This window comes from Triplophysa dalaica, chromosome 4 (assembly GCF_015846415.1).
Source record: "Triplophysa dalaica isolate WHDGS20190420 chromosome 4, ASM1584641v1, whole genome shotgun sequence".
Taxonomy (NCBI): Eukaryota; Metazoa; Chordata; class Actinopteri; order Cypriniformes; family Nemacheilidae; genus Triplophysa; species Triplophysa dalaica.
The window spans coordinates 8,496,840-8,641,018 of record NC_079545.1 but is presented as its reverse complement, the minus strand read 5'-3'; positions in this window follow the sequence as shown (position 1 = coordinate 8,641,018).

The window sequence follows — 144,179 nt, the reverse complement described above, 5'->3', positions numbered from 1 at the left end:
TAGTGTTGTCTGCTGTGATTGGTCAAACACGTTTGTAACAAGCAAGGCGGGACGAGAGCCCTGAGGGAATGACGCAAGTGATGATAATGAGTGTCAGCTGTGTTGCACAGGTATCGCATCTCTTTGGAGGAGATCGAAAGCATAAAAGGACGAGCGACCGGAATTTACGACGAGAGAGGACTAGGCCTAGATTTTATGTTATTTTTTACAGTTTTTTACACATTAAAATAAACATTTCCACACAATTTGCAAAGTTATACTCCAATGAGCAAAACACCTCCACAGATTTGCACAACATTACACACAATGTCTGCTTCACACTTTTTGCAAAACATTACACACAGTAATTTGTAAAACTCGACACACATTTTCACACCTTAGACACAGATAAGGATTGTGCAGTTACTTCCTTGTCATTACAAAGCCCCGGATTGCCAATGACCACACTGATGAATGAATTGGATAATCACATTCACCAGGTGTGGAAGCACACATGTGCTAATTTGAAAAGGCAGCACTCAGGTGTGCTATAAAAGGCAGCAGGTGAGTTCACCTGTCTTCAACAAAAATGGAAGGAGTTAGAAGAAGAAGAGTGAGAATGAGAGGGGGAGCTCAAAGAGGAGGTGAAGGAGGTAGAGGAAGAGGAGAAGGAGGTAGAGGAGGAGGCCCAGGTAGAGAAAGAGGAGAAGGAGATAGAGGAAGAGGCCTAGGTAGAGGAAGAGGAGAAGAAGGAGTTAGAGGAAGAGGCCTAGATAGAGGAAGAGGAGAAGAAGGGGATAGAGGTAGAGGAAGAGGAGAAGAAGGAGATAGAGGAAGAGGCCTAGGTAGAGGAAGAGGAGAAGGAGATAGAGGAAGAGGCCTAGGTAGAGGAAGAGAAGGACTTGAAGAGTTGATAGAACCTGAACAAAGAAGACAAGAACCAAATTTGACTCAAGGAATCCGTTCAACACTTATTGACCATGTTATCAACCATGGACTGCCACTGATGGAAGCTGGACAAAGAGTTCAACCAAATCTCAGCAGAAATACTGTTGCGTCAGTAATTCGGACATTTCATCGAGAAAATTCTAACTTAAACTGGCTGTACTTATCATCAATATTGTTTACTGTGACATTTGACAGTAGGCTGCATGTGTATATTTTTAGAAATATTTTTTTCATTGAAATGAGGATCGAGGACACAAAGGTGGAAGAGCCCTAAGTTCACTCATGCACAAGAGGCTGCCATTGTGAACATGGTTTTGACCAATAATTGTATCAGGCTGCGAGAAATTCAAGCCAATATCATCAATAATGACCATATTTTAAAGTTTTTTCCAATTGCTAGCACACTAAAATGACATGCACAGCACAATTATTTACTTCTTCTCTAGTCCCCAAAAGTCTAAACACCTTTTCTGCTTTACACTCATTTTGCATTTTAAAATGGCACTTTTTAAATGCACTGAACACAGTTCTCTCTATAAGACACAACAATCTGACATAAAGTCACATGTTTGCCATTTCAAAACACTGCCATTCAAAATGACACTACATGAGCTAATTGGCCAATTACATGTGCCACCTGGCCAAACACCTCAATGGTTAATTGTTGACACTTCAATCAGGATGTAAGCACTATGAAAAGACCACAGGTGAGAACCTTTTTTTACAACAACAATGGAAGACATTGCAGAGAAAATGGAAGACATTGCAGAGATAGGAAGAGGAAGAGGGGGAGGAAGAGTGAGAGGTAGGGGTAGAGCAGGTAGAGGAGTTCATGGCCAAAGCAGACAAACACTTTCAAATGATATCAGAGCAACCTTAGTAACTCATGTCATCAACCATGGGCTGACAATGCGTGAGGCTGGACATAGAGTGCAGCCAAACTTGAGCCGTTTTACTGTCGCCTCTGTCATCTGGACCTTTAGACTGGAGAACAGGTATGCAACCAAAATTTAACGTAGCACACATGTAGTATACCCCATGTCATAGTGTATCAGTTGGGTGACACCTGTTTACTTAGTGTATGACATCAGCCATTCATGAACTGTACAAGTTTCCTGTACAATGTACTCTACTTTGGGGGAAAATATTTAGGCTGCATTGTCCAAGCCCTATATATATTTTTATTTAATTTTTTCTAAAGGACTGAGAGACGACACCATGGTGGAGGAAGGGGCCAAATGTTCACCGGGGTACAGGAAGCTGCCATTGTAAACTTGGTTTTGGAAAATAATGAAATCAGATTACGAGAAATTCAAAGCCACATCATCCAAGACAACACCTTATTCAACAACATTCAATGAATTAGTCTGTCCACATTGGCTCGCATTCTCAAGCGAAACCAAATCAGAATGAAACAACTTTATAAGGTGCCGTTTGAGAGAAACTCTCAAAGAAACAAAGAGTTCAGACGAGCATATGTGGATGTAAGTATTATATTGACTGCAGTACACTACACGCAACATTGTTTCCCAGTGTACTGGATAACACCATATTGACTGATTTTTGTTCTTTGTTTTCAGGGAGTACTGGAAATGGATGCTCATGCAATCCCACATGAGTTCATCTTTATAGATGAAGCTGGGTTCAACCTAGCAAAAGACAGAAGAAGGGGGAGAAACCTCATTGGCCACAGAGCCATTATAGATGTTCCTGGCCAACGTGGTGGGAACATCACAATGTGCGCTGCCATCTCCAGTGTGCATGGTGTCCTCCACCGTCATTGCCAACCTTGGACCATACAACACAGCCCATATTCTCAGATTTCTGGACAGACTTCACAACATTCTCATACCACCAGAGCGTATGAATGATGCAGACCATCAAAGAAACTGGTACGTTGTAGTATGGGACAACGTGAGCTTTCATCGTGCAGCCCCAGTCCAAAACTGGTTTGCTGACCACCCAGCATTTCTCGTGCAATACCTCCCACCATACTCACCATTTCTGAACCCCATAGAAGAAGTCTTTTCGGCATGGCAGTGGAAGGTATACGACCGGCAGCCCTTTGTGCGCATGCCTCTTGTGCAGGCCATGGGAGAGGCATGTGATGAGATTAATGTGGGTGCAATTCAGGGATGGATAAGGCACTCAAGGCGCTTCTTCCCTCGATGTATGGCAAGGGAAGATATTGCCTGTGATGTTGACGAGGTGTTGTGGCCAGACCCGGCTGTGCGGCAAGATGCTGCCTAACAAATTTTCTTTTTCAGTTTAGTGTTTTTTGTAAGAATATTTTTGTTCAGTCCAATGTAAATATATCTGCTGTGCATATGATGCACTGACTTGTTTACTGTAGTGAAGGAAAAAAAAATGTTGCAACAGCATGTGTGTGTATCTGCAAATATTTCTGTGCATGTGTACAATCGGATACATATTTTAGTATTATGGCAAAGCATACTAAAGATGGGGGTGCTTTTCATTATGCCCAACAGTGTGTAGGTGGTTAGGCAAAAATCTGGTAATATGAATGAAGTCTGTGCCATTTCATGCAAAAGTTTAATTTTGATAATGCTATTTGTAGTTTCGGTTGCAGTGCTTCATTTTGCAGGATACATGAGGTATTTTGCAGTTTGGGTGTGTGGTTTTGTGAATTGTGTTAAGTGTTTTGATAGAACGTGACTAGTTTGAAAAATTGTGTGTTAGCAATTGAAAAAAACTGTAAATAACATCCAATGAGTCTCTCTGTCAACAGTAGTTCGAATTTTCAAGAAAAATAAAATATAAATGAAACAAATGTATCGGGTACCATTTGACAGAAATTCAGAGAGAGAGAAACATCTGCCCAATGAGTATGTGGAGGTATGTATCGTTCATCTTACTATGGTGTGGTATTGTGCACTGCTCATAATGTTCTGGCACAAAAAGATACTGTGCAATAAATATTGAGTAGCATCCTGTTGCCTTTTACTGGGTTTTAGAGAGTCTTGCAAATGGATGCTGCAGAAATTCAACATGAAGTTATATATGTGGATAAGGCTGGATTTAACCTTGCGAAAACAAGAAGAAGAGGGAGAAATGTAATTGGACACAGGGCCATCACCAATGTGCAAGAACCAACGAAGAATTGGTTCCATGAGCACCCTGAATTTGAAGTCTTATACCTTTACCCATACTCCCCCTTCCTGAATTCAATAGAAGAGTTTTTTTCAGCATGGAAGTGGAAGGTATATGACCTGCGGCCCTATGACCGTTTGCCCCTCATTCAGGGCAGGGAGCAGGCCTGTGATCATATCGAAGCAGCTTCTGTGCAGGGGTGGATTCGTCACACAAGGTGATTCTTCCAACGGTGTCTTGCCAATGAGGACATAGCCTGTGATGTGGATGAAATCTCATGGCCTAATCCAGCCAGACGGAGAGATGATGAATAGTTACAGTATTCTTGTTCCTTTTACAATAGTTTTTCTTCAGAGTCAAAGTGTATGTACTTCACGCAGTAATTTTTATTTGTCTACAGATTTTATTTGTTTCATTGATTTCATTGTTGTTTGATTACTGTAACTGATTACAGTAAGAAATACTATAACTATTGAAATAGATACTTGAAATATTCAGTCTGCAGCATCAATGTTGTGCAGTGCTTGGTAAGTTTATACTAGCCTATTTGTGTACATTCTCCCTATATCTCAAACTAATCATGAATGTTGTGGGTTTGTCACAATTTTTTTCCATCCAAATGATCCCTTACATAACAATGTCTGGCCAAAAATCTACCACATGCTATTTAGTAAAATTAGTTTTTTTTTACAAATGTTTTTATTATTTATGACAGCAGTGTGAAACTGGCTGCAATAGTGTCTGATCATTGAGGGCTTTGTTGGTTAAATGAAAACTAATAGCATTTTCACAAATATGTGTATATGTTTTGACTGAAGTGTGTCATTTTGCAAACAATCTAGGAATTATGCAAATTAAGTGTGGTGTTTGGATAATTGTGATTATATTTTGAAAAAAAGAACCCGGTTTTCAAAATTGCGTGTAAACAATTGAAAAAAACTGTATTATGTTTGCGTCGCCGGCAGTCGACCGTGCGGGAGCTGGCGGCATTTTACTTTCGTTTTGTGTTTTGTTTTATATTTTAATTAAAAGTTGTTGAATGTTCGCCGGTGACCACATGCTTCCGAATCCGATTGGGATTCCTTAAACAAGCATTCATCGTGTGTCGCAAATGGAACGCCTACCATGCTGGATTACGGTTTACAGGTTATACAGTTGAAAGATAAAGTATGTGAACCCTTTGGGCTTACTTGGATATCTTCTTAAATTGGTCATAAAATGTGTTCTGATCTTCATCTAAGTCACAACAATAGAGAAACACAGTCTGCTTAAACTAATACCGCACAAACATTATACGTTTTCATGTTTTTATTGAACACAACATGTAAACATTCATAGTGCAGGGTGGAAAAAGTATGTGAACCTTTGGGTTTAATAACTGGTTGACCCTCCTTTGGCAGCAATAACCTCAACCAAACGTTTCCTATAGTTGCAGATCAGACCTGCACAACGGTCAGGAGAAATTTTGGACCATTCCTCTTTACAAAAGTGTTTCAGTTCAGCAATATTCTTGGGATGTCTGGTGTGAATCGCTCTCTTGAGGTCATGCCACAGCATCTCAATCGGGTTGAGGTCATGACTCTGACTGGGCCACTACAGAAGACGTATTTTCTTCTGTTGAAGCCATTCTGTTGTTGATTTACTTCTATGCTTTGGGTCGTTGTCCTGTTGCATCGTCCATCCTCTGTTAAGCTTCAGTTGGCGGACAGATGGTCTTAAGTTTTCCTGCAAAATGTCTTGGTAAACTTTGGAATTCATTTTTCCATCGATGACAGTAATCCGTCCAGGGCATGAGGCAGCAAAGCAGCCCCAAACCATGATGCCCCTCCACCATATTTCACAGTTGGGATGAGGTTTTGATGTTGGTGTGCTGTGCCTTTTGTTCTCCACACATAGCGTTGTGTGTTCTTTCCAAACAACTCAATTTTGGTTTCATCTGTCCACAGAATGTTTTGCCAGTAGTGCTGTGGAACATCCAGGTGCTCTTTTGCAAACTTCAAACGTGCTGCAATGTTTTTTTTGGACAACAATGGCTTCCTCCGTGGTGTCCTCCCATGAAGTCCATTCTTGTTTAATGTTTTCCTCATTGTAGATTTGTCAACAAAATTGTTAGCATGTGCCAGAGATTTCTGTAAGTGTTTAGCTGACACTCTAGGATTCTTCTTCACGACATTATACATTCTGCGCTGTGCTCTTGCAGTCATCTTTACAGGAAGACCACGCCTAGGAAGTGTAGCAACAGTGCTGAACTTTCTCCATTTGTAGACAAGCTGTCTTACCGTGGACACATGGACATCAAGGCTTTTAGATATACTTTTGTAGCCCTTTCCAGCTTTATGTAAGTCAAAAATTCTTGATCGTAGATCTTCTGAGAGCTCTTTTGTGCGAGGCATGGTTCACATCAGACAACGCTTCTTCAGAACAGCAAACTCAAAACTGGTGTGTGTTTTTTATTGGACAGGCCAGCTTTAATTAACACATCCAATCTCATCACATTGATTGGACCCCAGGTTGGCTGACTCCTGGCTCCAATTAGCTCTTGGAGAAGTCATTAGCCCAGGGTTTCACATACTTCTTCCACCCTGCACTATGAATATTTACATGTTATTTTCAATAAAAACATGAAAACATATAATGTTTGTGCGGTATTAGTTTAAGCAGACTTTTGTTGTGACTTAGATGAAGATCAGAACACATTTTATGAACAATTTATGAAGAAATCCAATTAAGCCCAAAGGGTTCACATACTTTTTCTTTCAACTGTATATTATATATACTTTATTTTATTTTTCCCTAAATCTTATTCTTGCATTTTGCTCTATCTGCACTCTTTTATGTTGTATATTCTTATAAACACTAAGCTGTCAAATAATTATTGAATCCCAATAAGAGTTTGTAGTTTACAGTGTTTTGAATTTATTTCACCAGTGTCTAAGAATATGTTGTAGTGTGGGTGTTTTTGAGGGCTTGTGTGTCATATCTGGGAGAAAAGTTAGTTTTTTCATCAAGTTTGAATTGTTTGAGAAGAGAGCTTCATTTTGACCTGAAAATAGGATGTTTGGGGAATTGGGTGAGATGTCATGGATCTGTGTTTACTCTTTTGAGAATACTAGGCATCATTTCAAGAAATGTATTTAAGCAATCGAGAAAAACTGTAAAAGATTTAAAACGATTTATAACAGAGGGGTGCCCTATTTGCCCTGTACATGATCCCCCCCAAAAAACATGCAACCATGCTAATTAATGTTAAATAGTTTAAAATATGCCTGTTCAGTGATATATCACACTCAGTCCTCCCAAGATATGCAAATTCGCCTCAATAGAAGTGCGTTTGAATGTATGCCCTTATATAGGTTCGGCAAAGGGATTAAGACATGACCTGCTTTTCTCACAATACCTGCAAGTGAGGCATGAAGCATCAGAAATGGTGTTGAAAGCCATTACGATCAATTTTTGTAAGCCCCAGTGTGTTAAATAACACATAGGTGAATCTTATTTTTAGATGACTATTACTGTAAATTCCTGCTGCCTTTTGTTAGCTTGTTCCTGGCTTGCTTTTTGCAGGGTGCGGGCTGCACGATGGGAAGGCACCAGGCCCAGAAGCCAGCTTTCCCCACAGCTGTGAATGGGGGATTATACTTGGGGAGCTGGATATGGACAAGTTCCCAGCCGAGAAGCAGCACTTCCCAGGTACATAGCAAAACTACATCTGGCCTCGTTTCCTCTTCTCAGTGTTCTGTCGTTCATTATGGCTTTATCAAAATTCCGCTGGGTTGAGATTGTCAGAGGAGCTCCTGAGTTGGCAGCGACAATCATGATTAGTCATACTGAATTATGCGTTGTGATGATACCCCAGCACCCAACACACATAAGTGCAAGTTTATTTTCTTCCTGATCACCTTTTAAATGGCTCTCACTACATTTATGTTTTGTCAATGTAGATGCAGATGTGGGGAAACTGGATTATTACATACATCTCTTAATTATTATTTGCATGTTACTGAGAACCCGGTGAAAATGAGTTGAAAATCAAGTGAAATTTTTTTTTTGGTCAAGTATGGTAACAAGCTATACTATATAGTGTTTAAGTGCCTCCACATTGCTCAAATCGCATGTTTATCAGTAGATGTGTAATTCCTCTAAGCAATTCAAGGATTACAGTCCTCTCCATTAATTTTATCTCGGACATAAACTTTAATATGCCCAGAATCACTTGACTTCCAGGGGGCTTTAAATGATTCTAACCTGTAATTTCTGTTCCAGGACATACTGTAATTAAAATAATTAGATTGAAATTATTCAGTAATTTTAAATACAAGCCTCAAGCTACAAAACAACAATTCAGAGCAGTGATAGAGAACATGTTTCTGTTTAGTAGAGATATTTTAAAAAATCCCTTCAAATGTCTTCTTAAAACTACACTGAATTTTTTTACCACAAGCCTCCAAATTTATGCAATCATCCAAAGTAACTTTCGCCATCTTCAGAGTACGCCATCTTCAGAGTTTGTTTACTAGCGATTGTTTTGTTTTACTACTGCTCTCACCTTGCTTTTACGTACAGTGGTCTGAAGAGAATTAGAAGTGGTTGAAAATATGTGTAAATCAAGTCAAGCGGAACAACATTGAAATAAACTCACTGGCGGATATGAGCCGCTACCACCTACAAATATGGCCACAAGACCTAGCATTTAACATGGCTTGACGTAAGCGCCACATTCTCTATAGTCATTATGGAAAAAGGTTGTACTAGTGATTGGTCAATTTTTTACAATAATTAAGTTGATCTCTCTCAATAAAGTAACGGCTAATCCCTTCTATCATTTTTTTTTTGTTTGCTTTTTTAAAGCAACAGGAAATCATCTGCACTCATCCTCATCTGTAGCCTAACACTTCGACATGTGACTTAGAATTTACATAACATTATTTTTTACTATTTGAATATCTTTTTATCGTTGCTGTTATCGTCATAGTGTGAATACTCTGTAAAACAACGTATCCTTTTATCCTAACAATTTTGGATTTTGTGACAAACACTAAGAAAGTTCTGCAGAAATAAAACTGTAGAAAGAGGGAGCAAGTTCATACCATTTAACTTACTGTCAATTTACGTTTAATCTTCCAGTGTGCTACAATACAACATCTGCTATTTTTCCTGACCTTGCATAAAAGAAAATGAATTATGAAGCAAATTCTGTATAATTTCCCCCAAATCCCCTTATAAATCTAAGACAAATTCGAATAAAACCACAAATTCGCCAATATTTTATTGTGTAAGTAAATAAAAGAACATTAACAGTAGGGAACTTACACATAATTTACTTGATTTGTCCTTATCAACATCCCTTAAATCAAATATACAGTATATTACCTTGTCAAAACCAAACATTTTCACCTTTCTTTACAATTTATTTCCTTCAAAAACATAATAAAATTGAATCTAGTTGAAATGCAAAGTGAGAAAGGGAGGTGGTGGGTGGCCTGGACACTTTCCAGAGAGCTTTAAACCAGATGGTCCCTGTATGCAGCACCCTGATCTGGGATGCTTCTACTGATCTCTCCCCCTAGTAACTCCCAGCCAACACACAGCCACTCTCTGAGACTCAATGCACTATTCTACGCCATTTTGTAGAACCTAAGCGCAGACAGTGATCCCACGAGGGGGAAAAACCAGAGACAGTAAACTAAGATTTGACAGAGATAACAAGACTCTATACTAGACTGAATACGAATTAACACTTGACTAATACACTGACTATGCTAGAAAAACATGAACGAGGTTGTAGACCAATGACGTAACGTCATTCAAGAGCTTCACACAATAACGAATCATACATGTACCTCAAAGTACACAACAATTCAAAATAATCCACACAAGAACGAAGACACCAGGGCATTATATAGGGATCAAATCAAGAAGGGAAAAGGTGAGGGGCATGAAACCATAATAAGATAATTAACGAGGTAACAGGAGGGCCGGGACATGGAGGAGACAGAGAGCGCGTGGCATGCAGAAACCAGCGATGCCTATGCGATTCCACACAGAACACGTGGTATTGTCATGATCCTGCCACAGGACTAGAAAAGCTTGACAAGACGAGGCGTGAGTAGTGCGTTCACTTTGAAAATTCTTAAAAAAGAAGTGGACTTTAAGTACCCGGATGACGCACTTTTTTAACCGAAAATATGAAGTGTAGAACTGTGGACACTTCACGCACTAAACGGTCGCAGTATCACTTATATAGCGGAAGGGAGGCGGGGCTATCAGATGCCGCTCGAGCAAAACTCTTCTGCAGGGTGATAACGCTCAATTTAATACACCAGCCTCATTTGCTGGGCAATACATTAAATGTACATTGCACTAATTGATATTTATTCACATGCATTGTGCCATGCAGTTAAACTTGTTTGCGCTCATCTAGGAAACTGTTATACTTCCGGTTACTATAAAACTGTTTAGTATTCAATTTCGATGATATTACCATTCTAAAACCTTCATGGTTGAGTGCATAGTAAATAGTTTAGGTGTATAGTATGTCATTTTGGACACCGCTTCACTGCGCCACAAATTGTCTGTTGATCTGGTGCAACAATGGCACTATAGGGACTCTAGACGAAAATTAACTGATGCTTCTTCCAGCATAGTTTTGACCCCTTCATGAAGTTTACAGGTATTCGATGTTAGTATAACCCATTGTAAATAAAATTAATCTAACTTTTGTCAAAAGCAAGTTAAATTGAAGGTTTCTGTCACACTGCATGACTTTATTAAAATATCACCGTCATTGTCTTTACACAAATACCTATCTGTGAAACAGTATGTCTCATATATTAACTAATAATCACAAACTCTCTTCGCTGTAATGGTGATTCATTAGGCTGTCATCACGACACAAGAACAAAAACAAGCTGCTCATTAAAGACTTTGGATCCAGACATGCTGCTTATGTCATCAAAACCATGAACATTGATTAGGTGATAAGAGCATTGCGTTAGGTTCGATCCCAGGGGATTGCACATACTTAGAAATAAAGGTATGAATAATTCAATGTAAGTCGCTTTGGATGAAATTGTCTGCCAAATGCATAAATGTGAATGTCCCTTAAATAAAATAATGTGGAAATTGTCAGAGAAGAGTTAAAAGTGGGGGAGAAGAGAGAAGGGCAAAATGAGCCACCCTTTTCTTTGATACAGTTTTTAATTTGTATCCTTCTTTCAGACCAGTTGTGAACTTTTGATATGTATTTTATCAATCAGCAATCTTATAGTCTCTGTGGTGAAACCAACACAGAAGTGACTTAAAATGCAATTCATTGAATGGCCGCTAGAGACTGGCTCCAAAAGAGAGCAGAATCTCATTGAATTTGGCCTATATATCCAGGGGCAGAGCTACACATCGACGTCACGTTTTTACTCAGACTGTGGCTCAGAATTATACTGTACTCAGACTGTGACCCTTCAGTCTGTGGCAAAACATTGGAAAACGACTGCTTTTAACATTAAACAGCCAAACCGGATTTAACCAAGCTATTATCTGCTGAAATTAAAACTCAGCTGTGATTCTTACAATTTACTTGTTACTATTGTCCAATGAAATGTTGCGAGGAATCGTTTTTTCTGAGCTAATTTCGATGCCGGGGAAACACAATAGACTAATAGGCTGTATGCTTACCAATAAATCAATCAATTAAACTGTGTCCACCAAAGCGTTTTTTGCCAGCTAAAATAATAATGCCCGGTGCTCTTCTGAAAAGGCCAGCTGGTGGTGCCTGTGAATGCTTTGCGCGTTATTCTGGAGATGCGTTGGTTGCTGTGATTTAGAATATCCGCAACAGTTAGCCTACTTGTTCCCAGTGTCTTATTTCGAACAATATTACTTAATATGAAAAAGCAGTAACCATTACTATTAACTTCTCGAATGTTGTGTATTATGGTTGGACAATGTAGTGTTTGTCCCTCCTCTTCTCCACTGTAATTGGACAGCTGTGTAAAAAAGGACAGTGACGAGCAGCTCTGCGTTTTCCCCAATGTAAAAAATGATTAAGACAGGGCAAAAGAACGCGTTAAATATTATTATGATACACAGTTCTTCAAAATGCAGTGTCATCACTTTGTCTAAAAGAATACAGAAATAACTAATATTTTGAATATACAAACATTTTCATGAATACAAAAATTGAGTCAAAACGACTTTATGAACGATTTACACAAAAAATGCTTGTGTTTCATGAATGAAGCCGATTGTGTTAATGCTCTTTCCCCACTGCGTATTACTGTTTGAGCATACAAGGCAAAACGTTTGTGTAAAAACTTTTTTTTGTTTAAAAAAGTAAAAATTGGAGGTAAAAATTCACCAAAACTTACAAGACATTTATTTGACAAGCTTGCTTTACAATAGTTCTGTTATACTATTTAAATCAGAGCATTGCAGTGATGTGTTACATGCAATTGTCATGGTCCTGCCTGTTCTTGACATGACTTGTGGCAGGATCATGACATACCCATGTGTTTTATGTGAAGAAAGTGCATGGCATGTTTTGGTTTTGTAATGCCATGCTCTCTCTCCGGTGCCCTGTCATTTCGCCCCTGCCCCCTTGTTTCTCTGTCAGCTCCCCATTAGTGTTTCATCCTACTCACCTGTCCACCAAGTTCCCCATTTAGTGCTTGAGTTTGTCACCTTCCCTTCACCGTCCCTGTTCTTTTTAGTCTCTATTTAGTCTCTCTGTTTCTCTTGCAACATGGCGTACATCCTTTTTGACCTGTGCCAGAAGGACGTGGATGTTTGGGATATCTTTGACGAACTCCTTACGGCAGCAGACCGATGCTGCTTTGTGAGGATGAGTTGAAATAATTTCAAGTAAGCCTCACCGAGCCACTCTCCCGGTCAGAGATTCACATGCTGAGGGGTTTAGCACGTCTCAACAATCCAACCCCCTTGAAAGCTATCCCAGAGGGACGGTACTCATAGAGGAGGGTAGAGGACGGTGTCTTGGGGGACTGCGACCGATTCCTCTGGCCCTGAGCAAGCCACGACCTCCTCCATGTCGGGGCTTACGACCACGAGCGTGGTGATAGACTCCCAGAAAAAGAAGCAGAAGCAGAGACTGCCAACATCACCAACTACCTCCTCTTCCACTCCGGCCGCCCAACCGGGGATCCAGAGCACTGCCCAGCACCCGGAGTCCTGCCTGGTTCAGCATGAGCCCAGTCCTGTCCAGCCGGCATTCCAGTCTGTGCTTCCCCTTCTTTCCCTGCCATGTCCGTTCCCTCTTGCCCTACTCGTCCATTAGTTTTCAGTCGTTTTCAGCTCTGGTTAAGAAAGTAACGTAAAGGTGGTTTCTATCAAAACAATGTGATTTTTGGCAATTAAAATCTGGCAGCAACAGTGTGTATTTTAGTCTGAACGAGTACTTTGCTGACAGCTTACCTTGTGATTGAAATCACCATCATGCCAGCAAATTCATAAGAACACTTAACAATCCAGAAAAGTCATGGCAATAGAGCGGAGGCACTAAAGCTGCTGTGAATTTGCTTGCCTGGAAGCTTATTTATTTGGAAAATGTATTATATATTAGGCAAATAAGTATATTTACATATTTTGTACATTTCAATATTTAACCTTTAAATTACATCTCAAATGACAAGGATTTAATTTATAAATATATTAATTAGTCCACTCAGCAGCTTATAAGGATGGACCGCCACTGGTTTAGCTCCATTCTCCGATGTTAACCACTTGGTCATGCAACTTTGGTGCTATTTGCTTCAGGTTGTATGCTTCCCCTGCCAGTTTAACTACTAGTCTAGCTAAATTATGCTATGTTAACAACTTGCTTATGCAACTCTGGTACTTTTGTTTCAGGTTGTATGCTTTCCCTGCCTGCTACCACCAGTTTAGCTCCATTCTGCTACAGTATATTAACTACTTGCTCATGCAACTCTGGTAGTTTTGGTGCAGGGTATATGCTTCCTCTGTCAGCATTAACTACTACTTAGTACCATTCTGCTTGTGAACAGAGCCCATATCTACAGTACTTGCTCTAAATTTGGATTACTAGCAACATAATCGTCACCTGATTTATATGCTTTAACACATGGTGATGCCTCCCCCATAGGATCAGTCATCCAAGTAGGCAACATGCTTGTTGCTTAAGGCTCATCTGTGTCGACAACATGCATATTATTAAAGAGCACGTTACCTGGATGTCCTAAAATTGACTCTATTTCAGTGTGTAACATCGCTTTCCCTCAATGTTAAAGATCTGCAATGTTGTTAAACAAAAAGGTCCATGATAAATAAAGATATTGGCTCCCAAAATAAGGAGTCGACTCCGAACTTTCCTAACAAGTTATTCCGTTTTCGAGTGTTGTGAGTGTAACCATTACATGTAACGAATTAACACATCTGCCTAATCCCCGCCTGCCCGTGAAACACGAGCACTCTGACATGACCACAAACACTTCCGATAGTTTGTTTATTACAGCCTTGAAAGGAATGGAGCAAACCCAAGAAACATAATATGGGGTAAATGCGTTACACACTGTGACAACTCCTATCACCGCATTTACGGAGAAGCCCTGATGTGTAAAAGGAATAGTACTGGACAACTAGTTGTCTGTCACGTCACCCGTCACTCCCCTTAACGTTAAATGTGCTAATGGGTGCACAGAGTTGATGTCAAACTGCTTCTTAAAGCGGCCCTGCAATGGTGTTTCATCTATTCTGACTTCTTTACAATGTTAAACGTGCAGTTTGTTTCATGCTTAACATGATCAACTTGTCAAAAAAAGTTTTTTTGGAACATATAAAACGTTTCGCAACAACTTTTCTAAGTCCCTTATTGGACAATTCTCCCGGAAAAGCACGTGGCACGGCTACACAGCAGCAAGGAGAGCAGTGGAAGGAGCACTTTTATAAATGTGATCATACTAAATACTCTTCGAAGTTACGAAAGTATGCAATACTACTCTATAGGTACTCAAGATTAATATGAGATTGGCGGAAGCCCTGTGTGTTACGCCCGCTTTAATGTTTTGCACAGCAGATCTATCTACAGCTGCGCTACAGTATAATGTGATAGTCTACAAAGGTTCATAGACGGCACAATGCAACTGCTGATTTCTTGAGTGTTGCATTTAGTTTTAGTACAACATCGCAGATAGTATATCACCTAATGTTGTTGTCACAATGCAACCTCTTGTGTAAAAATAAAATGTATATCTGTCACTATGGTTACAGACATGCTGTGCAAATAGTATACGAGTTTGACAGTTCATCCATGTTTAGACTAGAGCTGTGACTGTAAACTGTTGTGTAAACAGAGCACCTTAAAGTAGATGTGAAGAGTTAATTTGCAAAAACACATAACTCTGTTTTTGTTCATTTTCATTTACTATGTTTTTTATTGTGGATTCCAAGTAATATCATTTTAAACACTTGGATTGTTTTGATTAAGTAATAATAATTTAAAAAATACAGCCAAGTAACAGTTAAAACATGATAACACAATAAAAACATGATTTATGAAAATTAATAAAAACAGAGTTATGTGGTTTTGCAAATTAACTCTTCATGTGGTTGTCTATTCTAGACACTTTTAGCAGACCATTGACTACTCTGATTATGTGCACTATATATAATTACAGTTGAAAGAAAAAGTATGTGAACCCTTTGGGCTTACTTGGATTTCTTCATAAATTGATCATAAAATGTGTTCTGATCTTCATCTAAGTCACAACAATAGAGAAACACAGTCTGCTTAAACTAATACCGCACAAACATTATACGTTGTCTTGTTTTTATTGAACACAACATGTAAACATTCATAGTGCAGGGTGGAAAAAGTATGTGAAACCCTAGGCTAATGACTTCCCCAAGAGCTAATTGGAGCCAGGAGTCAGCCAACCCGGGGTCCAATCAATGTGATGAGATTGGATGTGTTGATTAAAGCTGGCCTGTCCAATAAAAAACACACACCAGTTTTGAGTTTGCTGTTCTGAAGAAGCGCTGTCTGATGTGAACCATGCCTCGCACAAAAGAGCTCTCAGAAGACCTACGATCAAGAATTGTTGACTTACATAAAGCTGGAAAGGGCTACAAAAGTATATTTAAAAGCCTTGATGTCCATGTGTCCACGGTAAGACAGATTGTCTACAAATGGAGAAAGTTCAGCACTGTTGCTACACTCCCTGGCGTGGTCGTCCTGTAAAGATGACTGCAAGAGCACAGCGCAGAATGCTCAATGAGGTGAAGAAGAATCGTAGAGTGTCAGCTAAACGCTTACAGAAATCTCTGGCACATGCTAACATTTTTGTTGACAAATCTACAATAAGGAAAACATTAAACAAGAATGGACTTTATGGGAGGACACCACGGAGGAAGCCTCTGCTGTCCAAAAAAAACATTGCAGCACATTTGAAGTTTGCAAAAGAGCACCTGGATGTTCCACAGCACTACTGGCAAAACATTCTGTGGACAGATGAAACCAAAATTGAGTTGTTTGGAAAGAACACACAATGCTATGTGTGGAGAACAATAGGCACAGCACACCAACATCAAAACCTCATCCCAACTGTGAAATATGGTGGAGGGGCATCATGGTTTGGGGCTGCTTTGCTGCCTCAGGCCCTGGACGGATTTCTGTCATTGATGGAAAAATGAATTCCAAAGTTTATCAAGACATTTTGCAGGAAAACTTAAGACCATCTGTCCGCCAACTGAAGCTTAACAGAGGATGGATGATGCAACAGGACAACGACTCAAAGCATAGAAGTAAATCAACAACAGAATGGCTTCAACAGAAGAAAATACGCCTTCTGGAGTGGCCCAGTCAGAGTCCTGACTGCCAAAGGAGGGTCAACCAGTTATTAAACCCAAAGGTTCACATACTTTTTCCACCCTGCACTATGAATGTTTACATGTTGTGTTCAATAAAAACATGAAAACGTATAATGTTTGTGCGGTATTAGTTTAAGCAGACTGTGTTTCTCTATTGTTGTGACTTAGATGAAGATAAGAACACATTTTATGACCAATTTATGAAGAAATCCAGGTAAGCCCAAAGGGTTCACATACTTTTTCTTTCAACTGTTTATATAAACTTTGACTATATAAAATATATAGCATTGGGGGGGTCTTACATCATTGTCACCTTTTACATTCCGATTAGTTTGCTTCCCTGTATTCCAGAGTGCTACGTATGAAACTGCTCTACCCCCTTTGGTGGATTTGGTTATTCTAGGTACCATCAGAAGTCCAGAGTTTTGTGATTGTAAGGAGCTTGCTGGGTTGTAGCCCAATAGAAGGTCTGTTAGATAAGCTGGAGCTAAACCGTTAAATGGTTTATAAGTAATTAGAAGTACTTTATTATCTTTATGGTAATTAATGGGTAGCTGTAGGGATGAGAAGATTGGTGTTATGTGATCATATTTTTTAGACCTTGTAAGAACTATAGCAGCTTCATTTTGATCTGTAATTTGTTAAATGAAGATGCAGGACAACCAATAAGTATTACATTACAATAATCGAGTCTTTAAGTCATAAATGCATGAACAAATTTTTCTGCATCAGAAATACATACAATATTCAGCAATTTGGCAATATTTCTAAGATGGAAGAAAGCTGTTTTGTGATGTTTAAGATGCGACGCAGAACTATAAAGGAAAGAGTAGATTTGAGGCTACGCCGTAGGCCCTACGCAAGACCATAAATTGTGTTTAAGCCACGTTCATACCGCCAGTTAAATTATGTTAAGACATTCACATAAAAATGCCCAAGTATTTTTTCAATAAATATTCAATGATTGCAAGCAAATTTACAATAAGGAGCGTTGACACGCACAAGGCAACCAATTGGAGTCAGTAAGACATTTTACTATATAAATTATACAGGGAGAGGGTAGATAACTTTTTCATTTAATGAGCAGTTTTCAAAGAAAATCATTTAGCCACAAACAAAAAAGTCACTTTTATGCAAATTTAGAAAGAAATTAACAATGAAGATCCATCTCTCTTATTCTTTTTTATATGATTAATATTAATATTAATGTAATAATGTAACAATGTAATAACAGCTTCTTTTCTAAATTTACCTGGGAAACACTGAAATGACCGGTTTTCAGTGCAGTGTTTGGAACCACTGTATGGGGATCTCTATAACACACGTTACTACCACATTGCATTCTTCCAACAGACGTTTACAGGAGTGTCACAACTTTGCTTTAAACAGCTCTGCTAAGAAAATCTTCTAATGACTTCACAACCACCACACAGTGACAAAGTCACAGCCACAAATCCATATAATAAATGTCACAATCAACTGCTGAGTCATTATTTAGTCGAAGGAATAACTTGATGTTTTCCTGCCATTTTTCCTGATTAACATGAGCGCTATGACTCCTGTGCATGAGTGCGTGTTCACCTATAACATCCAAGATATGTTTTAAATTAATAATAAAAATACTGAAGCGTCTGAGAAACGACAAATAGCTTCTAGGTACACTTTTGTTTACTCTGAACTCAAAACAATGAATAACACAGGCTGAATCAACTTCGTCTACCCGTCATCTTTTCTGCCCGGGGAACTACCTTCAGCTGTCAAATCTCTATAACTAGGTGCAGAAAAACAAAACAGCACTTTATGAGCGCTACAATATCATCATGATCGTTTTCATGATCGTTTCAGAGTATGCCATCATTGGTGTGGTGCTTTCCTGTAGCTCAGTGGTAAGATCCCAGGGGATTGCACATACCTACATTATGTTAAAATGTATAGGATAATGCAATACAAGTCGCTTTGGATAAAAGTGTGACGAGGGGTGAACACAGAAAAAAATGTTTTATAGTTGATAAGAAAGGTTCTTGTATCGCTTCCGAACCATATTATGTAAGCTGCAATTATAACAAAGAACAACAAAGAGGCAGATGTCATGTTAATGCACACATCTTGTACTCTGTTTATGACGAATGGTTTATGACTTTCGTCTTTAAATGGGTTAGAAGTTTACCTCAGTCGGTCTGTTTAATCGCAGCTCCATGCATTACTGATAACTTCCGGGAACAACTGACAAGGTAAAAAAACTGTTCCATTCGCTCTGCTATGAACTTAAGAATGCGCTTTTCATGTGACACACGGAAGAAATTAACCTTTGCTAGAATGCCAACATGAAGCTACTGTGACATACTGACATTCTGATCCCTGGGCCACAGGGCAGTATTCAAACATGATAATGACCCAAAACACACCCCCAAGATGACCACTGCCTTGCTTAAGAAGCTGAGGGTAAATGTTAAGACCTACAGTTGTGTTCAAAATTATTCAACCCCCACTGAAATTGATTGTTTTGGTCGGTTTGACATTGATTATGATCATTCAGTCATCCTGCTTACATTTAAATCAAAGAGGCACGTGTAGATCCGACAAATATAACATAACATTTATAATGAAATAACCACAAATGTCTTTTCTGAGCTCACATCATTATCAGTTTTATTCAACCCCCAAGTGACATTCAATCTTAGTACTTAGTACAACATCCTTTTACAGTTATAACAGCTTTTAAACGTGAAGCATAGCTTGACACAAGTGTCTTGCAGCGATCTACTGGTATCTTCGCCCATTCATCATGGGCAAAAGCCTCCAGTTCAGTCCCATTCTTAGGCTTGCGCACTGCAACTGCTTTCTTTAAGTCCCACCAGAGGTTCTCAATCGGATTTAAGTCTGGTGACTGCGATGGCCACTTCAAAATGTTCCAGCCTTTAATCTGCAACCATGCTCTAGTGGACTTGGAGGTATGCTTGGGATCATTGTCCTGTTGAAAGGTCCAACGTCTTCCAAGCCTCAGGTTTGTGACGGACTGCATCACATTGTCATCCAATATCTCCTGGTACTGAAGAGAATTCATGGTACCTTGCACACGCTGAAGCTTCCCAGTTATGTCAATGAAGAATTCACAAAAGAAACATTTACTACTGTATTACAAAACTAATTGATGTCATTTTAGTTGCATATGGTTCTTTAAGAAGTCCTTGTAGGATTTCATTCTGAATACAATTACAAATGTACACTAAATTCCCTAAAACCATTTACAGCATTAGGGGTTGAATAATTTTGTAATTAACTGTAAACCTAGAGGTGGGTAGTAACTTGCAACATTTTGTGTACTTTTACTCTTACTTGAGTATATTTCTAATAGAAAATCTGTACTTTTACTTCATTACATTGTGTGACGTTCCTTCATTTTAAAATATGCATCATAAAATTTGTTTTTGTTTGATTTGTTTATTTAAATGTTTCGTCTCTTTTTAAAGACATTCCTCAGTGATTGATTCTTTTGAGTCGATTGTTTTGAAAGCAATAATTGAACAATGGGCAAGCCGTTTGAATAGGTTCATGAATCAGTTCAAATGATTTGTTCAGTTCGCAGCAGAATCTGAAGCCTGAAGCGGCGGATTACTCACTCCTCGTAGCATGAAGCTTAAGAACACGCAGAACACAAACAGTGTTGGATGAGGTGGATATGAATCTATTACTATCCAATCAAAACTGCAAATGTTTCATATTGTTTCCCATCAATGATAAATACCCGCCATATGCGCGCACCTGTTCGTCAGATAGAGCACCATGTGTGTCACCTGTTAGAGACGTTGGGCTTGCAGAAATATACATGTGAAGAACAGAAGGAAGAAAAATTGTTGATGGGCGTGTGGTTCACTGTTTTCTGTATGTTTACAAGTAAGAGCTTTTCACACAACACAAGTGACAGAACACGAGAAAACATGAGTTTTCTCTAAAATTTGTATGTAATTTAAGGGAGCATGCAGTGCAGATGTTCAAGAGATCATGTTAGGAAATGTTACTTAACTGCATTGTAAACGCAAAACTCTTTAGTTTCACATGTTCTATTATTCTTAATAGGTTGTTTTGGCTTCATTGACATTGGGACTAGATGAAATTTATAGAAATGCTTGTCCCTTCCGTGTTTGTCTATTCTTTAGTCACTATGTGTATATTGAAAAGATATCTGCTTACGATAGTAATGATAATTAAAAATATGCATTACAATTTTAAAATATTGGCCTCAATATTAATTTTATGAATAGTAGGCCTATATAATCAAATATAAAGTAACTAAGTAACTAGCTCCTTGAGTAGTTCTTTCATCGCATACTTTTTTACTTTTACTTGAATAATTTTTTAAATACTGACTTTTACTTTTACTTGAGTAAAAATTTCTTAAGATACTTTTGGCTACTCTACCCACCTCTGCCTAAACCCTATTGAGCATCTTTGGGGCATCCTCAAACGGAAGGTGGAGGAGTGAAAGGTCACTAACATCCACCAGCTCCATGATGTCTTCATGGAGTAGTAGAAGAGGACTCCATTGGCAACCTGTGAAGCTCTGGTGAACTCCATGCCCAAGAGGGTTAAGGCAATGCTGCAAAATGATGGTGGCCACACAAAATATTGACACTTTGGGCCCAATTTGGAAATTTTCACTCAGGGTGTACTCACTTTTGTTGCCAGCGATTTAGACATTAATGGCTGTGTGTTGAGTTATTTTTGTTATACAAGCTGTACACTCGGGGGCACGGTGGCTTAGTGGTTAGCACGTTCGCCTCACACCTCCAGGGTTGGGGATTCGATTCCCACTTCCGACTTGTGTGTGTGGAGTTTGCATGTTCTCCCCGTGCCTCGGGGGTTTCCTCCGGGTACTCCGGTTTCCTCCCCTGGTCCAAAGACATGCATGGTAGGTTGATTGGCATCTCTGGAAAAAATTGTCCGTAGGGTGTGAGTGCGTGAGTGAATGAATGAGTGAGTGTGTGTGCCCTGCGATGGGTTGGCACTCCATCCAGGGTGTATCCTGCCTTGATACCCGATGACTCCTGAGATAGGCGCAGGCTCCCCGTGACCCGAGGTAGTTCGGATAAGCGGTAGAAAATGGAATGGAAAGCTGTACACTCACTACTTTACATTGTAGCAAAGTGTCATTTCTTCAGTGTTGTCACATGAAAAGATATAATAAAATATTTACAAAAATTTGAGGGGTATACTCACTTCTGTGAGATGTAAATGCTCACAATTTTTAGGGGGCTACGCTTGAAATATAGGGTGGCTAAAGCCCACCTAAAAAAGGCGATGCCACTGCTGGCCACTTAAATCATCTTCGCTTAAAGTGTTATTTGACTCCGCAAGTGAGCTGGTACGAGTTGTAGTCCAGCAGGATGTCTAATCATAGGGATAGCAAGTTTGTGGGCAGCCCTTTTCATGCAGTATTAGCCTTAGCTTGTAACCTTAAGCCAAGTGGGTGATTCGTCCCACAAGAAAATATGAAGAGAAAGAGAGGAGGAGAACAAAGATAACAGTGAATCGCATTAACCTTTGGTTGAAGTTCAGGACTGATTTTCAAATCACCCTCCATGTACAAATCCAGTGAAGGGAAAGAGTGAAAAATGAGAGACAGAGAAAGTGTGTTTGTAGAGAGCAGGGTGCTGAAGAGGAAGTTAGCAAAAACTGCCAGAGTTCTGTCTGTGAATGCATGCAAGTATGGAGAGCACTAGTGTTTTCATTTTAAAATATACCAATGGACCTCCTAAATGAAAGTCTGGTGTAATAAAGCAATGTCAAATTATTGCTATAAGAGAGGCGATCGTTAAGGACCTGAGAAAAAGAATGCTCAATGATGAGTTCAAAACAACAAAAAATGTTGCCCACTTATCTTAAGCAGCAAATCCACAATTTATGTGCTCATGTCAATTTGTGTACCTCTGAGAGAACAAAAATAATTTATTGGCCTCCGCTTCACACTAGAGAGTGATAAACCAGCAAAAGTATGGCTGTGCAATAAACAATAGGATCAAAATCTGAATGACAGTTTAATTAAATTCTGATTGTAGCCAAGTTAAAATAGTTTTTATGACGTAAAATCACTATAAAAGTACACCAAATGCATGTTTTATGTTAATGATCTAAATTGTTCCAATGCAAAGGAACTGTAAATAGCCTACAGCTGTGACAAACATAGAAACTAGAAAGAGGAATTGCTTATTATAACAGGCATTAATAACAGATTTAGCTCTTAATTGAATATTGGTTTCATTTTAGCATACTGATGTTTTTAGGGATTGTAATATAAAAGTAATAAAAAAATCCAAGAAATCTAGAAAGCAGGTGATAACTCTCTGCCCTGTAAGGAGAATGAGAAAAATCAGTGGAAAAAGAAATCATGCAAAAGGAGTCATGCAAATTGAAAGATTAATTCTTTAGAATTGTTTTGGGCAGTGGTGTAACTGCAGTTGCTCAATGGTTAGCGCTGGCACCTGATTCTTTTTTATGTCCCACCTCTGCCAACAGGAAAAGTTGTTTCATCTTTTCCAATGACACACATATGTACCTTTTTCATGAATTTCTGTCTTTGATCTAATATATCAAATATACTATGAAAGGTAAGCATTCAATTTATTTGTTAAATTTAAAGAAAATTCTCCTTATTCTCCTTCACTATTCATTGTTGGTGGAATGGCCACTATATATATAATTAAACTGCATAAGTATTCATACACCTTTCTGGGACACTTTAAATTTTGCTCAGAAGTATTCCTGTTTTGCTTGGTGATGTTACTTCACTTTGAGTGGAGTCAACCTGTGGCAAATTCAAATGAATGAATATGATTTCAAAAGGCGAATGCATAAATGCATATCAGGGCAAGACCAAGCCATGAGGTCAAAAGAACTGCCAGCAGAGATCTATGACAGGACTGTATCAAGATACAGATCTGGGTAAAGACTACAAAAAAGTGCTTTATTGAAGGTTCACAGAAGCATGTAGCCTCCATTAATGATTAATGGAATAAGGTTGGAAAACCACATCTCTTAGTTCAGCTGGCCCCCTGGCCTAAGCAATCGATGGACAAGGGCCTTGGTTAGAGCCGTAACCAAGAAACCGACTGACACTGTGGTTGGACTTCATTATCATGTATTGAGACGGGAGAAACGTACAGAAGGACAAACATCACTGCAACACTCCGTGTATTTATAACAGATTGGCCAGACTCAAACCTCGTCCAGGGCATTCATAACCTTGGACTGGATAGACAGTTTGTTTTCCAATAGGACAAGGATCCTAAGCACACAGCTAAAACAATGCAAGAGTGACTAATAGGACAACTCTGTCAATGTCCTTAAGTGTTCCAGCCAGTACTTGGGATTGAATTATGTTGAAATATGTTGAATTATGTTTGTACCAATGTTTCGTTGCACAATGCACATAATTCACACGTAAGTATACAAAAGTTGATTATTCCGGCTGCCAAATATCAAATATAAGCACACGATACAAAGTCTATTACTATACTTTTTGCCAGTCAATCTTATTAGACTTTCATGGATGGGGAGTGTTTCAAATACATCCATTTGAAATACAAAATACTCTTATTTTGTAAAAGTACTTTGTATTAATTCAATCTTATTATTTTTTATTTATTTTTGTATAGCCTAGTTAATTAAAAAAATCAGGAGTCTAATAAAGAGGTTGATTGGCAAAAAGTGCAAAGACATTTTGTCATTTCAGAATGTTGAGTCATGTAATGTATTACAATTCTGAGACAGTACTATTGCAGGGTAAGGGATTACTTTTAAATAACAGTAACAAGTTATCTGTAATGTACTACAGTTTGGAAGTAACTTGCAAAACACTGCTGACTACCCTTAAGGACATTGCCACGTGCTCACCCAAGGCTGAGTTATATATTTTTCTGAGTGTGAAAGGCGAATTTAAATGCTTATTAATATCAGTTTGGAGGAAAGCAAGTGTTGTATGACGTTATGACAATTTTTTTTACTGGAAATATAGTTATACATAAAATTCATAAAAACATAAAAAAAGTTAATAAATGAAGATTATTCATTTATATGAGTGTGGCTTAGCAGGCATAGAAGAAAAGGTGATGGAAGAGCAATGGGGGATGGTTCTGCAGTCTTTTTGTCCTACTGTAAAACCATCGCATCATTATAACAACACTAAAGAGCAAACACAGATTTGCTTTACGCCACTGACTCTTACCAAGTATGCTTTTTTTATTTAAGGGTATAAATATTTATGAAATGTCATTATTTCGTTTATAAAGAAAAAATCCAATTGTCATAAATCAGTTTCTTTATATTGTGGTGTATGTAGTGTAGCATTCATGTTAAAAAATAAATTGAAAAATGTTTCATGTTCACGGTGCAGCAACTTTTTTGAAAAAAATAAGGGGTGTGAATTCACTGTATCTTTCCGTGAATACTTGACAAGAAGATGTCGACAGCTCTTCTATTTGTTAAAAAAACCTAGCTCTCAACAGATGTTGTTCCAGCATTGTGAAAACTTGTAACTTGGTGTGAGCACTTATTATATTATTTGTTATAACTGCCTTTGATATCTCTTATTGTTTCTTGTAAGTCACTTTAGAAAAACTGTTTGCTAAAAGGTTGAATGTAAATTTAGAAAATTATTGTTTTCTATTGCTCAGATTTACCAGTAATAGGCTCAACAGAATATTTATTTTATTAAGACTGAATTAGTCAAATGACAAGCCTTCAAAGATTTTGAAGGAAAACGATCATCAAAACACTCATTTTGGAGTTGTTTAGAAAAGATTAAAATATGTTCATATCCTAGTGATTAAAAAAGAAAAAATATTTGATAGAAGATTTTTTAATTATGGTAATTAAATATCTACAATACACTTTCCATGGTGAAATATGTCAGTAACTGCAGAGTGTAAATATTTAAAGTTACTCAGGAATTTAAATATTATTTTAAAATCCAAATCAGAATTTTAAATGTATAAATGCTAAAGAAAACAGCAGGTTTTCATCAGTAATAAACAGCGTTATACAGTGATGTACTGAATGTATTTATTAATGAACTACAAGGCTTACAATTTGTATAATGTATCACATATTATGTGTAGAAAGTTAAAAACTTGTTTTGTGATAACAGTGTCAGAGCTGTAGCAGTGACAGAACTGTCTACACAACATTCAAATGAATCCTCAAAGTACAAATCTGACACACTTCCAGCTCTGGAATCGCAATGTCTTCAGAATCCAGCCAGCTGTTGCCAGTCAGGGATGAGGAAAGCGCCTGAGTTTGTTGGTTTAGTGAAGCCCTCCGACAGATCCTCCCCCCCACCCCCACAGAGACTGCAGGTTCTCCCCAGTCCTCTAACAGTCTGATCCACATGGCTGCACAGGCAATCTGTTTTCTATATTACTAGATGGTATCACTGTACTATGCACTATAAAACAGCAATTGGGCAGGAAATTAAGTTAGGGGCTCGGTATTTGGCAGAGGCGAATAAGACTGAGGTCTTTCTGTCCGCATACAAGGATCATTAAGTATAGTTTGTTGATAAATTTCAATCAGCATACCCTCTTTTACATTTCCTCTATTTTTTCTTTTCTTTTTTCTTCAGTGTGCACGGGAAACAAAACATCCTAATGGGTATTTGAACAGCTTGTAATGCGTCAGCCTGGGAACTCACTTTTCTGTGACTGTAAAGTCTGGCTGAGATTTTAAACCTCTCAGTAGCTAAATATGGAATTCTCTCTCTCTCTAATTGTTTCTCTCTTTATCACATTCTCTGTCTCCCTCGTCTCACAGCTTTCCCTCCTACAAACAAACACAGGACAAACTCTCTAGCCTCTAACTATGCTTCTTTGGATTAACAGATGTAACAGAGTGCCTTTCTCTCTCAATCTCCCCTCACTTCCTGTTTCTTTCTGCCATCACCCATTTTATCTTCAGCATCTCTCTCACCTCTTTTAGTTCCAGTGGTGAGATAGTTTCTGTTCGTGGGTGAGTGGGAACTCTCTGGTTTGCACTTGGTGTAAGTAGAAAGAATGACAGTGTGAGGTATGGAAGAGACTGGGCTTGTTTAAAGCAGTTCAACATTCAGTTCACAGCTCTGAGCACTTGTGTCACATTGAAGAAGCTGCTTTCTCTGCTATAAGCAACTGACAGTTCTGTTTCAACATGGTGCTCATTATTTCTGGTGTATGGAGCAAGTCTTATTGTTATGCTTCATTTGTATATAAAAACAAATATGTATTTTAAAATTAAACATGTTCAATTACTAGACATGATGTTAAAGACGAGGCTTGCCAGTCAAAAAGATTACAATATTAATAGCAAATGTCAAATTGGTGTCAACATTTGATTTTTTTGTATTCTGGATGGAGATCAGTGACATGTTGTAATTTTACCACTCCAGCAGGAAAAATGTTGTTCCTTCTCTTATCTTCTAAATCATAACGTTATATAATCTTAATACATTTTTGCTGTATTAAAGTGCCTTTATGTGTTTTAAAACAATAAAAAAGCCTAGATGTTTACTTATTTCTAAACGATTACGATAATAGAAGATTTTATCCATGGTTTAAATGTTTATGTAATTTGATGTTTTTTAATAAAAAAAAAAACATTCATGGTTTTCCAAACATTGTGACACTGTGGAAATGCTCACTTAATGGTGTCCGTTTGGGTAAGAGATTTTTCTGGTCAAACAATTAGAGACAGGTGAAGTGTAAAGTCTGAAAATAATCAATAAAACAGTTTATATGTATTAAGTGGTACTATTGTAAAACGTTTGTCTCTGAAAGCAATCAATAAATAATCAAACAATGACACTAAGTGTTAAAGAATAGCAACCCTACCTCTATGTCAAAGAAGAAAAGATAACGCCACACTTGTACTGTAGCTTATTTCTTTCCAGTTCCACCACACAGTCACACATATAAGTACCAACCAGCCCTTTTTTCGTTTGGCCAAGAGAGTGCAAGGAGCCGGCAGAGATAAGGAAGCAACAGGGGATAAATCCCGGCAGAAGCAGGGTCTTGATGGACAGACAGGCCACCATTAACAATACCTGGGATTGTGAGAGCAGTACACTGATGGAGAGATACCCTGGCATTTGGCAGCTCTGAGAAGTGGCCCTTAAAGATTTCACACTTCCAATTTCTGTGAATTATCAGCCATCTTTCACTCATTCTGTCTGGTTAGAGATGCCGAATCCAGGTCAGGTCCGGTCAGCTTATTGACAAAGCAATCCAGAGGTGATGTACCTCAGCCTGATAAAGCATTAGTGCAGAGCCAGGACAAGCAGCTACAATGTAAGTAATGGCCTTCTCAGGCTATTGGCCATGATGACCGAGTTAATGATGGCTGCTTGGGAGGTTAAGCGTATTGAAGTAATGTTACTGTTATTAAAAACAATGAATTATATGTCAGAAATTATTTTTCCTTTTATGGAAATCATTTGGAAACACCAAAATAATTAACTTCTCATGTTTATTGTGAATAATGATAATGCAATTCGATTTAGAAATTAGAAAATCTAATTAGAATATTATATAGTTTTTTTTCTTTTCTCATTTTACTCCAAAAAGCAAACTTTCTCACATTCTAGATTCATTTCACACAAAGTTGTATTTTATTCTGATGGCAGAGACTTGCAACTAAACGAAATCCAATTAAAAAAAAAAAACATCTTAAGGAAATGGGCTACAGCTGTCACATTCCTAGAACCAAGCCACTTCTGAATCAAAAACAACGTCAGAATCATCTCACCTGGAAAAATAAACTGAATAATAACTGGACTTGACTTAGATAGTGGTCCAAAGTACTCTTTTCAGATGAAAGTAAATTTTTCATTTAATTTGAAAAATCAAGGTCCTCAAGATGCACAGAATCCAAGTTGCTTGAACACCAGTGTAAAGTTTCCACAGTCTCTGATGATTTGGGGTACAGTGTCATCTGTTGGTGTTGGTCCACACTGTGCTTTATCGAGTCCAAAGTTAATGAAGCCATCTACCAGGAGATTTTAAAATACTTCATGCTTCTATCCGCTGACTTTGAAACATTGTGGAGATTATTATTTCCTTTTACAGCCGGACACAGCACCTGCTCACCGTGCCACATCAACTTCTAACTGGTTGCTGACAATGATATAACTGTGCTTGACTGGCCAGCCAATTTGCCTGACCTGAACTCCATGGAGAATCTATGTTGTATTGTTAAAAGAATGTTTAGAAACATCTGATCAAACTATACAGACGAACTGAAGGCCTCAATTAAAGCAACCTGGGCTTTAATAACAACTCAGCAGTGCCACAGGCTGATCGCCGCAATGCCACATTAAAGCAGTAGTCCGTGCAAAAGGAGCCCCGACCAAGTACTGAGTGCATCATTTAACATATGTTACTGGGGATTTATATTTACCACCAGAACACATGTAACGGGTCTCTTTTACTGTTTATTAAATTGGCTGATTCCCAAAGAAATCTGTATTACAAAAAAATTGTAATACATAAAATTGTAAAACTGTACCCAGAAAACAAAACACATGAGTACGTTACATATATAAGTACATTCAGATTTGCTTAATAGGTGTTATAATCCCACTATTTCAGACCATTTGAATTGCCAAAATAGAACATTCCCGAAGTCTTATGAATGACACGGGGAAGCAGTCGAGAATATGAATAGAGGACAGGAGGTCTGAGGTTTTACTGGGTTCATCGGGAAAGCATCCTCTGTGTTTGGGGGATAAAATATTAAAGAAATATATAACCTTTTCTTGCTATTATCAGAGAGACATCATATGAGTTGTGTGTCCCACTTTCATCACATCCATTATCCTGGTTGAAAGATGCCTTTTGGTGATGTGCTGCTGATAATGCCCTTTGTATGGTTCCCATCAGTGCAACTGAAAAAGGAAGACTTTACAATGTCTTTAAAGTGGTAGACAAAAAAATGAAATGATACAACTACATTAAATAACAGTCACAGCATTATAACAAAGTAGCGAAACTGTTAAACTAGTGATACAAAATTAAATGTTGGAATGTCTTCCATAGATGAACCTTGTTGTTGGCCAGATCTTGATGAAGAAGGTGTTGATTTGTCAAGGATATGTGGTGGAGCTGCGGAGTGTGACTTTGATAGGTGAGGAGAGGTTGGGCGGTATTGAAGAAATTCATAACTGTGTGGCAGCTGATTTCTGGTGAATGGGTGGTTCGTTAGTGTGGCTATGTTGCATGTTTTTTCTCCTTCTAGTTCTGACAGGTAAGTCAGTATATGACACAGTGCCCTTGTCTGGTTCTGTGGAAGTAGTCTTGTAAGTTTTGGGACTAAACTAAGTGCAAAAAATTACATTTTGTCACTCTCTTTTGAAATATATGGTAAAGGTGTTGTGGTTGGCTGTGTTGTGGTTTAGAATGTCCAATAGCTGTTGCTCTGTTGCATTTGCATTTGGCCTCCACTTCTTCTGTCTGGTTGTCTGATTTTCTGTACTTAAGAGCTTGCACTCTGGGATGGGGTGTTGGTGTGTTTGAACTCTGACTGGCCAGTGGTTGTGTGGAGGGGTCAGATTGTGAAATTCTCTGATCACTGTTGAGGTGGAACCGTAGAACTAATTCTGGATATACATCATTAAATGCCACAGTCATGTCCATTAGAGAGGGCAATAGAGAGGCAAATGATGGCAACACAATTTCCAAAACCAGCATAGGATATGTGGAGAGACTTCGCATCAAAATTTTGGTCTATATTGAACTTTCCTAAATGCATCGTTGCCATTGATGACAAACATATCAACAAAGTGTCACCCCCTATTTCAAGGAGTTTGTTCTTTAATTACAAGAAGAGATTCTCTATTGTTCTGCTTGCACTGGTAGATGCACTCTACACATTTACTTTCGTCCAAGTGGGAGACTTTGGTAGAACCAGTGAATTGCAAACAAATTATGTGGACATCATCTATAAATGTGTTTTTAAACATACTCCTGCGAAAACACAACGCTATGCTTATTCTGTATATTTTGAACAATTTTATTTTGAAATAATTTTTTTTTGTCCCTCAAAAGTTTGCTGTCATATTAAAGGAGTGTGAGCAGCACAGCAAAAATAGACTCGGCCGCGAAATGATTGCTGCACTGCTGCTTACTCGCCGCTTTTGCTTCGCAAGCACACGCTTTTTACATGTGCGGTATGAATGCTCTTATATATGGAAGGCAAATCCTGCCAAATTTAAATAAATAAATTAAACAATGAAAATGAAAACATGATGAACAATTTCTTTATACACAACTGCGCGCACAATATTTGCCAAAATGAAAAATAAAATGAAACAATATTATTCTAATTTTTACACTGACAATGCATTGTCCCTGTCAAATTGAAAAACAGAGGCAATTGGTGATTTGACATTTCATTTACACTAAAATCTCGAGGCAAGACTGTCAATATGAAAATGAAAAAGGGATATGTGCAAAATGAATAGCAAAAAGATTTGTCCAAAGGTGTTTATTAATGCTCACACAATAATACTGACACAATTCAATTTAAAATGTAAAGTTTTGATTTCATTTTTATTTTCAAAGTCATGCAAATTACATGTTAATCAGTGCGTGTGGATCAACGTCTGCATTACTGGGAATGTCCAAAAAAAACGTCTTCCTTTTATTCAAATGAACGTGTATAGACCTTGATAGGGGCTTGGTCTTCGCTCTATAGCGTGCCCGGAACCATGCCAGAGCGTGATTATCATGAGATAAAATTGTCCATCTCACTCCAAAGTCTCTACAGCAAGTGCTCTTCCCTTATAAGTGAGTAGGGAACATGTGTGATTGCAATGCATGCAGAGCAGTTTCGCAAACTGTGAATTTCCAGTTGTAATGTTGTTAATAAAGTTGAGTTTCTTGCATAGTTCGATCAATTTGCTTAAATAAGACGTCATTAATGCATCGAAAGAAGCCGCAGGGATTACTTTTATATTGCCTTTTTTTAACTTTTAAAGACATGAATCATGAAAAACCATGGACCACAACTCCAGGTAAAAATCTTTATTGTTCTAGCTAAGGAATAATGTCACATACATCTTGGATGGCTTGAGGTTGAGTAATTGATCAACCAGCCCCTCTACAGATATGACTGTTAATGCTAATCAAATGCAATTTAGGTTACAAAAGTTTTACATTTTTTGCATGGAGTGTTTGGGGCTCTTATTTATTCATTTCTGCATTGTGGGGCCTGGTACACATGATTGAACAGTGTTGGTTATTTTGTCTGAGTTGTATCCAGATATATGCTTTTTTAGTAAGGTAAAGATGTTTTTTTGTTATAAGTAGCTATATTCTAAAGTAATCTCCAAATTTGATTATTAATAATTATTCTTAATTCATTTAATAACATCGCCTAAAAAGTAACGAGTAACTAGTACTCTGAGTATTTTATGAGAAGAGTAATTTTTACTTTTATTCAATTACTTTTACTTATACTTGTACTTAACTACAAGTTTACAGTACTCTTTCCACAACTGGTCTATTTACGATCCAGATCTAGAAAACTATTAACTACAACTTTTGCTTAGTTAACCCATAATTTGTTGCTTATTAATGGTTAGTAAGGTAGTTGTTAGGTTTAGGTATTGGGTAGGATTAGGGATGTAGAATATGGTCATGCAGAATATGTGCTTTATGAGCGCTTATAAACAGCCAATAGGCTAATAATGGGCATGCTAATAAGCAACTAGTTAATAGTGAGAGTTGGTCCTTATACTAACTGTTAACCATACTGTTAACCATAATCTAAATGATCTTAATAGCGTATTTACCCCTGTTTAAAGTTAAAATCTTCATTTAAAAAAACCTCGCAGCTAAGAGGGGTTTCTAGTAATGCTTAATCTAAGGTTTGCACTGTTTAAGGGACAGCAACCTGAGGCAGGCACATGCTGATTTTAACTACTTACATATAATAAATCCACTGATAATGTCTCATTTTATTCTTTATGTCTGTCTTGTCTTGCAGGGGAGTCACTATGTATGGGGCAATAGTCAAAGTATAGGGGTCCACCTGAATAGGGGTGACTCTACTACCACTGGACTCGGTATAACAGACCGCTCCGCGTGGTCTGCTACCAATATTGCCAATGCTTAGTGATGGATGGAATGCCTACATTTCACCCTGTGGGGAAAGTAGGGAGGCTAAATAGCACACTGACCCATCGAGGGAGGGACGGTGCTTTCGCAAGCGTACACCCACCCAGTCGCCGGTCTCACCTGAGTAAGACATGGGCTGACTCTGGTTCCACATGGAGATTGTAAAAGCCTCACAAACGTACTGGGTGTAGCCAACCCGCAGCACTAAAGATGTATGTCAAAGAGGCGCCCTGGGACAGTGTCCATGAGGAGGCCATATCCTGTGTACGGGATTCAATGAGGAACAATATTATTCAATCACTATTCTTCACCGAAGTTGTTAGAATATTATCATGAGCTTTGATCACAATTATAAGTATATATTCTCTAACACCCTTTGTAAGGGATTCAAATATCAGCCCAAATTGGGATGAATTTAATTGATTATGATCAATACTTATCTGGATCAAATTCATGATTTTGGGAAATCACTTAGCATTAGGAGGAGGTAGCAAGAATCTGCATGTTTAGGGACCCCGGAGCATGAACTACAAACAACGTCATGTGTGAAATAAAACAGGACTTTATTACCTAGACTAGACACATGCTCATTGAACATACACACACATACAGTTTAGTATTGGAAGAAGGTTGAAGTGGAAGCAGAGAGAAGAACAGTGCATGGATTTATGGCAGTATTTGATATTCAGAAGATTAATAGGCTGAACAAAACATCAATTTCTTACTTTTAAAGCAAGCACCTTTGTCAAAAGGATGTATGATGCTCTATGCATCCATCAATGAGACTTAGTATGATTCTTTCATGTCTTGCCCATCTAAAGAAAGAAAGTGTCTTGATTCAGTTTGTTGAGGCTCCAGTTGATCTTGGCAGGAAGTGATCAGAGAGAACCTGTTTTATACAGAGGATCTGTATCTGGAAAGTTGAGGCCGTAGTCTAGCACAAACTTAGGTGTACAGGTAAAGTCTTCTTCTAGTCCATCCTTTAGAGATACCTAAAAAAACAAGAAAAGCAAAACTCAAGAAGAGAGAGGAGAGAAAGAACGAACCCCTGCGAAACTGAAACCAATAGACTCTTCTGGTGGTCTCCTTTAAACTGTAAGGATGTCACATCCTATAGACGTGACTGACCCAATCAGGAGATGGCACCTTTAGAGGGAAAGTTAATTGTCTATGTTTTCCACATGGTATTTTGCATCTGGACGCTGATTGGATGTTCACTTAGATAAAAGTAATATGAAAAGAGTTACCAAAACACAACAAACATTAACATTAAGGAAATCACAAATGCAATTCATAGACACCAAACATGATCTACATAGCATCTTGGTAAAAATGAGTTACTACAAACATTCATGGCTACTTTGGATCAATCTTTAAGACAGACTTAAACAACAAGAGCATCAATACATGGAAAGGTTATGAATTAATATATTTATATATTATATATATTTCCATATAGATGTGTTTAAGATTGTATCGCTGCCCCCAAAGTGAGTAAAAGAGTTAATCTCCCTACATTCCATTCGGTCGTAAAATACTCTTATCTTGATGGTTTGGTGTGGGTTGCTATGGTCACCAGAGATCTGGTCCTGCGCCTAGGTGGTAGTTGCAGAGTGGGGGTAGACCCCCTGGCGACTAGCTTGCTGCTTGTGTGAGGGGTGTTGTTTTTACATTTAAGAAATGTACTAGTTTTTGCATGTCTGATCGGTCTCAGGCACTACAGCCAATTGGAGTGGGCTCTAACTGCAAGCGGGCACGGGCAATCTTGGACCGGTACGCCAAGTAATGACTACGCAAACCACTTTGCAAATCTCTGTTTGGAAACGGCCCTGCCTTGTGCTGTCCCCCAAAACAGACAAAGAGCTGCTCGGAGCTCCTTAGCTCTGCGTGCGGTCCAGGTAGAGGGGCTGGGCGCCTACTGGACACAACACTGTAGAGGTTCAGGCTCACCACCAGGTCCCAAAAGGGAGTGGTGGGAACCTTGGGCACGTAGCCTAGCCGGGGTCTCAGGATAACGTGAAAATCACCTGGCCTGAACTTGTACTTGTGGGACGCTGAGAATGAATGGGAGTCCCCTAGCCTTTTGATGGAGGCAGGCACAATTAAGAGCGTCATCTTCATCATTAAATGAGGAAGACTGAGATACCTCAGGGGATCGAAAGGGGCCATACAAAGGCCCTGTAGGAACACATTAAGGTCCCCAGAGGGTACGGAGCGTGGTCAAGGTGGATTCATCCTCCTTGAGCCCTTGAGGAACCTGGTGACTAGGTCGTGTTGCACCAGGATGGACAACACTAAACTGATCTAATATAAACACATCTCCGTTGGTCTTTAACTTAAGAAGAACACCAGACGAGAAGAGGTGTCACTTAAAGGCGTATAAACAGCCAGTAGCGGGGGCTCTAACCTGCAAGACCGTCTCAACGACCACTGGCGTCAAGCTGCTCAGACTCTCCTCGTCCCGTACAGAGGCCAGACATGGAGGCCTGGGGTGCACACCATACACCATGCCTTTCCCATGCGATAGAAGGTCCTTCATCAGGGGAAATGTCCAGGGGGGACCTGTGCAAGGAGGCTCACTGGGGGAAAGGCGTACTTCCGCTTGTACCGCGGCCAGCTGTAGGCTATGGCATCCTTGTCGAGGGAACCCTCGTACAGGGAGTCCAAAGCGGGCAATGTGTGGAGTCCGGGGAGGAAAACAGGACCACCTGCGCCTGGCCGCATTGCCCCCAAATGAGCCGGACTACGAGGGGATGTGGACGCCACTCTCTGTGTGCACAACAGAAATTAAGAGTGAGCCACTATAAGCAAGGTTGTTGAGCTAGTTGAGTATCCGCACGCCTTGTCCCCTCAGGGGAGCTAGGGCCGCCTACGCGAGTCTGGTAAAGACACAGGAAGGGAGGGCCAGAACGAAGGGCAGGACTTTGTACTGGTACGCACCCCCTGTCAAACAAGAACCGTAGGAATGGCCGATGTCGAGGGAGAATGGAGACGTGGAAATACACGTCCTTCGGGTCGATCGTCAAACCAATCATGGCAACGTCTGCGTCAGGATCCTGGACGACAACGTGTGGAGGTGCTTGTACAGGGAGCGCAGGTCCAAAAAGAAGGGTGCAGCCCCCCAATTTTATTGGGAACGAGGTAGTACGGGCTGTAAAACTCAGGGGACATCTTGGCCAGAGGGATGGGCTCTATGGCACCCTACGGCAGAGGAGCGGCGACCTCGGCCATTAGTCCAGGAGCGTTCTTCACTTGGACTGAGGTTTGGAGAATGGGGGTCGACCAAGGCACCCTTCCAAAGCATGTAAACTCTCTTTGACACTTGTGTCGAACGCATACAGTGCTGTGGGGTAAGCTGCTTCAGCCGTCTATGCTATGCTGGTTGTTGTCTCTTTTGTGTTTGTCTATTCTTCAGTCTCTGTGTGTGTATTGCTAAGATATCTGCTTATGATAATTAAAAATATTGATTACAATTGAATATTAAAATATTTGGTTTAAGATTAATTTGATGCATAGGAAGCAAATATAATCTGATACAGAGAAACTAAATTAAGTAGTTTTTTCATTGCATACTTTATAACAATTTACAATTTTTTTAATTTTTACTTTTATCTCTGCTTGCGTCACAATTTCTCTAGTTACTTGCCTTCGTCCTGCACTTAGGAGCTTGGGCCCTAATGAAACCAAGGGAAGTGCATTACCTTACAGTTTGTGAGTTGCATATGATCCATCACTCAAGTTAATAATCTCTCAATTGAACCTCTACAAGTAAATTGTGAAGAAGAATGCTCTTATGTTGTACCTATCACATTCTGTCTTGTCTGTCAAACTTCCATCTCTTTCTATTTCTGTACTGTTGTCCTTGTTGTGTGGTTTCATGTCGCGATAAATTACGAATGCAAGGCGGGAAGCTGTAAAATTTGTTGTATCTTATATTATCTCCATGTTAAAGGCCACAAAAGCTCTTCAGTGAAGTCAGCCATTAAGCAATGACAGGTATAGCTATCAGGCTTCTTTATAGCCTATTACCTGCGATGACAGCAGCTGCTGCACAGTGACTGTACAGCCTATCACATTATTTGCAGCTAAAGTCAGCTACTGTGTCATTCTGGCTCATTTTCTTGACAGTGCTATCATAAATCCATTGGGCCACTGGGGGGGATGGGGCAAACTGTCGGCCAGCTCGATTATCTCCAGAGCCTGAATGGATCTTGAGATGTATGTAACAGCCAATGACTGTTATGGATCAGCCAAGCCAGGGCCATTTCACCTTTCTTTCTATACATCTATTTTTTAGTCTCCCTCTTTCTATGGTGGTACAGTATAATAGATGGCAAGAATTGGTTTGACTATTATCAGAGGCATTACGTAAAAAATGGACTCCTATAAAATGACAAAATGTGCTAAATATAGAGCTTTAGCCGCCTGTTTGCTTCACACATTAACCTTTTTTTAGGCTAAAAAGCACAATATATTATACCATTGCTGTCTTAATTTCTGTCTTTATTTTAACTACATTATGTCATTGGAACTAGCAAAACAACAAATTTGTTTGCTTCACACATGCTTCACTAATATAAAGAAATAGCAGACAGATTATTACTCATAAGGATCTGATAAAATAGTAGATTTATTTTGAATAAAATATAAGCAGAGGAGGATTGTTTGGAAATCCAATGTGATTTTTTTCCAAATTTTGTGGGAACAGATTATGTGGTTTAAGTTTTTTAACAGGCCTGATTTATCATTATTATCAAATAGATGCAATTATCATGCATTAAGTGTTCATTATATGTCAGTAACCTTCATAAAAAGTTTTAAATAGATTTTATATTGTTATTGAGTCATCACACTAAATTTGCCATAAGTAACTGCCTTTTCAGCCTTTCCTGAATAAATAAATGGCATATATCTGAATAAACTTGGCAATTTACCCAGCAAGGTTGCATCTGCTACCTGCATCTGTTCATCCTTCTATTCAACTATTTGTCTATGCTTTGTGGCCAAGTATTGGGCGCAGGCAATTTAAACTCACCTCCCACCTCCACTCCTCTATTTCCCTTTACTCTGTGGGTTATAATGAGCCAGCCAGCACAAAAACGGGAAACTTAATGAGTCATTACAAATCAAACCCTGCAACCGCTCTCAACCATCCTTTTATATGCTCTTAATACCTAATTCTCCTTCCATTCTCCTCCTCCTCTTCTCCTTCTTTCTCTCCTTCCAGATTGGCAGAATAAGCTTCAACACCTCCCTATCTATTAGAGACAATTAGGAGCTCATGGCTCTTGGTGTGGACTGAATAGAACTTCACATCTCAAGGGCTCCCAGCTCCCCAAGTAGCTGTGCTCAATAAGGAATGTAAAGGTGGCCCTTTCACACCCATGGCTTTCTTTCAATTTCTTTTCATTTTTTTCACAGGAACAAGCATCAGATGAAAACCAAAGCTGTCAAGAAAGGACAGAATGGTCTGACTTAATGAGAGAAGGGTGTTTTATTTTTTTCCTCACATCTTGTTCCAGAGCTGTAAAGTCATATTATACCATCAGTGTCGTTTGTTAGCTGAATAAGCCATGGCAAAGTTCCATGACATGACCTAAAGTGAAAAGCAGGTTCAGTATGAATCCTCTCTGCAGGAGAATGACATGTTAACAAACAAATCCGAAATGTACTGCTTGTTTCATCAGTATTTCTAAGATGTAAAAACTGTTTCTAGAACTGTTTTTTTTCTGTCTCAGCAAAAAGACACCCATCTCTGCAAAATCTTCACTCTGTGAACTCAGGAATGAAAAAGATTTGATGTAGTATACAATAACAATATACAGTAGGAAAAACACAGATCATTTGCATAAAAAAAGCTGCTCCATGGCAAGTACATCTTCAAATTTTTAATGACAAAATGCAAAATATATTCCACCTATCGAGCATTTTAGTATTTGTGAATATATTCATTGTTTCTCTAGAAAAAGTATTTTCTTTCCATTTTGGAGGATTGATGGACAGATGGATGGATAGATAGATACATAGATGAACACTAAATAACTTTGGAACAATTTAGAAAAAAATAACAGATTTATACGTAGAAAGTCCTTTAATATAGAGTACAGGTGATAACAAGCTCCAGTTGTTCTCAGTGATATGAACTTACTTTAGATGAGTTAAAGTGCTTTAAAGTTATAAAAAAATAATCAATAAAACCTTCAGCTCCAATGAAGTAGCCTCATATTCAATGTCTCATAAAATATTAATGTGTGTGGTAGGATTCTGTTAGTTCCACTACATTAAATGGCTAGTGTCTATAAACATGGGGTATGTGTATTTATTTACAAGCAGAGAAGCTTTCAAACCTAATAGCAGGTGCTGACTTCTTTTGAAGTTATGTCTATAAATATCGAGTCAGGCACGTTCATAAGTGCCTATAAATTTGAATGTGAACACAGTCAGAGTAAAATGTGTCCGGGAAGGGGATTAGAAAAAAAAATATTTTATTACCATGATTTAAATTTTGGATGCATATAATTTTATAAACAATTTGGGTAACACTTTATAATAACTGCACGCTATGAATCATAAGTTAAGCATCAGTACATAGTTAATTAATCGTTTATGAAGCATTAGCCCCATATTAATAGACATTAGTAAGCAGTTTATAAATACAGCTATAAATGCTTTGTTCTTGATTTATAAGCCTGTATATAATATGCTTAATAATCAAATTTTCATACTTTATTAAGGATGAATTCATCATTTCTAAATTAAGGATTACATTACTTACATACAAGTTAGTTAGGAGTTGTCACTGGTTCATGAGATCATTTAAAAAAGTGTAAGTAAATGATTAATAAACTCTCTGAATGCACATTTATACATCTTATTATTCTGACATATAGTAACAGTTACTTAATGTGTTAATAAATGCTTTTTAACACACATTCCTGCTGTAATTCATGATTAAGATAGTTATAAAACATTTACTAGTTGTCAGTTAACTATTTTTGTGAGCTCATCTAAAGTGAGTACTATGTATGCCTTGTAAAGCATTTACAAATGAGAGTTAAAGGCTCAGTTATCTTCTAAACAGAAATAGGAAAAACACAACACAGAGGGATACAGAACATAGAAATATTTATTTCAAGATGCCAAAGAAATTAAACTGTACAGCTGTACATATTAATGAATATAAGATGATTTAATATAAAATAAAAAATAAACCTCTGCAAAATTAAAATTGTACAACCGAACGTATAAATTAACATTAAATGAATTGATATAAAATGAAAAATAAACTGTGAAGTGATATGCAACTCTCATTTGTAAATGCTTTACAAGGCATACATAGTGCTCACTTTAGATGAGCTCACAAAAATAGTTCTCTAACAACTAGTAAATGTTTTATAACTACCTTAATCAATCATGAATTACATCTGGAATGTGTGTTAAAAAAGATTTATTAACAAATTAAGTAACTGTTACTATATGTCAGAATAATAAGATGTATAAATGTGCATTTCAAAGAGTTTATTTATCATTTACTTACACTTTCTAAATGATCTCATGAACCACTGACAACTCCAAACTAACTGGTTTGTAAGTAATGTAATTTTTAATTTAGAAATGATGAATTCATCCTTAATAAAGTATGAAACTTTGATTATTAAGCATATTTTATACATGCTTATAAATCAAGAACAAAGCATTTATAGCTGTATTTATAACCTGCTTACTAATGTCTATTAATGTGGGGCCAATGCTTCATAAATGATTAATTAACTATGTACTGATGCTTAACTAATGATTCATAGCGTGCAGTTATTATAAAGTGTTACCACAATTTGCAATGTTATAATTACTTGGAAAACGTTAAATGAAATAGCTGCATAAAGTATATCCAGTGTTTTTTTTTAAAGCTTATTTATATATGAGGTCAATGTGGATAAATGATGCTTCCTAACCAAATATAGTTAGTAGCGTTAAACTGTTAATCAGACACGATTGCCTGTTGGCTATGAAGAGAAACTCCCATACTCTTTTCAAGAGAGAGATGGGACAGAGAAACTGAGCTGATGTACCTGAATGAATAATACTAATTTCAGAATTAATAATCGTGATGCAATGTAATACAATTTCTTCCCCAATAGTTACAGGTGATTTGTTTGAATGGAGCAATTTCTATATTCTTTAGCATCCGCAAATATGTTTGTGAAACTGTTATAATTATTATCAAGCCTTACTGTGGTATAATCTCAGATGCCTCTACCTGAAAGGTGAAATCTGATAAATATACATTGAGTTACATTATAGCTTCCCGTTAAATAATTGATGCCACAAACTTTAAAGCAAAACAATCATTTGATTCCGCCTGTTAAATTTATATAGCTGGGAGGCAGGAGGTGATAAAACAGAATCCAAGACTTTATTCAAAACTAGAAACATGCCAGATTCAACATAATCCAATCAGGCCTGTTTTCATGAGCTTTTGTCTCGTATTTTTTGCTCTTCTTTTGGACTTTCCTTTGGTTGCAGAATAATGTAGAAAACCAGAAATGACACATTTCGGTCATACTTGCATGGCGTAGCAGCCCCAATCCAAACAGCTATTCTATGGTAAAACCCTTGAAGACCCACACACATCTAAATCTGGCCCGGAGGGCAACAGACTCTACACCGCTGAGATAAAGCAATTGAGGCCAAAAGAAGAAGAAAAAAATGCATTTAATATATAAATATATATTCTAAGCTTTGCCATGGCAACATGTGTATGTATCTGACTTTCCAGCAAAGCAGAGCCGGTATTCTGCAGTAGAAGAAAGGGGGAGGGTAATCGCCCTCAGAGATGAACAGCCCACTGAAAAGTGCTACAGATGGGTGAGAGCAACTCACACATCACCATGGTGGGAGGTGAAACAATGCTGTAATAACAGCCGAGGCGTCAAGGACCTAAAAAGACAGTAAAAGATGGTTAAACGGTCAATTGTCTGGCAAAAATGCATAACAGGGTTGTTAGAGGCTAAGCCTCAAGCTAGGCCCTGCACAATGACACATAAGACCTACCCACCTCTAAACTGTTAGATTCTGTTGGTGGAGCTTCCATCCACAGAGCTGTTCTACTTTTGGCAGGGACGTCTTTGGTTAGTGAAAACTTTGACAATCTCCAAAACGTGGCATCTTGAGTCTAACAAATGCAGAAATCCTGACATATCAGGGCCTTCCGGGATTTTACAGCGAGACAAAACAATATGGTAACATTTAAAAAAAACAATATAAGCATTGTTTCTGAGCAAACTCTGAAATTTTGCTGCAAGCATTGAGTTCAGGTGAAAATGTTTTATCCATGCATACTCTTTAGCAAACTTGCTCAAATTATAGAGCACTTTCGAAGACTGCACTGTGCCACCTTACTTTTGTAAATAAATAAAAAACAGTCGGTCTTGATCACTGGAGTATTATTCGTTCAAAATGTATTCATTCCAAAAATAAGAGCCGACTTCCTGCAATCCTGTCCAGTGACTTTGAAAAGCAGTAACAGTTATTATAAAAGAAAAATAACAAGCTCTTGTGAGACGATTGATTGTTAAGCAGATTGTTGATCTTTATATGATGTGTAAATCAGAGCTTTGGGCTGTTTTATGGCATTATGGGCTGTTGCCACTGTGGTGCTTTTGATTTTCTGTCAACATCCATTGATAAAAAAAAATGCGATCTGTTGACAAAACATCAAGCAAGGCCAACAAATGGATTCTTACAGCATTTAAAGTGTGTCAGTCTGTTTAAAGCATTTTGTTTCTGTATTTTACACATTTTCTGCAGTTTACCTTCTAGTGAAACACAAAATGGTTAATTTACTCTTACAGAACATATGTACAAAACGATCATAATAATAGAATCATTGTTAACTGAAAGAAACTTGACAAATAACTTACAAAATAGACATGCTTCTGAATTTTTTTTTCCTTCCTAGACCGCATTTTTTAATCTTATGTACTGAATATGATTTAAGCAAAAATGTTCATGCTTCAGATTTTGCATCACATATTTACACTTTTTACATCTGAATGTGTTTGAATGTTCAGATTATGAAAGTGTGTTTATAATGGTAAAAAAAACTATCCTTAAAAAAAAATTCACTTTCATTTGCATTTAAACTACAAGTTACTACTACCAGTTACTAGTGAAGTAACACTTTGTTATTTATGCATTTGGGCAATAATAAAGTACACAGCTAAACAAACAGTCTGACATCATAATGATTTGTGAAAGTTATGGCGTCATAAGATATACTGAACGGCTGAGGATGAGGGACGAGAGAAATTGTACACTGCAAGCACTACACTGATGCACACCACGGGCTTACACTGAGATATAGGCTCCTGTTGCCCAAATAGCAGATAGTAATGGAGCATTTCTTTAAGAGAATTAAGTGAAGACTAAGACACATAGCTTTGCCGTAAATGTTTCTCATTTGCATGAAACCACCACCCTAGAGTCACGACCCCTTCCGTCCCCTCTAAGTACCCCGATAAATGCAAAATGTAATGCTCTTGAATGAGATCACTTACATGTGTCATTTTTCTCCTGCTTTATTTATAATCTGCCACTTTGCCCTTGATTAACAAATGGCACACTCAGGCATGATTCCTCCTGGCTGATGCGGGCCGTGCAGACACTATAAGCTCTACTGAAAACATGGAGGAAGATTAGACTACTTCAAATGTGTGTATCACAGGAACAGAAGATTTATTGGGCTTGGCGGTCACATTGTTTTGGTGATAATAATAATTCAAAATATTGTAGTAAACTAAAGCAGTTTGTAAACCTGAATGCATTTCATTGTGTAACAGAACGGCTTAACATTTTAAATTGCGCTGGTTCCGACATTTTACTTATTTGATTATTTATTTTTGGATTTACTTAATGAATAAAAGCATACAAATGGCTCATTAGGACTTGTTATCTTCTCTCTTAACCACTCGCCAAGTCACACTGTTTCTCACAAATATAATAGACAACTACAAAAAGACTGCTTGTGTCATTTTCTTGGCTCCAGCTTTTTCTCCAGCGCATTTCATTTTAGTTTTAATTGTCTTCTGCATTTTTATGTAAGCCAATTCAATGCACTTGTTCATCACTGAAGGTTAATCTTACCTATTGTTGTATTTATAGTTTACACTTTTATAGTGCATGTCATAATTTCTCAACAGCGTTTGCCAAGAAAGCCACTATTTAGCCATTAATTATCCCAGCGATGGAACAATCACACCTAGCTGGGTTAACCTGTTTTTAGACCCTTTCATACACAACTTCATTATTATAATGTATTTTGATAAACAATGTTTATTGTGCAGCTTGGTCATGTAAATTGCGTATCCATAAATTTAATTAAAATAAGTTACTTGATGAAATATTACCTAAATGTTAAGTACCACAGCCTAATTAATTTCTGGTAACATCTCTCATACAGAAAAGCATAAACAAGATTATAAAATAACTCAGTAATAATGAAAATAATTTCTTTTTTTATTGGCAATTCTCTTTATATTATTTAAAATGGTTGGTGAAGAGCAGGACAAAGTAGAATATCCAGTTAAATTCCCAATAACCCAAAAAGAGGGAATTTTATGTCATTACAAAATTATATTTGTCTTATTATTAAACAGTTGCAGACTGAATTACATAAAGTTTGAAAAACCATCTGTGTCAATTGCTTCTAAACATGTACAGTTGTAATAATGTATATATAAAGTTATCATGGCACAAAAGATTGTAAATACAGATGAAAGTAATTAAAGGGAAGAAAAACATAAATACATTACCCAACCGCATACTGTCAATTGCAAAATAAAGATCAAATTAAAATGAGCAAAATGAATGATAATTAATAATAACTATAAACCTTTGATAAGATTATAAATATTATGTTTAACATACAGTATATTGCTGTGAGTTATAATTATAAACCTTATAAACCAGTAATGCTTTGTGTGCATGTGTGCTTTTGTGTTCTCTAACATTCCAGGTATGACAGAATCTTTAATAAAACAGTGGCTTCTAAATTTATTCTCTAGGTCTCCATAGCACTGTGAATATGTCCACAGTATTTGAAGAGGTGGTTTCATGCTTATTTTTATCAGATGCAATGAAATTGTAGTTTGCCTATTACAAAACTGTCTGATAAAAACTCTGCTCCTTAACTCCGATTTACTACGTACATGTTTAGAAGATTTTAGCTAAGCGGTAGGGTTGATTATGCTGCTGTGTGGATACCTCTTGGAATGTTCATGGTACAGGTAATGTATTATTTAGAAGCCTCTATTTATATATTATAAAATGCATTATTCCCCAGAGAAGAATATATCTTCCTGTGTGAATCATATAACACAGTGGAAATACAACAAGACTAGTAATTTTCAATAATAAAGTAAATAAGAAAGAAAGAAAGAAATCTGTGCAACATCTTTGTATTTCAACTACAAATCAGTGACAAAAAAATCCCTCAAGCATGCTTTCTCTTTCCCTACACAAACTTAACTATGACATCTGACATCATGTTAAACAATAGAAAGTATAACAGGAAAGTGAGCTAGATAGAGATAAATAGACAGACAACATAGCATTTTCAAAGAAAGCCCAAAGTGTAAAAGGTTTAGTAATGACAGATATTTAACTAGCATCAAATAACAAGTGGATTTTACTCTGCTAGACTAAAGTGTTTCTTAAATGTCACTGATGCAGGGGAGTGTTTCAGATCTCAGATGCATAATACTGAGGGGAATTTAATAGTGGATTTTTGTTTATGAAGAAGCTCTCTTATCCACAGAATATGCCAATATTCATATCACATGAAAATTGACAAAATATATAATATTCCACTAATAGTTTTGAGATTACATTTAATTATTGTAAAGACAGTTAAGCAATGATAAGTATTTTTATTTTAGATTAACATGTCACAACTGTATCATAAGGAATCATATTCCACATTTTTTGGAAACTAATGCAGAAACATATATTCATTTTAAATTGTGAAACTAAATTTCAACATCTTTTTGAGTTAAAGGCCTACTATGTTGAGGATTGTAATTTTGCTCAGGATTACACATAAATGGATTGGCTAGCAGCTCCCTCTTGTGAGCAAAGAAAAAACTGTATGATGCTCGGCTCTGCATACAACATTCTTGTGACACACACACTCTCTCTCTTTCTTTTTCATCTGTTGCCTTATTCCTGCCAGAAATATGGAGGTACTAGGAAACTCTCCTGCCTTTACCTGCCCAATCTGCATTTACAGGCTGTTTCTCTAGCTCACAGATGTCCTCTTACTCAAATATTTAGACATTCTATTGTGATGTCCTTAAAAGAACAGTGTCTTAACACAGACCGTAAACAAATCAATGGGCCAAGTTCAAATGCCACTGAAAATGTAAGAATGTAAACAGGTTCATTCTGAGGCAAGAGGGAGGGTTCTTCAAGTCATTGTGCTGCGGATAGCAAGGAATTGGGATGCAAATACATGCAGAGACATAAAGTATGAATATGTATACAGGGAGGTAGGGATTACCGCTAGGCTGGCTTCAGCTACTGAGAAGAGTTCAAAGAGGGGCAAACATTCGGACAATATTTTAGCAATGCAAGGAAAACATTGTTGGATTATGCATCATAATGTTAACTGAAAGAACGGATTGCAAAGATGAGTAACTAGTCTGGAAAATAAAAATAGCCCAGTGATAACAAGACTAAGATTTGCAAGGCTTTGGAATGAAGATGTATATTGGATATACTGTACTGTAGAACTTAGTCATCTAGAAACAAAACACAGTAAATGTGTTGTCCTGTTCGATACCATGGTGATGATGTTTGATGCTATTTTTGATCAAATTATGATAAAAATAAGACAAATAAAAAACATTAAACAATGATTGTAAGAAAGTATTTGTGACAATCTAATAGAACTTAATGTGATTGTCCCAACCTAAAGGCGCAAGTGGGAGAGAGGAACAAATGCATGACAGGGGTTGGGGTCGAGTGATACATTTTAGGTCAAAACTCTGAAAAAGGACAGCCTGTCCTTGCTGATTCAATGGACAATGAAATTGCCCCATCCATACAATTGTGGAAATAATATCTTCACACAAAGCCCCAATTATACCCAACTACCTACAAACACAAGAGACAAACACTTTTTCTTTCTTATACCGGAAAACAATTTGTTCATCCTTTTTAATATAGACCAAAGCTACATGTCTGAATGATAAGGAGATATTCTTTCTCGTTGCCTAGCAAATCATTTGTATTATTACACCCCAGTCTTTTGAGTTCCTTCAATTACAGCCTGCAAGAAATGGATATCCAGTGCAAATACAATTCACAAAAACTAACGTGTTAAGCCATGCCGAAAGAGAACACAATTCTCCAGAGAATGAGTAAAAGAAGCTTAAACTGCAGTGAAAACAACAGTCTAAATCTGGACAGCATTATGATGTCTGTGAGTGGGTGAAAATGTCTGATGACACTGGGTTTCTCCAGATATCGATTGCTCCGGCGGTTACAACACTAACAGTAGTGGAGATCCATTGAACTTTAAAGCAAATAGTTCTTCTTCCTGCCTAGAGTCCTAACAGTAGATCAATACATCACAGTGTTAGCTGTGTGTCGTGTCTGGTAATGTTTCTGTCTGTCTGGGCTAATGACCTAAGTAGTACTTATAGCAGCAGCTTCTGCCAGACCCCATGCTTAAAGAACGTTCAATTTTTGGCATTAGTGGAAAAAGTAACTTCCTCAAGAAATACTCTCCATAAAAACTGAATTAAAGATTTGCATACGTAAATTAAGTGTTACTTTTAAAAAAGAAGTCCTCAAAATTTTTCTAATTACATTTTAAGAAAAAAACGAATAAAAGTGCGTAGAGTAATGGAATGAACGTTTTGAAGTCTCTTGTTATGTGAACTCAGATATCCGATTCAATGTTGTAATGTTGTATTTCAAACACGTTAAAAAGGTTTAAGGACTACCAATTTTAAATAAACATTTTAAAAAAATCTAAATGCTTCACATGTGACAAATTTTATGGGAATTACCATTTCACTGGCCAAGAATATTTTTGGAATTATGGGAGGCTGAGATTCTTGATTCCCTCTTTGAGGTTCTGTGAACGGGAATTACTGTGTACAAAAGGCAGTTATGAAAGAAGGCTTCCATTCAAGACAATGGTGATAAAAAACACCTTCATGCATCCGATCTCTGTGCCTGGATCAGCGTCCGAAATAAGCCAGATCTGCGTGAAGATGTGTGTGCAATCCCTATGAGTGTGCAGGATCTATTCCAGAGGAAGTAAACAATACTAAATTGCCAGCATCAAATCACTCAGGCAAGGCTTGAGAAGGTTTAGGGAGACAGCATAACCGAGTTGTGATATGAGCTGAGTCCCAGGGTCTGAAAGTCTTTTCCCCCAAGGCTGATCCCTACTAGAGCTGGGTGCTTCACTGCTGACCGAAAACTCTGACTGCCAGTCCTGCTCAGCTGACACAGCTCTAAAGTGGAAAATGTAGAGGAGTGTTGATGCGTATTTCACAAGTTAATACTCAAATCAAATTATAGATTGATTGCATCAAAGCCGACACACCCATTTTAATACGATTGCAGTTAATACCAATCCTTTATTAATATATTTGTGGTATTTTAGACTGGTATAAAGAGTTAAATTCGTAATGTCAAAGCACATGTCTATGAAACACATTGGAACAGAAATAAATGAGTAATTCAATCACACTGAGAATGAGGGACCATTCTCAATTCAATTTAAGTGTCTAAGCAATCCAGCCTCCTCATTTCTTAATGTCACTTTAACGTCTTACATGTTAATGACTAGACATGAGGTTGGACCTAACGGAGAGCCATTATCCACTTATTAGAGCTCTGACCCTGATGATCCCTACTCCATTAAACTTTGGATGTACAGTAGACATGTGGATATGAGAGCTGGCGTTCAGCTTGACTGGGCTGAGCTCAGGAGTAAATTCAACCTGCCCTTGTACATTCTGTCAGTCCTGGCAGGGGACACCCTGAAGTCAATATGCCCCTCAGCACAATCGACACACAAATATACGTGCACAAAAGTAAAAAAAAACACTGACATGGGTCATTAAACTCTATCATCTTCCCACTTATCTCCTGACAGGACATAACTTTCACATGGAATGTGTGGCAGGAGACAGAAGACAATTTCACAAGTTTGACAGGTGTTTCTTCGTCGAGTGGTATGAGTTTTTTGCGAGAAAAAAAGAGATTGGATTATCAGTGGTAACACTAAATCGTTTAGATAAAAAGCAAAACATGCAGTACCTTGCTCGAAAACTAGTTTAAGTTGGTCAATTTTGAAACAGGTGATCACTTTACAGGATATAAGCTGGTTTATTTGTGTATTCCATAAACATAAACATCTTGCATTTAACCTGTGCATTTAACTTTAACATATATACATTCTATTTGCATGTTATGGTATTATTGTTGTCACGAAACGTGTGGTGATAAAGAAGAACCCAAATGCAGGCAGCGGTACGGGGTAACAAAATATCTTAATAAAACACAAAACAAAAACCCACAATGGGGTAAAATACAGGGGATTAACAAAGACAGCCAAACAGGAACAAAAAACTCACGTAGGGTAACAAACTGTAACAAAAACTCTCAGGAACAGAGTGCTGGGGCAGAAACGCTGGGACACAACGTATGGAATAAATCCTGGGTACAGCAGTTCAGACGAGCAAAGTTACAACTATGTACAAGAACAAACGAGCACAGGACAGAGAATACAAGGGCATTAAATAGGGAGACGAACAAAAGATAATTAACAATAGGCAGGTGTGGGTAATGAAACACTCAAGGGAAGCTAACGAGGAGACGAGAGGGGCGGGGCCATAGACGAGACACGAGAAGGCGCATGACAGCCAAAATCTAAGCCATGCCATGTCCTTCTCACACAAAACCCTAGACTTAGTCATGACTCCGCTGCAAGAATAAGAATAAACATGACATGATAGCGGAATCATGACAATTGTAAATTGTTCTGGTATATTATCATTTAAATTTCCAGTCCCGATAATATTTAACATAACATACTGTAGTAGAGTAGGCGGGGCGAGACCGAAGAGAGAGGACCGGGCCCGAACATGTTTTACGGCCGTTTGTTATTACGGATGTTATTATTTATAGTAAAACTTTATTTAAATGTCTTCCAGTTCCCGCCTCCTTCCTTCCTTTTATTGAATCCTTCTACATTGGTGCCGAAACCCGGGAGGAAGAAGAGACATGCTGTCGGAGAGTCCCCGCCACCGAGTGGCCTCGCGGTGCCGGAGAGTTCGAGCAGCGCGGACAAAGGGAGTCCGCCAGTGGCTGCCCGAAGCGGTGGCTCTGGGGAAACGGAAGTGCACAGTGCGGCCACCGTCAAAGCTTCGGTGGAACGGCGACCTTTGCTGCCGCGCCCCTGGGTCGAGGTGGGGTGGCTTTCATCCAAGCCGGAGCGGGGGAGTTGCCGCCGTCCGCCAGAGGCCGGAGCCTGCGTCCGTCCCCCGAGGGGGAGGGGCAGGGGGCCGAAGTGCCTAGTGCGGCTACCGCTTGCCATAGGCCGGAGCCTGCGTCTGTCCGCCCAAGGGGGAGGAGCAGGGGACGGGGAACCCGCCCCGACTCCTAGATAAAGGAGGAGCCACCGCCGGCCACCAGGGGGCGGACAGTCGAGCCGTCCACCGAAGCCCCAGGGCCACCGCAAGGCACCGCGAAAGGTTGAGGAACGAGCGGCAGCATGTCAGGGAATCGGACTATCATTTTTTTTTTCCTCTCTCCCCTCTCTCTTTGCGGTCGCTCCGAGGGCTCCCGTCTCCGTTGTCTCGTCTCGTCGCTGCATACCCCCCCCTCGAGGGAGGGGGAGGGAGCTTGCACAGTCGCGGGGGTACCCCCGGCCTGTGAGGGGTGATGGGGGTATGTAGTAGAGTAGGCGGGGCGAGACCGTGGTTCGAATAACGTAGGAGATTGGGGGCATATAAAAGGAACGAGCGACCGGACCGTCGAAGAGAGAGGACGGGGCCCGAACATGTTTTACATTTGTATTTATATTTGTATTTGTTATTTCGCCGGCGGTCGTCCGTGAGCGAAATAACTGTTATTATTTATATTAAAACTTTATTTAAATGTCTGCCGGTTCCCGCCTCCTTCCTTCCTTTTATTGAATCCCTCTACACATACTTCAATTAAATATTATGAAACGATCACTTCTGCACCTTGATTCAGATGGGTTGAGCCGCATTATAAGCCATTATAAAATGTGTAGCTGCTGACCGCATTGCATAGCCTAAGCATCACTGTGCCACTGTTGTTGCATCTCTGTTTTTTGGTCTTGCTTCACATATGGAATAAACATTTTATATAAGTAATAAACCCCGGCAAAGCAGTGGGCTACAGTGCATTTTATGACAGTAAAACGGATCTTCGCTTCGCGTCATGCCTAACACCGCTCTTTAGCTGTTATAAAATGCACTGTAACCCATTGCTTCTCGAGTCTTATTGCTTAAATATACTTCATTTGAACAATTTACAGTTTCTTATAATCCATCAGTATTTATTTCAGTTAAGTTTCATGAATGTACATCAGTAACATATGCTGTCTATGTTTTATTTATTCATGTTATTATTATTAGTTTTTAAATTCATAATGTATGTAAATCTGCTTTGCTACAAAGAAAATTGTGAAAAGTGCTATACAAAATTTAACTGAATTGAATTTGCTGGTTTAGGCTTGTTATGAACTGGATGTCATGTTACAGTATTGGCTTGATCATAAATTGCCTGTGTCTTTTTGTTGCTGTTTGGTATACCAAACATGATTTAGATGATCTTGATCTTGGCTAAACTTAAGATGCCAACAAAGTTACAAAACCCTTTCAACAAATTGTTTATTGAATTTAATTATTATATGATGAAATATTCATATTAATTAATTATTTATAAATATTATATTATAAATAGTTGAATTACTAGCCAGACTGATCAACAAACACAAACCGCAAGTTTACTTCAATCCAGGCCGGTGCATGCGATGAAACTGTCGAAACTATAGACTTTGAAAGTGACCTATTTTTTCAGATATGGTGACCCATACCCGAAATGGCACCTTGCCCACACTACTCACTGGATGGGTTAAATGCAGAGGTCACATTTCGGGTATGGGTCACCATTCTGACAAATAGGCCACTGTCAAAGTCAAAGGGCACCTCAGTTGTTATCCACCTGCCCCGAGTCTGACTCTCTAACCACTAGGCAACTACTCCCCAATAGTTTGGACTATCTATGGACTGTTCTGGACTTTGTACTATGTACTGTTTAAGGTATTTCTGCTGTACATATTAAGGTTACCTACATTGTAGATTACTAATGCAAATTCACGCAAGTAGGAAAATGTTAGAGCTCTATAGGAGCATGGCTGAGGTGAGCTCTGACCTAATCACAGCCATGCTGATACAGAGCTCTATTGCTCTGTTACTCATAAGAATTTGTATTAGTAATCTACAATGTAGGTTACCTAAATACATAGGTATCCTTAAATACGCTGATAAAGAGCACTATAACATGACTACGAGAGCGATATTGCATTTATACAACACGTGTTGTCCTGTTATTAAATGTTTGGCTCCTGCCAATTCAACCACTGTTGACATTTTGCAAATGTTCCAGACCTGCTAAATCACACATCCAACATGACCCCAAACTTTGAACTAAAACATCATACTTCTTCTCCTCTGACCCCATCACTTCAATCTCAGTTGCCTGCTCCAAGAAACCTGATTGCTACAGCACTCTAAGCTCTTCGCCTTTCATAATGTTATCTTAAGAAATGTGGAAACAATTGGACCTAATTTATATTTTTAAAGTGAAAACTGATAATGGCTACCACATTGGGCCATCTGTGTGTGGACTGGCGCACAGTGAATGTTGATGTTAGGAATGATGTTCTGAAAGGGTTATGGACTCCACAGGAAGGCCAATTTGATCGGCCTGTGATGTAGTATATATGTTCTACATGAATATAAAAGTCAAATAGATGGAAACATAACAATACTACGTAATATATACTAACAAAATAATATATGTTATATTCAAATAAAATTACTAGGAACCATTTACTTCCATTGTCATGCCTTCAACGATAGAGAGAGAGATTGCCAAAGTAAAAAGCACCAATATTAAGATAAGAGTATAAATAGAATGTGATGGCCCAGCGATAGGTCAAGATTGGGACCAAAGCCAATGTTTAAGTACAGATAGCGACAGTAACAGGGTTTTACACTTTTGCCAGGCCAGGCATGAAGAAGAACGAGAGAACCAGGTTCTATTTTTATTTAATCTCAACCAGGATAACAGTGGCAACTTGTTCAACAGGGCCCAATTCTCATTACTCTAGCCTTAGTCAAAGTAAAGCTCCGGTGTAATCTGTCAACAATGTCCAGCACGAATGACAACCCAAACTGAAAAACTCTTCCATGAGTAGTGGGGAGCTGGGGGAGAATGGGTCTTTAGGGATTGAGGCATAAAGTGAGGCAACAGAAAGAGAAAAAATCTTTTAATAAACTGCTGGCAACAGATCGCAGACGAAGACTATCGGAAGACAACACCGAAGCAGATGCCTGATGACTTTATATGAACCTTCTTCCTACATACACACACACACACTCTAGAGTACACTGAAAAAAATATCTTGTAGATTTTCCTAAAATACAAGATATTTCCCTTAAAATATCAAATAAATGTTACTTAAAGTAAACAGAAAAAAATACACTGAACAAAAACATGTGTCTAACTCAAGCTTCACTTACTTTCATATTGAAATATAAAAAAAATTACAAGATAGATTGTCAATTAAGAGAGGCTGGTGGTCTCTGTACTGGCTTTATTGCTCAATAAGTGAAATTACACACTTCATGACTATTATCGTGCCTCTTAACAACAGTAACTACTTAAGAAAATTAAAATAATACCAAAACTCTCCTAAATCTCAAAGATCAAATCAACAAAACACGAGCAAGTCTTTTTTTTTACTGAAAAACACTTAAAATAACAGTTAATCTTAAAAATTAATCTCCTAATGCTGTCAGATTCAAAGCATGCTGGGAACTTCAGATCAACTGCCAAGGTAATTATATCTATAAAAATATTTATGTAGTAATAATAATATATAATAATAATAATACTTAGTCTCAATACTCAGTTACTTACTGTAACACATCTCAATAAAATGGAAGGAAGGAGGCGGGAACCGGAAGACATTTCATACATTTAATAAATTAATATAACAGCCGGCGGCCCCTCACGGACGACCGCCGTCGAACAAAACATGAACATAAATATAAAAACAAACATAACATAAGTTCGGGCCCGGTGCTCTCTCCTCGACGGTCCGGTCGCTCGTTCCTTTTATGCTCCCATCTCCTACGTGTTTCGAGCCTGGTGTGCGCACAGCTGGCGCTAATTCACAATTACTCACCGGACTCGAACCACGGTCTCGCCCCGCCTACTCTACTACATACCCCCATCACCCCTCACAGGCCGGGGGGTACCCCCGCGACTGTGCAAGCTCCCTCCCTCGGGGGGGGTGGGGTGGGGGGTATGCAGCGACGAGACGAGACAACGGAGACGGGAGCCCTCGGAGCGACCGGAAAGAGAGAGGGGAGAGAGGAAGAAGAAAAAAAATCCGGTTCCCCGACATGCTGCCGCTCGTTCCTCAACCAGCCGGAGTACTCTCCTTCGCGGTGCTTTGCGGTGGACCTGGGGCTTCGGTGGACGGCCGGCGGTGGCTCCTCCTTTATCCGGGAGTCGGGGCGGGTTCCCCGTCCCCTGTTACAGGACTCGAACCACGGTCTCGCCCCGCCTACTCTACTACAGTTACAAAATATAAATGTGTTTTACATAATACAATTCAGTTGGATTTACTTAATAATTTCTTCAATTAAAATGACTCAAAGAAAATAATGAAAATCTTAACCAAAATTAGTAGATTCCACAGGTCAACCACATATCTCACAACATTCAAAAAACTACTTTGAACTAATCTCTTCTGTGAATGCTTGACAGACAAATGGCTGACCGCACCACGTAGCCTAAATATAATTTATTTACTTTATTTTATGAAACCTTGCTAAGCATATGCAGTAACTGTTTTATAAAAGCAATAAGCCCAGCGAAGCAGTGAGTTACAGTGCATTTTACAGCTAAAGGCTTAAATTGAAGCGAAGGGGAGTAAGTCGCTTTGGATAAACTGTCTGCTTAATGAATAAATGTAAATGTATGGACACAAAACCATTGAAACATTTCTCAAAATATCTTATTTTGCTTTTCACAGAAGAGACATATTCAGGTTTTCATCAACATGAGAACAGAAATTATAATATTTTAAGTAAACTATCCCATTAAAGAAATGGTCTGTAAATGAAATCATTCACGTGGAAACACAACACATCACTTGTGTATGGTGAATCGTGCATTATACAAGCGAGAAGCACACTGTATAGCCTACCAAAGACAAATTTGTGTGTGATGCTTGTGTTTTAGATTAAGTCATGGGCGTAGGTTTAGGAGGGGGACGCTAGGTACTAGTCCCAATCAATATTTGAGATGACAAATTTGTCCCCACCAATATTTAGCAAGCTCCTTTGAACTGCTATTTGGATCTTTGCGCTGGTATTTGGATCGATTCCAACGGCCAGCACGACGACAGTACAAGAAACGCCGTAATTTGATTGGCAGCGGGGTATCTGACAGGCTACACGCGCGGGCCGGGACAACTTTTGTTCTTGCACTGGCAGCGAGCGAGTGGTTGATGTGTGTGTGCGCGTGTTGACGACGCCGCTGGTAAGTTACCAGAGCCAGAGTAAAACATTTTTATATTCCGTTTTTTTCCCCCATTTTTGTACTTTGTAGATCTGCTATGCCACCCAAGAAGAAGAAAGGGGACATACAAAGCTTTTTGTAAGTAGGCAAATAACTAGCCACACAAATAATCTAGCAGTAGTAGTGACTGACCAGGCTTTCAAATGCAGATTCTACTTTGGAAAATAGTATTAACTGGTTATAGTATGAGTTACCCAGGATGATAGAAGGCTACGTTAGCAAGTAACTGAATGTTAATTAGCCTACCTTAACTTAGAATCTTGCAGTCAACATAAACAGTGGATCTGAGACATTTTTCGTTTCTACATTCTGTTTATGTATTTGTGAGTGTAGCCTACCCTACATGCAGAGACATGAATGGGAAATCACCCACAGTTTAATGAAGGACTGTCATTGCTAGACACATGTGCTGGAAAAACGTGTTGGCAATGTTAAAAAGGCAAAAGTTAACGCTGTTGGTTATTCAAATATAAAGAATCATTATTTGATTGGTAATATCCAAATAACACTATCTGGTATAAACATGATGTGTTGAATGCATACTATGATACGTGCGTATTTTATTCATTAGTTCATTTAATTACATATAGGAAACTCAGACATCTTGTGAAGATGTCATAGAGCATGTTGAGGAAGAAGTAGCTGGACCTTCAGGGCTTCAGGTAAAGTCTTTATGAACTATGAATTATTAAAGCGTGATTAAAGGAAATCATGCATGTTAAAAGTTTTAAAAACCATGTCCCCTTCATATTTAAATTGCTCTGAAATATAAACATGATGCGTTGAATGCATACTGATATGTGTGTATTTGATTCATTAGTTCATTATTTAATTACATATAGGAAACTCAGACATCTTGTGAAGCAGCCCATTCGCACCAATTGCGTAAAAAAAAACACGCGCTGTGCATTACCATATAATACCGACGCCAAATTGCGATAATGCGTGCATGAACACGCCTTTTTTTGTCTGCATATGATACGCCAATTAGCGTGTTTGCATATTAAACAGCAATTTGTCTCATTACCCTGTCCCCTAACCCAAACCCTAAACCCTAAACCTAATGTTAGCGTCCGTGCATATTATAACCTCTACCCTAACCCAAACCCTAAACCTAACCTTATTATTTCAGTGTTTCCTCTTCATGTAGGTTTTAAAAATGGCTGCTCTCCACTCAGGTACAAGCAAACATTGGCCTATCATATGCACGCAAAATCGCAATTTGGCGTACTTATTAGATGATAAGGCAACAGCGTGTTATTTATACGCAATTGGGTGCGATCAGGTTGTGTGAAGATGTCATAGAGAATGTTGAGGAAGAAGGAGCTGAACCATTAGGGCTTCAGGTGAGGTCTTAAAGTGATAGATCGTCTTAAAGAGAAGGACTTAAGGTGATTCTGTGATGAGATATGCTACTATTGATTCATAGCAAATTATTAGGGGAGGGGGGATGTTCCCACCAAAGCTGAGACCAAACCTAAGACCATGGATTAAGTTACTTGTGGGCTGTCCTGTCAACGTTAACGCGACAGCAACAAATTTCGCTTACGTTATTTATTAACATTAAACTTAAGAAGCTAGCCCATGGCACAGTCATAATAATTTCTGGAAAGAAAATACAGCACCCCTACGTTCCCGTGTCTATGATCCTTTGTAAAGTTACATAATATAATCACACTATTAGTCATGTAAAGGCTTTTAAATCACTTAAGCGCGATTTAAAACTTTTATGCATTCAGTAGTCAGGCAGCTTCTAGCTGTGGGACGTGGCACAACGCAACGCGACAGCGGTCAAGTGGCTCCTACATTCAAGGGCTACATTAGTGTATCTCTGTCAGACAGCGTACCAGTATTACGTTCTCTCTCTAGCTGTCTTAAATAATTGGGAGAGTAAGAGTGATTTTTAGCTTTAATACATTTGATAAAGTTAGAAGTAGTTTTGAAGTAGGAGTAAATTTCAGGATTTCTCAGCACTTACGATTAAAATGGCACTTTGAGAAGCTTGATAAATACGGGCAAAGGTCTATAAGGATTTTTTCTTCCGAACTTTCAGTATTTTATCAGGAAAAGACTAATTAAATCCTTGAGTAACATCACTTCACCTGTCCATTGTGTGATCGTGCACAAGAGGAAACCACTGCGACCCCACCCCATTTTAGAGTAGACAGAGGTGACAGATGCTAAAATGCTAATCGCGCTGTGAATGTACACCCGCAGTGCTTGACATAAATATTTGTGAACACTGAGTGACATTTGTAGTGGAACTTAAAAACCGCGTGACATACTCGATAATATGATTTTGCACATCGTTAAAACCAATTTACAGTATTATCGCACACAATGTATCTCGCACATCTCTACTGTAGAGTTAGCACATCCAAGCTTAGATTTTCATAATGTCAGACCTTTAGGTCTTGTCCAATGCAATAGGGGCAATTCACAATCCTAAAATCCATAGCCATGGTTTGTGCTGCAGCTCTGCTGATTTTTTTGACTAAGTGTGCTGGCAGCAATGGAGTCATTCCAAGCCACAACACTCAAAAAACAGTGGGCTACCAGCAAACATCCCTCTGTTGAGTGTAGTTGGGCACACTGGACTGGGAGGTACTACAGTGTCAGCCATCTTGAAAGGGTTCATGAAATGTTATATACTTTTGGCAAAGGAATAAGTACAATTGAGACTAATAAAAAAATGATTTATTTGTAAATGTATACATACATTCAGAACGAGAGAGAGACTGCATTAGATTAAAAAACAAAATGTGCAATATGTTGATATTATCATTATTCTTGGTTCTTGATTCATTATTCTTTAGATACACTAAAATTGGTGTTGGCTAAAATTCCGGAGATGCCGGATTCGTATCTGCCTTCTTCCAGCTCAAATTAAAGGCAGAAGAGGTGATCCTGTCCAAACACATTTTTTGTCATGCTGGTTGGAAATAACTTTACTTGCTGATAGCAATCAATAAGTAAAGTGGTCCAATGATAATTTTATAATGATATATCGTCTGTGAAAGGCATAGGACCAGAAAACGTTTGCCCAATCATTACATTTGTGTGCACATTTTCAGTCAACATCTTTTGCATCTTACTGCGCATCCTGTTCACGCTGTTAAAGACACCATACGTCATCAGCGCAGTCACATACGCTGTAAAGACACAGTGGGAGAATGGCAGGTAAACAGCTGGAACCTAACTTTTCCCTTTTTGAATGTGTGCAAGTTTGCAAAAGGCACAGAATTTTCTTCGTGAACACATTCTGGTCCCTGTCAGTCGGTTCGCAGCCGCTTTCCAAGGGGTTCCTGCGCAATCTCTTTACAATTGTGTTCGGGATGTTTCACAGGAGATGGGTGTGAAAAAGAGGAAAATCCTGGCCAAAATGGGAGTGTTGACAGATATGATTATAATCGGTGTTGCTTTTCCACACTGGGAGCAGCTATGGGAGTCAAGTGTTTAAATGATGATGCCATGGTATCTTCTGGACAGGTAGTTACATGGGTTTTGATTATGTTGGTTTTGTATTCTGTGGACCTTTATGAATTAGCTCAATGACATCATTACCCAGCATCTAACAGCAACTATGCTATCTAATCTAAAGCTGTTGTTTACGTTAGCTGTTTTCGCTAGTGTAGTGATATTATTTACTTTGTACAGTAACCTGTTCTCGCTGGTGAAAGAGACATGATTTTTATTGGAATTGATCCAAGATCTTGGTGTGGCTTTGGACGGCGATTTGCATGGAGGGTGGGATCATGTTTTCCATGCTAGCAGGCTAAAGTTAACACATTACCAAATCACCCATTCCGCCTTTAAGTCCTAAGCAAAACATTGTGGGAGTCTCTACAGTCCAAACTGATCCCAAAGTTTCCTTTATTAACATCCCTAAGGACAAAACCAGTGCTGAAATTTATAAAACAGATTGTAGACCTCAATTCTCACTTAAAGGGCCCTATCTTAACTATTAAGCGCATGGTCTATAGCACACAGAGCAGTTGCACTCAGGGCGTGTCCGAACTAGCGATGATTGTGTTCTCGTCTAGTGGCATCAGAAGAACGGCAGTACAATACTCAGAAAGGTACAATGATGTCAGAAAACCGCTTGGAGATGTTACTGATAGCGTGAGAAGGCTCGCTGATACAGTTGAGCGCATTACACCTGCAACATCTCCTGCAATTACTCCTCCATCCACCGGATCTTCTCCGTTTACCCAATCCGCTCCTGGATCCTCCCGTCCCGTGGTGATGCTTCCCTCCTGCCAAACTGAGGAGGAAGAAGAGCACTAGTTTAAAATTGTTAATTAAATAGAGTTGTTTATTATTATTATTATTATTATTATTAATAGAAAGTTTTTTTTTACATTAAAGCCTTTGTTCTCATTTAAAGTGTTTTTTGTCCTAGTCAAATTATCAGGGTTTTAATAAGTGAAATGTGGCTACATGATCACTGTAATCGCAAAAGGATCCCAGTATTTTTAAAAGAATAGTTTACAAATAAAAAAATAGGTTTAAACTCTAAAAAACTTTATTTGTAACAAACAGGAGATAAAGAACTTACAAACGTTTCCAGAGCCAAAACTTCTCAGCATCTGGGGAAGCGCTGTGAGTGTTTGATAAAAGGCTAATTTAAAAAAGGTTGTCATCATATCCAGAGGTAAAAAATCTTCCTATACAATAAATATAGACATTAAAACAATTAAGACATTTAAAAACAAATGCTTACCAGGCTACAGATGAAGCAGCTCTTCTGCCAGCTGATCTCTCCTCGTCCGTGCTGCTGCTTGAGGATTTTGGTTAATTGGCATCAGCACATACAGTTAATTTTCACACCTTCTAAACTAGTCCTGTAATCTAGTCCTGTAATCTGTCCTCATTTATATCTAAGAGACGTCCATGGCTCATGGCAATGTTATGCAAAACACAACATGACACAAATAATGCTCCGACCTTCTGAGGGTTGTACTGTAATGTTTAATCTGATACATGCAATGACCATCCATTATGACATGTAGACAATTTGGATTTATGTACATAATAATAATATTTTACATTTTAATCTTTTATTGTCTCATATTTAAAAATGTTTGTGTGCTGCTGTGCCTCCCACTGTCTAATATGAAAAATGAATGCGCGTTGTGGACCCGCCCAGAGGCGCATTTTCAAGTTACGCGCCCTTTAAATAACAAAAAAATATTGCGCTTTGACTTTAGACAAGGTTTGAGTATATCTATGGCACAGTCTAATTTCAGTTCCTCAAAATAGCAACGGCCCAACAATTTTCTATTTAAACAACGTGGCGCAGGACAGGAAAATGAGAACTGCGTCAGCGCTGAAACAAGCAAAAACACTTGCCCCACGCCTTGCGTGTGTATGATAGGGCCAAACCGGTTCTGGTGTAACCAAAGGGACTTTGGAGGCTTCTATACAAACACATTTTATGTTAAAACTATTGTACTTCAGCCGTCATCTCTTTATGGAAAATGAGGCACCGCCTGTGAGAGTTTTGGTCAGACAGATGATCAACTCCAAACACAGAATTTGTAAAATGTTGTCCTGTAGTTCAGTGGTTAGAGCATGGCACTAATAACACCAAGGTCATGGGTTCGAACCCAGGGGATTGCACATACTTAGAAACAAAAATGTATTGGATACTGGAATGTAAGTCGCTTTGAATAAAAGCATCTGCCAAATACATAAATGTAAATATAAATAAATATTAAATGTAGGTTTTCAATAATAATGAACCTGACACATTTATTTTGCCAAGGCTTTGGGAACAGTTTATGGATCCTTCTGCCAATACCCTCCTCCCACCTTCCCCCACCACACACTCAGGTTCTGGAATACAGATACAGATCATATCTACCCTGTCAGATGAGAATTACAGTAATTGATGCATCAGACATTTTCGTTACCTGCTATTGGGCAATAAGCATAACTTGGGATTATACAATTGGCAGTGAGGGGGAAGAAGGGTGTAGGAAGCAGATGAGAGGGCATAAAATGGGGAAGAGGAAATGGGAGCCCTATGTCTCTCCACATGTGGTGTCGTATTAAAGGCATATTGGCCACCCCTCGCATACAGTCCAATTAGACCTGATGTGGGTGATGTCATGTCCCCCTACACAACCTCAGTTTTTTTCCAAGCAATACACCATGGAAGACTAAACAATGGCTTGTCATCGGCTGCTTCACAGCATGAGGACACAGGTGAAATGGTCAGACTGTAAGTGACAAAAATGTGTTTTTATGGCTCCAGCTTTGTCATAAGTTACAATTTAAATTGCATTTGTACTTCACACATGATACAATTTCATAAAAATACATATTTACAATTAGTCACTTCAAACGTTTTTACTAATCTGATCTTTTAAAAATCGATCAGATCATAAAACTGTCAAAGTGAACAAAACAAATGTGTGACTATGGCTTTTTAAAAGCATTAGTTAAGCCTTAAAACTAAACAAAGCCATTGATTAGACAATTGCTAGATATCCACCACCAATTAACGGAAATCACTTAGAAGAGCAGGGAGGCTCCATTCATAGATTTTAATATGGGCAGATCTTAAGAATAGCCGGTCCTTTTTTATTCATAACCTGAGCGATCAAACAAAGCCAAAAGGGTGATCTAAGACCAGCTACAGCCTTAACTCTGGAGATCAACAAAATCCTCCTTATGAACCATTTTTAATAGTCTGGCTTTGGATGGAATATAAATTTGTTGACTGCAGAAAGACTGAGCTACTTGGGAGGTCTAAAAAGTCTTTTCATCTGAATATACGTAGCTTAGTCATTGAGAGGTGACCCCACTGAGCATGTCATAGTGGTTTAATGAGGTCAGTTTACAGGTTGGGCAGCAGGTAATCCTCTGTTCATTACAGGCCCACTCTGTGGCTGTTAGGGAGAGAAAAAAATGACAGAGTGGATTTGAATAGAAGTAGATTGTATGGGTGTGCATCTGTGAACTCAATAGCACTTGATTCAATATGGAAAGAAACCCAAAACCACCCACGAAGAAGAAGTGGCTAGGCTGTGAGGGAGATTTGTAAGTGGCTGGAGTTTGGTGTCAGTGAACAAGACAAGTTTGTTCCAGGTTTAACAAGCAGACAGTGATACAAGCTTACTGACTTTGAAGTAGGTAAGTGAAGAAATCTGATGATCGGTGGAGTTAGACAAGACACATACTTCTTAATTTGCTTCTTGCGATGTTGCATAAGATACTATCCAATTTTCACTGTCAAATACGTTTAGCTCAGTCAAAAGAGTAAGAATCAGTAGCCTCTGAAAAAGAGATGGACATACAGTTATGCTAAAAAAGCCCTTCTGAAAGTATACAGTATATACAGCTTCGTTATATGGTAATTCCATATTTAATACTGTACCATACAATACCATATTAAAGATTTTTCTTTCTTTCTTAAAAACTGTTTTGGAATAAGGTGTTCAGCTAGGTTTAGATCTGCGCTTTATGCAGACCACTGAAGTTCTTTCACACTAGACTGAATCAATAATAAAAAATGTAACATTGCTTTGTGCATAGGGGTATTGTCATGTTGATGAAAATAGCCATATCCAAACTGTTGCTTTAAATTTATACAGTAAGCACAAAAGTCTTTAGAATATCATGCTGTAGCATTGAGATTTGTGGTCATGGAAATGATTAAACAAATAAATTGTCCTTAATAAGATGACTACATAAAATGCATGCTCTGACATGTTTTAAGGACCACAAAAACTCCACAGTTACCAGATAAAAGAATAAACCCTGGCTAATGAGGAGAATACAGATTCCCCAACCTTGTCCCTTCTCGTTATTACGGTAGAGAGTTGAACTGAGCGGGGTGAGCACAGTCAAAATGATTGACACTGTAACCTTTGCAGCTGTTGAGTGTGACCCTGAGGTTATGGTATGGTCGGGTTCAGCTGACCGGGTCATGCCCAGCTGGTTGATAAGGTCAGCAGTTATAACAAGCATAGCAGCCTGACCCGGCCTAGGAGAGCACTGTCTGAGGCAATTATAGTCAGGTTGTGGTAAACACTGAGGTTGTTCACGCCAGTGTATACTTAAATTATTGTCCTTCTGTCTACCATCTTTAGGGAGTGGTTGGGTTTGTATATTGTATATTGGCAGAAATACTGATTTTGGTATTAATATGTACATTCTGACAGTGTAGAAATGGATCATGGATATGGTTTTGGTAATACAGTCCCTTAACCCATATTACAAGAAAAGTCATTTGTTTCGTACCTCAAATACGACGCACTGGACCGACTACTGAAATAGCGCCTCTATAGGCGGCAGGAGAAGCTTTTGTCTACCGTCATTATGAAATTATATTACATTTACATTACATTTAGTCATTTGGCAGACGCTTTTATCCAAAGCGACTTACAGTGCACTTATTAAAGGGACAATCCCCCTGGAGCAGCATGGAGTTAAGTGTCTTGCTCAAGGACACACTGGTGGTGGCTGCTGGGATCGAACCAGCAACCTTTGATTTACTAGTTCAGTGGTTTAACCCACTAGACCACGATCTCCATATATATCAGTTTTCTCTGCGTATTGGAGTGTGATTTCAATTTAAACCACCAGGATTAACTGTATTTACATTACACATTAGGCTACACCATTCACGCACTTGGAGCAAGTCATGTAACCTATTTATTTTTTATATTACATATATATTACACAGCAATTATTTTTCAAAACATACAAATATGCTAATTGCACTAAGGTCAAACAATTGTTTTTTTATGAGGAAAAGTCAAGTCAAGTCAAGTTGAAAAAGATGCACCATCCTCAGTAAATCTTCTAATCTGGTGAACTTTTGGGTTAAACACACTTTTAATTAATGCCAAACAAAGTCATTCTTTAACTGTACTTGTGAAATAACATAGGCTCTCGTGACTACATCTGAATGCTTAAACAAAATCTGATTGTTTAAACTTATGGCTTCAAGGTTTGCAATACAAGTTGTTTTGTAATATACTGTTTTTGACCAATGTAGGCAATAAATACCTGCGACTTACTTTCACATATATTTTGTATTTTTAGCAACTTACCGACGACTTCGATTTTATGTGTTGCGATTTGTATGGTTGAGAAGTGGTCAGATTAAGGCTGGGGGTAGGGTTAGGGGCTCCAAAATATTATAATATTTATATGATATATATATCATAAATATTCATTAAATGATAGATATCATCAATAATATCAGTGTTACTTACGCTGGGTTATTCACACTTGCATGATGTTCAAATTATTAATACGATTTCACTTAACATGGTTCAAAAAACGCAATTAATGTCAGTACTGTAAACTTAAATGACAAAATACCTGAATTGACCAAAGCATCTTTTATGGTGTATTAAAGTAAATTTCAACATGCTTCCTCAGCACCTCCCTTTGTTCACTCAAGCTCCCGCTGACCATAGGAAAAACAAAGAGAGAATAGATGGGAAGATAAGGTAGAAAATAAATGCTTTCAACTAAATTGCAGCACTTTACACCATTAAAACAGCTCAGAATCAAGCAGTCACTTTAACAAATTTGTAACTTTTTCTGTTATTTGGTTGTGTCACTTTCAGCTGTGAAAAGCGCACCCATTATTGCGGTCACTCGATGGGCAATTTTCCATTGTCAAAGCGAGACTAGGAACTGCTCACAACACTTCAGAATATACGGCACCCAGCAACGCTTTTCTCTCTGTGGCTGATGTGCTATTTTGGTTGTTTGAGGAGAGGGGGCTTGGCAGTTAGCCAGCTAGCTTGGCCACCATAATATGCCCCAGTGGCCATACACGTAATTCTGGAGGTACCTAATGTCAGAGGTGCTAAAGCGGATGGGCGGAACATGCCTTGCCACTGTGCTGATTTCAGCTTTGCAGCTGCACCATGTGACAAATGATTCCAATCTAGGCTGCGTGCCCTTGTCTTGACCCTGACAATAGGGCAAGCACAGCCAATGGAAAAGATGTGCTCTAATAAAGCCTGGAATGGGCAAGGACAGTGCAAAGAGGGGGATGGATGGAAGAGTGTATCAACAAGGGGATATGAGAGAGTGGGGGAGCATGGACATCTCAGGTGCAGAAGGATAATGAGATCGCTTGTTTGTTCAGTGAAAATTACCCCGCAAGACCTTGCTCGGCAAAGCAGCCATCTTGTCTAGTTCGTGAATTGGGCTAATTCCTCAGGGTGCGTGTTGTGTCAAGGATTGCAATCTCTTTTAACACAGCACCTCTGGCACAGCGCAAACATGTAAATGGGGTCTGATGCCACCCTCTTGCCCTACAGACACCCTCCACAAAGCTCCAACCAATTCTACCCCCACCCCTGCACCAGTTTCATAAATCTATTCCTGTAAAATGAGCACGTACTTGCCAGGCTCAGTGGTGGATACACACGACTCTCCGGAAAGGTCCGGGTGGCATGCTGGGTATGCAAATTAAATTCTCCTTTCCTTATTTTCACCTCACGCCACCCTGCTGGAAAAGCAGTCCCCTGATTCTAATCCTTCTCTGCTATCTTTCTTTCATTCATTCTTTCTCATTCTCCTTTAAAATCTCACTATATTGCCAAGACTGAAATGTGTATAATCGGGCTGGAGGCTAAAAAAGGTATCCTATTTAGCCTATTGACTAGGGATGTGCAAAACTACGTAAATGTATTTTTAAAGTGGGACACTCAGTTGGTTACCTGAATGACTCATTGCCTGTATTAACCAAGTTGTGGTTACACTTGGATCCAACTAGAATATTTTGCTGATTAAAAAAAGCATTAATAGCAAGACCATACTTACCTGACTTTGTCAACATGTCGAATCAGTATGATTCAGAAAATCATTGTGGGATTGTTGGATATTCTCTTGGTTTAGCACACATGTAGGACGATGTGTGCTACATGAGGACAATGTATCGAATCAGACCTGACACTGAGGAAAACCGCATTTGGAAGCAACACAAACCTTTCCAGTGTGTTGAATGTGATATGACAGCACAAGCTGGCAGGATTCTATTTGTTCAACAGCATTTTAAGCTCACCTAAAGCTAAATGTATTAGCATTGTGCAAACGTGTTGACATGCTACAAATCTGTTATAAAGCTAGAATGAAACAAAACAGTTTAACAGTGACGCAGTACTATGGGCGCTGTGTGACTACAATGTAATTGAAAAACATGTCACATGCTATAACATAGAGGGTAAACTGTGCATTTTGACAGCGTAAGTGGACGAAGACATGCTGTGATCTGAAAGCTGCTCTTGAGAGCATGTACAAAGGCAGACATACACAGCTGACACACAGAGGTCATAATCTAAAAGAAGCTTTTTTATATAGCAGGGGTTGGTAAAGGGGCAATTTTATATTTATGTGGTGTACATGTAGTGTATCTAGTTAAGACTTAAAAGCAAACAAAATTGACTTCTCAACTCGACTTTATTTATATAACTCTTTAAAAAAATTATGGTTAAAAAGCAGCTGTTCAGGAAACATATTGACTATTGTAACAGTATGGACTCTTTGTTGGTTCTATTTTGCTTGGTTTTGTTTGCCCTGTCTTAATTGACCTAGTTTATTTTCTGTTTATTAGTTCATCAGTTTCATCTGTGTTTCATCCATTATCTCATTAGTTCCTTTGTTTTCTCTATGTATTAAAAATCATCATGATACAGAAGTTGCGATTGATATCTTTTCCGTATCGTGACGTACAGTATATCCGGCTTCATGAATTTGTAAAATGGCGAGGCTTTGTTTTCCTTTTCCCTTTTTGATTGGTTTGTTATAAGTTGGGCCTGTAGGGGAGGGCTAAAAGTGCCTGGCCTTTTGACAGGGAGTAAAGTCCTACCTCTTTTTTTGTTGCTGACGTCATGTGGTGAAGAGTTGTTGTTGAGAGGGGAATGAAGCTTAATGTTTTTGATTAAATATTACAAGTGAAAATTAATTTTGAAAACATAATGGTGTGCACGGATAAATCATTTATCATAATCACTGCAATACTGCGTAAAACACTTTTAAAACCGAATTTTCCTGTTTGATTTCATGGTAAATTTAAGCCCTGTGTTTTCCTGAGCTCTTCAGTGTCCGGTTTTGACCTATGTTACATGTGTGTTTGCGCCTGCCTTTCGTGTGGAATCATTAAACGCTATTGAATTATATTCTTTGTCCTGCGCTTGGTTAATATACTTGCATCCTGTAACAACTATAAGCAAAACATCAAAGAATAAACCCCCCAAAAAGTGAGCACGCACACAGGTTCATACACACCCACATGTCAACTTTAAATACAAAAGCTGATGTCAGCAGCCCCTCTGTTGGGCAAACACTGACGAGGACATGTAAATAATATGAAAATGTTCAGAAAATAAACTTATTTTAAATTTACACTATGGTTTATATAGGATATTTCATACTTACACAACCATACGCGCACACACACACGCATGCACAAACACACACAGCCTTTTTCTTGTTTCCTATGATACTATTAGGGGAAATGATCAGTGTCTGACCAAGCCAAAATGGTACAGAGTGGCCTAGCAACTATTTCCTCCTCTTTAAAGAGCATTACCTACACATTTGACAGCAACTGGACTCTTACTACCATAAGGGAAAGAGCAGGGAAATTATAGTGAAGAGAGGGTGTAGATGGGTTGGGTGTCACCTTATCATCTGGAGGATGTTTCATTGGGTCATTATAGAAATTACTGTGTCAGACCAAATTGGGGAAAAGCTATTATCTAAATGAGTCTAAGACTCTCCACAACATAAAGATATACACTTAAGACATACAGTATAATAACACCTGCAACTTCATCTGTCAGATTTGCTGTTTGATCTGTGCTCTCTTCAGCACCGTGAGGAATCCTGTGATACACAATCAATGCCAGGTCCTAGCACAATTAATATAGGGACACCATCATACACAGAACTCTCAGGCAATGGCTGAGCACAGAATTATCGCTGAGTGATGTCCAAAGATTCCAAGCACTGTTTTCTAATTGCCCTTACGGTACTCTTATGTCATACATACGATGATCAATCTTTGCAGTGCTGGTTGAAAACCTGTTGTCTGGTTGTTGTTACTTGTGACAGGAATTGGTTTTAATTGTTCTGTATTCCAGTGGTGTTTATCTAGAACTTATTATATGTTTATAATGTAAATGCTTGTGTATATTTATACATTTGCAAAATAAACAATACTAACTGTGCATAGTATTTTAATGTGTTGTTGATTAAGTGTTTCTTCATAACATAGAGGCAATATGCTCAGTTTTACAGAGCCTAGAAAAAAAACTAAATTTAAAACTACTACAAACTGTCAGGAGCATACCTCAAGTGTTTGTGGAGAATCTTGAACAACGAAACTTATTGCATTAAATGTTTGTATCCATAAATAATGGCCTTTATAAGAAATTATGTTAAAAACAATAATAATGACCATTTTTAATGTTACCAAAACACATATTTAAAACAGTATACAGTATGTTTGACATCAACAAACTCATCCCATCCATTCTCTGATTGGTCATTCGCAGGGATTCCTGGTTAGCTAAACTGTGTGTAGGCTGCAGCAGTGCAGGCTTCACCGAAGGCCGTACACACCCAGTACACTTGCAAACTTGTTGGGAGGGGCTTCTTCCTTTCAAGGTTACAGCCTGCAAGGCTTCCCTGCTGCGTACGCGACCATGGGTTGCTCATTTTTCTGCGTTACCTGTCAAGACGAAAGACTCCTTAGCTCTGTCTGGGACCTGACACTTTTATTAAGCAACGCAACCTCCATGTCACCTGTGCCGCCAAACAAGATAGTTGTTTTTGGGGCAAATTTGACATGCCATTTTCTCCTCACTAGCATTTTTCTATGAAAAAAGGTGAAAACAGTTTATTACTGTTTAGCTGTATCCGTGCGTGGCACTAAGAGTAATGAAAAGCTGTGGGCTCAATATTTTACACACTGATGCATTTTTTGGATCAGACTTCTGCAGGGCATCTATGAAACAATGGCTGTCATAACCGAAAGGTGTGTGTTATTAATCTCCCAGCCCTCCACAATCAATCTGCTTCTTCCTCCACAAACAGTGTAATGCATTATAGCGCTAAACGAAAGACCACATTTCACCAGCACACAAAGGCGAGGCTCAGGAGGAGATGTCTTCCTTGCAAAAAGCAGCCATGCATTATGACTAAAAAGCTTCTTCTGGTTGTTATGAACATTACTGAACAATTTGACTCAGAGGGATAAGTATGCACTATAATTCATACCAATTTATTATTTTCTTCCTCCTGCCAAATGGAGTAGGAAGCACTGTGGTGGTAATGGTGCACTCGTTTTATTACACTGTAACAGGGCAAAAATGCTGTCTGTCACCGCACAGCTCCTGTTCACAGGAGAACATCATAAGAAGTGAGACAAATGTGGTGTGAAGGTGTAAAGTAAAGATGTGTTAAACAGACATCAAGCACGGCTGGATGAAGAAGTATAGATGTATAAAGTACGAGTTGCACGCGAAATCCTGCATTCCGTCTGGACTGCAAATTCAATGCGTATTAATTAAGTTAATCGGAAGGAAATATGGCATCATGGTAACAACTGGGAACCATTTGAAAAGTATGTTGTGAGGTCATCTTTAGCAAATGTTTCTGCCAAAAAAAAACTCAATGCTCTTTACTGTGGATTCATGTTGGGAATCATACCGCAGCAATTATTTAAAGCCTCTGATTAGCCTCAATGTACGCAATCACAGCTGAAAATCAATTTTCAGGGACATCCGGAAATCAAAAGCAAATACAGTGCCAGCAGGCCATATGCATGTCTGAGTTGAAGTTCTTCTCTTGTTCTGACATTTTCAAAATGAGCCATTTTTTCCCCATTTGGGGCTAATCAAGTGAAGCAGCAGTGAGCTCGCTGTTGAGACGCTGCCAAATAACACTCAGTGAAGTGAAGCCAGGTACTCTCCAATTAGTGTTTGCGTAACTTAATGCGTACTGCTGGTAACCCGCACAGAGCGTCCAAACAGTTGTCACCGCAGTTACACACGTCCTCCATCAAATCTGCTAACGCATCCTGATTTGTTTTCCCTTTCAAAACTAGCGTGAAAGTTGAAAAGAGACATTTCGATGCATGCATTCATGCTAACGGGCAAAACAGCTTGGCTTCAGTATTGATAAGAATGAGCAAATGTTATGGTGACTGGCAGACACTTGACGGCTATGTGCCCTAAAACACCAAAAATAATCTTATTTGCGAGGTGTATCAAATTTCCAGAGTTGTGTGTGGTATGGTGTAGGATTTGGACTTTGCTGAAAGAAAAAAGCTTGTTATTGGAGGATCAGACAGTAGGTGTTATACCGACGTGATTTGCCAAATTTCAATTTAAACACTGTTTTGGTGTATGGTTACAGTCTTTTTGAAGTGTATCGAGCAGTTCTGGCAACAAAGTCAGACAAAACTGAGGGGGATTCTTTTAGAATTATTTTTATCCGGCAACAGTAAAGTTTGCAACCTTCCGCCTTTCTGTATTGGTGCTGATATGTCAGCACTTTTTATAAAACGCACAAAGATACACCTCAGAGAGCAAACAAGGATTGTTTGTTTTGTTCTGACTCCTTTAATACTCAGGTGTGCTCAGAGGTTCTTTAATTAGGAGTTTACTAATACTATTTATTTTCTGCCATAAAACAGAAGATATAGTCCAAACCTTAATTACTTAAAAAAAAAGAAATCAAAGTTCTACTAAGATAATAAAAACATATGCATGGGTTACACTTTATTTTAAGGTGTTTGTTAAAGTGCAAATTGTACTATTAAGTTTATATTTACTAATTTGTATGGATACACTTTATTTTACAGTGCCCGTGTTGCAGTGTAATTATACATTTAAGTACTGAGTAATAAAAATTAACTACATGTGCTGTAGATACTATAAGGTTAGGATTAGGGTTCGGTTCAGAGTTAATTACATGTAATTAGGCATAATTTATAGTAAAAACATATGTTACAAGAGCACTATAAAATAAAGTGTTACCATATTTATTACTAGGGTTTGTTGCATGTAATTGTGCATAATTTACTGTTATTAGCAGGGGTGGAAGTAATAAATTACATCTGCTCATGTTACTGTAATTAAGTCGTTTTTTGGATAATTGTTATTTTAAGAGTACATTTTTAAGTCTGTTATTCTTCTTGTACTTTGTTACAAATGAATATAATACTTCTACTTTGCTACTTTTAAAATCACACTTTCTTCTGAGTACAATTTGAATTTATATTTAAACCTTTGATTGGAATTTTATAAGCCAATGAGGAGTTATCCAATGGTCTAATAGAATCCACAGACTAATAGAATTTTTGGACCAAAAAGGTGCCTGTTGCGAAGAGATCTGGAGAGGTGCTCATCATCACAAGCTCATAGGTCTAGAGTAGGGGTCTCCAACCCTGCTCCTGGAAGATTTCAGCTCTAACCCCAATCAAACACACCAGGTGTGTTGTAACAGAGTTGGAACTGCAGTCTGCAGGACAATAGCTCACCAGGAGCAGGGTTGGAGATCCCTGGTTTAGAAAAACAGGCATATGGATGCTTAAGACAGGAACATTAAATACAATGAAATTCACAGAGAAACACTGGATTGTCTTAATCTGAGATTCATACAATGGAAGTGCAGTGTGTTTTAAAGTAAAAAAATGGATGAAGAGCAACACAAATGCAATCCCTGCAGATATCACAGGTACATCTGTAAGATGTCTGCGAAAGATCTGGAGATCTGGAAAACATCTGCCGAGTAAAACATCTGCTGAACATCTTAGAAAGAGCTGTTGTACATCCATTCTAAAGCATACAGCTCGTACACACATCTTCTAGAGGTCTTTATGACATCTAAAAGGAGACGTCTCCGAGATGTAGGGTGTAGATGCAGATGCAGATGTCTTGCAGATGAAAATGCAGACATCAAACAGATGTCTGCCTGATGTAGGTGTGCTATCAGGCTGTGCATCCTGAGGATATATTAACATCTTATTAAGCGAATCAAAAGATTTATAAAAAACAACATTATATCAGATAATCTGTAGAAATCAATCATTTTATGTTTCTATAGCGCAGCAAGCAACCCACGTATCAAACAGCGGTTTTGCAAGCTTGAAAGTCACTGCATGAAAGAGACAATACGAAGTACTATCTCAGATAAAGAGAAACATATGAAACTTTATATTCAATAAATTAAGATGGACATTGATGAAGCACCATTAAAACAATAAAATAAACTTGTATATAGTGTTATTTGCACTGTAGAATGTGATATCACCCCTCCTCTTTTTTTAAACTGCTATGGCGCACCATGCTTGTCATGTTTGGCCCTGTTCAGCTGCTGAAACTTCTGCGTTCATGAGAGGAGTAACGTCAGAGATGAAAGTAAAACTTAGTTTATTGTATCAAACTCAGATTATCATCTTTAATGCTGGGCTGTAACTCGCCCAAGAAACTAGAAGAAGAAGCTCAGATAATATGTTAGGCCGATTCTCAATTCCAAAAACTGACTTGTTCTTGCGGAGACCGGTCTTGCGAGTCAGCCTCGGAAGAGTGAACTCGTATAGACGCGCCACAATGATTTATGGGACTTTAAGCGGGAACAGTGTGGAAGTCTGCATTCACTGCATCCTTGATTTCAAGAACACATCTGGGTACTTTCATCTGTTTTCCGTTTTTGAGTTTTGATACCGGACTTTGATGGTTGTTGATGGTTGCAGCTGTGAATAAGAATATGACTATGCTCTTTTACGGCCAAAGTAGTCTAAACTACTGCTGACAGATGCGCTGTGTTTTATTTATGCACGGAAAGCTGCTTCACCGAGCTCTATTTTGCTGTGTTGCCATGTTTGTTTATTTTTAAGCACTTTTATGCTTATTGTTCGCTCTTAGATCATGAAGCTTGGCACTTTAGGTGTTCGAAATGATCAGTTGGAGATATCTGTCATTTTTGGTCTTATAAAATATTTGAATTTTTAAGTTTTTAATATCGGAGATCATTTTGGCTTGTCTTGGATATTTGTTGTTCTATGAAGATCTTGCAACACTGTCACATTAGCGAAGGATTCATGAGAGCAGTTAGACTTGTGTCAAAATGTGCGAAATTAAAGACTTATTTCACTGTTATTTTCCTCTCACATAGAAGAAGACACATATCTGATGGGCTGACAACTATTGCTGCATATTCTAGTGATATCTATTGATAACTGTAAAATGCATCCAGGAGTTGTAATTTAAATTTGAATCAGAGTTTGAAGATTTGCACTTTTCTTGAATTGTGTATCAGGCGCTATATATTGGTGTGCATTCTTTTTCTTGTTTACTTTTACTCTCGTTTTACATAAATTGGCACTCCAAATAAACATGAGTGGATTTGCAGTTGAATTGTGGAATTTTCTGTTTGGCTTTATATAGTAAATAGTTATACTAGTAATAAATAGTAATAACTTTACATGCTCTCAATATTAATATCAATTATTAGCCAAAACTGTTGTCTACCATTAGATTCAGGCATAGTAGCCTACATTTTTAGTATTGTGGCACCCTAACAATTGTACTGGCCCCATATGGCCACTCCATGAAAAAAAGTGTGCCACTGGTTGTAACTAACGTTCAGATTTTTGCACAGATAGATAGATTCACTTAATAAGACGTTAATTTATCGCCAGAAGCCACAGGGATTACTTTTTTGTTTGCATGCAGTATTCTGGGCTTTAATTTATATAATTTCTGCATTATGGGGTCTAGGACACATGATTCAACAGTGCTGGAATTGCATAAATGGTTTTAACTGGATTATAGATTGATCAAAGATAGTTAAGCTTACGAAAACACATCACTAATTCTCTAAATGTCTTGACAAACAAAATACAGCGGACAAATACAAAATTTGTAAATCTGTTCTGGAGAACTGTTTTGTAAGTAATTCATTGCATAATTTGGCAATACGAAATAAGACTTTAAAATAGTACCAACACACATGCCTTGTTCTTTTGCTGTGTGTTGTTGTCCTTTTTTTCCTTTTGTGCTCCAGGCGGCTAGCTCCGTTTTGAAGCCATGGCCATATGTAAAGATCCGTTAGAACATCACACACGTGTCACTACCTGTAGTACACTGCATGATGTCCGAGAACCGAGTATTTTCAAAGGATTCCTCTAAAGTTGAAAGTTATGAAAATAGCGTCTTTCACATTATAGTTATTTTTGATTAGGTACTCAATGCTGACCCCTAGAGGTGCTTTGAGTACGGAAAGGATCGGCTCTGCATCCACACATTAATTTATTTAAAAGATGGAAAAACACAAAGAAATGTATGTCAACAGTTCACTCATTTTGCAGAAAAACAGTTAACAACAACAAAAGCTCAATATCATGTTGAGAGTACAATAACATGATAGAATAAGTGCAAAGTATTTGGATGCAGCTCACCTAAACTATACTGCAGTGTGAACAACATAACCAACAGATAAACTTCTTACATGAAAGTATCATTCTCTGTGACACTGCAAGAGCAGTTCCAGGTCCTAAATGTTATAAATCATGAATGTTTCAACCTGAGTGCTTGTTTGGCTCCTTCCTTCTGCCCTCTTCTACCCCAGGCCCAAACATCAAATTAAATACCAATTAGGGTTGGATTGCTCTAACAGAAGCTGTGGTTGGGCCAAAGCTCAGAGCAGGCCTGTGGGAAGGTGCTTATTGGTCCCAGGACTCTGGGCTAAAGATTCATGAGGTCAAGAAACACACCGCCTGCCCCTTTTATACACACAGTGTGGTAAAGTGCTTCAATTGATGTGAAACAATGTGATACGATATCAATACAATAATTGTATTATATTTATATCAGTCCAACAGTATGTTCTTTTTTTTATTACACTATTCTCTGGATTCTATAAATAAAGAAGTGTGTAAGAAATGTTTAGAATCACCATTCTTCCTGTCTTTAGCAACTTGCCCTACAATGTAAAATGAAAAACAGCATAACCGAGTAGTCCAAGATGTAATGGGTGGTGTTCTGTACAGTAAAAAAGAACCTCAAAAGAACCATGGATCAAAAAGGCAAACACCATAGCTCCCAGCATTGGTCAGCAGAGAGCAATGTTAACAGCCAGAGGCCAGGACTAAGTCAACACCAGAGTAGTTTGCCTTGCCCTTTCTGTCAAATCAATATCTGCAAATAATAAATGAGATCCCAGAGGGAAGCTCCAAACCCCACTACAAGGCCTGACTAAGTCCACAACTGGCTGGCTACTCAATATTGTAGGTGAGCCAGAGCAGTGCAGAACATCTTTAGCACTCTATAATAGAAAATTAATCATGCTCAAATCAAGACTAAGGGCACCCTGAGGGTTATGTAATAGGGATACTAACTGCTATCATCTGGCACTGAGAACCCTTAAATATGAAATGCAAAAGCGAAAATAAATTCTTACTCGAACACAGGGAATTTAGGACAAAAAGGTACTGATAGTTCTACTGATATTTCTGTTGTAACACAAATTCTTACAAAACACCTTTAGAAAAATAACCAAAACTAATAAAATTTGACAAATACAACTCTGACTGATCCATCCAGGTGAAGAGCCAGCCAGCCAGCCAGACAATATGCATACTGTATAAACAACATTCAGTCTACTTTATGTCTTTCACACTGTGATATTGAAACCTTTTATTTTATGCGTTTTTATTCTGGTTTTAGTTTCTATTTCATATAACCAATCTCATTCTACTTACTAGTATATATGGTGTATTGGAGTGTTTGAGTTTGTCCCTCCCTCTTTGTGTTTCTCACCAATGGGTAATCACATATACAATAAGGTGAAAATGTTTAGACTTACCCACATGTTAAGTGTTACTAGTGTCCCCACAGGCCACCTGGCACATTTTCGGCAAAGAATGACAAAAGCAAATGCTCGTAAAACAGAAATCTGTTCCAACAACTCCGATCCAGTAATATATTCTTCCATTGATTTCTCAGTATTCCATTCAGTTTTGGTCCCAACATGATCCTCGATGCACCCTGTCAGCACTGTCTTGAAACCTACTCCTAGTCAAGACTAGGAAGAAAGAACAGCTTCCTGAAAGAATGGCAGCATATATCCACGGATCAGCCTCTCTGTTGTGTGTGTGTGTTTGTCCGAAAGACCTCCGAAAACTGAGAGAAAGCAAGTAGAACCAACTGGTTCCTCATCATGAGCTTGTTAGCTTGTCCGATCTTTGGCAATCAGCATCGTCCCTGGGGCTGAAAGACATAAGACGGCAGGGAAGCAGGGAAAGCCAAAGCTGAGGAAAGATCAATACAGCACTGTGAAACAAGAAGTGGAGGCTATTTACTTTTCATTGATCCGATGATGCTGGAGAAACACCTCAGTCTGCCGTTAAATTGAGGGAATAAGTCTTCGGGGCTTGTGGGGTTTCTTCTGCCAACTGCCTGGCTCCAGGGTCAGGAGAAAATCTAAATGAAAGTAAAACTAGGAAAAATAGATACTTTTCAGGTGACTTAAATTATTACAGTTCATTAATAACTGACACAGCACCAACAGTGTTGCAAAGACAGAGTATGACCTAAAGTTGCTTAAGATCTTTATTGTCGGGTTTAAAATAAATTTACAATTGAAACTGCAGTACAACAACTTTTGAATATTTTTTTAAAATACATGTTTTGATACAGTCTCAAAAATGTTTTGAAGCAAATGAGAAGAATCAGAAAATAGCCATGTAGATGAAGCAGGTCTTGTTAGGAAATAAGAACAGTTCACACCACAAAAAAACATTGATATATAGAATATTAGAAGATCTACAGTCTAAAAAACATTACAATTACTATTCATCTTAAACACAGTTGCTCGGTTAACATGTGACCCCTTGACTTCTGCAATGCATTCTTACAGACACTCAGTTCTGGTTAAAGGGTTTTTCTTTAGCATCCACTGAGTCTCTGTTAACAGGGGTAAAACCAGACAAACTTTGACTTTTCTGTATCAATGCCTCAAACAAGCCAGTGACACAAACAGGACGTTGAAGCTCACAATTTACACGTGCAGTGTTTTTATTCAATCTCGTAACAACTAGAACATGATATTTACGTAGCCCATTGGCCAACTTTTGAATTCCCTTCTACATTGAAGATTTTAGCAAAAATAGGACTGAAAGATACACAATTATGAAACAGCTGTGGCATCTACTTTAGACTAGTCTTATGGTATTTAGTCACATTAGACTAGCCACCATGTTCGAAAACAAACAGTTGACAGCCTCAGTTGGCATACTGAGATAATTATTGAGTTGTGGCTGCTTTGTGGCAGTTTACAAGCTTGGACTAGTTAAAAAACATCTTAGAATATCTACAATTTGATGATTCTAACACTATTATAAGAAACCAATTCTCACTATTAAGTGAAGTTTTGTCTACAACTGATGCAGTATAGGTCCAGAAGTCTCAGAGCACAAGTGAAAGTTATGTTAGTACTAATTCTATATGCGTTTAGTTATTTTATGTAATTGTAACATATCAGCACACATTGAATTGAAAAAAAAATCTGTATTGTTTGGTAAACTTGAGCTTGTTGTCTTAGTATGTATGTTCAAACCTGACCATTTATGTCACAGCATATTTTATTTCAAAACATTTTAATTTCTACAACTTTTTTGAGACATGAACAGATGGAATCATCCCTGGGTATTGCTTATGAATGCAACACCTAAATTGACCCCTCTGGTGGTGAAGGGGCCCAGGGCTGTTCTTCCAAATCTCTTGTTGTGTGGTCCTGCTTAAAGTCCTCATTACCAGGTCTTGTCATGTGAGAGGCGGCATGGTCCATGGGAGAATCTGAATCGGCCTTTTCTGAATTCATAATTGTGCGCAGTTGAAGGGGATATTTGTGAACCAAGTCAGGGTTCATTGTTCGAGCTGTGTGAGTCCAGTCGAGGGTGTAAGGGAGCTCAAAGCTAATGAAATCTTAGCTGTTATAGAGAGTTAATTGGTAAGGAGGGGTAAAGAGGGAAAGGAGAAGTGGGTGTTCGAGAGACTTAACAACCCTTTGGAGTATGACTGCAATTGAAGTGTTGACAAATTTTTATAAAGAAGTTAGGACACACTTTATTTTAAGGTCCAATTCTCTGTATTAATAAACCATTAATAGTGACTTTTGCCTCAGTAAACTACTAATCTGTTGCTTATTAATAGTAAGTAAGGTAGTTGTTAGGTTTGGGTATTAGGTAGTATTAGGGAAGTAGAATATGGTCATGTTGAATATGTGCTTTATAAGTATTTATAAACAGCCAATATGCAAAAAATAGGCATCTAATATGCAACTGTCTGAGCCCTTTTTGAGCCTACACATGAAAACGCATGTTGGAACTAAAATGGCAGTAACTCATGAACTCTTTGGAATAGAGACTTACGAGAAAAAAAAGTAGCTCGTTTGAAAGAAAAAGTAGCTGATTATTGCAACAACAAAAAATCACACTCACACAAAAAAATTAAAGGTATGTTGTTTGGTTTATTGTAAAAAAATTATTAAAAACGTTAATGTTTTTCTTTGATTAAAAAATACATTAAAAAATATGGGTCGCAAAAGGATAACAGGATATGTATATGTTGCCTTGTATTGTCCATTCTGTGTCTCTTGCTTTGATGGGGGTTAATTCATATGTTATATGTGCTACAATAGTATTCCTTACATGCTCACAGCAGCATGTAGTGGATGTATTTGCGATAGCAAGTCTCGGCCGCAGCAGCGATCAGATCTATTCCGCCCAGACCAAATACATTGATATTGTCATGTACAGTACACTACCATGCCAAACTCTCTGACAGTTGTCATGACAGAATGAAAGATATTAGTGAGAAATAATGAAGCAGGACGTGAATGTGAACAAAAGAGTTAGACCTGTCTTAACCCATTGCACTGTGGCACTTTCCTTTTTTATGTAATCATGCGCTTGCTTAGTGTAGCAAGTTGGCACGGCAATTTATTATTCCAAACATGCAGTGTGTCGTGTCTATATAGATCGCAACAGTCAACATGCAGAATCAGTTTCAGTTCAAAAGCAATACATTAAATAACGCACACCAAACACACATGAACACATACATACTTGTATATATGGTTTTTGAGGACTCTCCATAGACGTAATGATTTTTATTCAGTACAAACTGTATATTCTATTCCCTAACCCTACCCTTAACCTAATCATCATAGAAAACTTTTGGCATTTTTTTATTAAAAAAAATCATCATTTACTATGTTTTTAAGCCATTTAGTTTGTGAGGACACAGGAAGTGTCCCCAGTAAACCATGTTTACATTGTATAGTGTATAGTGTAAATCATGTATACAAGCACAGACACGCACACATGCGCACACACAGATAGAGACAGAAGAGAAAAGAAGAGAAAAACAGGTAATATAATATACATTTAAAATAGTGGTGGGCATAGATTATTTTTTTTAATCTAAATTAATCTAGATTAATTCCAAGATTAATCTAGATTAATCTAGATTAAAATGGCTCATTTGAATTCTGCCGAAGGCATTCAGAATATGTGTGCTACCCAAATAATGACTAAAAGTAAGTCTTTGAGAACGGGTTTCTCAACCCAGGTGGCGCATTAGACCAGGGGCTCATCTCCTGTTTCCAAAATGCATCACAAACTGCTTGAGAAAGCTGTTCTACTATGATAATTGGTAATGAAAATTTAATTATGTTCAATAAGATGAACTTGTGTTTACTTCCGCATTAGCTAAGGGATGATTTGCGTTTAGGTGGTACTTGAGACTTGAAGAGCTCCTACAGTACATTTACATTTAGTCATTTAGCAGACGCTTTTATCCAAAGCGACTTACAAAGCGTGAGGGAGCAACAAGCGATATGTCATACAAAACGAGTGCAGCCAGTGTGCAAACAGTGGCGAGGAGCTCAAAACGCTAGTGGACTTTAAAAAAAAAGAAAAAACTTGGGAGAACCCATGCCCAGCCAGGGGGACCAGTTCTCCTCTGGCACTACTTCTGCATCTCTACAAGCTCAATAGCGCTTGCAAAACTAGGCTAAAAATAAAAATAAATGAGTTAGATGAAAGATTTAATATAATCCTAATATTCTGATAGCTAATTGCAATTTTGTTGTGTAGTGGGGAAATGTCAGGTCGCCCCCTGCCTCTTTCAGCTCCACCATTTAGACTGGTTACAGACCTCAGAAAAATGAGAAAAGACAACTTAGAGCAGAAAACCTTTCTACATGTGCATCAGTTGTTATAGGAAGTGATCCTGGTTCTGGATTACCTAAATAATGCAGACTAATAATCATCATAGAAGTGTTGTGTACACAAGGTTTAGGAGATGCTTCTTTAATCTAGATTTGTAATGACAGAGTGTGTTTTCTACATTCAAATATTCTAGTCTTGATGTCATGAATGTGTGTATTAACTTTTCAAGCATATGATGTAATTTAGATATATTCTCAAAATAAAAAATTAGCGTTTGCAGGTGTTGGGAACATGGTTTTCAAATGACAGATTACTATCGAATAAAATGGCCAGATTCCTAGGTGGCGATTAGGGTTTTATTTATCTACCGTCAATAGTTAAGCAGTATTCTTGGTGGTTACGTATGGTGGTCATTCGTAAGTTTCGGTCCAATAAGTAAAACTTCTGTTTTATCAGCGTTCAACAATAAAAAGTTGGAACTCATCCAGTTTTTTATATAAACTATGCATTCCATTATTGTGGTGAACTGCTGTGTTTCGTGAGGCCTTTGAGGAAATGTAGAGTTTAGTATCACCAGGATACCTGTGAAAACTTACTCTGTGTCTCTTAATTATACCTCCTAGATGTAGCATGTACAGTGCAAAGAAGTAGAGGCCTTGAACTCAACTCAACTCAACTTTATTTATATAGCGCTTTTTACAATTTTCATTGTTACAAAGCAGCTGTACATGAGACACATTGAATACAAGTATGAATTCTAAATTCTAAAGCAGCCCCCCCGGCCAGGCAGATAGTGCAAAACAATATGCAAACGGTGGTGAGGAACCCAAAACTCCCATCGAGAAAAAAAACCTCAGGGGAACCCAGGCCCAACCAGGGGATTCCAGTTCCCCTCTGGCAAAAGCTGCTGCCTCTGCACAGGCTCAACAGTGCTTGCACAACAAGGCTTAGTAAAAATTTAGGATTTAAGATAATCATTAACAATCTAATAGCATTTGAAATGTTGTAGGAAAACCAAAGTTGTTGCGTCCTTTATCCAGCTCTATCCTCTTAGCTCTTCTCAGGTCACCGCTTCCCATTCTCAGCTCTGCCATCAGGTCTGGGCATGAACTGCATCCTGCGGTAACCTTGGAACAAAGAGACAAGACTGGCTGAGAGTAGAGTACTGTTCTGCACTCTTTGATGCAACAAGTACATAATTTTTTGTTGGATGTGTTCCTGGTTCCGGTTGATCTAAATAATGCAGCCTAAATCCTCTTGAGGATTAATATTATGGAAGTATAGTGTATGCAAGATTAAAAAGATGAGTCTTTAGTCTAGATTTAAACTGACAGAGTGTGTCTGCCTCCCGGACCGTGCAGGGAAGAATATTCCAAAGTTTAGGCGCTAGATAAGAAAAGGATCTACCACCTGCACCTGATTTTGAAATTCTAGGTATTACCAACTGACAGGACGCCTAAGAGCTTAATGCACGTGGAGGTCCGTAATACAATAGAAGTTCATTCAAATACTGCGGCGCTAGACCATGTAGGGCTTTATAGGTAATAAGCAAGATCTTAAAGTTAATGCGATGCTTTATAGGTAACCAGTGCAAGGTTGACAGAACCGGGGTTATATGCTCATACTTTTTTGTACGTGTAAGAACTCGAGCTGCCGCGTTTTGAACCAGTTGCAGTTTTTGTAATAGGCCCGCAGGGCAACCACCTAGAAGTGCATTACAGTAATCTAAAAAGATACATTACAGATGCTAAAAGCAAATATTTTTTTACTCTGATCAGTGCGATCTCTGCACTGGGATGTGCTCTAAATCCTGACTGGAACTCCTCACAGATGTCATTCCTTTAGAGGAAGGAACATAGCAATACATATCCTAATAACAGAGATGAGTAAGTAAAACTAGTAGAGGATCTATAATTTCAGGGAGCATCTCATTAAATTAATTTCATTAAACTAGAAGGTAGAGGATCTAGAATGCATGTTGTTGATTTAGATGATCTAATGATTTTAGACAATTCATCCTGACCTCTTGTTGCTTGGCTGTAATCCTTTCTCTAATGTTATCAATTTCCTTGTAAATAAATTCATAAAGTCGTAACTACAATGTATAACATCTGAAGAGGCTGATGATTCATTTTTTGTTAAGTTAGCCACTGTGTTAAATAAAAACTTAGGGCTTTGCTGATTTACTTTTATTATTGATGAAAAGTAGGTAGATTTTTTGTAGATAGGCTTTCCTCTATGTTAAAATACTATCCTTCCATGCTATGAAAAATGCTTGTAATTTTGTTTTCTTAAAGTTAAGCTCCATTTTTCAGGCTGCACTCTTAAGCGTGTGTGTGTGTGCTCATTATACCATGGTGTTGGGCTCCTATCATTAATATTGTTTAGGCGCAGAGGAGCAACTGTGTTTAGCATTTCGGAGAAGACGGAGTTAATATTTTCGGCATAAAGATCTTCTAGCTTATCAGAAATTGTATAGAATTGAGACAATTCAGGCAGAACATCGAGAAACGAGTCTTTGGCAGTTAGTATTGTTCTACCATATTTGTATTGTTAAGGTTGATTTGCAGCTATAGGCATGTGCAACATGCACAGAATTAGATAATGATCTGTAAAGTCTTCACTCTGCTGAAGAATTATAATATCGTCCACATTTATACCGTTTGACAGTATTAAATCTAGAGTATGATTACATTCTGGAAAGGATAATCTCCTTCATATGTGTGTGTGTGTTAGCTGTCTAGCTTCTTCAGAGTGATGCAGTTGCGTGGACAGCATAGTCAGAATTAGCATAGTGGCAGAGTGATACAAACAGTTAGTGATGCGGTTCCCCGCGGTGAAGCGGTTCCCATGGCTTTCATGCAATAAGATTGAGAACTGTTGTATAATCAATTTCAAACAATACAACAGTAATATTTGTAGATGTATTTAAAGTAAATATATAATATATGTATGAAATGTGTGTTAATGCTGTACTTGTTTTCATTTGTCTTGTTATGCTGTCAGGCTTCCATATTGCTGTTGGATGACTTTTTCACTGACAAGATTTTATTTTATTGAAATTCAACAAACACTGGACTGGAGTGACTACAAGACATCTAGGAATGCTGTCAAATGATCTCCTAATTTTTTCAACGGCTATATATTTATATGAAATGAGAAAATAAATGCTGTTCTTATTTGAGTTATAAGATCTACAGTATATAAATATACTATACAGTATAGGAATGAAAAGTACTTTTCTTGCTTTTTTCCAGCACATGTGGGGGGAGTGAGTTAATCTAGAGATGATAATGAGTGCAGACGGAAAGAAAGGGTTGTAATCTACCCAACATGAGTCTAAATTGTTACATTTTTGGTAAAAGGACATTCTCATGTTTCTTTGTCCAAGCAAGTAATTTCCCCACTCCCCTTTTCCAGTGTGGCTTGCCATGGCAGCATTTTCTGCAACACTGAACACTCTCCTTTCTATTTCAGTAGGACAGCTCATTTGCCATACTGTGAACTGAACTGCTGACTGAGTCTTTTAGACTTTGAGAGAGAGAGAGAGAGAGAGAGAGAGAGAGAGAGACAGTGGAGGGAGAATAAGGGAAAGTATTGTATCATTGCTACTACTGGACATTAAGGAACATTGGATTGCAAGGTCATGAACATTTTGGTTCTCTGCAGGATAGCTTTACATGCTAACCTCAACTTTTTTTGCGCATTTTCTACATTTTTAGGATTCAATGTTTTTAAAGGCAAAATTTAAAGTCATCTTTGATGTTACTACGAACAATGTCACAGTCATCTTACAGTGAATGAGGTAACACGTAAAAGTTTTCAATAAATGATGGCAAAGAAAGTAGAAATGTGTTATTTGCAGTCAGCCATGATTAAAAGCATGATGAGGATAAATAAAAGAGATATGCTGGATACTGAATAATTTAATAACATGGGGGTCCAGCTTTGACTAGCTGGTCAAATGGCTGTGGAAAGGATTAGCCCTGTAAAGCCAGGTGCAACAGTATGTGTTAATCATGCAATCTGCTGATTAAATCCAGCCTTTAAAAGGACCTTTAAAAGGTCCCACAGCTGGCAAACTGCCCACTGAAGGTCCTTGGATATAGGGAGGAACCATGTGCAAACACACACACACTAAACCCACTTCATGTTGTTTAATACTGCCAACAACCCTTCATGCATCCACTCAAGGAGGCTTCCCGGCCCCCGCTAACAAGGGGGCTGATTAATTAGCCTGCTCATCAAAATAATGATGTACCGCCAGTAACTATGGCCACCACCACAACTCAAAGACAAATGCAACCTCATGCATAGAGCGCACATTCCAACTTTCAACAGTCTGTTCAACCTGCAGTAAAATGTCAAAAACATATACTGTATCAACCTACTTAAATGTAATTATCCTGGGTTGTAAGTTTGGGACAAATCTTTAAAGTGCACTTTAAAAATTATATTTTTTAAACACTAAACTAATAAACAGAGATGTACCCTACGCATAAACATTTGTGAAGTCACCTCTTCAGCTCAACTAATTAGCCTAATGCTATTTTACTAGGCACTTCAAATGTCAGCGCATTTGTAGAATTAGTGTAAACTTAAATTCCATTACCTAGCAGGCATTATTGCTCAGCGAGTTGAGCTAATCTCTCCCCCGGGTCCGATATGTTTCCCTGCTTTGTCATCTTGCTAACCATTCTGTCTAGACCAACTTAGAGCCCCATAATCCACCACAGGGATCAATAAACTGCACATAATTCAAGGCTAATAATGAGCCTTCAGTACCATGCAAATGGTCAGCTACTCTAAAGGAATGGAAGGCGTAAAATGATAATGTAATTATTAAAAGGACAGATAAAATGAGAAATCTCTCTCATATTGAAAAGGCCAAAGTCAATTAGCAGCACTTGAAATTATTGTTGTACCCAAGCTGGCTGATTGGGGAGGAAGTTAATGCATCTGGCTCCCAGGGTAAATGTGGGACATGACTTGGAGTGCAAAAAGCAGCTCAGTTATGTTGTGGGCAATTGGAGAGTAATTGGCTAGTACCATTATGTGCCATTGTGTTATTCTTATTGACTTTTATTTATTAGGATATTGGATTATAAATTGGACGTGTTTTCAAATAATTAAAAGACTTACATTTCAAATTACTAAGACTATTCAAATGCAAAACCAGGTGCAGTATGACAAGTTTTTCAGAAAGAAACTGTTCTTCTATAATATGTCAAATGCAATATGAAGTACAAAGTTTTTCCTTCAACAAGAAACATACCAGCCATGTTTTCATCCATGACTTTTTTCAAAAGAAGGTTTGCATCGATATAGCTGATGTAAATGCCATTTGTCTTAAATGTTGCACAAATAGTTTGAAAACTACGAGAAAAATGGGCTTGAACAAAAATAAATGGCGGTGTCACATGACAGAATTCGCCTATACACGCAGCGTTTGTGATATTGCTCTCATAACTGCACTGATTCTCTATAAATCAAAGGTGCATTGCATGCGTGGATGAGAAAAATAGTGTCTTGCTGGACAAAAATTAGTGGGACTGAAATTCCAGGGCTGTGCAATTTATTAATATAAAACTTTATCTCTGACAAATTAAGAAAATAAAGGGGTTGACTCCAAAAGCTGTAAAATATATTTTTTTAATGGTATACATGTACATATACAATATACACAAAGTGCACGACAGGGAAAGAGAACAGGCCACATAGCCAGGGTTGTGAGGTTGGTGGGAGGAGCCAGGGTGGAGCCCGGAGCAGGAAAAGCCAGGTGGCGGTCCAGAGACCAGCCAGGTTGGGGGCCCAAGATGGAGTCGCTGGAAGGAGGAGCCATGGTGGAGGAAGAGTGGACGACACTAGGGGGCTGACTTACGGAGCTGGTGGAGGAGCCCAGGGTGGAGATGAGCAGATGGAGAGCCACGGTGACACAGTGTTACAGGAGGGCCAAGGCAAAGTGGACGGCTCAGACGACCGCGGCAGCGGCGGGGCCCCGGAAGATCCAGAGTGACCAAGGATGAAAGTGGAGCCTAAGGGAAGGAGGAGCCAGACGGAGCCATAGTGGCCGAGTCCTCTGCATACTGCAGGTCCCAACACGTCTCTGCTGGAAATTCTTTATAACAATAACGCAGGTCCTGGCTTCTGCCTTACTTTTATCCTTCCATTATACTTAAAATCCACAGACCCTTTACTTGTATGTAATAAATAAGTGATCAATCTTTCTAATGTCTTTCTAATGACCGCTTGCTCTCTTCCGTCCGTTAACATGAGCGGGCACACCCGTTACTGCTGATTTGCTTCAAGTTTGTTTTGGTGCTCAGCCCGAAAATACACTAACCCTGCCTTTAAAAAGGTTATAAACATCAATAAAATGTTTTAGGTCAGGGCTCAGTTTGAAAAATACAGTATCTACATCGATTTAATATTTTTTGATCGATTTGTTATTGTTGAACTCTGAAACCAGAAGGAATAACTAATTTGCCTTGGATGATCTTCTGCTTTGAATATGTAGTATGGCGCCAAAACTCCTAGTGACAACGCCACCAGGAACAAACGGGGAAATGTCTCAGTAGGATATGGAGGTTCGTTGTCAACGTGGAGCGAGCATGAAGCAGAACAACAGATATAATATAAAAATATAAAGTCTTTATTGTAACATACAAAATTAAATTAAAAAACATACACCCAGGCTCGGGTTTAACAAACTATAAAATAAATTCAAAGACATACGAACGAAAACAATCATATACTAGTAAAGAGAGAGATGGCCAGGCGGAGTTGTTCAACTTTCATCCCACACTCAATACACCACAACGGCCTTCGTGAGACAAAGTAAATTATCGAGCACAACAATCACCCTTCTTATATACCACCGCTGTCGAGCCGCAATGGGACGGCCCTGCCACGTCTTTTCAGGGCCTGGCACCCATTCTGTCTTCCTTTTTCCCTGGGTGTTTTAGCATGCAGCAGCCTCAATTTGACATTGCGTCATGCCAATCCCGCAGCCCCCAGCACTCGATGGTGCGTCGTGCAGCAAAGAGGTAAGTTAGCAGACCCTCTCGCCTCCCAGGGTTCTACACAGGTGAGACAGTCGCTCCGCCAACCGCAGAACCTCCCCAAATGGGGTCGATGTTGCAGATCTCCCACTAGTTCCTCTGTCACAGTGTCTGCCCTACCGTGCTGTGTCCAGCAAGCATAAGTATACGCATTCCATCCATTGCTAAGCCTTTTCTAGCTTACGAGCCGGGCGGAGCGGCGTGTATTCCAAGCCCAGTATAGGTGAGTTTCCCTCTTAGGTGAACCCCTATACTTGATCTAGTGCTACACACGTAGTGATTCCCCCACCTTACGTATGTAACCTCAGTTCCTTGATGGAAGGAACGAGACACTGTGTCCTTCATGCCACAACGCTTCGTCATTCACTGCAGCGCTGAGAATGTTTCTCAGGTTCCTCTGCCCAAAAGGTGAAGGAATGGACATGCCATCTTCCTTTTATACCTGAATCTACTTGGCGGAGACTGGCATGCCATACTATTCGCCAAGTTGATTGGCCTTTTACAAGCACAATCAGAGATGATAGGTTCTCAAATTCAAACCTCATTCCCTCCCTCAGGGAACTGAGGTTACATACGCTACAAAGACGTTTTTTAACTAAGTAGTAGCCATCAGAATTAAAACAAAAAACTCTTGAAATATTTAACTTTGTGTAGAACGAATCTAGAATATAAGAGAGTTTGCTTTTTGGAAAATGAACTTGTTCATGATACTCAATTTTTTTTAGATGTGCCTGCCCTGTATGCATTGACAATGGGCGTTTGCTGACTTTGGCACTAAACTATTTGAAAAAATATTTTTAAGTACATACAATATCAGCAACATTAGAAGAAATGCATTAAACACCACTACGATAGTGTTTCACCGTTTCTCCTAACACACAGGTCAGTTGCAGATATTTAACCACCTAACGCAAATCACAGAAGGATATAAGGACAAATACCTGCACGGACTTCAAATACTGCAGTGTTTTATGCACGAGAGAGCAGGGACACGTTTTTTTTAAATGTTGTGTCATTATTTCAGTGACAGATGTATACATCCATAAGTAAATGCAATGTATGTTAATATATAGGCCTATGTAAAAAGTAGTTATAAAGTTTTAGGACAAATGGCACAAAATTTCACTCTTTTAAATGTATAATTATATTGTTAGACATTAACCTCTCTAACCATTAGGCAATCGTGATTAGGCAATCGTGGCCTAATGGTTAGAGAGTCGGACTCGTGACCAGAAGGTTGCCGGTTCGATCCTCAGGGCCGGCGGGTAATGATTGCGGTGCCCTTGAGCAAGGCACCTAACCCCTACATGCTCCCCGGGCGCTGCAGTGATAGCTGCCCACTGCTCCGGGTGTAGGTGTGTTCACAACTTGCTGTGTGTGTGCTCACTAATCACTGGATGGGTGTAATGCAGAGGTCACATTTCGGGTATGGGTCACCATAACTGACAAATTGGTCACTTTCACTTCACTTTAAATCTGCTTTATGCACATTTTTAAACACTTTCCAGTGTGAATGAGCGACTCCTTTTTTAGGGACCATGCACGTGCGTCCAATTAAATCATTTTTACTATACTGGACTATCATTTGTTTAGTTCCCACTGTGTTTATCCTTTTTTATGTTTATAATTGTCTTCTGTTTTCCTTCATTTTGCGTTTATGTCTTTGCCATTTTACATTGTTCATCTTGTGTTTACTGTATGACTTTTAACCTTTGTAAAAACAATGACAATAAATATATTAAATTCTGTTCTGTTCTTCAATCCAAGACATTATCAGAAAATAAAATGCCACATAGTCCTACAGTGCAGAATGTCTGCTCTTTGCATCCTAACTACTTTGAAAATGAGCTGCAGATCAGGAATCTTAAAATTCACATTTCTTTTAATATGCACACGACATTTGAAGCTCAGCTCTAAAAATGCTCTTAATTCTCAATGTGATCTCCTCCTCCCTTTACCCTCCTCTTCTTCTCTTACGTGGGGCATCGACCCCAGATGGGTTGCAGACCCTACGGTGCCATTTAATGTAGCATAGTACCTTAATTAATGATATACGAATTCGGCATAAATACAATAAATACTCTGCCGTCTGACCTGCTGAGTGAATCGTTTATGTAGTTGTGTCTTCCACCAGGCTGGTTTTTCCTAATGGACTATATCTTTCGGCTTCCACAAAATGTCACCCTTCCCGGTGAGGAATGGCATTTGAAGTGGATTTTGTAGACCCTGCGGCCAGATTGCTGAAGGCAGAACAGCCTCTACGTATCCAAAGAGCATGAAAGAGGGAAATCTGTCTGTGAGGAACATCAGATGATAGCACCAGAGAACGAATGCGACAGACCCACATCACTCAAAAGCAGAAAGGACAGCTTGTTTCAGGGTCTGTTAAGTATGTCCATGCCAGTGGGGGCTTTCAAAGTAAAGAACAGTGCTTCCAGGCCTTTCAATGTCTGATTTTGAGGCTGACAAAAGCCTTGATTGAAGCTAGAAGTCTCTGAGCTAAGCAGCCTGACTAGATAATAGGACATCTGGAACAGATGTTTACTCCCCCATTTGTAAAATGGTGTCGGTTATGGGTGAATTGTTATGCTAATGTATATCCAGACACGCCCTCTCTTTTACATAAGCTCGGAGGCTAATTAAAACTTTGTAAATTTTTGCTAACTTATACTGATTATAGATACAAATAAATGTTATTGTGGTTAAAATACAGAGAAAAAAAATAAGTCTGAATCTAAAGCCTTCTGCCCTCTTGTGCTATATCTCTGTTGGCATTGAGATATAACTTCTGATGCCATCATTGAAATATTCGGTCTAGCAACTATTTTACTGACAAATAATCATGACTGTCAATGAAAGTGAACACAAAATGTAATACCAGTGTTGTGATCCCATCCCCCCCAAATTACTCCATGGTAATGCTGTAATCAACACTCAGCCATCTGTGCATTTGCAATTAACATAATTGGTGTATGTTTATGATGCTTAATGTACAGCACAGTTTTAGTACTATTTCTCTATCAGATGTCAATAATTGTAATTTGGGTGGAATACAGTGAGAATCCTGCAGAATTAAAAAAAATCAGATAAGTTAGCCATGGGCTTCAGAGAGTCCAGGTGCACAAAGGTCAAAGGTCAAGTGGCATTGCTTTTATCTGACAAATACTTTGGTAACACCTGGAGGAAAGGCAAAAGCCTAAACGCATGAGTGAATGGGCACGACACAGCAGTCTCTTCCAGCTGCTCAAATCCAGCATAAATTGGACTCCATTAGAATTAATAGCCTTTGCTTGATCATAATTTACATATAAAGGCAGGAAGACATCTGTCATAAGGTATCTTAAGGCAGACGTCTTATCTGAACAGTTTGTTTAACAATGTGTTAACAGACATTTAGCTGTATCTACAGCATTTGAATAACAAAACAATGCAAAATCATGCACGGTTCAGATGTTTTTTTTTCTACAGAGACACTCTGAGCTATTTCTACCTGATATGACCCTTAAAAGGCTTTTGTTGATGTAACTAAGTATTCAGGTTGATTTAGCCTTATCAAACATTTTTGAAAATATTCAAATAGCTGACTGAAGTAACATGTGTTAAATGCATTCTTTAAAAAAATACTCCACAGTTAGTTAGCTCCACAAGAGGACAGAAGCATTTTTCTTTCTTATTGAGGGATGAAATATGCAAAGGCTTTCAAATAACATTTAATTGTATCATATGTCACAGGCTTGGGCGTTGTTGCTTGAAGTATAAATTGGGTAATTCAAAACACATGAACTGATGGAGGACAACCCTAACTCAGGCCTGAACCTCATGTCCCCTCCACACCACTTGGCCTCATTGACAAACGACGGCTAGTTAATAACTGACACACATTGCTGCCGGCGCAGGTCAATGTCGTCCTTTCCTATTTCGGTTTTGCTGAATTAACTGGTACTAGTACTGTATTCCTGCTATCTTCTTTACTTGTAAATAGAGCTAGCATTCACCGCTGATTAGCTATAAAAGCCTTTCTTATTGCAAACATGGGGAGTTAATGATGGCCTTACTCTGTTTGTGTTGTTTCAGGTTATAGTAAAAGGAAAGAGCCCAGGATACTCTGTTTATTTGTAGCGTCCATCAAAAGTGGGACAACAGCAGAGAATCGTTCGGAAGAGTAAGAGTCTAGGCCAGCGCTTGAAGGTCATTGTAGATGAACATGAAGCTTAATCCTCTAACTTTCAAACAACAGTTGTGGTAAGTATTGAGGACAAAGAAATACCTACAGTTCCAAGTAGTTCAAACATGCTCCCTTAAACCTGAAATTTAGTCAACACACGTGTTAAAATTACATAAACACAGATTAACTCTGCAAGGCGCCTGTGCAAGAGAAATGATCCTAGTATTGTGTACATCCACAAATGTAGCCTAAAATACCTTTCTATAATTCTTCATTTTTTTAAACAAACATAAAATACAGTACGGGAGTGCGGCAAGGAAAACTACATCAGGATGGGAGTGTGGCAATGAAAACTACATCTCCCCTTAAAGCTTGTCTAGCTCTTTAATGTCGTAAAATGTTTACAAGGTTAAGTGAAACTAATTGAAACCACCCACCTGAAAGGCATTCTGAAGCCCAAACCCCGGATTAGGGTAAAATGCGGTTTAAATTCCATATCAAGAATTAGAACCCTCTACAATAATACACAAAGGCTTCCATCTGAAGGTGTGCAGACATGGCTTTAACATGCTAATATTACAAAAAAGCCACATTATATTCACTAATTATTTATCCATGGATATTTAATCAAATCTTTTCTGGGGATGTGCATAGTAGGGGGTGTTCTTTCTGATACTGTTCAAAAATGTGGTAATCCGCTATGAACTAAAGGTGCCACTGCCATTGTGCGGCTGACAGATTTGTTTACAGGCATGCGCTACCCCAAAAGATTAAAACACTATCGTGGGGAAGATAAGCACACAGGCGTCTAACTGTCACAAACCACTACAACCCTGTCTTTAATGCGGAAGAAAATAGTCAGACTGAACAATGGCTTTAAATCCACTCCACCCCTTCACAATGCCTATTTGACATTGCCGTAGTGCAGCCCACACAATTTTCAAATTTCAGTTTAATCAAGAGCTATAGCAAATGAACATGTATCAGAAGAAAGGGATCTCATGCAAATGATCATTACAGTATGGAGTTTGCCTTTCAGTCAGCATTTCAGACAACTTTCGCAAATAAGGGATTACATTTTTTCCCCTCTGATTTTTTGTCTGTTTGGCTTGAAGCCCATTCACTAATCTGGCAAGGAATTGCATACACCATGGTGAATACATTTGTTCATCAGTTGTTCATCTTTGGACATATTATATTCCATTTATAAATCACCAAAACATCCAGCTAAGATACCTCAGGCAAAAAGTTTAAAATACAGACTCGAGCCATTACAAATACAAGAATATGTATAAGAAGCATTAAGATATATAGTTTACCAGGAAATAGTTTGAATGCTATTATTATACATCATTTGCTTGCGGTACCTCTAAAAGAGAAAACACAACAATCGAAACAGCTGGCTCTTCCAGCAAAACTGTGTACTCTGTGTTGAGGTAAAAAAAGGATTATTGCCAATTACATGCCCATTAATTTGGCAAGCATGAGATCCTGCCAGATGTTTACATTTGAGAAGAAAATAGCCACTCCTATTTGTATTTCTTACATTTTGTTTTTGATTTTGCATGATGGGTTACATACACAGATTCGCTTAGTAGGACTAGTTGTTATGATACCAATATTTCCTCACAGTTTAATTGCCCACAGGTATATATACACATAATCAGATGTAAGTGCACAAAATTAGGTGTACAAAGGTGTAGACTTTTGTATTGTACACACAATTTAAAGCACCTACCATGATATAAAATCAACTGAGAAATATTGATCGCCGTTTGAGCTGAAGTAATTTGGTTTGAAAAGTTTCCTAGAGAACAGAGGTATATGATTTATAAAAGGGCGTCTCAGGCTTGATTAATTTGATGCCACTTTGTTGCCCGAACTAAAAAAATAAACCGTAGTCCTGTCGAAAATTGCTGCCCTATTTTTTCGTATTGATATATCTGTGGCACAATTGGAAAATAGAATGTAGGTCTTATAAATTAAGGACTTCTTGCTAGGCCACATAAAAGCCAAAAAACAACAGCTGACTCTTCCGCCTAACATAATAAATGACTATTGGTCGCAATAACAATCTGGCTCTGCTTACTCTGACCTCGACACAATGGCCCAGGTTGTCCAGCTGTGGCCCTGCTGGAGTGTAGCAGTTGAAGGCAGTCTTGCTGTGCTTGCTAGCCTGACCTGACTGGATATAGAGGTTCCTCAGACCAGCACTTTTTAATTCCCATAAGAAGCAGAGCAGCAAAGAGTCCAGGGCAAGGAGTAAGCATGTACTGCATGTGTCAGGGCCAAAGCCCATACACTCTTTCACTGACCTCAATTAAAGCAGACTAAAGACTAAAACTAACTGCCCAGATGTATGCAGACCATACAAACTAGCAGATGATAGATTACATGTGTACTGTTATTAATGGTGACTTTTTACAATATCAGAGTGGGGATTTAATTCATTTAGATTTAGGTACAGTTACACTGAAAATGTTCAAATAAATGTGTAAAATAAGTGTATATATATTATCATAAACCAATCAATATGTATAACATGTTAATATCAACATTACAGTATAGAGAAACTTAACAGAAGCTTAACAGCAGTTTAAGGCATTTAGACATCTTACTCCAGTTATGCTTAGTAAACTGATAATGTGCAAGGTCATGGAAACCCAAAAAATGGTTTTGTTTTTTCCAGGGAAAGGACAAACAGCTTAAGCAAAAACGGATCAGGACAGGTTGGTACATTTGCAAGTACTTCTGACATCAAAAGGAATAGCATTTTCAATTACTAGAGGGACTATCAATGGTTATGTCACTGTCTGCGAGAAACCAACACATTTCCCAAGCCAATAGAGATCAAGTTTCACGTTTTATTTGTCATATTTACAGATGTCAGTGACAGTAAGTGCACTGAACTGCTTATGCAGATGCAGTCTACAACAGTATAATACAATTAGAAATAAAGAATGGAAATAAAATGAAATAAGATAAAAGAGCATTAGAGAAATTAAGATGAAACATTTACAAACAAATTAACAAGTTTTGGTGAAGAAACACAAGTAGGCCTATTTGCAGTTTTATTTACAGGACAGTAGAAGTGAATAAAGAATAACAGTAATAACCTCCCACCTCAAACCTCTTGATCACTTCATTATTTTGGGATGCCCAGCTGACCAGAACAACAACTGAAGATTCATCAGCTGCACCATCATCTCAGCTGTGATAGTGGGTGGTCAGAGCAAATTTGTGAGGGTCATGTGCCTAACCGTGCCCTTCATAAGCAACCACCAAGACGGTATTATTTTAGCTAATGCTATAACCATGTTGAGATGAAAAACAGCAACAAAAAGAAAACGGCACAAACCAGAAAAGCCACTCCATGATAAAGAAAGGTAGAGAGAGAGAGAGAGTAGAGGTGAAAAGCTTAACTCATAATGATAGGAGAAAGCATGTCTGGGCTGAGGGGGCTCTCTTCTCTCAGTTCTGTCTCTTCTCGGGGGAAACAAAGGTTGGGAGAACTCGTCTCATGGAGGAAACAAGATGAAGGGCCAGTGTCAGGCTTGCTTTTAATGGTCAGATATGTGGTTAGTTCTTCTGACTATGTCCTATCCCCCATGGCACAGAGTCCACTCCATATAACTGGCCATAATTCACCTTGTTTGGCAGTTTGGGGTCTCAAAGGTACAAGATAAAAAGTGCAGGGAGCAGTAATGGCACTAAGAACAGCTGAGGGCACATCTACTGAGAGTAAAGCAGAAAACAACACTCTGACTGGAACCTTTAGACCAGTACCTGATAAGGTTTCACTGTATTGGTGTTGTCATAAAGCAAAATTAAATAAATTAATAAAATGCTTAAAATTGGTATTTAATAAAAATAAAATTGTAATCACAATTACATTTATTATTATTAAATGGTCAATTTAAATAAAAAAATTGAGAGAACATGCAAACACATACAAATACAACAATTAATATAAATAATAATAAAAACATAAACCAAACCTCAAAACATATTAAATAATATCAAATAAAAAAGATATTTATCGTACAACCAGAGGAATTAAAAAATAACAAAATATGTTTTAGCAGAAATTCCCATTGATGCATTAACAGATAAGAATTTAATACCAATATACTAAATAGGCATACACTAACAATATATAATATGTTACAAAAAAAAAACATTTAAAATTGTAACAGCTAAACATAAAGGATGAGTGATCTAATTACAGGGAGGGTGTGCGTTCTGTTAGCTCAAACTAGTGCACAGAAGTGACAAGGAAGTGCAAGGAACCAGTTCTAGTCTGGGCATGTTAAATCTGGATCACCCAGGAAGAGACAGACTTGGACATGTATGGTCTGCCCAATGCACTGCTGAGCTGTACTGCAGTCAAATTAAAGGGCTGGAAATCAATTTGGAAAATCTGGTATCTTAAAATAATAACTTTATTAAATTATCATATAAATACTATACTAGATCAAAGGTCATTAATCTTTCTGTTAAAACTGGCTAACATAACTTTCAAATATGAACAAACATAAAAATAAAACAATACAGAGCAGATACAATTTTGTGACTCTTTTAATAACACTGAATATGTGCAACATTCAAAAGGCCAAGAAATAAGTGCTTTAATGACTTTTTTCCAGAAAACAGCACTCTGACTGGAACCCTAAGACCAGTACCTGCAGTGACATGATTTAAAGAATGTGAAGGTTTCACTGTAGAAAAAGTTTCCTCTTATAATCCCTGGCGTTGCCGTAAAGCAGCATAGTTAATAACATGCTTAAAACTGAATGATCAGTCAGGTATTTAATTATATGACTTTTTAATTCTAACAGGTAAATGGAAAACGATAATAAAAAATGGAGATAGCATGAAAAATACTGATACAAATAAAATATACAATAAGACCTAAACCAAACCGCAAAAATATGAAATAATATGATATAAAAAGAAAATATATCTTTGTTGTTAAACTGGAGGAATAAAAACAACCATAATATGTTATTTACAAAAGGTATTTCTATCTTATTACCACAGAGACCAACAAATATATTATTTCAAAGTGTAAAAGGTTTATCTACACTTTTGTGTGGCTTTATGCAGTTAAAACAGAGGACAAGTTTACACTGGGGCGGTCTCAAAAGAATAAGAGCTTAGGGACAGTGTGGACTCTAACAGATACCAATCACTGCACCCAGGGGCTTTGTCTTCACAGTAAAATCTCATTATCAACCAGACCGGTACAATTTTCCATGCATATCTGCATATTGATTCCCACTACAGACCCCATACACCCAAAGAAAATGACAGCTGCTGGCAGTGGTGAATAAAACAGGTCCTGCTGATGATACACCAGGGATGGGAAATGTGACAATAACAGCCCTGAAAGTTTGATTTGACTGAAAGAGCCATCCTCTTTGCCCAAAGTACAGTCATTTTGAGATTATGAGAAGCTCTGTGATGGTTGTAGGACATATATGATGTGATGGGTAATTATGGTGTGTCATGGGTCAGGCTTGTCAGCGAAAGACAATGCAATCAGTTCTGAGCAGAAATAAAATGGGTCCGAAAGAGAGACGTTGATTAGAATCACATTGAATAGTGTAGGGTTTCCTCACTGATTTTCACTCCTGGCCCTACATCTGTTCACCTAGTAGAAGAAAAACAGAGATGGCAAGCTAAGATGCAGGGGCTACAATTACTTTCGGGGAAAACATATACTCACACACAACATATAATTCCATTGCACAAGGTCACTTTCTGAATTAAAGATCATTTTGATATTTTTGAAAAGTAAATTTGCTGTAATGCGTATCAAGGTCGTCATTTTAAGCATTTTATGTTTTTTGTAAAAACAATTATAAAATACTTTTTAAACCAATATCAAAATGTCTACGGTATGTCATAGACTCAAAGGCACATTATCTTAATTGAGCACGTGAGTGTGTGAGCGCATTTGTGATAACTGGTGCTAGGCTGAATGGCTAGTGGGCTCAAAGGCCACATGCCTGCTGAGTGGCCAAGGAAAGTGGAGCAGCTGCAGTCAGACCCACATGGCCCTTAACAACACAGAACATCCCCTGGCTGTCAGCGTAAGAACTCATAAAGAGGGTCCGCTTTACAGGCACATCACAGGGATGAGAAAAAAACAAGACAGAAAAAAGAAAGAAACAAAGAAAGAAAGAAAGAAAGAAGAAAGAAAGAACTGACACATTGTATATCAATACACTGTAATTATACTGTGAGTTATCTAGTGCCGGTATGGTCAATGACTTTCTGTTTTAAAGACATGCTCCAAACACAAAGGGGTACTAGCGGGACCTGAACATGTGTTATTAGTCGCAAACGGCTATTTAATCCTGAACAAAATGCACGCTTGACTTTCCTGAGGGTTCCAAACATTAGTTATAATAGCTAGCTTAAAAGCTTATTTCTTATTAGCTGTCAGATGAGAAGTTACTTTCCTGACATTATATGAGAATGGACAATGTAATGTAATTTGACCCCTTTCATTTTGACCTTAAATTTGAACATTTTTATTCATAACTAATAATATTGCCCAAGTGGGCAATGAACTGATTAACTTGTAAAAGTTGTGTGATGCTATCGGTTTTGTGCACACAGAGATGGTTTCATTTTTCACCATAAACAATCAGAGATAATAGCTGGTCAATAAAAAGATTATATTCCCCTCTTGTCCACAATCCAACGCAAGACCCTTAGAATCACAAAAAAATTAGTCTCACTCCGGAGATATAGTATCTGAGCCATTTAACAGCTATGTGAAATCGATATACACGTAGAAGTGGCGGGGACAACATAATAGTTAACCAGTTATTGACATGCTGCAGTAATTTACACTTGCCGTTACACGATGGATTGAGGCGATATTTATTTAGCCAGAAAGCTGGCAGCAGGGATATGGTGCTGCAGCTGCCGCGGTTGCCAGATGCTTGAAATACATCCTCCGTCCATCAAAAACCCTCCCTTGATGATTTTCTCCTTGTCACAACCTGACAACCTTAAAACAACTGTATAATTAGAGCGGCATCTGCCGCACAGCATCTCTCTCTGGATCAATCAAGCAACTTTGGACCAAGTGAGACAACGCAAAATGGCATATAGACACAATGTGAAGAACAATTGATCTCAGTTCAGAAAATGTAGCTGCAGGTACAATAAAAGGAGAAGGCTGTGATTATCGCATCTAACTACCCTCATTGATCTGTTGGTTGTCTGAAAATGTACTTGTGAAATAGTTTGTCACATTAATTTGTTGTCAGATTCAAGATCTCATCTGCAAGATGTCTAAAGGATCATGATTAGTACATCAAAGAAACATCTTATTAAACCAATGTAAACTAATGAAATACCTCATCACTTCCTGTTTGCTGAGAGAGCGTGGTTTGAGACAGAGCTCCGTCAAACTTTTTCTAAATATATCGTTTATTCCTGTTATTTCTTAATATTTATATTGTAAATTGATAACTCACAGAGGGTTAAACCTATCCTTAAGTGTATCCCATACCAAATATCGTCATATAACGCACAGATAGATTTGTTTTATACGATCATTCGCTATTAGCACTCAGGCTGTTAGCATTCCCAGCCTTTAGTTTCTGAATATTGCCTTTACTGCTTAACTCACTGTTCTCATTATGACACCACTAATGGCTAATGATTCAGATATGTGTTTAACGTTACCTCTGAGTGCAGATGATGAATCTTTCTTCGCACTTCAGTCAGAACTGGAAGTATTGGAGAAGCAGATCCACGATCTACTCGAGAGGCAAACACGTCTGCGAGAACGTAAAACGGCGATGGAAACATCCCGGGCTGACGCTCGCAAAGCTGCGGTAAGTGTTCGACGTGATTGTAATACTCCTATCACTTCTACTCCCTGTGTTTCTATGCACAGAGCCCAGGCTTCAAGATCACGACGAGCCGAAATGAACTTCACTCCTGCACCTGCACACACACGGCGGAAGGCGAAATCCAGGACCGGAGCGATGACCTCTCCCCCACCGCCGCGACCGGTCTTCGAGATTTCTACGAGAAATCGCTTTGCCGCCCTCTGCGAGACGAAATCCAACGCTGTGGTCATCGGAGACTCAATCGTCCGGAACGTACGCGCCTCCTTCAATGAAGGTAAGGTGCGCACTCACTGTTTTCCTGGCGCCCGTGTTCTCGATGTGTCTGCGCAGGTAACTGCGATTCTGAAGGAGGATGCAAGAGTAGGAGCCGTAGTTCTGCACGCGGGGGTGAATGATGTGAGAATGCGGCAGTCGGAGATCCTGAAGAGGGACTTCAGGAGTCTGGTCGATACTGTTCGCAACGCATCGCCCACGGCGAGGATCATCGTATCAGGGCCGCTTCCAACTTACCGACGAGGGAACGAAAAGTTCAGTAGACTATTTACGCTTAATAATTGGTTAATGTCATGGTGTATTGAACAGAAGCTGCTCTTTGTAAATAATTTTGATCTGTTCTGGGAGCGACCAAGGCTTTTCCGCCCCGACGGGCTGCACCCCAGCAGCATTGGAGCGGAAATTCTGTCTGACAACATCTCAAAGACGCTACGCACCATTTGACTAGTAAGTACAAATTTTAACTACAGTCTGTGTTCTTCTCACCCAACTGTTAAGAATGTTACTGCTTTCAAATGCATAGAGACTGTGTCTGTCCCCCGAATAATACAACCAAATAATAATTTATTTAAAAGTCAGAGAAAAAATCTTATCATGATTAAACCAAAAGACAATATATTTAATGAGCAAAACCAACGCCTAAAGTTTGGGCTACTTAATATTAGATCACTAAATTCAAAGGCAGTTATTGTAAATGAAATGATCACAGACAACAGTTTTGATATACTTTGCCTCACTGAAACCTGGCTTAAGCCAAATGATTATTTTGGTCTAAATGAGTCTACTCCTCCAAGCTACGGTTATATTCATGAGCCACGTCCGGTTGGTCGAGGTGGTGGTGTCGCAACAATATTTAGAGACTTTCTTACCGTTACTCTGAGAACAATGCATACATTTAAATCATTTGAAATGCTTGCGTTGAACATAACAGTTCCAAACAAAAGTAAAAAATCATTGGTCTCTCTTACATTGGTTACTGTGTATAGACCCCCTGGGCCTTACACTAATTTTCTGATAGAGTTCGCAGACTTCTTATCGGATCTATTGGTTAACGTCGATAAAGTACTGATTGTTGGAGATTTTAATATCCACGTAGACAGTGCTAACGATCCATTAGCTGTGGCGTTTAAAGAACTACTAGACTCTTGTGGTGTAACACAATACATCAATAGACCTACTCATCGCCTTAATCATACCCTAGACTTGATTATATCTCACGGAGCCGATCTAACCAATATCGATATTATACCTCAAAGCGACGATGTTTCCGATCACCATCTTATAATATGTACACTGCGCACTGCAGAAATCAGTTGTATATCTCGTTATCGACAAGGTAGAACAATCACCTCAACTACTAAAGATAGTTTCGTAAAGAACTTGCCAGATCTGACTTCTCTAATTACCTTTCCAACGAATATAAAATTGCTCGATGACATGACCAGCAACATGGGCACTATTTTCTCTAATACATTAGAAGCGGTCGCACCTATGAAGTCAAAAAGGATAAATGAAAAGAACATAGCACCATGGTATGATAACACCACTCGCGCCCTAAAAAGAGAAACGCGTAAACTGGAGCGAAAATGGAAACAAACCCAATTAGAGGTCTTTAAAATTGCATGGAAAGAGAGTGCAAGCTGTTACAAAAAGGCACTAAAAGCAGCAAAAGCCGAGCACTTCCGTAACCTCATAGAAAATAACAAAAACAATCCAAGGTTTTTATTTAGTACAATTGCTAAATTAACAAACAAACAGACTCCACCTGACCTGGGTATTCCGCCGCACCTTGGTAGCAATGAATTCATGAAATTTTTTACAGAGAAAATCGAAATAATACGAGACAACATAGCTAAAACCAAACCTCCAAGTTTGTCGGAAGAATTAGTTTCAACCGTCAGACAAAAAGAAAAGCTAGAGTGTTTTTCTCCTATAAATCAGGAAGATTTAATTAAAATTATTGCAACATCCAAACCGACGACATGCTTATTAGACCCCATTCCGACTACTTTATTAAAAGAGTTACTACCTGCTGTAATTGAGCCCATTTGTAACATAATCAACTCGTCTATTAATCTAGGACATGTCCCAGGACCCTTTAAACTGGCTGTAATTAAGCCTCTTATCAAAAAACCAAATTTAGACCCAAATGAACTTGGAAGCTATAGACCGATTTCAAATCTCCCGTACTTGTCTAAAATACTAGAAAAAGTAGTGTCAACTCAACTGTGTACCTTCCTACAAAATAATGACATGCACGAAAAGTTTCAGTCTGGCTTTAGACCGCATCACAGCACTGAAACTGCGCTCGTTAGAATTACAAATGACCTTCTTATTGCTTCAGATAAAGGAAACATCTCACTCTTAGTCCTGCTTGACCTTAGTGCTGCTTTCGATACTGTAGACCATAAAATACTACTAGATCGTTTACACCATTATATCGGTATTCAGGGACAGGCACTGCAATGGTTCAGATCTTACTTAACAGACCGATATCAATACGTCCATTTAAATGGGAAATCGTCAAATCTTACGCAAGTCAATTATGGATTACCACAGGGATCGGTTTTAGGACCCTTGCTTTTCTCCATATACATGCTGCCCCTCGGCAACATTATTAGAAAACATGGAATTAGCTTCCACTGTTATGCAGATGATACTCAGCTATATATCTCATCAAGACCAGATGATTCCTTTAAGCTATCCAAACTGGCAGAGTGCATCGAGGACATAAAACATTGGATGACTAGTAATTTCCTCCTTTTAAACTCTAGCAAAACAGAAATATTACTTATAGCACCAAAATTAAGTAAACCGAATATCTCCGATTACAGCCTGCAAATTGAAAGCTGCACTGTTACTCCAACAAATACAGTTAAAGACCTAGGCGTTATATTAGACGGCAACCTGTCATTTAAAAATCACATCTCAAATATCACAAAAACAGCCTTCTTCCACCTTAGAAATGTTGCCAAATTACGAAATAGTTTATGTGTTGCAGACGCAGAAAAGCTTATTCATGCATTTGTGACCTCACGGCTTGACTATTGTAATGCTCTACTTAGTGGTTGTCCTGTATCATCGATAAACAAACTACAGTTAGTTCAGAATGCAGCTGCCAGAGTTCTTACTAGGTCAAGAAAATACGATCACATAACCCCAGTTTTATCATCGCTTCACTGGCTACCCATTAAGTATCGCATTGATTTTAAAATTATTTTAATTACTTACAAAGCCCTGAACGGTTTAGCACCTACTTACTTAACCGAGCTTTTATCACGTTACAACCCATCACGCTCGCTGAGATCTCAAAACTTAGGACTTTTGACAATACCTAGAATAACAAAATCCACCAAAGGTGGACGAGCTTTCTCATACGTAGCACCTAAACTCTGGAATAGCCTTCCTGATACTATTCGAGGGTCAGACACACTCTCCCAATTTAAATCTAGATTAAAGACACATCTTTTCAGCCAAGCTTTCACTTAATGCATAGTTAATGAACAGCAGCTACGCTAATTATTCTCTTTATTCTCTTTCCGCCTCTGCCTCGGGATGCCCATCCCGAGGTAGGAAGAAGTTCCACCATGTCCAGACGACCGACAGATGCCCATCCCGAGGTAGGAAGAAGTTCCACCATGTCCAGACGACCGACAGATGCCCATCCCCAATTTGAGATTACACCAGATACAGCTGCAGACTGACTGACCATCCCAGCTCCATCTAAGGCAATTCCACCAGCTGCCAAGAGAAATATGACCATCGGACCATCCCAGCTCAGACCACTACATCCCCAACCAAGAGCAAAGACGGACTATTTGTCTTATTAATGCTGAAGTTACAATATTTGGTATTAAATGCTAAACTAAAATCACATGTCACCAGTCTGAGTGCAGCTATGACACGTCAGAGGGGATCTGGCCCTCCCGGTTGAGCCTGGTTTCTCCCGAGGTTTTTTTCTCCATTAATCAATCATTGGAGTTTGGGTTCCTCGCCACAGCAGGGCAGTGTTGGCCTGCTCACCGGGAGACTGCATTCATTCATTTATTTATTTAGAAATTAGATGTTATTTATTAGAATGAACTTACTCGTTGTATAAATACCATGCACTGTGCTGTGTTTTAACTTTTCTGTTTTTCTTGTTTGCCCCTGTAAAGCTGCTTTGAAACAATACACATTGTGAAAAGCGCTATATAAATAAACTTGAATTGAATTGAATTGAAAATAAGTTACCTTAAAGTCATACTATGCAATGTAAACCATAATGTAATTCCATCCAGATCAATGAAAAGATATGGTTGAAGAACACTGGTAAAATAAGTCATTTGTTGATATGTCAAATTCACAGTTGCCCTCAATGTGAATCTGATTGATGCATACTGTATTACACATATGGACTTCCAAGAAGAGATCCAAAGACTGAAGGATAGCTCTCGTAAGCAATGAAGAATGTAGTTCATTTCACACTTGTTTTCTTTTCTAACAACCTGAGTAAGGGTCTGTGTTATTGAGAACAAGTTTGTGCTTGATCAATGTGATTAACACTATACCACTACATCTCATCTAAGCAGAATTATCACCTCCACAGTTATTCTGAATCAGAGCTGTACCCGTGTTCTTTAGTGCTGCTGGCATTGTAATGGATAATGTATTTATTTGATTTTATTGTAGTAACTGACATAAAAAAAGCAATGGTTATGGCTGAAAATCAGTTCTGCCAGTGCAAATAAACTGCAGTGTTACATTCCAAATAGCAGAACATACACACTTTATTTATATGTGTTTAAACAGTTACTGAGTTAGTTATCTCAAATTATACACTTTGTATTTAGGAAGGATTTGGTTCGTCACAACTTACTATTATATTTTCATCAACAAAAAAAAATGTTATTGCTCACTTCCTCTGCTGGACAGACATTTATATCTACATGTAAAACCAGAACAAAAGCAGGCAAATATGAAAACAGAACAAATGATTAATTAATTAACATCTTAAAGAAAGGAAAAAAAATGTGTATGAGTGCAATTGAAGGTGCAAATGACTGTTTTTAAAATACTTTTGAGTTAAACCAGCACAGCAGCCATTTTTACATACCTTTCTGCAGGTTAACACATTGTATACATTAGAGTGAGGTCTGCATGGCTACAAGCTGATCCGTCAACCCAGGGGTGCAGTTAAGTATAGAACACCCTCAAGTCTTCTCCAAACACCATGATGTATGTAGACCACAAGAAAATTAAACACCCCGCAGTGAAGCACACAACTAAAATTAAAATAGGGGTGGGGGCAGGCTTCAGGGTTAATTACAAGAAGAACTTCCCTGTTTGAATTAAAATCACTCACTCAGCAACATAAGGAACATTCAAACCCACACTGAGCCCTGGATCATTTTTACAGTGCTGCACATCTTAACTTCTGACCCCCTGATAAGAGCAGCACATGGATTTACTTGAATTCTCAATCTAAGGAAAAAGGCTACAGATGACATGTTTAGGGTGAATCTGAGTGCAAGACTCATAAAAGATTTTTTGTGTGCCTGTAAACTATAATTGCACCATGACATAGTTGAGATGTATTAACTCATTTCTTTATCTACTAAGAAGGTATGAATTTCACAAAGCCAACATCATGTAAAAATACATGCCTTGCTTTATTCAATTTTAAGCACTGGTAATAGTTTAGCACCCAGTTTTTATGTTAGGGTAATACACTTTTAATTTAGTCTTAGGGATAAAAAGCAGTGAGGGTAAATGGAGGACATTTGGGAGTAATTTGATGGAAACAGAATGCTGTGCTGAGTTCACAGGCAGTATCATTGAAAACCCACCCTCTCTTCATCTCCCTTCCCCTCATCTTCCTCCCCTTTCTCCCTCTGGCTGGGACTGCCACAGACAAGCAGAGATGCCCAGAGAGACACCGAAGTGTAAGGGAGTGAGGGGGCGAAAGGCAAGACGAAACTTTGATAAAGAGAGAGAGAGAGAGAGACAGAGAGAAAGCATTACACATCAGCAGAAAGGAGGTGGATGAGATGAGGAAGACACTCTTCAACTTTCCCTGCTGTTCCCAGCTGTGTTTCAGCAGAGTGCTTGCCTTTGAAGAGCTGGTGGCAAAATACACACACATGCATATTTTCCCCTCCAGATAACTAACCAACTGTTTCCTCGATGGCCTTTCCCTGACTCTATCTCCCCTCTGGAAAAGATCACATGAATTTTTTTTGGGCTTGTTTGGTTTTAAATAATAAATGATACCATCCCTTATCCTGCCTATCTACATATTATTATGAAATATGGAAAAGCCGAAATGCCTACCACTTCCAAACGCTGAATAGTACTAAACCTTGGGTAGCCCCCGCACAGACTGTCTGGTGCACAGATAGGTCTCAAAACAGCATTAGTAACAGGAAAATGAAAGCTTAACAATATCAAGCTGCGATTCAGACAAAGTCTAACAATGGAGTGGAAGAAATGGTTTTACACAAATGTTCTAGGTTGTCTGTATACCAAACCCTGGGCTTTGGTTAGTGTAATTTAAATTATAAGGTATATCTTTAACAAAATAAATAAACATTTAAATACCTGTAAAGGGTAACAACAACAATTTTAAACTGCATTGATGTACAGTTGAAGGCGCTCATATGTTATTGTATACAATATTTTTTTGTTGTTGAAAATTTAACCGAAAATGTATTCTTCCATTTTATTTTCCAAAAATTATTTTGATAGACCAGCAAATTAGTGATTTTTTCTTAAATCAATTCTATCAACCCCATCACTAATGCAAAAGTGTGTCTAAACGAAGAATGGAGAGATAGGAAATAGAAAGAGAGCGAGAAAGAGGTGTCAATTGCTAACCATCAACTCATCTGATGTCCTCCCTGCACATCCAGAAGCGCTCACGTGTGAAAAGCCGCCGTAACTTTCACCGGGGACATTTTTTGACGAGCAGTGAGGAAAGAGTTTGACAGATCCAGGCGATGTCAGGCCGTCTCTGGGCCATTTGGCATGCGGTGGGCGTCTGGCATGCTGAAGACTGCCTGTCAAACGCCTATGACTCCATAGAGTGGTGCGGGGACCCTACGGAGCGGCAGATGGGCCATTAAGGTAGTATTAATGTAGATGCCATGACTTTTCCCGCGCTGACTGGGACATGCTCTTTAGAACTGCGAGCAGCTGCTGCCATTTACTCCGACAGCTCCCCGCTAACTTTGAGCCAACTGGCAGAACTGGAGTTTTTTGTGTATAAAAGTAAATCTAGTTAGAAAGCACTTTATGGGTGGCTCATGAACAGGCATGTTCTGTCAATGTGATGTAAGCATACATACATTGTCCTTGTGCATACATTATTGTCCACATGTAAACTACTTTGCCCTAAACAGCACACGAGTATACAATAACAAGACAGTAAGACTTCAATACTGTACATATGGAGTGACTAGCATACTCCTGCATGAGCAAGTTAAGAAATAAATGATTAAGACATTCTAATCATATGCAGGAAATATTGAGGTGTAATCTAATGTTTTCATATTCATTTATCCTCTGAGCACTAATATCATGCTTTAATAGGGGGGAAATTGGCTGTTGCTAAAAAATACAGAATAATCTGGAAAACAAGCATAGATAAGCACTCCAATAAGACACATTCTACTCCACTAAATGAACTGAAATGGGATATTTTCAGACCATTAACAAAATCACATAGACCAAATCCTATTAGCACAATTATTTCCTTCCTCGTTGCAATTTGCAGAATCAGAGATGTCTAAGCTGCACACTTTCATGGCTAGTTAGCACAGGAACCCATTCTAGATAAAGGTATTTGTTAAGCAGAGCCAAGAGAATATCAGCCGTTATAGACATTAACAAATACATCCTCCTTGAGTCACACAACCAAATATCATAATATCAACATCTTTTTAAGCATAAAAAGAAATGTGGCCAGGACAGCTGGCTATATTCAGATTGCTTGATGTACATTTGGTCACAATAAACCCAGGAGATGTCAGGAGAGTTAACAAAACCTGCTAATTCTGTTGCTAACACTTTGACAGAGTTTCATCTGTGCCTCTTGTTCGCTCTAAGCCAAATGACTTGCAACTTTATTGCTGAAAATGCAGTGGAACTAATCCAGCTAATCGGCGCAGCATCTGCTGTGCTTTCCCGTCTTTTGCTCAGCCTCCCAGGTTTCAACCGCTCTCTATACCTCTCCTCCTGATGAGTTAGGTTCAAACAGTACAAATTCAAAAAAAGATGGTTCATGAAAGGTTCTTTGTTGATGCTTAAGGTTCTATTTAGAACCATATCTTCTGAATAACCCTTTTTCTGCTGAAATTGTTCTTAGTATTGGTAAAGGGTTCTTCATTCGTTCTTTTCAGTTTAAATTAAATCAGTTATTTAGAAGCTGCCTCCTGATTGGTTGTTTGTCCTGCTTCAAAGTCCGGATTTAACAGTCACGCTGAGGTGCCTGCACACCAGGCACCTCACAAATGACAGACTGACACACCACAAATGAAAGCTTTAGACTGTTTTTAATCATATATTTTATGGTTATTAAATTATTAATTGTATTTTATGGTTATTTTATGGTAAGGTAATTTATGGGAATCTCATGTAACAATTATTTTGGATTATAATTTGTTAAAATGTTAAGCGTTTACATGAATATATTTAAGATATATCATTATTTGCTTTTACTGGTTTAGAAACTACTATAAACCATTTTTTTCAAATATGTTCATGCATTATCTTAATGTTTTCCTGCAGAATGTGGTACAACATGTATTTTGGGTATGTATATTTGTGACCGATGGATCACAAAACCAGTCTTAAGTAGCACAGGATGATTTTTACTAAAAGACAAAAATACTTTGTATGGGTAAAATTTATCTATTTTTTTATGCCAAATATAATTAGGATATTAAGCAAAGATCATGTTCCATGAAGATAATTTGTAAATGTCCTACCCTAAATATATAGAAACTTTATTTTTGCGAGTGGATGGCCTGCCACGGTGCCCTGATTAACAACTTCAAAGGCAATTTTCTCAATCAGATTCCAGAGTTTTAAAGGTTTTATCTCAGCCAGATATTGTCCTATCCTAACAACACATACATCAATAGGAAGCTTATTTACTCAGCTTTCAGATTATTTAAACATCTCAGTTTCGAAACATTTACCTATAAGACTGTTTTTTTGTCCATGGTCACATTTATTAACATTTCAAAGTTGGGAGCTTGAGTTTGGAGTGAACTTGGAAGAGTTGGGTATTCCTCACAGTGCTAACTAAGCCTTCATTCAGCTCAGAAGTCTGACAACTGTGTTTTGGGGTTTCAAAAAGGTGATTTATTCATGTTTCTTTTAAATTTGATACCCTTCCTCCATAAAAAAAACTGTTTAATTGCAGTGAACGGACTTGGCGCAAATCTCTCTCTCAACGACTCTGCATCAGAGTCCAGCACGGGTCCTGTTTGATAAACCTACACCCGCAGTTATTAAAAGAACACCCGACCCGACATCCGACAGCAGCACTATTCAGACCCTACCCGTTTGACAAAAATGCCTCGACCAGAACCGGAACCGCACCCGCATTACATATATACATGATGTGGCAAAACCTTTTATTTTCTCAAACAACAATTAACAAAATATTAGGAATTCCTAGGTAAAGCATTTTTAGACATAACTTAATTTGGTTTTAGGGAGAGACATCCAATAGTGAATCCACTAAAATATTGTTAGCTAGTAGCTATTCTATATTTGATTAGTGACTTGTGAAATTTGTCTTGATTTATGCAAAATTTGTAAAAATAAAGTAGCCTATATTGTTAATGTGATATTAACAAGTTTCCCTCAGGCATACCTTTTTCTGTAAAAAATTGCACCAAAGCACCTAAAGGCTAAGCTGTCATCAAGGCTAAATGAAGCTTAATGCGGAAAGGACCAGGAGGATGATGAGATAAAACAATTGTGAATTGTATGGAGTCCTCACTATAATTGTCCATCTGTTTCATGTGATTGGTTACAATGCTCAACGCTGCAAAGCGCGCTGCAATTAGAAACCGGCTCTTAAGATAGAGCTTGAACAAAAATAAGCACAGGACCCTGTAAAGGTTGAGTCGTATCAGCTGAGGTGAGTCGAAATAGTCTTGGCTACTGGATCCGCGTTCCGCGGATAAATTATTATAAAGTATTATTTCCTGACCCGCACCCGAACCCCCAATGACACATGAATAATTATTCCACCCATTACATTAAATAATAGCGGCTTACCCGACGGGTGATGGTTTTGACACCATTCCCCAAAACAATGCTTCATGAGAGGAAAATAACTTATAGGCTACTTTTAGATAATGAAAAAGCAATAACACATGGACTCCCTTGCGAAAATGTACCATGGTTTCAATTGTAACTGTAGTAAAACCATGGTACATTTTACTACAGTTAAAACAAAAAAACATGGTTACTGTAGTAAAACAATGGTTATCACAAAATAACCATGCATGTTTTTCTTGTAAAAACCATAGTAAACGGTGGTTACTGTAGAAAAAACATGTTTTTGCCCTAATCGATGCACCAAAACCATGGTTATAAAATTTGTACCTTAAAAAAACATAATTAATTTCCGTGAGGGCTGGACATGGATGAGTTTGTGACAGAATTCTCTAAAATGAGCAGAAAGTTAATACTGTGAATATCATAGTGATATGAATAACTCTTTTCATTGAATCTAAAGTTACTAAATCGAAAATGTAAATTAAATGTAAAAAAATATGTATATACATAAGAATGTAAAAATAAAAATGTTATACAATATTAATACTAAATAAGTAGTTATTTTGTAAATAGTTTGTTAAGTTTGTGGAAAATATATATATAGTCCCCCCTCCGCCCACCTGGAAAATCAATTGGCCCCCCTTTTATCTCATATCTGGAGCCGGGCCTGAATGAAAGCACAAGATGTACTTGTCTCTATTTTAAGTGAATCAGAAGCCAAACTCACAGCTGGACAGCTGTAGGTCTGACTTTGGCTTAATGGTTGAGGCAAATTCAGTTACATTCACAAGTCAACAAAACTTATGAATAAATCTTTGGCCAAATATTATCTTTATTACCTGCGTAAACATGTTTATACAGCAGGAGTCAGCTCAACCAACCTTCTGTCAGGTCATAATATTTACATACGTGAGTGGCATCTGCACAAAATTCAGCTTGTTTTGTCACTGTCTCATCGTCAGACCCCTGACAAAACCTGACTGACAAACACAGTTCTGGTTTAGCCTAATACTCAATCATGATGACCACAGCCATAGCCAAACAGTGGTGGGAATCTGTGATCATGGCCCGCAGATAGGCCCACTTGCGTCTTTGTGTAGGGCTAACATGTGTTTTCTGTAAAGCTGCTTTGCAACAATGCACAATTGTGAAATAAACACAATGTTAATATATAGAAATATATTGCAATGCATTATATGTTTTATGATCTGAGCAACCCTATTTGGTTTACATGACATAAACATTTCTTGTTTTAAAACTGGAATACATCTTAAAATGCTGGGAAAGGATAAGAGAATAAATAACAATGATAATAAATAAATATAATTAATAAAAAAATCCTAAAATAATAATAATTCAGAAGAATAACCAAATAAAACCCCTCCTGTCGTCTGATAATGAAAGGGTTCTTTATAGCACCACTGAGGTTCTACACATCACTTTTCAGGGTGAGGTTATATATGGAACCATGTAAAAAGGTTCTATATAGGGTTCTGCTATTGCCGAGAACCCTTTTTTGGTACTATTTAGAACCATTTTGTGAGAGAGTACAGTCTGAGAGAGGGATTTATCAGGCGGACATGCACAAAGGTATCTGTGGCAGCCTCTCACAAGACTGTGATACTGGTTTGCAGTTTGAAATGAAACTCCAGATTTTTGCCCATCATGTTGTACATGGTGTTCCATGCTAATGAAGCGTTAAGTAAACAGACCTCATGATTGAAGGATGTTCACAGTGGAATTCAACATCTTTGTAAGGACACTATGACAGACTGTCTTTTGCTTGTATGCAGCGCTACTCAATCAAGGTCTCATATCCTGTTTGCGATCGCCGAAACACCAGAATGCTACTCATGCTGTCATCCCTACTGACATATCTGATTAAGATCCCCTTGATGCAAAAACGTAAGGACACTCAGAGAGGAAAAGAAAAATCAACGTGGGAGATTATTCATTCCCTGCAAACATATGGGGAAATTGAAAATAATAATACAGATCATTGTGATGTGTATAATCTAACTTGATACCACAGCACAAAAATACATACATGGCAGTTTCCACAAACAGGGCTTAAACATTTATTTGTGTGACTTTATTGTTGAGTCAAACTGTACAAACTGGAAAAGTGGAATGGGATTACGTTCCTGCCATGCTCTACAGTAGAAATTTTAATAGTGAATAACTACATTTTTTTCTGGGGGTTGTTTAATTATTGTTATGATTTTATTGAATGAGCAAAGTGATTACACCTGATTACAATACACCACTACAATTCTTCCCTTCTTAATATTTAACAATTGTCATGTTATAATATTATGTTATCACAAGTATAATACTTTCTCAAACACACTTAATAGATCTTGCCACACAACTATAGCAAAAGATGTGCTTTTAATGCTTCAAAATTTTTTAATCATAGGACACCAGAATGTCTAATGGAAACACCAGACTCTCTCACACCCCTACACATCGCTCATACTCAACAGAGTTCTGATCACTGCCACCTGCATGAAATTATCAGCCTACAAAAGGCTCACTCCTTAACTAAAAAACAAATACCTACATATGTGACTTACCTGACGGTGTCTCCCCCTCATGCTGCACATCCTCCCCTGCACTTGGATTCCACAGCCCGCTATCCACAATCTCCTGCAAAACAAGGACATTATTATAAAGTCCTATTATAAAATCTTCTCTATGTGCAATAAACATTGTTAAAGCTCTTGCTCATCGCCGCCTTAGTGGTTCTGTTACAGTGCTTATGTGCTTATATCGTAATTCAAAATAATTTTATTCTGAAATGTAATGCTAGCCACAAGAACATATTCCGATAAATTGTACATCCACACTCCAATGCTTTGAACCAGTAATAAGAAAAAGAGCATTATTCAAACTGGGACAAAAAAGCCTCTAAAGGGATCTCCAAACTGCAAAAATGGGGATCCGAGTCTTTTTGTAAGGTGAGCATGACTGCTTTACCATGCAAATGCATTCAAAGTCGTTCTAATACCGTTCAGTTATTGTAGAGCAAACGGGTATCAAGCCTGCAAAAGCTTTAGATTTCAGAGAACAGTACCTTAAATCGCATGATGGTACATCAATGTGTGGGTGTCATAAAAATAGGTTATTTTGGCTTTTATAAATTTATTTATATATTTTTCAATACACAGCTGGAAGAATAGCAGCATTAGCTCGGCACTAGAAGAGCAGTCTGTTATTTGCTAACAAGATGATTAACATAAAAAGGGAATGGTAAATATTATTATCCAGCTCTGTACGACAACAGAAATGCAGTAATCATATTATTATTATTTGTATTTATGTTGTGATTTAACCAGACAAAATGCCTGCAGAGGTAGCATCTTTCACAATGCCTAGATTTTTCTACACTTCAAAGAGTGTTTCATGCGCAGAAAAAGCAGCATTTAGGGAAAAAAGTATCGCTGTGGGATGTGATGAGGCAAGGCGAACGCCTTAAAGAGAGAAAAGTGGTAAAGAACAAGTGGAAGTTGTCGAAAAATAACCTATTACATGAACATACAACCAAATGTGTGATACACACACTTCACACACAGGAGAAGAAAGTGTTGCTCCCACTGCATACAGTCACACACAAACACGCACACACACTATGTGTGCTATTTGACGCTGGATAAGTGTGACTCGGAGCGTTTTGCTAATAACATGCAGAAACCAGAAGCTCCTCAGTCGAACAGATGAGAAAAGAAAGAGCACCCATCCTCAGAGGCCAGGCCAGACACAAAAACACACACACACACACACATACTCGCACACAGTCCCACCACAACCACACAAGAGATAAAGAATGAAAGAAGAGCCACAAGCACACATCACACACAACATAAACTCTAAACAGACGTTTTAGTGTATCAATGTCATATAAGCAACAAACCCCACACACTGATGTGTGATTGGTCGTCCTACTTAGAAAAACACATTGCCCAAAAAAAAACAAGAAAAAAATTCCATCATCCAAGCATGACATGTCGGAGACAATTCCGACTTAATGAGCGTTTTGGCAGCTTCTGTCGAATGCAGACAGTGATTAACCAAACACTTCTGAGTACAAGGCACAGTGGTGCTCAAAGAAAACAGTGATGATCTCCACTTAATCGCCGCCAAGCCCAGAGCATCTGCCCGGCCAGCGTTGCACGCCTGCTCCGATAGGCTGTCATGTCTCCCCAGAGCCTGACGGCCATATGCTCGGGCTCTGCCGCTCACGCCCGAGGAAGTTCGCTTTTTGACAAAGCGTCGGTGTAAATATGACATTCAAACAAGTGTGCCTATTCAGCCAGAACCAAGCAAGCCACTCAGAGGAGGAAGAGATGCGAAGAGACTATGTGTGTGCGTTTGTGCGTGTGCGACTCAATGTGCTTGTATTTTATGTGGATGAATTTCTTGCATTTTGGTACAGTTTTTACTTTTCTTTATACTTTTTGCACTTTTTACGACGGGGAACAGAGGACAGAATATGATTGGAGGACTGGAATGAAATGACGTTTGTCACCGGTATAAATATTCCTATGCAACGTTTAGTAGCAAGTGCATTTCTCGTCAAGATAAGTTTCTGACCATTGTTTCTATTCTGTAGGGAAGTAAAGAAGGTGCTTTCCTGTTTCTCTTTTCAATGGTAACACATACACTATCTCCCAAAATGCACACACACGCCGATGCACACGTATGCATTTTTGAAAGTGTTTCAAGGGTCCTCTTACATTTACATTTAGTCATTAAGCAGACGCTTTTATCCAAAGCGACTTACAGAGTTCAGGGAGCAATAAGCGATGTCATACAGGAGCAATAATACAGGTGCTAATGCAAAGTTACTGGTTTCAACAAAAGCCAGACCAATACATGTTGAGAGAAAGAGATTGGGGAAAAAGTTTTTTTTTTACAGAAGAGATGGGTTTTAAGGAGTTTTTTGAATGTTGTGAGAGATGTGGTTGACTAGACTGAGTAAGGAAAAATGTTCCACAGGAAGGAGTTGTGATGTCTTAATGTACTTACTTTCATACCCACCTTCTTATACCTTTCCGCATCTTCATGGTGCTCCTAACAAAGCCTCTCTAAATTAATGTCCCTATCAAATACCATCCAATGACCGTATGTGAGAAGTAGCCCCTTGTCAGGCTCTTTTCCTATATGGCCCCACCTGAGACTACATAGAAAGAATCCCGAAAGCCATTGTTCTGGCCACTAGATTAACTTTCATGTCCATTCACAAACCAACATGGCTGTTGAGTATGACATCAAAATAATGTCGATCAATCCATTTAATAGTAAGGTTTATAATGGGCTACTGTAGCAGCTGAAACACTAGCAGCGTTGCCAAACAATGGCCAAACAGGTGTGAGAGGAAATCGAAACGCAAGGTTACACCTTATCAGACTTTAGATAAAGAGGATACAGTTATAGAGGCTCAAATTACTCAAGTCTCACTGACCGGTTACTGTAGTACAGAAAGCCAGTTCTCAGAACTAACAAGCATTCTCACAACAAGCAACAGTATCATGTATTGAGCCTGAGGGACAGCCTGAGGAAATTGAGTGTAGACGAAAGAAACAAAGAGGGCCGTGGAAAGGAGCTTGATGCTTGTCAGGGGCAGGTCAGGGGCAGAGGCTTTGGGTAATTCTAGATTGACAGGAGAGGGGTGAGCTAGGATCAACAAGACACCCAAACCCACCCAAACATACTCATAGTAACACACATATCTGGGCAAACGGCCAGATGTGGGAAAGTGTGTGACAGCATGATGGACGTGGGGGGAGGAGAAGACACATGCACACACACTCTGTGAATCACACAGGGAAACTTGTCAATGTCAGTAAAGATGAAAGAAGCTACATATTACACATACACACACAGTCACAAGGGCCCTTTCCCAGGCTTGAGTCATTTGTTTTGGAACGGGGTGGTTTTCCAGGTGGTCTTATGGAGTAATAAAAGACTCAAAGATACATACAGAATGCAGGAAGTATTCCATGTTGTATAGCCAAGCTCAAAACACTGTATCAATTTTAATGCTTTTTAAGGCTGTAGTATGCCGTGTATTTTTGATGAGCTGCAGGAGAAAACAAACGGGGATGGGTTTTTAGCATGCTACATTTCGTATCTCTGAGTTATTTCATACTTATTTTTGATCAAATGTTCTATGCTATCAAAGACATTAAGTTGGGAGGAGGACAAGTTTTGCTGAAAAAACTGTAAGGAGAATCATTCTTCTTGTCTTGACACTGTAGCTCTCCAGGTATCTTTATCGCATATGCATGAGCCATATGGGAATTCATGAGTATACCTTAAGTGCGACACTCACATGTACTGCAAAGACTGTAAATAAATAAAAATTCTATGGCAGAACTGTTGTTTATGTCAATATTCGAAATATTCGAAATACATACATTGCTCAAACCATGTTTTCCTATGAATCTAATAATGTAAACAGTTTTGTGTAGTCCTTATCAATATACAGCAGCTTCTCAGGTCTGTGTGCTTGTATTGTAAAATGCAGTTCGGAAAGACAGAGCTGTCGAGGGGCTCTTACATACAGCGGAGTCATTTGAGCAGCAGCATCGATACATGAGAAGAGGCTCTTTTAAATCAGCACTTCAACCAGGTGTATGTGTATTTGAGTATAAAGGGTTTCCAATAAAATGAGTGGCCAATGCTGAAGCAAGTAGGGCACTTCACATGAGGGTACCCTCATCTTCTCCTCATCCCATTTTGGCTTTATTTTTTGCCATCTGACTGCAAGGGCCGTTTTAGGTGGCAATATTCATGTGCATACACACACACACAAAGTCTAGAGAAAATGTGATTTAGATTAACCCGTCACTCGAACTGTCCCCATTAATTTCAGCGCAGATAAATGAATGAGTAATGATAGCTTCTCTATTAACAAGCTTATGATGCCAGTCTCACATCAGCCAAAATGACTTTTTTGCAAGCACCATGACTAGAGAAGAGATGCTGGAACATGGGCACATTTGGAGAAAAAATTCTGTACATATAATCATTGCAGATCTTTTTTTATTGAGCTTAAACATAACTTTACAAGAATGATTTATGAAATACTAATGAATGCCATTTGTCCACACAGCCACTGCCTAAAGCAGACCGGCACTAACTGTACAAGATTTTTTTATGTTTATTTCTCGTCTGCAGATACATTTCTTTCCACTCACTATTTATTTCATATCTCCGAAGTATTCCCAAAATGAGGCACCTGCGTGCACTGCCACCCGTCTGCTTGTTTTCTTCGTGTCTGGAAAATAACAAATCAGCGTCTCACATTATTTTCAGGAACGAAAGGTCCTTGCCCCACACTCTCTCCCTTGAGCGCATATTGATTGCAACAATGCTTCAGCCCCAACAATACCGCCGAGAGGTCAACACCATTTCCATTACAAAGTTAGCAAGTTTCAATTCACAGTGTTTTTTCCTCTTGCTGTCCTTCCTTACGGTAAAGCACGCCTAACCCCCCCACCCCTAGCCATCCTCTGCAGCCAATGAACACAGTATTTTTGATGTCTGAGGGTGTGTTGTGCAACTAAAACCACTCACCCTTGGCTCTGTAAGTGGGTGTTGCAGTGCCTATAGGAGTCAGAGATCTAATGCACCACTAGAGAATGTTAACCTGCATAACTGGGTCAAAGTGGCACTGCAGGACGGAAGATCTACTTCTTTGTGTGTATATGTATTTGTTTGTGTGCGTCTTTAAGTGCCTCAGGCCCCGTGAATCACATTTCATGATGCTTTACGTTGCCATTATATATCCTACTGTAAAGCGAGGGAGAAAATCTTACCAGACGAAGACACTGAGTGTCATCCATTTACTCTCAGGACATGGCTGTCTCACAGGAACAAATGAAGTTCAGAATACCAAACTGAGGAAAAGAAAGGAGAACAAAATGGCATATTTTTTTCATATAGGGCTCAGATTTACTAACAGCTTGTGGCAGCACAAATGGCTCTTTTGGAATAAAAAAACTACTTTCTGTATTTACCAAAGACACGCAGTGAAAATTAACAGTGAAAGGGCCTGGACATGGTAAAAGGCTGCTCTTGGTAGATTGTTTTGGTCATTATGGGAATGAGGTATTGTACAGGTTTGTTTTTTTGGTTCTGCGCCTTAGTAAGTTTCTTACTTATTTAGAAATATTTTATCAACAAATGTTAAATAAAATTAAATTTTTGTTCATAGTTTCTGTGTCCTCTCTTCTGTTTTGGCCCTATATAAGCAGAATTCCATTCTTCAGACGTTATAAATTTTGATTAATACCAACCCGGGTTTGGATTCCAGGGCCTAAGGTCCCTACCGTACACCCTAAGAAATAATGAGCCTTCAAGAATAAAGAATATGCTTTGACGCTGCCATCCACCATATTCAAATGAAATGATAGCCCTTTTGCATGTGTTTTCTATAAATACTTAGACAGCTGAGTTTTGCTGTCATGTCCCTTGCACTAACAATAAAGCCTTCTGGAATTGTTATAAACTCTGAGGCTCCAGCCAACCAAGGTGGACTTGAGAGTGTCAATACAGAGACAAGGTAAGCCTGATCATTTTTTAGAGCAGAGAACATAATTTACTTTATAATGTCAGGGGAGAAAAATGCGTAGTAATAAATTGTAAAACATGCTGCATATGTTTGACCCATGACCTCTGACATTTGGAGGCAGCTCTTAGCTTAAGAAACCTTCTGACAAGAATGGCAATTGAAAGAGAGAAAAATATTACAGGACTTAAAGGAAAGAATGAGTAGAAAAGAAAGATAACAAAAATAGGTAGAAAGAACGTGGATACTGAGAAAATGAGACACATGCATTATCGGTCAATTACAACCCCAAAGATGTATGGAGAAAGCAAAAGCACACAAAAGGTTTATCTGCAAATTTTGAAAGTCTTAAACAGTTAGAGATTTATACCATGATTTACATAATGTGTTTGAAGGTTTATCATATATGTACTTTAGGTTTATTTTGTTATAAACAGGCCTTGAAAGATTTGCTATCTAAATTTGTTCAATCTTATTTACTTTTTACTGACTTAGAGTAATTGCATCCATTTATAGAAGGCTGATACTTGTGAGATACACTGGGTTGTTACATGACAACTTGACAAGAGCAAAAACATTTTTACAACTCAAACACTTTTTGAAACAGTTCTAACAGTGAGTGAATGTTAAATATTTACATTTATAGAATAGAGATGAAACACAGTTATGCATATATAGTTTACCTCTATGTGCATTTATAGTTGTTTCTAGTATACTTACATCTATTTCAACTCACTCGTTGCCGAACAAGACCAGGCAATAAAGTTTAAATGGCAAGAGTGCTGGAGTGAGATACACCACCTCTAATGTGCGCAAGATTAGTTTTTAAGTGCTCATGGAAAATTCTGTACGGTTATAATTCACATAAAATTATATCCCTAAGCCTAACACAAAACATAACTCATTTGACCACACTCAATATGATTGTTGTTAACTTCTGCAGGCCTACTGGTTCACCAAGCTGGTGTAGCAAGGACAACAAAAAAAAAACAATGTAATGAGACGTTGCACAATGTCTTGCAAGTCAGAGGAGACTGTGTTTTACCTTTTATATTCAATGGATACAAATCTGACATCCAATTGATATGACTCCCTAAAAACGTTCACCATATAATAAAATATTTTCAACAAGTATTAAGTAATAAACTCAGTAAAAAACAAATTCCAGGGTCTTTAAAGAATATATATACATACCTAATGAGCATTTTTTATTTTGCGATTAACATTACATTTTTGTAAACATTAAAAGATGTGTGGGGTAAGGGTTGTAACTAAAATCTGCAGAATATACCCCTCCAAGAACAGATATTAAAAGTGTTAAAGAATACTGTCTGTTTGTACAGCGTACAAACAAACTGTATTCTTTTCTCTGCCAAAATGCAGAATTACAAGTGGTTTGTCTGCTTGGTTGGAGACAACACAGTGAGTGTGTGAAAAACACTGTGTGTGTAACATTAGCAGATGTTGAAAAGAAGCTGGCAGCAGGTGTGTGTGTGTACAGTATGTGAGTGTGTGTTGACACACTGGACTGATGACTGGGGTTGAGGCTGCCAGTCTAGGTGAGTGCCCCGCTGATTCATCCTGCAGTGCGACTCCATCGGCCTCTCCAGCCCCCTACTATCCAGGTCCCATAAAAATAGCAGATTCCATTACTCTTTCTCTTCCCCAGAGGCTGCAAGGTCTCCAGAATCATTACCACGAAGAAGGAGATGACTCCTCTCGTGTGTGCCCGATCGTCCCGCCCTATCTGCATTGCACTAATTATAGGTCAAGCACATCTTTTTGTGCATCACATATCCTTTGTTTAAACGGTGAACGAAAAGACATGCAACAAAACGCGTCACCGCAATAAGACACGATGGTGAAAATTGGAACTGGGAACATTTTTCAATTATAACACCAAGCTAATTTGGTATGACCAGCGAGTGTCATACACGCTGACAGTGCTCCATTATGCAGTCATTTGGGTTCTTTAAATTAGTTATGTTAATGTCCTGCACGGGACTGTAACACTTGGATGGGACGAGATTCCAGCAATTAATTTCTACAGTCAACCAAGAGACAAGCAAATTTATTTCCCCTCGTCTCGGGTACAGGGAGGCAGAGGGTGGGGAGAGTGCGCTTGGGAGCGCCGAACAAGCACAACACCGTGGCCTAAATAAAGCCCAAACAATAGGCGCCAATGCCTCCTCATTCATTCAATTGACAGTGTTTTGCAGCTTAAACCTGTTTTATTAATTATGTTTGACATTTCCATAATTAGTTTCATTTACACAAAATCAATCCCTGCCGCCACCCGGTATCATTTATCATTTGAAAAAATTTGCATAGCCAGTGCTGACTTTTTCTACTTAATTATACATTGAAAGTGTCAAGTGTGCTTGCTGTCTGGCATTATCTGCTGCAGGAAGGGTTGTGCCTGGACGTCATTGACATTAATCATAGCTAGCCTGCGAGTAGTGCTGGACACTGGCGGGAAAGGGAGGGAGGGTAAAGCCTCATTTCGGGAGAACCTGACCTGCTAAAAGCAAGAAATGAAACTATGACCTCCTGCTCCAAATAGCCACCGCTTGTTTATGGTCTTTAAGATCTGGGTTGCAAGTAAATAAACAAGCTCAAAAATGTGTTTGTGTGTGTGAGACTTTAGTTCAACCTTTCATCAAATTTACAAAATAAATTAATCTGAAAAGACCAGCATGTGGTCCAGGCTTTTATGCTGGGATTTACTGATCTCATGATGGTCCAGAACCATGGATGGTTTTCTGAGTCTTATGATCATTTGTCAAATCTGCCTTAAACTATGTTTTGGAATGTAGTAGCTGGTTTCAATCTCGTCTAAGACTGACATTGCTTGTATGTCTATTTTAGTCAGTGCATTGCCAATGATATCACTTAATGACTAGCTCCAAAAAAAAATCTGGAAGGATTATCTTTACCCCCCAAAAGTAGCATAGAATTGTCTCTGTTTAGGGATTAAGGAATAAAAGGGTGGATATGAAAAAACGATGAACTTTGATGTACTCTTCATTGCTGTTTAACAAACCACTGTCAGGATCGTTTTTCCTAAATCCTTAGGGATGTAAACCCTCCGGGACAATATACCCAATACATAGGGCCACTACATGACTGTATATGCTTTAGTGCTCTTTATCTGTCATTTTTCTTCAAAAGAATTATAAAACTTCTTGATGTAGAGTAATTAGATATGATATGCTGCTCATTTTGACATTCACTCTTGGTGAGAACTTGAATGTCTCAACAGAGTGCTGTCAAGTGTCTGCCTGAAATGAATGTGTCCTACACTGCCATTATAAATGATAGGTTTGAAGCACTTAAAGGATGGATTTGCAAAAGGCAAGATGTAGGGATCGACGCCGTTGACATTTCACAGGGGACTGAAACAGGGTACTTTACGTTCTTGAGCTGTAAAAGCATGTTTCCAGTGCAAATTATTTCTCCAGCTCTATAAAATGTTCGAAGTCATGATCTGATCACAGTGACACCCTCTTAATATAACTGGTTGAAGAAAACAGACAGACTATAGTTTCCTAATAAAAGACTTGTGCTCCTTTCCTACTGGAGAGGAAAGGGCAGAGAAGATCTTATTAATTGGCTGAATGGCTCAGTTCCATCAGAGACACCATATGACACGAGCGTACTCTAGCTGTGTAAAAGGGTCAATCCCAAAAATAAAGAAACTGAGAGGATGACAATTCTGTAAAATAGGTGAGGACAAATACAAGTTAATTTCAAGCCCGGAAATATTTATTTATTTATTGTTTCCTTTCTTAATGCCATTAGAGCATATAAGGTGGATGAACATTTAATAGAACAATTTATTTAGAGTGGTTACTGTAATAACATAACTTGTACATTATTCACCAGACTTATTTGTTTGTCCCTTTCGTCCATTTTGCCTTTTTAATATATATACTTTACCTCATCCCATTTAGCTGAATTGGACAAATTTAAAATTTAATGGCAATTATTTTACATTTTGGCCAATTATTGGCTAATTCGTATAGATTCATTTCTCACACGCTTTTGTGTTCTGATTTAAACTGGGAGTACACATTAAAATGTGAAACAATGATACGCAGTCAGCCCTGTGAATAATAACATCAAGACGTTCTGCCACATTATGCCTGTCTCTTCTTCAAGGGCAACACAAAAAGCAGAGTACCTAACAAAAGACCTGATGAAGTCACTAATACGCTGGCGTGTCCCAACTGTAGCAGTGGGTGGTCACGACCGCTGGCACGCCTCAGTGCACGACATCACTAATGCCCGTGGCTAAGCTAGCAGGGTCATTAGCCTAAGCTATGCTATTTAACACACAGAGCTAAAAGGACCTTGGTAATTGCACTCAGCAAGATCAATACTTGTTAAAGGAGAGAGAGAGTTAAGAGGGGCAAAAAAGCCCCTACCCTTGCTGTCAGACGGTAGAATGTTAGAATTAATTCCCCTTCTCAGCGAGCAACTGAGAGAGCATCAAACATCATTATTCAAAGAAAGTTACTAATTAGCATGTTAACACTCTGCTGAATGTACTTTATATCAGTTTTAAATTAAGCCCTAACTTTTTCGGCTAAAATATTCTAATTTATATAAGTGATCATCCTGGAATGTTGAGGACCCCCACCATTACCATGACTAGTTAAAATGTTCCTTGAAATGCTAAACGTTTTCTGAATCAAGGATTATTCCTCTTTTCAACGGGTAAAAGGAGCTTGAATAAAATATGAAGATGAATTCAAATGCTGTAAAAAACATCTAGTGAAATTCTTAGTCCTACAGAAAAGAAAAAAGGAAAAGAGAAAGAGGGAAAGTCGTTTATTTAGATGGCATACATTACCATTACTCTTGCATTGTGTCCCCACTCTTCATAATGACTAGGATAAATGTCTTGCCTGGAATGCACACTCTTGACAATAGAGGCGGATATTACTTGGTTAAAAGCTCAAGTCCTATGGGTAAAAGAGCTTGAAAGACTAAAAAGTATCCGTCATTGCTAATGAGCTATAAGGATAGCACATTGCCTTTATAAATCACCATATTCACCCTGTTTATTTAAATTCATTGGTGCCTCATTATACCTGAGCTATCCACCTCTAGGTCTGAGCTGATTAGAAGTGCCATAGCTCAAAATGGCTTTTAATTCAGTGAAACATTCTTTGACCTTGTGCTGTAACCCTGCATGAGACAAAGTGCAGTCGGCCCCATTAATAACATCCCCACCTTTTTCCAAGTGCGACGAATCCCCCTCCCCCCCCACCCCTTAAAATATGTATTATTAGTTAGCCATGACGGAACATTTATCAAACCAAATTACCCTTTGGTGTAAAACGGCTTAATTCTCTATCCCTTTACCCCACTCTGCCATTACCTGCTCTTTAGGAAGGCTGGGTTTTAAAAAGGCTGATGGTATGGTGGGATAATGAGCCAAAGAGGCAGAGGGTGGATGTAGTTGATCATTTTTTCAGTGGCATTTAGATACGTATTCATGTATTTTCTAAGAGGAATCCAGCCCAGGAAAAGAGCATGCATAGGTGTTGAGCTTATATGTTTTACTCAGATAGGAAAATGTTGTAAAAAAAATGTAATGTACTTAACTAACCTGAGTCTGAAGCTGGAGTTTTGATGCTTAGTATTGTGTTTGGTTTATTTTATTTAGTAGTAAAGTGGTATTCCTCATCATCACAACTGTGAAATCATTATTTTGAATGTATCTGTACACGTTAAAAAATATAAAGGTGCCATAAAATTTTTATAAAAAGTGTCACAAATTGTTTTCCTTATTTTAAGGAAAATTAAGTATTTTGAAAAGCCCATAAATCAAAATGCAAAAATGGTGAAAATTGTTCTTGATAATAGAATAGGGGTTGCAGGTAAAAAGCTACACAACTTTTACAACTTACTGTGTGCCACTATCTCATTTGCTTTTATTTATTTCGCTATCTAAAGTAAAATTAATAGCAATAACAGGTTCCTAGTTTCAAGGTTAAAAGGGTGAAAGAAGAGCCAAGCCCCTAGGCCACTTTAGCCATAATACTGCAGAAGACTGGACTCGTAGGAATAGAGGATACTGTCACTGTCTAGGGGTCTGACCATGCATGGGTCTGACCAATCGAGTGAGTGATTAGATCAATTAAGGTATTTAGAGAGGGCCTCTGTGAAGTATGGAGGTGTGTTTCCGATTCTGTGTGTGAGAAATGGAGAGAGTGAAAAAAAGAGAGATTCCAGATCCAATGGGACGAAACCAATCAAAGCCACCTCATTAGGCAACTGGACCCAGCCCAAGTCCAAAGACAAGCAACTTCAGATAGCAGTCAGGGGATGACCACTCTACAAAGGTAAACTATCTAATATTTATTATAAACTGATACTTAATATTAAATATTGTTTTATATTATTATTAAAATGTTAGAAAGTTTGTGTACTTTACACAATGAGTTCTTTACAATTAGTTTTTTAACAAAGAATAACATTGAAACAACATATTGCTTTAAAATGAATTTTTAATATAAACCTTTTTTTTAATATATACATTTCTAATGTATCATTATACAATTTGAATAAAACAGGTTAGGTTTTAGGACTGGCTCAGAAATGGTTGTTATTTCTGTAAGTAATAATAATTAAACACTTCTATCCTGACAATGATGACAGGCTTAATGGGCAATTCATTTCTGAATGAATAGAAGAGGGGACACCTGTCATGTCATACTAATTTTCTCACAAGAAACCAAAACGATTGAGACAATAATGGATAAATAATGCCAATGTCTCTGTTTTCTGTTAAACTCCAGTCATACTTTTGTATAACATATTCTCCATGGATTAACAAGCAAGATGTTACAGTATCTTTCTAATTGCTCTATAAAAATCATAATGCAGGAGTGCTCAACTCAATTCCCTTAGATACACCATGCTGCAGATAAGTCATACTTTAATACACCTGTCTGTAATCTGCAAGAAAACCCCAAAACCTTTATCATCTCAGGTGTGTTTGTTTAGAATTTAAACTAAGATCTTCAGGATGTTGGATCTCCAGGATGTAGCGCTGCAGGTGTAACGTATACAACACGTCTCAACAAGAAACTGTGGTCCCGATGACGATAATACCTGTTTATAAACGGTTTCCGCACACAAAGCCTCTCTAATCCTTTAATCTGCAATACACAGTAAAGCTACCTCTGTTGTGCAACTTCAGGAAGGGTAAGGCAGAAGTACTGTAAATATTAAAGGATAATTCTGGGGACAATGAAAACTCATCACACAAAAAAATATAATGATGTGGCCCACTCTAAACAATGTTTGTGAACTATGATTAGACTTGACTACAGCTTCTCTTGGGTTCAGTAAGAGAATGTAAATTTTTTGTATTATGAGAAAATAAATAGAATAGAATATTATATGATATATATATATACATATATAATGTGTTTTTCTTTGTCACGCTGACATGTGATATTCCTTATCAGCCAAATAGAGACTTGCATGGTTTCTATGTGTCAAACAATAATTAGTTGCCATATTTAAACCCTGTTTTCAATTAAGATTGACTTCTACGACTTCTACTTGACTTTCACTTGTGCAAGTGGAATTTATAATCCAAAGAAATAACACAGAGACACAACGCCTCTGGCTTAAGGGGGGATTTAACACTGTTTCATGCATTCTGACATGCTGGCTTCGTAATATTTCTGTGCTTGATACACTCCCCCAAGTTTTATGTAGGTATCGGAAAGTTTTTTTCGAACATGAAAAACCGTTATGAAACTATTTTTCTTAGTCTTTTATTGGGCAATTCTCCCAGAAAAGCACGGCAAGGCGAAAGAAATAGCCTGCCCATATGTCAACCAATGAGTGATAGGAAGACCTGCCTGCCGTCAAGATTGGCTGCGATACGTCAAGTTTGGCTGCGCTGTGGGCCTGCAGCTGCAGCTCGTTACTTTTGCGATAGTGAGAGAAGTTGAGGTGTGTTTGTTTGTTCACAGCATTTCAGTGATGGGTGTTATATAAACTGTGAATATAATTTTGGATTTGGAGTTCGTTTGAAACTGATAGATGGAGCGGTCCAAGCGTTAAAAGATGCCTGAAATGAACCTCAGTAGGTAACGAAACTAAGTCATATGTCTTTTTTTTTGTTGGCAATCTGCACGTATGTGCACAATGTAAACAACACAAACTTGTAGTGAATCAAAACAGTTATGCAGGGAAAATGTGATGATGTATTTGATCTATTGTGATGTATTGTGTGCTTGTGAGTTTCTCCCCCGCACAACCCCAGGATGTCATTTGTTTTTAGAAATAATCGTAGAGCTGTATCTATCATTTATAAATGTGATCCCACTAAATACTCTTAGAAGATACAAAGTATGCAATAATACTCTATAGGTATTCAATATTAATGTGAGATTGGCAGAAACTGCCCGTTCAACCAGACCTTTTAAAACATCCCATTGCTGCCACCATGGAGTACGGCTGTCTCCAGCAGCTTTGCCACATGCCAGACTATGCTGTTGATTCCCAGTTCTGACACGAGTACATTAGATTGTTTGTTTGTGCCCGCAGGACTGACTGTGTGCCTGTGTTTAGGTCTCTCTGTCAGATGAGTCAGATTCTGTGATTTATGGCCCCTGAAAAGGTTGCGTTACTAGCGTCTGTGAATGGCCCCGCATGGTAAATGTGAAAATTTCAGAATTTATTAACATACAATGAATGATGATTAATGGATCAGCGTGGATCGCACAGTCTCTTTCGGATGTCTCAACACACTTGATGTATGCTGCAATAAAAATATATGTGCGCGCCTCAGTAAAGCCTCTACCCGCCAGCTAATGTATAGAGAAGTATGTGTGATGATGGCTTGCGAGGGAGGCGTGGAGAACCCTGCTGAGTTGGTCTGTGTGGACAGGTGTAGTTTTACATGCATTATTTACCATACATTACCAAGAATGTCCTCTGCTTTGCTGAGCACTTGCATAGAAAATAAGGAAATGCATAAATTAAGAAGGTAAAAAAACCAAGCAATTTAGGACCGAATCAGGATGCATTTGCCTGTCCATTTATCAAATCTCAACACAACTTTCTATTCTGTAACATACCTTTGACTTCAACACGGCATATTTAATATATCTTCAAAAACCTTAACTGTGCCATTTGAAGGGTAAAATTCACCTCAAGCTCATTCACCTCGAGCTCATTACTGATCTGAGCTCTGTGGGCAGTGTGTGGTATGCTTTTCACAGAAACATTTCAGAATTGTTTTCCAACAGGGCATCCCACAAAGCATTCAGAGTTGATGTTGGTCAGACACTTTACAATGTACAAAACAAATCCAGATGCAAGATCACGTCTAACATTGCTAGTGTTTTTACCCCGATGGGGTTTTAAACAGGTCACGCGTCAGAGGTTACTGGACCTCAATGTTTAACTTTCAAGAGGGCATAGGCTGTGTTTAACTCCATTTTTAACAGGCAACATGTCTTTTTATGTGTGTGCGCATGAGTGTTTGTGCACAAACAAAGTGTGTACTATAGCTGTTCACACAAATATCATACTGGGAAAAATGATGAGGAATGAAAAGAATCAGAAAACCTTACTGGCAATGAGCATTAGCTGCAGGGTCATACATGCCCACACACACACACACACACCGCAGCCTTTCAATTTATTACTCTCATCGTCCTATGGCAGATCACACTAAGTGAAACAAACTCACACTATGAGTAAACCATGAAGTAAAACAGCACACATCTGCTAAGCCACTCAAAGAGAGACTCATCTGCTGTTAACAAAGACACAATTTTCTTATCTGATTTCAATTATTCCTCATCCCATCATTTCAATTCTACTGACAGACCAAAACATGAATGAATGTGTTTTTTGTTGTCTCAATAAAAAAGGATTAGTTATTACATTTTACAAATAAAATACATTTTTTTCGCATACAGTACTCAGATTTCAAAATATTACTGATTTAATTATAATAAATATATGACCCACATTTTTACATATGTTCTTATATGGCCATGTATCTGGATTTTGGAAGAAGAACAATTAAACATTCACATTTCTCTCCTGCAGTTTCCTCCTCATCAGAGGATAATTCAGTTATATTTTAGTGTAACAAAATAAAATATGTACAACAAGACCTATTATTATTATCACTGTGACAAGGTAAAGTGTGGGTTAACTGTGTGGGCATTCAACAAACACCTCCGTTATTTACATTAAGGCTGTTTCCTGATAACATTCACACTCCTGCATCGTCTCAATTAACTAATGCCAGGACATTTTGGAATTAAGTAACATTTATTTCTCAAATCAGCATGTACATTGCTGCATCTGGTTCTAAGCTACATTACAATGGCCATACAGACTTCAATCTTATTTTTTTAAGAACATTATTTTTAACAGTTTTACCTTTATTCTTCACCACTGTCTATCTTCAGACTGTATTTGGTCATCCGCTTAGAGTGTTGGGGAAAAATCTTCCGCCCCTTAACTTTTTCGTGAGTTTCCGCTTCACGATGGAGAATTGGAGAATGTTCTGTCTTTCTATATCTTGAGCTTTAGCTCTTACCAAAAGCACCAATAACAATGACGTGAGTTTCATCTCATCAGTTTAACACAAGAATCAATCTGAAGTCCTTTTCAAACGTAATTGAGGGCTGCTAGTCTTTTAAAGTGTGCATGTATTTTCTACTATGGCAAGGGAAGTAACATGGAGGGGTTCCGCGAAAGACCAGTTACACATAAGAAGTTGGACCAGGAGACATTTGCAAGCAGGACTTCAAAGGACATTGAGGTGTTTTCAGAGGTATGTGAACACACACACACACACACACGCTATATCAGTGTTTTACACAGAACAGCTTTCACAGCAGATGTTTAAGCCATAGCTGACCGTTGTCTTTAAGAATGTTGTAGCTTAATCTTTATAACAAGAGCTAACAGCAGTTAACAGAGAATGTGATGGAAGTGTAAGTAAACTTGCAGCTCAGACAATTGTTCATCATGGAAGCAAAATACTACAACAGCGGCTCTTCGTCTTCTCTAAAGCAGCTCAACATGGCCTCAGCCCCTTTTTGTGCGTGTTCTCTGTGGTGGAGGTTAGGGGAGAGCGGGGTTGACTGCAACACGGATGCTTTTCATAGTTACAGGGGGTCGACCGAGTTGTGTTTTCGGCCTTTTTCTCTCATTGCAAGATGACGATCAAATGTGAATTTTTGAAAAGTTTTGATGTGTTTTGATGCCGATTTTGGACAAAGTGTGTTTTGGCAGCATAAAAGTGAACTGTTGAAATTTGTTGACTTATTTGTTTAAGTCAACAAATCCAACCTTCTATCATCTTCGGGTCTGTTCAGTTTCCTTTTATTGTCCCCATTAGGGGAAACTAGTTGTTCACAGTAGGTTACATACATACAACACAACATTAATAAAAAGTATATCCTAATATATCCTAGTGATGATAATAATAATACAAATTGCACAGATTATAATTTTCAAAAAAATAATGTCTATATCAATATATCTAAGAAGAATTTATTAGACCAACAGCCATTGAAACTACGAACCTTTTAAAATGTTTTCTTGTTTTCCCGGCACCCTTAAATGACGCCCTGAAGGCAACAACTTTGTATAATGGATGGACCCTATACTTTAAAATCGACTGTGTCTTATTTAAAACCTGTCTATAATAGATATCAGTAGGTTTTATTTGTGTCTCTCCTGTGACTTACTCTGCTCCTTTGACCAATCCATTTAACCTATTCCTAATTGTCGAAGTAAGGTTGCCAAACCATACAATACAGAAAGAAAACATACATTCAATAAAAGTTTTATAAAATAAAGTCATCATGGTTTTAACATTGACATTAACATTCATCTTCCGCAAGAAAAACATTCTCTGCTGGAGTTTCTTGCAAACCATAGGTACATTTGCTTCAAAACTTAATTTGTCATCAATTACTAACCCAACATATTTATGATTCTCAGTCATTTGAATGTCCAGTCCATTTATGTTTGTCCACCCAGATCTACTTCTGATCGACCAAAATCAATTAATATGTCCTAAGTTTCTTCCATGTTTAATTGAAGGTGGAATTCATTACACATTGTTACATAGTCATTCACTACAGGACATAATAGATATAATCTTAAAGTCCCAGTGAGATTAAATATGACAATTCTAATATTTCATGAAATATTGCAGCGTTTATAGTAAATAGGTTATCAATGTGAGTCATTTTCTTTTTAAAATTCATGCAACCTCCTAATCTTCAGTTAAAATATGAAAATGCTCTTCCACCCTGCAATGACTATCCATCTCAAATGATGTAAATTAGACGGCTTGGCCGGAGCATCCGTTAACTCCTCTACTGCAACTGTCAGTCTGCTACCAGTTTCATTTCAAAATCAATGCAACAGCTGTGTTTACACATCCAATCAATGCGCAGTGAAAAAACGCAAGCCACGCCCACTAATGTTTTCCTTTCGAAATTCCTTATCATTCGGAAATGTGTCAGAATATGGAAGTAAATGGAATTTTGAATGAGAAAAATAGTATGCTTGGCTTTAGTCTTTCTCTGCGATCACATGAAAAAAAGAGAAGGAACGATATTGATAAAATATTTACAAAAAACAAATGCAATATTTCATGAAAAAAAGGCATTGCAATTTAAAATTTCACTGGGACTTTAATCACTGTCTTGTTGCCTAACACATAGCACCATATTGAAACAAGGCAGCAAATCCTAGCAACTGTTAAATAGGCTTCGGAAAACAAAAAAACAGCAGGGTTAGTCATAACACAGTTTTACAATTAATCTACCTGTGTGTATGAAAATGTTTACAAGACAATGAGATTAAAACAATGTAAATTCCATTATTATTTTAAGTGAAAATTCATAACTGAAATTATCAAGAATTATTGACAGTTATGATTTTTGGTTATAATTGTGCAGCATTTTCTCATAAATCTATCCATATGTATTGATCTATAATAGAAGGATGGTTAGATAAAGTGGCTGCATGATAGTTGTGTAGATATTAGGGCTGCCAAATATTGAATCACAATTAATTGCATACAGAATAACATTTGTATTCATATAATGTAGCCTATGTCTTTGTACTGTGCATATTAATTTAGCATTTATAAACACATACACATACATGTATACATATTTAGGAAATATTTAGACATATTTGTTTATATTTACCAATAATTTTAGTTATATATGAATGTTTGTTATATTTGATATGTTATATTTTTCTTTAATATGTGCATGTATGATAAAAGCATGATATGCTTTTATTAATTCAAAATTAATATGCACACTACACAGACATATACTTTGTGAACACAAACCTTAATTCTGGATGTGATTAATCACGATTAATCATTTGGCAGTCATGGTTGTAATAGTTAATAGTCCTAGTAGTAAAATAGTTAAAAATGTAATACTTTTTATTAAAAACTGACTAAATTCTTATTTATAAAATAATGCTCTGTAAATTTAATCACAGAAAAATGGACAAAAATATGCATGCAATGAACTTTGAATATGCTGTATATATGATTGTAAAAAACATTTTCTTACAAAATGAGAAACACCACAATTTTTGAATTGGGCAAAACACAGGAAATACAAAGAGGTCTAGTGCAAAGGCCGCAAGGACAGAGGCTCAAGATTGTTGTACTATAAGGATGTGATGGTTGGTTTGTGTAGAATATTTCCCTCCCCTCCTTGACTGTCTTACTGCTGGACTTTTTACACAGCACTTCCATTGCAAACAATTAAAAAATATACAGTATATGCAGGTCTCAGAAGAAGAAACACTTTAGTCATTAAAATGTTTCATTGGATCTAGCAGGTCAACATGCTCTAGTTGCCTATCCTTGTATATGAGGAAAAATAAGGATAAAAGAAGAAGCCCATGGTTTTGTTTCTCAAAACAATAAAGTAATGTGAAACGGTTAGCATTTGTCCCTGTGACCCACAAGTTTGATGGACTTCCCTATTGTGATGTATTCTAGACTGAAAAGGAAAATCAAAAGAGAAAAAAGAGGGTATTTCTGCTGCAATTTGATTGGATATAGAAAAGTAGACATTTCATTCACAATTGGAATTGCCAGCAGATGTGGGGAGGGGTCAACGGATGTTTTGCCTATCAGAGAAGGAGCCCCATTCCAGAAGGACAGCACATCTTGACATTCGTATTAAAAAAAGTAGGGCAACAATATATGGGTAACAGAGGACCTTTTTATTTTATTGGGGTCTTTCAATTCACTGTGAGCCTTGTAAATTGGATAAAATTGTCTGCCAAATGCATAAATGTAAATATAAAATAACATGGCTTTGTGTGTTTAAGAGCCTAGCCCTACTTATGAAACATTTTAAATGGTTCGTCAAATTAAACTATAACAGTATTATAATACCTCAGTTTATTAACCTTTTATGTACGTTTATTTTTCGTATTAATAATTTACATCTGTGAAGACTGTCAAAACATTTAAGGATAAAATGTTTATATGTTTTAGTTATTAATCAAAAGCCCATTCAATGTCTAAAATTAGGTCTTCGTCTTCTTCAGTATCATGCTACTTCCTAATAGAAAAAGCAGTTATACTTTGTATAGGCCTTCTTTTTGTTAAAAAATAATCATGAAAATAATTCCTTCAGTTAGATGTCCTGTTATAGTAAATCAACAGCCTGTTTAACACCACAGTAATGAAATTTCATCCATGTGAAGAACCAGGAATTCATTTTGCAAGAGAAATAACCACTTTAAAAACTGCCTTCTAACACCGTGTCTACACCGGACACAATTGGTGCGACAAGGACACGACAACGGCTTGTTCTTAATGGGTTTATCGTGCTGCATCCGGTGTAGACACGGTGTTAGGTTTTAACTCCAGAGAATTCTTGAATTAAATCAACTTGCTCACTTACACTCAAATTTAATCCCACTACTGAGACCCCTTTCTGTCTTTCTCCCTCTTTTACTGCATCAAATGTTTCCTGAATGAGGAAACACCCAAACAGGCAGGACAAGAATGAGAAAAGAAGGAAAAGCCAAAGAGACATGATACCGAAGAGTGAAAGTGAGAGTGTTAAGCCAAGCATAAAATAACTTCAATCTAACATATTCTCTCAGGACGGCAGGAGGCAAATAGCAATAAGGCATCGGGCCGGAGCTGGAGTAGAGGAATCCTTTGGATCTCAGTGACCCATGCAGAAGTGGGGCGAATGGGAGAGATGATACAATACAGCTGATACAAACTATCTTCAATTAATGCCCAGGCAAGCAATGTGAGCCCACAGATGATATGTCAAAAGGGTTCAGGCATGGTTATTTGGAATCATGTGTGCCTGAAGTGAATTTGGGAATTCAGTGAATGTGTGTGCTGATATACATTAAGCAATGGAAAAGACATTGCTTTCTTTTACAAAATGGTATGCTGGTCATAAAACAATGAAAAATGTAATAATAATAATAATAATATTTAGCTACAATGTCCTGTTTTTAGACACATTTAGGATTGTTTATGGCAAAAAAATATAATTTAGGCCTTATAAGACAATTAAGTATTCTTCTCTTTCCTTTATTAGCAGAAAAAGACAGAAGCTGTTTTCATGCTTCCTTTTCCTCTCTGTATTTTTCTCGGTCTCTCTCAGACACACACATGCACTGACTCACGCACATTGAATTCTATTCTATTCTATTGTTTAGCCTTAATATAATTAACATACAACAAAATTCAACAAATCGTTTATTGAATACAGTTATTACACAATAAAATAATAATATACATTTATATGAACATAAACTAAATATAAATAATTATATCATAAGACACTAACCAGACCGATAAACAAACACAGACCGGAAGTTAAGGGCAGTCCACGAACGTGCGTCCGATGAAATGGTATATAATACGTTTATAAATTTCTTTGTTTAACAGAACCTTGAAATACACAAATATAATCAGTACTCTTCCAAAACTTTCAGTATACTCAGGTCTTTGTTTATGAAGCCACACTATCAGAGTTTGTGTACTTTTGTTTTGATCCCATCTCAGTTCTGTTATGAAGGTAGCACTGACAAATAAAAAATACTAGCATGCAATAAACCCTTTTTAAAGAAAAAAAGAATACAAGTAAAAATATTACATTTTATGTATACCTATATTACAAAGTATTACAAAGAGCTCTACTCATTAATTTCCACTCAGAAGTGAAAACAATAAACATGTCAGACACAGAAAAGACCACTGCAAGTATATGAGTGTGTATGCGTATAGATTAAATTTTGTTAGGACTTAGGACTGCTGTCATCTCCAATTGTGTAATGCTATTCATCTACACGCCATTTTCTCTCTCTTTTCTTACCTGACTGGATGCCAAGATGCTCTTTTACACGGCAGGAAGTTAGTAACCTGCACAACAACTTGAGCAGAGCCTTATCTGTTCCACACACACCCACGCATCATCTAAAACTTCCCACTCACCCCGTTCCAGAAATGTTTCATTTCACCTCACCCTCTCTCCAGAGCTTTGCATTTGAAATTGAACAGACACCGAGCCAATTTATCATCGGTTGTCACATGTCATGTCCAAGGCCTTAAGCACAGTACCTACAGTACGCTTTGTATTTAGCTCTTTGTTGTAGCCAAGGAACTACACAATACAACCTGCTATTAAAAACAGATGAGAGGGGGATGAGAAAAGGTGAACAAGAACGACAAAGCATTGTCGTGAATTTTTTCTTGCTATTACAGAGGTTGTGAACCCCAGCACGGCAAGAGCAGCATATTTTTCTGGAAGACAATCAGACGCGCAAACCTGCTGAGTGCTGGGCTAAGAGAATGTAAAAGAGGTCAAGGCAAGTGATACTAGATCCTTCACACCATTAGCATGCTAACACATTCACTCACATGCTGCATTAAAGTGCTCTTCATTTGTTGTCGGAAAAGCCTCTTAGTTGCTAGTTTTAAATTTTGGTCCAATTTTTGTGTAATAACAGTCAATCAATTTAAGCCTGTCATTACTGAAGTGAAGAATACATTTTATGATGTTACTGGTACATCAGGTATTGTATATAATAGCTTAAATTTAAAAATGCTAAAAGGTTGTTTTTGTTTTTATTACGAATGTTTACTTGCATTTACCGTTTATTTGATTTATTTCAATTTAATTTCCAAAATGTATCTACATATTTTTGGAAAAGCATGTCAAAGATGTTAAAAAAGAAATTAAATAAGATTTAGAGTTCTGTGGCTTCTAGATCCATTAGAAGCAATCTTAATGCAAGTGCATTCCAAACTTTCATTGATACGCTCTTTTAATATTTGCAGTCTTTCTCTTCAAGAAAAATGGACAACAAATATTGATGAATCTCATCACCACACCCATTAATAAAAATGTACACGGATGAAGAAACTTGAAAGCATTTTTTCCTTTATGAGTCATTTATCACTGCTGTAAAAAAAACATCATCTTAACTATGAGAGTATTGATTCACAGTTATAGATATAAAGTGATAGGAAGCTTTTTATCAACTCTTACTAAATAGGGAAATATTATATTATAAGGGAAAAAAATTGCTCAGATTCACTTATTGGGTAAACCATAAGGTCCTGAATATTCCAGAAAGCTGTGTAATTAACTAAAGCTGTTTAATTAATTAAAAAGCTTCCTATCACATTATTTCTATATCTGTGAATCAATACTCTCATAGTGAAGATGACGTCAATCTTTTTTCTTAAAAAGTATGCACTTGAAATTATAAACAAACATTCTTCAAAATAATAAGAAATACAAACCTTTGGCTTTATAACTCTAACCACCCAATCAAAATTCTTCTGGTGACACTACTTACTTCACATTAATTAGCGTAGCTGCCATGCTTTATCAAACGTAAGCGCTAGTGTCTAACAGAGTGCTGACAGCAAGTGAGCGCTGACACCACATCTCTTTAATCACTGAAATGTAGACCCATTTTTCCTCCTGCCTGGGCTGTGGATTGTTCACTGGTCAAAGCTGCCGGGGACACAAACGAATGTCGACTGATGCACGGACAATAGCAGGCGTAAGGTTACAGCATGTAGAGGATCGCGCAGAGGCCTTTTCTAAGGAAGCTGCCATGTCCCACAGTGCGCGTGTCATATTTGGGGGAAGCGGGGGAGGAGGCGGCAGGCCCTGCTCCCTCTCAGAACAATGACACTGAGATCTGGTGAGCAAGAGAGAGTACTTAATGGATTCAGACAAACCGTACGCATCTCCTGACGGAGGAATCATCGTCTAGCACTGTTTCAATTCGGCGAGGCTTAATAAGAAGTGACTGACTTTACAATAGCGCGATCATTTGCTTTGCCGAGAATGGAATGAGTGACAGACGCCGGAAATTCCACCAGCTGCACAACTGTCACCTGGAATGCGTTTTGTCATCTCTAGAAAGTTTTCGATTTAAGAATTTACAACAAAACACTCTCATGAGAATTCACACCTGGGGTGCCGTCAATGATGTGAGCATAAACACATAACACATAAAAAACAAAAGACTATGGCACATTGTTACCTTCTTTAGATGAGAACTAATATGGATTTAAAAATGAATACTTCACCGTGATTACTGGACATGGCTTGAGTCCAGCTGTGCCGCTATAAGAAGACAGGATATTGGCTCTTCTAGACCAGTATTTGTTGTTTGACATCCCTGGCGAGGTCTGGAGTCTTTGGCGAAGTGAGGCAGGCTGGGAGGTGTAAGGGTCATGACAATGAAACAGTGCTGTCAAGCTTTTGATTCACACAACAGCTGACGCACACTCACACCATGTCCAGCTACGCCAGTTGCATTTAAAATAGGGTAGAAAGAAAGTTATAAGGGTTTTTAATTATCGATGACGTGCAATCTGTAGAATTTCATGATTTTGAAACAAATATTGCCTGTAATCACAAAAATGTATTTCATTAAATATGATTAATTGTAGTTTATTTTACAATGCTCATAAGATGAAGACCAAGTATAAACCAGTGAAATCCAAAAGTGTATGTTGGTAGAACAATTTTACCTAGTCTCTCAACCAATATGTGTCACAGAAACTATTAATTATAGAAGAACTGAAAAAAAATGGTTCAATGACATTTACACAAATGATAATATGTCACAGCATGGAACTTTACTAAAAATGGCTTAATTTTAAACTATCAAGTACATGCCCTCGTTTCTACACATCATTAAACTCGTGGGCTGAAACAAAACTCGCTGCATTCTTCTTTGACCATGTACTGTCTGTGACCTTCCAATCCTCTGAATGTGCCTCGCCATGAAGAATCCAAAATAATGCTTTCTATTTTGCTTTAACCCAGACCAGATTGTTACTGTGCCATTATGTATTCATCTTTGGAGTCTGGAAGCTTTACACTACAAAACCCTAGAGGGAAGGAACAATCTAAACCCAAAACATGCTTATTCAAATGACTAATACTATTCTCTCCTCTGAGCTTCCTTTAGCCTTTGAGAGGCTATATTTAAAAGATCTTTCAGCGAAATACAATTTTATTGTTAATTCTGAAGGAAACTGAGTGGATGGGGTATGATCGGATACGTAGAAGCAGTACAAACTGATCTAGCATTGCAGAGATGTGAATGTTCTTAATGGGACCCAGGTGACAGTATGCTGACCAGCACCATAGTCCACAGCCGTTCAGCAAAAGCCAGGGTTAGAGGTGTATGTGTGAGACAGAGAGAAATGGAGCAGGAAGGGGCGCAGGTTAAGGGTTTGGGGGTAGCGAGGGTACTATGTGTATGTATGTGTAGCGAGGATAACAGACAAAGAAAGACAAAGGAGTCTGATGAGAAGACCATCCCTTTGTGAAACCCACTAAGTGATACATAAGCCTATAGTCCTTATGTGTAAAGAGAGAGATTTTCACACAAAAGCTTGTACTCTTCACCTGTCGGCTTTGTCATATCTCATGCCCCGTCTGTGACTTCACAAAAGACGATACAGCATATACCAGAGATTATTACATGAAAACAAATACTGTTTGTTTAGTGGGATTACAGTACAAAGTTTTTTCCCAAGTAGACTACATATAAGAGTACATTTGTTTTATAAAAGAAATATATTTGACAGTAGATTGAATCAGATCCTTTTAATCACAGTCACACTTTTTTTTAAGCTAACGTGTTACGTAACAAGACTTAATACCAACCCACTCAAGCCAAAAATGTAGGAATGTTTCTTTTTGTCCTTCATTATAGTTGTAAACAAAAATAACTACTTTTTATACTCCTCTTTTAAAGTATATTGACATTTTGTCAAGTTTTAGCTGTTAATTGCCATTAACATTAGATGTTGTTTATTTTTATTTACTTTAACAAAATTTTGAAATTACAATTACCAAAGTTTGGTTATAAATTTTAAGAACTTTACAGGTCCCTATCCCGGTTGTCTTAACTTTTGTTGAAGAAAGACAGAACATTTTCCCACCTACAGAGTGACTCGTTCAGATCAGAGTTTGGTGGATCAACACTGCCCCCTTCTGTTTAAATATTACGTTCTCTAGACTTGAGCTTAGAAGTGGTGTGATGACTTTATATATATAATATATTTTTTTCCTGTTTCTTCTTAGTTTACCCAAATGACTAGAAACCTTTATAAATTCAAGCAAATTATGAAGGTGGCACACTTTGGAATTAATATGTCTAGTGTTAACAAAACCACCGATGGTTGAAAGGATCAATTGAAAATAAATGTTTTTAAGGTTAAAGATAAAATAAAAAAACATAAATAACAGTATTTTACCATTAATTTGATAATATTTGAGTCTATGAAGCCTGGGAAGATGATTCACAAACAGCTCAATGTATTTGTCAGCCACATGGACGTTCAAAAGAGTTTTAATTAACAAATCAAATTAAATCAATACATCAAGTCCAAGAACAATAAAGCAGGACAATCATCAGCCTTCAGTCCGTGCTGAGGCCCAACACACACACACACACACACACACAAACACGCTCAGGGACTGGAAATAAAGTTATTCTCCCTTGGTGAGACAGCCCGATCACAGTTAACTCTGTGAAGCCACAGCTATGCTTCATCGGCCAAAAACACACTGACCCACTAAACAGAGCCATGTTTCACATGCAAATGACAGAGGGGCATTTTCAAGAGCTACTTTAAAGAATCCCCCACCCCATCCCGATTGAATGCGCTGCAGCAGAATAACTCTAACTTGCTAATTTCTATGGGTCAGCTGGAGAGGAAAAGACGTGTCAATCACACTCACATGTAGAGTCTGTCTTTCTAAAAACAGGGATGGTTGGGTGTTTCCATGGCCACTAATCTCCCCCCGGCACACTGACAACTCACAACCAGCCCAGCACATTCCCGCAGTTGGATAGATCAACCTACAGCACCTAATCACAAGTACACAAAATACTCATGGTTAGTTAATTTAGTTTATTTTAGCTTTTTATATAATAATATTTTATTATTATTTATGTTTGTTTGTTTTTCCACCGATGTGGCTAATTCATAACTGTAATTATTGGATGTCTAATTTCACTTCATTTGCTCTGTTTCTTCTCTGTCTCTCTGTTTTAGTTAAGTGTGGTGATCAAACAATTTCTGTGCTTGTCTAATGTACTAATAATAATATTGATTACTAATAACTGATAGCCAGACTTTTTCGATTATTGAGATTTCTTCACACTTTTTTTCTTGATTGCTTTGAGTAGACACTACAGTTCAGGTAATTTCAAACAAGCTCAAGTAAAGAGTAAAACAAAAATAGCCATTATCTTTTAAGCTGAATGCTTTAAAATATTTTAATTGATGTTTAAAAGCAAAATATTTGAAAATGAAACATTGTATGGTTTACATACTGATAAGCAATGTCAGAGAAATCGCTATACAGCAATTATATTCATTTTATAACTATACGATAAATTTTTATAAAATCTGCCACACTGATTTTAGATGATGCACATTCTATACTTTCTGACTGAAAATTAAATATTCATGGCTTACCTTGCTGTCTATTGTCTTGAGGCTAGTGAGAGAGCTGTACATGTCTGGTAGTACAGCCTCATAAATCATATATACACTATAGACATTTACATTAATGTACAGCATGACTGCATGTGTGTAAATGTGCACAATAAAACAACTGCCTGAATGTTTAACTCAATTTACTGCCCACCATCTAAAATTGCAGATCTTGCCACAGTTGTCATGCACTTTTGTTAAAAACAGCTTAGAAAGAGATAGATGGGGGAAAAGAGACAGAGGGTAAAAGAAAATAAAAAAGAGAAGGTGTCTATTTTGGCTTGTTCTCTCGTCAAAATCCTTTAACCGTGCCAGACGTGCACTGTGGCCCCCTTCAATTAAACAGGAAAATTGATGTGTTTCATTAATTATGTCAGTAATATCATAAATCATGAGTGGACTGAGTAATTAATTATTTTCTCCTGATGTAAAGAACATGACAGGGCCGGGAGATAAGTGCGTGTGTATGGGGGATGGCGGAATAGAGACTCGCACACACTCACACTATTTCTCCGGCCACTGGGACAAGACACAAAGAGCTTTCCTTTTTAACGTGAGAAACATAAAAGACTTCTTCTCTCTTTTACACACACACACACACACACATACACACATGCATTTTTACTTACCTGACTAAATTGAGAAAAACTATAGATATCTATTTTAAAAGTGTAATATAAATAAAATAGAATATAACCCCTTTTTTGACATTAAACACTGTTGAATTTTATTTGTTTGATGTTTTGTTTTACAGTAAATGTTAAACTGTAAAAGTATAATAAGGCTTTGTTAAGGTGCTTAATAAATGAAACATTTATTATTATTGTTAACCCTACTCATACAAGTAAATGTTTACTTGTATGAGTAGGAATTTGATTTTTTGAGGAATTTTACTTGTATGAATTTGATTTATTTCGGAATTAAAGGCAAAACATTCATTATTAGCTAACAGTATAGCAAGTAACTTCCACATGCACACAAATACACTGTACATACACAACCTCAACAATGAAGAACGCTGTTTCTTTTAAAAAATTGCTTCACATACACTGTTGCATTATTAATTATTATTCTTAGTCAAAAATAACCATTTAAACTACAAGTAACAAGTATTCTCTTTTAGATCATTCAGTTTTTTTATAATAATTATTGTTAATTATGTAATACATAACATTTGATAAGGATTTTAATAAGTTCTGCCCATGTGCGTGCATGCATGTGTGTGCATGCAAATTTGTCCCCCGAAGTTATTTAAATCCGACAAAATTAGGGGCGCCAACATCATACATTTTTCTAAGAATGTGTTTTTGTCTATAGTTTAGGTTTTGTCTTTATTAATTATAAACAGCATAACAAATGAGAATTCAATTATCCATCATGTTTTATTTATACGGGCAGTTTAGGCTTTGCAAGCTTCATATAAGTATGACTGGTTGAGAAAAAGGATTATTACCAAAATGTTCTCTATATGATGTGATTTTATCCGATAAGATGAATACAGTTGTAAGTAAACTACCGACACTAACAGGACCAGACACATAAACCTTACTCCAGAGTTTAGACCTTTCGGAGCACATCACAGCCTTGCATATCGATCCACACCACAGGGACATAGATCTAGGTATGTGTGTTAGGGGGAGTGAAAGTAAACATTGCACAGGATGACAAAACACTGTTCCCACCAGGATGCTGGTCTGTCTCCCTGCTCCCTAGCACACACACGGCGTTGCATGGGACATGGGCAGCTAAGCCAGGCTTTAATATCAAGTGAGGACTCCTGTGTTTAATCAGGAGTGTTCCTCTTTTGTTCTCAGGCTCAGCAAGAGACGTGTGGACCAGTGGAGGAAAGGTTAATGCAAAGGGTCAAGTGATTTCACACTTAAGACGCCAACTGCCTCGACACTGAGCTCTGCCACATCCCACAATGATGACATAGTCACTCTGATTTATGGTCTGGATGAGTTGGAGGGAATCGCACTGTTATCTTATGATAATGATGTCACAGTAGCGCAACAAAGCAATAGTAAATACCAAAATACAAAACAAGTCACCTCCCACAGACCTTTTATCTTTGTCAAAATAAATGAATATATTTTTGTTTAAATATGGATCTCTGAAAGATTAAGATTTATGTGTACAATGCGTATAAAGTATGATTTTGTCCTGAAAAAAAAAACCTAAACTAAATGGTTTTACAGTATTTGTAAGCAAAAATGAAAACAGTCTAATGAGTGCTTTATTTGGTGTTATTGTGATTAACAAACCAAAGAATAGGCACTTCGAAGATAACAAATAAAAAAAGTAGGGAAAGGAGAGACAAAGGAATTAATGTGTGCTCTTATCACTGATGAGCCATTGCTTAGAGCCTCACTATTCTGAACACACATGTGCGTCAATACCCCAAACAATAAATAATCAGCCCAATAGAATACACTCCTTCAACATCCACCGGAAATCTCCCTATCATTGTCACTGGGCGGGAACTGAAAACAATTAATAATGCTACAAACAGCCTTTCAGGCTGCATTTATCTAGTTTTTCATTAGCCTCTTGCTCTCATGTGGAATTCGAATCCCAAGTTTGCATCTGATCTGTATCTTCTCTTCCGCTCCTCAGTTTTAAAGAGACATAACAAAAACTTTGGGTTTATATTTATTTATTTAGCGGACACATTCTACATGCATTCAAGGTACACCATGACCTTTGTGTTGCTATGTCA